General features: G+C 34.2%; 6 protein-coding genes and 2 long non-coding RNA genes across 15 annotated transcripts; 1 reads left to right on the plus strand and 7 right to left on the minus strand.

The window, feature by feature from the left end:
• Positions 1–11,973: 11,973 nt before the first annotated feature.
• On the plus strand, positions 11,974–14,922 carry LOC131653132 (oxalate--CoA ligase). Its single transcript, XM_058923202.1, has 4 exons — positions 11,974–12,309; positions 12,411–13,479; positions 13,971–14,074; positions 14,512–14,922. Exons 1-4 carry the CDS (start codon positions 12,106–12,108, stop codon positions 14,698–14,700), a joined length of 1,566 nt encoding a protein of 521 aa, XP_058779185.1. The 5' UTR covers positions 11,974–12,105; the 3' UTR covers positions 14,701–14,922.
• A 3,210-nt stretch (positions 14,923–18,132) lies between these two features.
• Positions 18,133–18,933, minus strand: LOC131650765 (uncharacterized). The gene has a single exon (XM_058920472.1). The coding sequence runs from the start codon at positions 18,931–18,933 to the stop codon at positions 18,133–18,135; it is 801 nt and encodes a 266-aa protein (XP_058776455.1).
• A 5,536-nt stretch (positions 18,934–24,469) lies between these two features.
• LOC131653133 (uncharacterized) lies at positions 24,470–69,961 on the minus strand. 7 transcript variants are annotated; one of them, XM_058923203.1, is made up of 48 exons: positions 69,674–69,961; positions 68,312–68,452; positions 67,974–68,051; positions 67,382–67,491; positions 66,986–67,079; positions 66,444–66,487; positions 65,967–66,035; positions 65,335–65,393; positions 63,520–63,730; positions 62,920–62,988; positions 62,691–62,770; positions 62,349–62,498; positions 61,501–61,564; positions 60,548–60,649; positions 60,203–60,394; positions 57,673–57,800; positions 56,162–56,312; positions 54,751–54,846; positions 54,498–54,599; positions 53,855–53,913; positions 53,649–53,751; positions 53,129–53,314; positions 52,922–53,038; positions 52,389–52,669; positions 48,059–49,611; positions 46,743–47,959; positions 43,398–43,526; positions 43,119–43,274; positions 41,080–41,646; positions 40,919–40,990; positions 40,419–40,823; positions 40,116–40,299; positions 39,272–40,037; positions 37,809–37,925; positions 37,371–37,644; positions 29,870–29,983; positions 29,716–29,799; positions 29,306–29,356; positions 29,043–29,222; positions 28,634–28,962; positions 28,188–28,544; positions 28,030–28,093; positions 26,609–26,755; positions 26,166–26,270; positions 25,971–26,081; positions 25,784–25,888; positions 25,574–25,643; positions 24,470–25,444 (listed from the first exon to the last, which is right to left on the minus strand). In XM_058923203.1, the coding sequence occupies exons 2-48, from the start codon at positions 68,400–68,402 to the stop codon at positions 24,738–24,740; spliced, it is 10,500 nt and encodes a 3,499-aa protein (XP_058779186.1). In that variant the 5' UTR covers positions 68,403–68,452; positions 69,674–69,961; the 3' UTR covers positions 24,470–24,737. The 7 variants fall into 7 exon arrangements, with proteins under 7 accessions (XP_058779186.1, XP_058779187.1, XP_058779188.1 ...); XM_058923204.1 differs by lacking the exons at positions 65,335–65,393; positions 65,967–66,035; positions 66,444–66,487; ... (3 more) ...; positions 68,312–68,452; positions 69,674–69,961 and having other exon boundaries at positions 62,916–62,988; positions 63,520–63,581; XM_058923205.1 differs by lacking the exons at positions 62,691–62,770; positions 62,920–62,988; positions 63,520–63,730; ... (6 more) ...; positions 68,312–68,452; positions 69,674–69,961 and adding an exon at positions 62,062–62,092 and having other exon boundaries at positions 62,349–62,443.
• Positions 69,962–71,279: 1,318 nt separating this feature from the next.
• LOC131647566 (uncharacterized) lies at positions 71,280–72,123 on the minus strand. The gene is made up of 2 exons (XR_009297865.1): positions 71,981–72,123; positions 71,280–71,482 (listed from the first exon to the last, which is right to left on the minus strand). It is a non-coding gene; the product is annotated as an uncharacterized LOC131647566 (long non-coding RNA).
• A 6,570-nt stretch (positions 72,124–78,693) lies between these two features.
• LOC131647567 (uncharacterized) lies at positions 78,694–79,537 on the minus strand. Its single transcript, XR_009297866.1, has 2 exons — positions 79,395–79,537; positions 78,694–78,896 (listed from the first exon to the last, which is right to left on the minus strand). It is a non-coding gene; the product is annotated as an uncharacterized LOC131647567 (long non-coding RNA).
• A 23,909-nt stretch (positions 79,538–103,446) lies between these two features.
• On the minus strand, positions 103,447–108,788 carry LOC131653136 (RNA pseudouridine synthase 3, mitochondrial). Of its 2 annotated transcripts, XM_058923211.1 has the most exons (9): positions 108,354–108,788; positions 108,250–108,276; positions 108,016–108,174; positions 107,870–107,917; positions 107,703–107,783; positions 106,911–107,027; positions 106,666–106,767; positions 106,384–106,542; positions 103,447–103,953 (listed from the first exon to the last, which is right to left on the minus strand). In XM_058923211.1, the coding sequence occupies exons 1-9, from the start codon at positions 108,633–108,635 to the stop codon at positions 103,579–103,581; spliced, it is 1,350 nt and encodes a 449-aa protein (XP_058779194.1). In that variant the 5' UTR covers positions 108,636–108,788; the 3' UTR covers positions 103,447–103,578. The 2 variants fall into 2 exon arrangements, with proteins under 2 accessions (XP_058779194.1, XP_058779195.1); XM_058923212.1 differs by lacking the exon at positions 108,016–108,174.
• Positions 108,789–108,895: 107 nt separating this feature from the next.
• On the minus strand, positions 108,896–113,933 carry LOC131653135 (uncharacterized). Its single transcript, XM_058923210.1, has 7 exons — positions 113,534–113,933; positions 113,294–113,456; positions 110,553–111,109; positions 110,235–110,427; positions 110,004–110,068; positions 109,665–109,875; positions 108,896–109,583 (listed from the first exon to the last, which is right to left on the minus strand). The coding sequence occupies exons 2-7, from the start codon at positions 113,384–113,386 to the stop codon at positions 109,221–109,223; spliced, it is 1,482 nt and encodes a 493-aa protein (XP_058779193.1). The 5' UTR covers positions 113,387–113,456; positions 113,534–113,933; the 3' UTR covers positions 108,896–109,220.
• Positions 113,934–130,631: 16,698 nt separating this feature from the next.
• LOC131653137 (large ribosomal subunit protein uL6c) lies at positions 130,632–133,688 on the minus strand. Its single transcript, XM_058923214.1, has 3 exons — positions 133,542–133,688; positions 132,601–132,909; positions 130,632–131,098 (listed from the first exon to the last, which is right to left on the minus strand). Exons 1-3 carry the CDS (start codon positions 133,574–133,576, stop codon positions 130,762–130,764), a joined length of 681 nt encoding a protein of 226 aa, XP_058779197.1. The 5' UTR covers positions 133,577–133,688; the 3' UTR covers positions 130,632–130,761.
• Between the last annotated feature and the right edge of the window lie 10,491 nt (positions 133,689–144,179).

Consider the following 144,179-nt stretch of genomic DNA (forward strand, 5'->3'; position numbering starts at 1 on the left):
AAACTCCATTTATAATAATGATTCATTCAAAATGCATAATTAATAGAAAAATACTTTGACCAGTTACTTCATGTTACCGTTAATATTCATTATTTTGATAAGTAACTTCGTATTCCCGTTAATATTTCAAATTTCTTCCCGTTAATTTTCAAAATTTTGATCAGTAACTTCATGTTCTTGTTAATATTCATTATTTTGATCAGTAACTCCTTGTTCCCGTTAATATTCATTATTTTGATCAATAAGTTCGTGTTCCCGTTAATATTCCAAATTCGTTTCCGTTAATATTCAAAAAAATTATCAGTAACTTAATGTTCCTGTTAATATTCAATATTTTGTCAATAACTCCGTGTTCCCGTCAACATTTATTATTTTGATTAGTAACTTTGTGTTCCCGTTAATATTCAAAATTTGTTCCTGTTAATTTTTAAAATTTGGATAGTAACTTAATGTTTTCGATAATATTCAAAATTTTGATCATTAACTTTGTGCTCCCATTAATATTTAATATTTTAATCAATAACTCCGTGCTCCCGTTAATATTCAATATTTTGATCAGTAACTCCGTGTTCCCACTAATATTCAATATTTTGATCAATAAACTTCATTTCTCATTAATATTCAATATTTTGACCAGTAACTTCATGTTCCCCTTAATATTTAATATTTTGATCAGTAAGTTCATGTTCTCGTTGATATTCAATATTTTGTTCAGTAACTTCATGTTCCCGTTAAAATTTAATATTTTGATCAATAACTTCAAGTTCCCATTAATATTCATTATTTTGATCACTAACTTCGTGTTTCTGTTAATGTTTCAAATTTGTTCCTGTTAATATTCAATAGTTTGATTAATAACGCCATGTTTCCGTTATTATTCAATATTTTTAGCAGTAACTCCATGTTTCCGTTAATATTATATAATTTGCTCTGTAATTTAATACTCACGTTAATATTCAATATTTTGATTACTAACTTCATGTTCTCGTTAATATTCAATATTTTGATTAATAACTTCATGTTCCCGTTAATATTCAATATAGTTTGATCAATAACTTTGTTTTCCCGTTAATATTCAATAGTTTGATCAATAACTTCGTGTTCTCGTTAATATTCAATATTTTGATCAGTAACTTTATGCTCTCGTTAACATGCCATTTTTTATCAGTAACTTCATGTTTCCGTTAATATTCAATACATTTAATATTTTGATCAGTAATTTAATATTATCTTTAATATTCAATATTTTGATTAGTAACTTCATGTACCCATTAATATTAAAAAAAATTCTATTAATATTCAATATTTTGATTAATAACTACATGTTCCCGTTAATATTCAATTTTTTTATCAGTAACTTCATGTTTCTATTAATATTCAATATTTTGATAATATTTTTGAAACAAAAATAAATTAATTTTAACATTGTTTAAAAATATTTGATGATAATTAAATTTTTTTATAATAACAAAAATCTTAAATTGACAAATTATAATGAAGAAATATTCTATCAAATTATATAATACAATTAATAATAAATATTTAATATAATTGATTAAACTCAATTTACAAATCAAATATATTATTCCATATATAAAATATTTGAATCAATAGTTAATTATTCCTATATATAAATATTTTTGTTTTGGAATTATTTATAAAACTATTTAGGCTTAATTGCAACTTTAATCCTCCTATTTTGTCTTTTTCTTGATTTTGATCCCTCTATTTTAAAAATCACTATTTTAGTCACTTTTTTAAGTTTTCTGTGCAATTTTCGTCCCTCTATTTTGTTTTTTTCTACAAAATTAGTCCCTATTCCTATCTCTTTTTCATTAGAAAACTCAAAAAGGGGACCAAAATCGTGGTTTTAAAAATGGGGGGACTAAAATCGAGAAAAAGACAAAATAGGGGACCAAAGTTGCAATTAAGCCAACTATTTAAATCAATTGTAAACTTATTCTCGTTATTACATTTAATTAAATATGTTAATATCAGTACCATATGTGCGTACCATATAATTACCCGTGTGTATCCGTAATATATTATTTTGAATTTGGATAGAATTGACCCATTAAAGTTTTAATGGTAATATTTCAATTATATTATATATATATATATATATATATATATATATATATATATATATATATATATATATATATATATATATATATATATATATATATTGATTATTGATTATTGATGAACTTGTTCAATTAAATTTTAAATTTTATAAATGACAAAAAAATTGTATGATTAATAAAAAATATCATACAATTTTGATATTATTTATTCATATATTACTTATGTTTCATTCTATTACTATTTATTCATACAATACTTAAGTTTCATTCGATTACTTATGCATATTAACACCCATAGTTATTTTTAAATATTTTTTTAAAAAAGTCAATATATCTAATATATTTATTTTATTTAATAATCTCTAAAAAATTTCATTTATATATATATATATATATATATATATATATATATATATATATATATATAACTTTTATATTTTATATTTTAAATAATTTAGTAGTATTAGTAAGAAATCTTATTAAAGTGAAAATAGAAAATAGTAGTTAGTTTTTCTATACAGAGAATGACGATGACACATGTTGTATTTTAAATATTTTGAAAATATACTTTATTTTTATAATAATATCTATGAATTTTTTATCAAAAAACTCCATACAATATATAAAAGCAATGATATGCCTAAAACATTTTATTAAAATATGTATCTAATAATATTTATCCTTTTGTTAAATGAGAGGTTAAAAATCTTCTAACCATATGAAATTTGGTTTCAAAATTATGTTGATAAATTCATTATTTTGGAAAGTTTCTATTAAATAATTTTGAAGGAAATCAAGTGAGATAAATTATATTTATTAATTTTTAATGATAATATGATTCACTCAATTTTTGGTGATACAACATCAATATAATTGGAGTACTAAATATATTTGTAACGTATTTATTTTATACCAATTAAGATATTGGTAAGTAATTGATATGATTTTAATGTATTGATTATATATCAATTAAATTATTCCCAACGTACTGATTTTAAGGTATGGGTCGTTAAAAAGGCTTTTATATCTTACAAAGTTAGATAATTTTAGGTAAATCATACAAAAGTACAATATTTACTCAAAATTATATTATTTTTAGGTAAATCATACAATATTGTAAAAACAATATAATTTTGTAAGATATAAAAGTACAATATTTTCTCAAATCTAATAATTTAAATATACATATGGTAAGTACTAAAAGAATAAGAAATCAAAAGTTGCAATCACATGCATTAAATCATAAATTAAAAGTTGCAATCAATCGATCAATGATTACTAAAGATAATTATGATATTTAACTTTTTTATAAGTAAATGATTTATGTCTTTTCATTCTAAACTCTTTATTTACCTAAAAAAATATACTATTTTTTTCTTTATTCTTTGATTCTATTTTCTTATACATTTCAAAATTATGTATATGTTTTGAATTTGTAATATTTTATTATATTCTATATTTATTTATTTTTGTTCGACCTTAGAATAAATAAATATCAATAATATTTTATAAAACTAACTTTATAAATTATATATATATATATATATATATATATATATATATATATATATATATATATATATATATATATATATATATATTGGGGACGACTCAAGTGAGAACACTTGGTTATTATGCGAAATGAGAACAATGAATCACGACCATTAAATTCTGATTTTGTTGATTTTAATGGACTGGATTGGTTTCTCTTTCTATTATCCTTAGTATTTATTTTAAATCAACATAGAAAGAGAAACCAATCCAGTCCATTAAAATCAACAAAATCAGAATTTAATGGTCGTGATTCATTGTTCTCATTTCTCATAATAACCAAGTGTTCTCACTTGAGTCGTCCCCATATATATATATATATATATATATATATATATATATATATATATATATATATATATATATATATATATATATATATATATATATATATATATATATATATTGATAAACTTAATTTTTTTAATTTGACCTAACTAAAATATTCTTTAGTTATATGAATTAATATACAATATTATGTTATTTATATATTATAATATCTATAATTTTTATAGCTACTAAGATTTAATATAAATATCACTCAAAGATAAAATCAATTAATCAATGAAATTTATTTATTAAAATTTGCAATAATATACCAATTATTTCCATATTAAGAAAATAGGTGTGCTGCTTCATTATTTCAACAAACCATTCTTTAAAATCACGTTCAATTCGACCATAATGCTTGGATTATTATGGATAAGAAGTTAAAAATTGTAATCACATTAAATCAAAAAATTAAAAATAATAAATCAAAAGTTGCAATCAGATTAAATCAAAAATTAAAGTTGCAATCAAGTAAAATGATTATGATATTTAATTTTTTTTATAGGTAAATGATTTATGTCTTTTCATTTCAAAACTCTTTATTTACCTAAACAAATATAATGTTTTTTTCTTTACTCTTTGATTCTATTTTCTTATAAATTTCAAAATTATGTATACATTTTTAATTTATAATATTTTATCTTTATTTTTTGTTTTGTTCGACCTTATAATAAATAAATATCAATAATATTTTATAAAACTAACTTTGTATATATTGCTAACCTTAATTTCTTAATTTGACCTAACTATTTAGTTCTATGAATTAATATAAAATATTATCTTATTTACATATTATAATATCTTCAATTTCTATAATTACTAAGATTTAATATAAATATCACTTAAACATAAAATCAATCAATTAAGATTTATTTATTAATATTTGCACTTAAAATATAAAAAATTAAAGTTCATTCCATGAATTAATATAAAATATCATGTTATTTACATAGTATAATATCTACATTTTTGACAAAACTTGTGCAAGCATAACCCAGTAATTTCAAGCAGATTCTCCATTGTATATTGACACCAGCCAACTTGATTTCTACTTCTACAGCTCAAACTTTCGGGACAGTCAAAGAAGAATATTTATTTCAAACGAATCGTATAGACGATGTTTTCTACTGTCTGCACCAGAAAAAAATCCAAAACACATATTAGGACAATATTTAAATTGTTACTAAAAAATAGAAAATAGGGATTGGAAACAACCCATGTAAAAAACTGAATCATATACTATGGAGTGACGCCAATTGATACTTCAGAATGATACATTACAAATTCAACCTGCAAATAACATGAAACGCCAATTAGTACTTCAGAATGGTACACTACAAATTCAACCTGCAAATAACATGAAAGATATTTTCTATCAAGAAAAGAAAGAAAAAAAATGTTAAATTTCAGTTTGTCCATGAATAGTCGTGGGAATGGCTGTAATTGCAAAAATAGTATAAACCAAAATTTTTCACATGAATAGTCGTGGGAATGGCTGTAATTGCAAAAATAGTATAAACCAAAATTTTCCACGATTAGGTTTGATGAATATGATAGATATTGTGAAAGTATGATGGTTATATATAGTAATGATAAAAGTGTTTTGGAACGTGGAAGGTGGAGGACTTGGAAGGCAGAAGGGGCTTGGAAGGCAGAAGCACTATATGAGGTCATTAGTGCTGTAAGCAGTTGTGAATGTGAATGGCCAGAGAAAGTAAATAATTTGTAACTGCGAGATCATGAGAGGTTGGAGGTTTAAAGTTCAATGGGAAAGGAATGATGTGGAATTTTGTGAGAAGAGAGGAGGTCATTAGTGCTGTAAGCAGTTGTGAATGTGAATGGCCAGAGAAAGTAAATAATTTGTAACTGCGAGATCATGAGAGGTTGGAGGTTTAAAGTTCAATGGGAAAGGAATGATGTGGAATTTTGTGAGAAGAGAGGCTGATGTGGCATAGCTAAGAGATGAGGAAATGGTAGACTTTTCTTATATGATAGATACAGTGATATAGTTGAATGAGAGTAAGTGCATCTCCAAAAACTCTTAAATTATTTTTTCCTTCATTTTACAATGAGTGTTATTTTAGAAAAAATATTTATTTCAAAATGAATTTTATTTTTATTTTAGAAAAAATATTTATTTCAAAATGAATTTTATTTTTATTTTTATTTTTTAATGCAAAAATAATAATTATTTTTATTTCAAAATGAGTCTCATTTACTAAAATAACCTTATTAATAATAAGTAATTAAGTACTTAAATGAATTAAAATACAATAAATAGAGGTAAGTTAGTGAAAAAAATAATAAATATTATATTAATATTCTAAATGAATAAATAATTTGAGACAAATAAAAATTAAAAAAATAATATTTATTATGAGATGGAGAGAGTACTACATTATACACTATTTTTTATAATATTCTTACGTTTATTAATTTGTCTAAAAAAACTTAAGGAACGCGTTTTAAAACGGAGAGACTAGTCCTATTAGAATGAGAATCTTATTTATTTATTTAAATCTCATAAAAATATCCTGATCATAAAAATAAATAAATAAATAATATAACGTGTTATAAAAAAAAGGATTTAATGAAAATACACTGACAGTGTAAAGCAGTTATTGAGAAAAGTATGTGTTTTTATGTATATCAATATAAAACACAGAATCTGTACATGAATAAATAGCAACCAGAGGAAGCTATGTAAAGAAAGCTCATAAAGGAGGTAATAAATACATATTCCTATAAATCCTCCACTATTAAGAACAAGGATGCAGATTATATAATCTTTCCTATAATAGCTCGCATGACAGTAGGCTGACAATTAATCCTCCAATACTCCCCCTCAAGTTGGAGTGTGGGGGTTATGAACACCCAACTTGACCGTAAGATCTTGAAACTGTCTGGACGCTAACGCTTTTGTGAATATGTCAGCCTGTTGTTTTGTGGTGTGAACATAGGTGGTGGAGATTATGCCTCTCTGGAAGTGAGTACGAATGAAATGACAATTTGTTTCGATGTGTTTCGTCCTTTCGTGGAAGACTGGATTTGCAGCAATGTGAATTGCAGCTTGATTGTCACAATGTAGCACTGTAGGACAATCATACTGAATTTGTAAACTTGATAATAAGCTGCGTAACCAGATGATTTCACTAACAGCTTGGTTCATGGCTCGATATTCTGCCTCACTTGATGATTTTGACACAGTAGTTTGCTTCTTTGTCTTCCATGATATTGGAGCGGGTCCTAATTTCATTAACCTATAGTGGATCTTCGAGTTAAAGGGCATGACGCCCAATCTGAATCACAGAATCCTACCAGTTGTAGATCGTTGTCTTTAGGTAGGATGATACCTTGTCCCGGAGACGATTTTAAATACCTTAGTACACGCATGGCTGCATCCCAATGAGCTTGACGAGGAGCTTGCATAAACTGGCTTAATATGTGAACTGAATAGGTAATCTCTGGTCGTGTAATGGTTAGAAAGATTAGTCGACCAACTAGCCTTCTATAACGAGGGGGATTTGTGAATATCGGCCCGGTATCCAAAGCAAGCTTTTGGTTTTGCTCCATTGGAAAGGAAGACGGTTTGCAGTCAAGCATCTTGCATTCACTTAAAATATCTAAAGTGTATTTGCGTTGGCAAATGAATAACCCAGCTGCTCCTCGTGCTAGTTCAAGGCCTAGAAAATATTTAAGAGATCCAAGGTCCTTCATGTGAAAGCAGTGCTTTAGATATTGTTTGAATTCATTGCATGTAGAACTATCATTTCCTGCAATTACCAGATCGTCTACATACACTAATACAACCATAAACTTATTTCTTTTAGTATAAGTGAATAAACTATGATCAGCATTAGATTCTTGGAAACCATAGTTTATAAGTGATTGAGAAAGCTTAAAGTACCAGTTTCGTGAGGCTTGTTTTAAGCCATATAAGGACTTTCTTAAACGGCAAACCATTCCTTCTTTAGGAACTTGGTATCCATCCGGAACATGCATGTAGACTTCCTCTTCGAGGTCCCCGTGTAGGAAAGCGTTGCTTACATCCATTTGGTGAAGCTCCCACCCTTTTGCTACAGCTACCGAAAGAAAACATCGAACCGTTGTCATTTTAGCTACAGGAGCAAAGGTCTCGTTGAAATCTTCTCCTTCTATTTGGGTGAACCCTTTTGCTACAAGCCTCGCCTTGTACTTATCAACTTCTCCGGAAGCTTTATACTTTACCTTGTAGACCCATCGACATCCCACTATCTTCTTTCCCACAGGTGGTAGCATAACATCCCAGGTTTTGTTGTCTTCCAAAGCTTTAATTTCTGCTGCCATAGCTTTTTGCCACTCAGAGTGCTTAGCAGCCTCTTGGTAACTCTTTGGTTCTTGAATGCTGCTAATTGCTGCAAGGTAGACCTGATGTCTATGGGAAAAACATTTATCATTGATAAAATTAGTGATAGCATAAGCTTTATCTGAGGAGTGTGACTGATCTGAGTGCTTGCTTATAGGGTTCTTGCTTGTTGTTGGGCGATAGTAATCTTTAAGGTATCCAAGTGGTCGTCTATCACGTGGTGGGAGATCAATCACGACATTTTGTTGTTGGGTTTCAACGCTCTCATTAACTAGGTCTTCTTGTATCATCTCCCCCTCAATTTGTGTTGTGTTTGAGTCTTCATTTTCTTGATCTTCTCGTTCCTCATCATTGGTCTCATCCTTATCTTCTTCATGGCTCTCCTCTCCGTGTGGATTAGAGATGTCATGAAAAATTCGAGCGTGTGCTTCTTTGGTTTTTTCTGTTTGAGACTCAATGTAGGGAAAAATGTTCTCATAAAATACCACATCACGCGAGGTATAGAACTCACGAGTCTTTAGATTGTAGACTCTCCAACCTTTTTGTCCTTGCGGATAACCGACGAAGACGCACCTCTCGGCTCTAGAGTCAAACTTGTCTCTTGATTTCAAACTTGTTCCGACATAACATAGGCACCCAAAGAATTTGAGATGGTCATAAGTTGGTGGTTTTCCAAACAACATCTCAAAAGGAGTGAGACCCTTGTTTTCCACAGTAGGTGTCTTGTTAATGATGTGAGTCGCTGCTAGTATGCATTCTCCCCAAAAGTGAATAGGAAGATTTGCTTGAAACCGCAAAGCTCTTGCAACATTTAAAATGTGTCTGTGCTTTCTTTCTACACGTGCATTTTGTTGTGGTGTGGCTACACATGAAGTCTCATGAAGTATCCCTTTGTCCATGAGGAAAGATTGCACCTTTGAGTTGGTGAATTCGGTTCCGTTGTCGCTCCGAATCCTCTTGATTTTTGTATTAAACTGTGTCTCTATCATTTTGAAAAAGTTCACAAGGATATTTGTAGTCTGATCTTTATGCTTCATTAGATACGCCCATGTTCCACGGGTATGATCATCAACCAATGTTAGAAAATAGTGTGATCCATTGTTCGAAGCGGTATTATACTTTCCCCATAAATCACAGTGAATCAAATCAAAAGGTCTCTCAGCTTTATTCATACTCTGTGAAAAAGAAAGTCTACACTGCTTGGATTTGTGACATATGTCACAACAATTTATTTTATCGAAATCAAAATTACATTTAATTAAACTAGACAGTTGCCGAAGAGACTGAGTTGAGGGATGCCCCATTCTGTTGTGCCAAAGGGTAGTGGCGTCATGTTGATTTGTCGCATAAGCCATTCCTTGCTCCTTCCCTTTAAACACATAAACCCCATTTTGCAAGCTACCCGAACCAATCATCCTCCTCGTGGCTAGGTCCTGAATCACACAAGAATCAGAATGATAAGTAACCACACATTTCAAATCATGTGTCAGTCTATGTATTGAAATAAGATTGCAGCTAAATTTGGGAACAATTAACACATTGACTAGCTTAATATGTTTATCGAGGCTGAGATTTCCAACTCTTTCTACAAGTATTGCTTCCCCTGTTGGGACAGTGATGTAAAAGGGTTTCTCAAGTGCTTTTACATTTTCTAGTATGAAAGAAGAGGGGGTCATGTGATGAGATGCCCCACTGTCCAAGATCCATTGGATCTGTATATTACCAGCCATGATTGATGTTTCTCTGTCCTTAAGTCGCATTCCATGTAGAGCATGCCTGTGCTTTCCACTTCTACATCTTCAAACCTTCGATTCTGATCGGTCTGAACCGTGGCAGCTTTTCCTTTAAACTTGATGTTCCCGCGTTGTGTTCTGCGAGTGTCCCAATGTGCAGGGTACCCAACTATTTCAAAACATTTAGCTTTGACGTGATCAACCTTCCCACAATGATCACAACTGGATTTTGGTCCATCTCTTCTCTGCTTATTTCCACCATTGGAATAAAATGTCGTTCCTTGCTCCACCTTTACATTTCCCTTCTCCCTTTCAGTGGTGCAACGCACCTCCTCTCTCAGGATATGATTGAGAGCACGCCTGAGTGAGGGTAGTGGATCAGAATTCAAGATTGTGGTCTTGACATGACCGTATTGTTCACTGTCTAGACCTCCTAGAAATAGATGAAGTCGTTGCTCTTCTTCTCTTTTCATCAATTATTTCGAAGCTCCACAGGTGCAAGATGGCAACGGTTGAAGCTCATTTAATTCATCAAAGATGCTTTTGAATTGAGTGTAAAATTCAGTCACACTCAAATCCTCATTCTTTTGCATCAGACACAGATTGCGCCATAGTTGGTGAATCCTAGGTGCATCTGCCTGAGCAAAACGTTCTTCGAGATCCAGCCAGATGTCCTTTGCAGTGGCTGCATGCGAGATACTTCCATGGAGTTTTGGATATGTCGCGTTTATGATCCACGCCATCACCATGGAATCTGCTCTCTCCCAGTTTTGGTAATCTGCACACTGCTTTCCTGGATTTGTGACTGTTCCGTCTACGAAACCCAGTTTCATCTTTGCACGGAGTGCCGTCTTCATCGAACGTGACCACGTTCGGTAGTTTCCGCCATTTAGGAAGGCTGCTACTAGGGGTGTTCCTGGGTTATCTGAGGAACTAAGGTAGTATGGCGAGTTTGGTGTAAGGACTGATGAGTTTTTGTCGTCATCGGAGGTATGAGATTTCTTCTCCGATTCGGTTTTTGGAGGATCATCGTGCTCTGATGCCATATTGAGAAAAATATGTGTTTTTATGTATATCAATATAAAACACAGAATCTGTACATGAATAAATAGCAACCAGAGGAAGCTATGTAAAGAAAGCTCATAAAGGAGGTAATAAATACATATTCCTATAAATCCTCCACTATTAAGAACAAGGATGCAGATTATATAATCTTTCCTATAATAGCTCGCATGACAGTAGGCTGACAATTAATCCTCCAATAGCAGTTTTACACTATCAGTGAATCGTAGCCGTTAAATATTTATTGAATTTTGACTTTTATTTTAATTATTTATAAAATAATATATGTGAATGGTTGTGATGCACTGAGTGTGTAAAGAATTTTACACTGACAGTGCATATCCATTAAACCCTAAAAAAAATTAACCATAAAGAAGATTCCAATAACAATACGTCTATTTCTTTTGTTGAAGCCTCCCCATCCACCACGACTGACGTCCCTGTCTATACATAAATAACAATTTCCCTAACCTCATCTCAACTTTGTTTTACATGTGTTCTGGGTTTTAATATCCAAGATGAGTTTATTTAGTTATCAGATTTATATCATTATTATTAATATTTTATTGGAGTTCGTGTTATTATTTATTACTAAATCTATTTTAACAAATTTTTGTATTTGTTTATTCAGACCTCATAAAAATATCATGACACGATTTTCTTGTAATATCAATAAATAATATGACGTGTCATACAACAAAATTAGGCATAAATAAACTTCTACGTGACCCCTCAAAAAAATATTCCACGTAACGTATAGTAACTTTTTCTCTATATGCCACCGCCACCACGATCCACATTGGCAGACGATATGTACCTTTGATGTATTTAAAAAAATAAAAAGAAAAAGATCAGAAGGAATGGTTAGAGAGAAAGTCAATCACTCAATCCTTGTCCATCCACGTTCCTATAAATATTACACGACTCCATACCCTCATCATCCATTCATCACAATCTCTTTTCATCACCCACCAATTTCATCCAAAAAAAATCAACAATGGAAACCGCAACCACCCTCACCGGTTTACTCCAATCCGTCGCCAAAACATTCCCCTCTCGCCGCGCCATCTCCCTCGCCGGCAAATTCGACCTCACTCATTCTCATCTCCATGAATTAGTCGAATCCGCCGCAGATCATCTCATCGCTTCCGGAATCAAACCAAACGACGTCGTTGCTCTCACTTTCGCCAACACCGTCGAGGTTCCTTTTTATTCAGATTCATTATAATTTATATTCAATTTTATTATTAATTTGTTAATATTTATTAATTTATTGCTATTTTGAAAATTTCTCTGTTTCAGTATGTTATATTGTTTTTGGCTGTTATTCGAATCCGAGCCACGGCGGCGCCGTTGAATGCAGCTTATACAGCGGAAGAATTTGAATTTTATTTATCTGACTCCGAATCGAAGCTTCTGTTAACGCCGTTAGAAGGTAACAAGCCGGCGCAAGAGGCAGCTTCGAAACTCAAAATTCCTCTCGGCTCGGCTTCTCTCACAAAAACTGAAGAAGAAACCAAGCTTACAATCTCCCTGAACCATCCCGATTCAGGTGCAAAATCTGACTCAGGAAACTCGGTCGCGAAACTCGTTAACGAACCATCCGACGTGGCACTTTTTCTTCACACATCAGGTACCACGAGTCGTCCCAAGGGAGTTCCGCTGACTCAACACAATCTCGTTTCGTCTGTGAGAAACATCCAATCGGTTTACCGACTCACTGAGTCAGATTCAACCCTGATCGTGCTTCCACTTTTCCATGTTCATGGTTTAATCGCTGGGTTACTGAGTTCACTCGGTGCTGGGGCTGCGGTGGCGTTACCGGCGGCGGGGAGATTCTCAGCCACAACGTTCTGGAAAGACATGATTCAATACAATGCGACATGGTACACAGCAGTACCTACCATACACCAGATCATACTAGATCGCCACCAAAATAACCCCGAACCTGTTTACCCGAAGCTCCGGTTTATTAGAAGCTGTAGCGCTTCATTGGCACCGGTTATTCTAAGTCGTTTAGAGGAATCTTTTGGCGCACCAGTTTTGGAGGCTTATGCTATGACAGAGGCTACTCATTTGATGAGTTCGAATCCTTTGCCAGAAGATGGGCCCCACAAAGCTGGGTCGGTTGGGAAGCCCGTGGGTCAAGAAATGGCTATACTTGATGAGTCGGGTAAGGTTCTGGAGGCTGGGGTTAATGGTGAAGTTTGTATTAGAGGAGAAAATGTTACCAAAGGTTATAAGAATAATGAGGCTGCTAATACGGCAGCGTTTTTGTATGGTTGGTTTCACACTGGGGATATTGGTTTCTTTGATTCTGATGGGTATTTGTCTCTTGTGGGTCGGATTAAAGAGCTCATTAACAGAGGAGGTAAGTTATTGTTCTTAGAACACTTATTAACATTTCGATATAACGTGCCGTAGAACAATTGGTAATTTGAAAAGGTTGCTGATGTTATTGTCTAGTGACAACGATGTTTAATAGTAGTTTTTGATTTGGCAGACACGTTAGGGAGAAAGTAGTTAGAAAAATTGCTATATTAAATTAACCATTCATAGCGTGTTTTGTTGTTGTGGTTATTATGGGTTGTTCTTTTTGTGTCGTAATTAGGAGTTGTGTAAAGAGCATGATTTCATTTAGATTCCTTCCGCAAAGTCTAAATCAGACTTTTGTCTCTCCTACTATGTCTGATTCTGAGTCTGACTGAATTTTTTTTTTTTGTTGCCATATTTCAAATTTTTACTAAGAATTAGATTGAGGTTAAAGATAGTGTACTAAAATAATTTTTTCTCAATTGAATTAGTGTCAATTAATTTATTTTATAATTTTATTCTATTTTAATTATTTTATGCATTTTTTAGGAGAGAAAATATCACCAATTGAAGTGGATGCTGTTCTTCTAACACATCCTGACGTAGCTCAAGCCGTTGCTTTTGGAGTGCCAGATCAGAAATATGGGGAAGAGGTTTGTCTTTTTTATCAATTGTTTGGAAATTTGTCTTTTTCTCGTATAATGTTTGTTCTCACATGTGTTGTACATCTTTCAATATCTAGGATGCTTACAAATAAAATATACTACGCATTACAATTTAATTATTCGATTAATCCAAAAAGCTAAAATTTAGTTATAATATTAATACAAAGTTGTTTATAATTCACAAGAATAGAGAGAAGCCAACTTGGTTGCATTGCATACATTCATTTTGCATAGGTTGATGACTGCGATGTGTGTGAATGTGATCATCTACTATTCCTAAGTGAGGCCCTACATTCAGGGTAATATTTAATGTACCTAAAAGCCAAATTGATCTGAAAACTTCCCGATGTCACACCATATACCCCACCCTGTCTTTTATGCTTACATTCAAGTTGTGTTGTTAAACTCTTGTTATCTTTGAACAGATACATTGTGCAATCATACCAAGAGAAGGGTCAACCATTGATGCTGAAGAGGTGCTAACATTTTGCAAGAAGAATCTCACAGCTTTTAAAGTCCCCAAAAAGGTTTTCATTACTGATTCTTTGCCCAAGACAGCTACTGGCAAGATTTTGCGTCGTCTTGTAGCAGAACACTTTATTTCTAAAGCTTGAACTATCAACTCCCTAGCTTTTTGTTTTTTTTAATAAGTCCCTAGCTTTTGAAGCTTAGATATTTGATCAATAAAGGGTTGGAGGATGATATTTATGCAACTATGAGTGGGCAGTAGAGTGTTCATTTTTATGATCAGCGGCATAGTTTGTTGGCCGTTTGTTTGATATGATATTTATGTATATTTTATATTATAAAATAATTAAATTTTGATTTATTCAATACTACTCTTTTTTGCTAGTATTTTAAGGAATGGGATCCTGTTACATTTTTCTAATTAGAGGGGGGAGAGCAGCTCCATTGTGACAACATCAATTATACTACCTCCGATCTCATTTATAAGAAAAAATTTCTTTTTAAATACATTAACTAAATAATGTATTTGAAATCGCTCAGATAGAGCCACAACTACAAGAGAGTTATTGGGTGACTTTTTAGCTTAACAATTTATGTCGCTTTCTCTCCGTGTTTATGGCCTCTTTTATATATTGGTTTCTCTACTAAGGGATATGAGACAAGGTCATGAATGTCATTATTCAGCATAATAATCATTCATGGCTTTGTAAATGCTCCAAAATGTTTGTTTGTAGTTTCTCGAATATTTCGACTATATCATTCGTTCAGACTTTAATTTTGTGCATTGTAATTTTTTGAGATGTACGTAGCCTCCAAGCACGAGGCTTAAAGGGACGAGATATTTAAGGGATGTCCTATCCCAGATATTTCGACTATATCATTTGACCAAATCTCAATTTCAATATATCATCTTAATTTTTCAGGAAGTACACGGACTCCCAAGCATAAGGTCCGTAGGGGGAAGATGCTACAGAAGAAACTCATTCGAAAAAATGAACCGTTATACACGATCAAATTTCAAATTGCGATTTCTCAAAATGTACATAACTCCTCAAGCATGAGATCTGTAGGGGCGAGATGCTTAAGGAGAAAGTCATCGGGGTGTGGACTATACGGCATCCCTTTCTCGTTCAAATGTGTTACGAGCTTATTGTTTGGGCGGAGGCAATTACTTAGCTTATGATTGAACTAGCTCTCTAACCGAAGTTATCCTTGTTTCAAAGTGGGATCTTTCGACTTCTTCAAAAGCCTCATATAGCTCGACTTATCTTTAGAGTTTGCTTCCGTTTTATTATAAATCTTCTTTGAAGGCACACTTCTGTTTGTTTTGGGCTTCCCCATTCATTTCGTTATTGTTGCTTCAGCTATATCGTCAAGTTTTGATGAGTCTTTTTGTAGTCATAAAGTTCGACCGGAGAGCCAAACTTGTTTATGCTTTGCGTTTTTTTAAGGGATTTGAACTTATGCACGGGGAGCTCGAAAGTCCAATTTTAGCGCTTTTCTAAGAGCCTTGTCGTTTAAGCACAAAGAGCTTGAAGGTTTCGGCCAACACTCTTTATGGAGGTCTTGGGTTAAATAACTTTGAGATCCTAATGAGTACTTGAGGTTGCCTTGTGTAGGTATCTTGGCTTAAATAATTCAGAAAGCCCAATGATTCCAATAAACCGCCTTTAGTAGAAGTCTTAGCTTAAATATACTAGAGTCCAATTGATTCCGGTGGTCGTCCCTAGTGAAGGTCTTGGGTTAAATACACGGAGAGCCAATGGGGTTCTATTGGCCTTGGGTCTAATTTCAGTTTGTTTTACTATGGATTTTTCAACTTTAGTTTGAATTCAGTTTGTTCTACTCTGATTTTGTCACATTAGTGTATGAAGAACTAGGTTGCCTTACCTTTTTATCTGGTATCTCCTCAAACAAACCTTCTTTGAAGACCATGAATAGCATCAATACAAGATTTTGGAACTTTGCTTGTCATCATAAGATACAAGGGAATTGCCTCAATAACACTTTTTGCGAGCGTAATTCTACCAGCAAGGGCCAGACTGTTCCTCTTCCAACAATTCAGCTTACTTGGTACTTGATCAACAATATACTGGAACTCTTCTTTCTTCAGCCTCTTGCCACTTAGAGGCACCCCAATATACCTACCAAAATTCATAGTATGTCTAAACTTACAAGCCTTCTACAATTTGTTTTTCAAGTTCCTACTCACATTGCTGGAAAATAATATGCTTGTTTTCTCTTGGCTAATTTCTTGCCCAGACATGCCACATAACCTATCAAGTGTCTCTAGAACATACTGCAGTTGTTTTTCAGTAGCCTCCCCAAAACTTATTAGGTCATCTACAATATCTTGCTTTCTAAGCCTAATGCCTCTCCACCTTTTGTTCTCAACTTCTTCTTCAATTAGATGAGACAATTTGTCCATACAGAGCACAAAAAGATAGGGTGACCTTGGATCACCTTGTCTAATCCCTCTTTGAGTTCTAAGAAACTCATTTCGTGTGTCGTTCCAGTTAAAATTTTTTTCGACACTTGTCACTGAATGCATTATCACCTTCATCAAACTCTCCAGAATCTGAATTTCCTGCAACGTCCGCCATATAAACTCCTAACTCAACTTGTCGTATGCTTTCGAAAAGTCTACCTTTATAGCAAAAGCTTTTGCTCTACCTTTCATTTTATCCATTGTATGCATGGCCTCCTTTGAAATGATTATATTTTCATGAATAAGTCTTTCAGGAACAAATCCAGTTTGGTATAGAGATATAAGCTTATCCATATGATCCTTGAGTCTTTCTACAACTATCTTGCTCAACGACTTATAAATAGTGTTACAAAGAGAAATTAGTCTAAATTGAGATACCATGGTGGGGTTTTCAACTTTAGGTACTAAGCATATATCAGTTTTATTTATATGCTCAATCTTCCTTGGATTATCCTATATCTTGCTCACAAACTAACAACCTGTTTCACCAACAACTCCCCACGACTTTTGGTAAAAACCCGCCGGAAAGCCATCAAGGCCAGGGGCTTTCCATGGCTTCATATCAATCATAGATTTCCTAATCTCTTCATTGCACACCTTTGCACCCATCTTTACTAATACTTCCTCTGAAAGAGGCTTAAAAAAATTGCGGTTTGTTTCCAACTATTCCACTTGCCACCAATAGAAAACAACTTTTGATACGATTCGTTTACAAGCCTTTTAATCTGATCACTATCTTCGACCCATCCTCCATTATCATCTTTTATCATAATAATTATATTCTTTTATCTTCTATTGATTGATTTTTGGTGATAATATTTGGTGTTTCGAACGCCATCCACCAGCCACTTTGCCCTTGACCTCTGGAACCACATGATTTCCTCTTGACGTAAATTATTTTTCAAATCCACCTGCAACCTTTTCTCCAGGCTGGTCAAACCTCTATTTAAGTTTCTTCTTTGAATTGAATGCTCCGCTGAATACCATCCAACCGTGCCATCAAACCTTTCTTGGCCATTTGAACATGTTGAATGCAACAATCTTTTCAATATTTGGCATCACACTGGATTCTTTTAAGATTTTGTATCAGCTATTCATTATTATTCCAAAATCCTTGAAGTCTATCCATATAATTCTCCTCTAACATCCATGCACTCTCAAAACGAAATGATTTGGCAACCCTTCCATAATTGCAAAAGCTTAGGGAAATCTTAATTGGGTGATGATGTGAGAAATCAACTCGAGTTAAAATTTTAACATGAGCCTCAGAGAAAGCTAATCTCCATTCCTCATTTCTAATGACTTCATCCAGTCTCTCATATATTCTTTGTCCACCGTGATAAATAGGTCCTCCCCAAGTATAATTAGAGCCTTTAGCTCCAAGATCCGACAGATTGCCAGCTTCCATATTTTCTCCAAAAATACTGCATTTGCGAGCTGAAACTTGCCCACCTCCTTTCTTTTCATTTGCATATGCAATGTCGTTAAAGTATCCAACTACAAGCCACGGCATATCCATTGTTGCATATGTCAATCTCATAATCTCCCACAAATGCTTTCTGTTATGCTCATCAGGACTTGCATACACCATTGTAAAAATCCATTCTTGGCCTTTATCATTCTTAACTTGCATATGAATAAACTGACCCCATTTACTTACTAACACTATCTTCAGTTTATCTTCCTTACAAGCCACTATGATTCCTCCCACATAACCTATTTTTACCACTGATATGCATTTTTGGAAACCCAATTTTTTAAATGGATTTTGAAAATTCATTGGGTCACATCTTATTACCATAAGAACATAAATTTCTGACTTGTAAATATCTATGTAGTATTTACTAAACCTAAAAAAATCTTTCCCCGCCGCTCCTCTACAGTTCCTCATAATTATATTAGGGCTTCCTATCATTTAAAATAATAAAAGAAATAGGACACATGCACCCCTACATTACTCCTTTCCTCCCTTCAAGTGTCTCTTCAACAACTTCATCATCCACCTCATTATCTGCAATACTTCCATCCTTATTTTGTAGAAGTTTCAAGCTTCTCTATATCAAGGGCCTCTTCAAATGAATCATTTTTAAGTAATATATCTGGGCATCTTGTAGTGTTATGAATAGTAATTATATTTCCATCCTTATTATGCATAACGCCTCCTCCTTCACACATCACCTTTCACTTCCTCTACAATAGCCTTCCCCGTACCATATTAAGATTCATACTCAACTCAAAGGAAAATTTTGGAACAGGAATTTCATTTTGCACATTGACGTGTCTGTTATCCAATAAATCTGTACTTTTATTTTCTCATAATTACTTTCAATTGTCCTTTTCATTGACTCAACCTTTTTTTCCATTGATCATATATTACCACGTGTTGCCAATTGATTTGCTCTCCGACTTCTTCCATTTTTTTCCAGATGTCTCCCTTTATCTTTTTTTATTACTTCTGACTTTTTTCCCTCCACCTAGCATCCTGGAATATTCTCCCTAACACTCCCATCAATGTTATTGATTTCCTCCTTATTGGTTGTCATTCCTCCATCCGACAATATCACTTCCCACTCATTTGTTTTGTCTGCCACTCCTTTATCCCCTATTAAATTCTCATCATTTCTATTGTCTCCCACTATATCTTCCACAATTATTTCTTCATTATTTTATATTTCTATCAGTTTCTCCTTATTACATTCCTTTTTTGTTCCACTAGTTTCTGCCACGTCACCTATCAGTGATGCAAATCGGGAACCCGATCTTCCTCCCCAATTATTGTTCACCGGTAGCCTCTTCTTCATCTCCAGCACCGTCATGACACGCAGGTTATTTTTCACCACTTGCCACGGCCCTTCAACTAATCTTCGCATATCCTGCTCCTTTAACATGTTATTATTTTCATCAGCCCCAACATCATCAGCTGCCCCGACTCCATTAGCAACTCTTTCCATAACCTCCTTATCTGTATTATTCTCCTTACAACCATCTTTATAATGGCCAAACTTTCCACATCTTAAACATAGCATATAAAGCCCCTCATATTCTATCTTGTAACTGCTCTCATTGGTGGAAAACATTGCAAGCACATGCTTTGATATATTCACTTCAACACAGATTTTTGCATATTTTCCTCGCTCTCTTTGTAACGTGTTTATATCCACCTTAATCATTCTTCCAGCCAAATCACCAATCACATTAAGCACTTTTGGATCATAGTATTCGATCAGAAGACCTAATATTCTAATCCAAAACATTGATAATGTTCTCATTCTCCGGATGAAAATTAGGTGTCCATTCCTTCACAGTTAGATAATGGTCATAAATAAACCATGATCCATCAAACTGTGCCGCACTCTTGTCTTCTTCATGAGTAAAGGCTACCAAATAATAGTCATGACTCAAGTTTATTATGTTGATAATCCTTTCCCTCACCCACATTTGTTTCAATCTATTTTCTAGCCAATTCTCCTACCCGATAATTTGACAATCACACCACGCCTCCATGGTCGTTGGATTCTCTTCTTCTCATGGTTTGACAATATAATTTGTGGGCAATCATATCCACCAATCTGATACTCTTTGACTTTGATCCCATTCAACACGCCCTCAATTTCATCCTCCCATGTTTCCTCATGCATATCCTCTCCCTTGTCCTGCATAGTAGTATTATCCTCTCCTGTTACAATATTCCTGTAAGAAATATTGCTGACTTTTGACAGATCAAGTGGTGGTTCAAGTGGTGGTGTCGGCGGATTCACCGGCTCAATGATAGACATCTTCCAGCTAAACCCTAGCAAAGCTCACGTGCTATTTTTTATTAAATACTTCTTTGTAAACTACATTTTATGTTGTATCTATACTTTCACATCCATTATTAGTCATCAATATTTTTAAGCCTTTCTTTGAAGTAGCCCTTGATATGAAAACATATAGTTGTTCATGAGAGAAAAATAATTGTGGTAGATATACTCTAACATATTTGAGTGATTGTCCTTGACTTTTAACGCATATATGATTTTTCTATATAAATTATAAAATTCAAAATGTTTTAATAAATGAATTTGCATTATAATAAATTATTAATTGATTTTTTTTAAAATATTTAGCGATGAAATTTTATATAATTATTTTATTTTATTTTTTAAAAAAGTGTTAGCTGAATAATATATATATATTTTTTTGGAATAAAGATACTTTATTAATCCAAAATAGGCATGAAGTACAATGATCCATAGGATCCCGAAATCAGCAAAACATGACCAAACTAAACATACAAAGAAAAATCAGAAGCAACTAGTTAGTCATCAAGGTTGCAATGTGTGGCTTGAGATCATTGCAGTACCAGCCACGACTACTAATACAAGCAATGATATTGTTGATAGTGAAGGTAGATTCCACAATCTTGCCAAAGCAGGTTTTGTTCCGGTGCTCCCAAATACCATAAACGGTTTCAGGAGCTGAATAATATATTATTATAACTATTATTTTTATTAAATTTTATTATTATTTATTATGTATGTTATTATTATTATTATTATTATTATTATTATTAATTGAGTTATTTTAAATATTTAAGATGAAATTTTATATAATAATTTTAAAAAGTGTTAGCTGGATACTATATTATTATTATTATTATTATTATTATTATTATTATTATTATTATTATTATTATTATTATTATTATTATTATTATTATTATTGATAATATTATTATTATTTTAACTATTATTATTATTATGTTTTATTATTAGTATTAACTAAATATTTTATTATTGTTTATTATGTATATTATATAATAATAATAATTAATAATGGTGAGTCAATATTATACTATTATGTTTATTAATATTTTTATTATATTTATTATTATTATTTTTATTGTAGAGATAAAATATTAAATATTAAAATTAGGGTTTTACAAAAAATTGTTATCATGATGACACGTGTCTAGAGTTGTTATTATGATAACTTTGAATTTATATATACACTAAATATACTTTAATTTATTAATTTTAATGTAATATGAAATAGACATGGTAACAAAATTCATACCCGCGGGTATCCACCCCAACGCGCCCCGAAGTTAATAGGGAAAACTTGCTTTAACTGAATTTGAGTTCGGATTTGAGTATTTCCCGATTAAAAAATATGGGAACAGATCGGGTAATGAGGACACTAATATCCACCCTGAACCCGCCCTCTTTATTTCATTATATACATTATTATTTAAAATATTTGAAATGTATCTATAGAATATTTTGAGATCATTTTATTTTATCATTTATAATGTAATTTGATTTTGGAAAAAATAAATATTTCAATTAAAAAAATTGATTTTACTAAATAGATGGTGGCGGGGCGGGGATACCCGAACCTATTTGGGACGGGTTTGGGTTTAATTCTTCATCCCGTTTAGATTTGGGGCGGGGAACGGGGATTGTTCGGAGATTTGAATTTGAGTTTGGGAAAAATAAAAACTGTCAATTTGGGTTTGGGAAAGATAAAAACTGTCTCCAACCAGCCCCGTTGTCATTGCCTAATGGGAAATAAATAAAATGTGATAATCTAGACCATTTAAAAATAAGAACATCTTTCACTCCATTCAATCACTGCTTATTTCATAAACTTAAAATTTATTATTTAACAAAATTTACCGGAATCTGACCAATTTACTTAGAATTACTTGAGATTTACCCACACCTCAGCCTTTACTACTTAGGATTATAATAAAAAAATTATGATGACAGTAATTTGTGAACTGTATAGACCAATATGATTTAAAAACGGGATAGAACCAGTCGGATCAACTAGTTGGACCGTGAATTGGAGATGAATTCGATTGAGTCAATTTTTTAAAATCGCCAGTAGATTAAAATCGAAGTAAAACCAGAAAAACCGAATTGATTCTTCCAAAATCATTCAAACCATAGAACCGGAGGTGGTTTTGTAAAACCTTCCGGTTCATAAAAAAATCGCCAAATTGACCTTTAATGTTTTAAGAAAAATTAATATCAAAATATCAAAATTTAACATACATTCTCCAATCTCAAAAAAGAATTTCATGTTTTTATTACAAACATACAAGTTTCTAAGTTTTACCACTCCGTTATAGTTTTTCTTTCGACCACACTCCATTATATGTTTGTTATTTAATTAAGTATTATGTATAGTTTATTTTAATTTAGGTATTCTTAATTATTTAAACTTTATTTTAATTACTATGTTCTATTAATTTATTTTGGTTTCAATTAGTTTAATTTATTTTATTGTAATTCTTTAATTTTTTAAACTATTTTTAAATAAAGTGTACAATCATATTGTGTTATTATATATACTATCGATATTGTTGTATTAAATTTGTAAATAATTTTTAAAATATTTATTTTATTAAATTTGTGTTATTATATATATTATCACTATTGTTGTATTAAGTTTGTAAATAATTTTTAAAACATTTATTTTATTAAGATGTGAATGTATGACTATGTGTGACATTCTATCAAAAATTAATTTTATATTATTAATCGGGTGAATAATTAAACTTTAAACCAGAAGCTTCAATGGTTCAATCTCCGGTCCGATTTTCAAAACATTTGTATAAACTATATAAAATAAAAAAGTTTCTCAACCCACCCTATGGATCTCTTATACACCACGCAAAATTTCAATTTTGCCATCTGTTCTCGTATATGCACATCCAAAAGCACCCCATATTTTAAAAAAATTTGCTTCCTTCCATAGATGCATCTACGAAAGCATATAAAACATATTGAAATTTGAGATTTTCACAATTAATTGAAAAAATCCTAAATTCCGTAGATGCATTTACTGAACACTCAATTGACAAAACTCATCAAACCTTTCCGTAGATATAACTACGAAATATTTGTCCCAATTAATTAAAAATTTAAGATTTTTCCAATTAATCAAACTCCATCAAACTTTTCCGTAGATATAACTACGGAAGATTTTTGTCAATTAATTGAGAAACAATTTCGTAGATGTAACTACAAAAAAATTTTCCTACTTAATTGAGAATTTAAAATTTTAATTTGTAATTTAATTTGAGATGTTTCCAATTAATTGGGAAAATCCCAAATTAATTAAATTTGATCGTTGAAACATAGTGAAATTTATGAAATTTTCCGTAGATGTATCTACGGAAGATTCCGTAGATACATCTACGAAAAAAACCAATTTTTTTAAAAAAGGAGTGTTTCCAGATATGCATCTACGAAAGCACGAAGACAATTTTGTCTATTCGGTGGTGCGTAAGTAGGCCATGGGGTGTGACCGTGTGTTGAAAAATTGTCTAAAATAATACATTTGGCCAATTATTAGATAATACTTATAAAATAGTTAATTTAAGAATAGGAACATTTAATTTTAAATACTAATTGTTATTATAAATTACAAAATTACTCTTGAACAAAAAAGCAATTGAATAACAATAATAATCTAGTTACAAACTGATATTTACAAAAATCAAAATGACAACAAGGAGGATATACATAAATGTACAAGGTACAAGGAAAAGAATACAGTATCCTCTTTCCTAAAAAATGTTGAATTACTAACTAAAAATTTCCCTCGTGTTCTTTCATTTTGGATCAAGAAGACCAAAGCGTGTTCCTTGATAATTCCAATTAATGGCTGTACTGTTTCAAAAGGGAGGGATAATTAAACTGTGTCCTACTTCATATTAGCTCGATGCAAGATCCGCCCACAGTCCCAAGCTCTGCCTTTCCCTTTTTCTATACCAGACAGTAAAATCTGTAATAAGTTGGATGCATCATCCTCACATGCTAGTTCTAAGTCTGTTTGTGGAAGGGGGAGATGAGTTGGATATTGGTTCCAACGCACAGGTCTTGTTCTGCTGCTACCGCCCCTTTTCAAAGAATGCTGATTATTATGCATAAATGACGAGTCTGGTCTACTACCAACAATGTGAATAACCCCTTGAGCACAATCAGCATGTATTATACTCTCCAATCCAATCTCCCATTCAATCATCCACTCCAAATTTGCGGGAATGCCGGAGAAGTCAGGCTTGCCCAAGTTTATCAAACTTGGACTGAAAACAGTCATTATACATCTCTCTGTTAAGACAACAAACTTACCTGCTTCTTTAAGGGCTTTGCAAGCCACTAACTTCTCGTCTTTGAACTTCAAGCCATCATCAGCCTCCATAAGGACTGATGCCCCAACTGCTTCATCCCATGAATAAGGTCTCAAAGGAAGCTCATGGTAAAGTGGCCGTGGAAGCCGAACCCTAAAGCAGTGTGATCTTAATTGATTGGGTTTGCTACGGTTTCTAATACTTTGAGCAGTTTTGCCAGTAACCTCTAGTATACTAGCTGCAGGTTTTGCCACAAGTCCTGTGATCCCTAATGCAACTCCTACATTAAAGAAACATGAAAAAGAAAGCACAATCAGTAAACAAGCAAAAACTAAGATCATCTCTGACAATAATTACCACCTCAAAATTATAAGGAAGAGACCAAAACAATTCATTCACATTGATTCACCTGACAGAACACCTGGAAGACCATGCTTCTCAGCTCCTCTTATAGGAGACTGAAGAAGACCAGTGAGTCCCTGTAAATAACATAAGTGAGCAAAACAGCTTAATATACATAGAAACAATTTGCATCATGCTGAAAAAAAATGCAGGCAGTGAGGTGCACCGTGGGCGGTTACGTGAATCAATAAAAACACATCTTGTGACAATTACATACCTCCAAGACTTCATTAATTACGCCTTTACTATCAGAAGCTACAGATGCCTGTTGTTTTTCCATCCTTGAAGCTATTTGGTCATCATATGTAAATGCAACAATACCCTGGAAATAGAAAAGGCTAGCAAAGATTAAAAACAAAGTAAACTTATAGATCAAACTACAATTACATAGAAGCAAGAAACACCTTGCGTGCAACTTTACTGAATTGAGAAGCTGCATCACTTATAGCATAGAGAGTGTTACTGAAAAGACTAGTGGTGCCTTCAGCCATGCCCATAATAAGTCCAGTAGGGCTCTGCAAATTAAATGAATAAGGCTTAACAAAATTGTTCCATCAGTAGAGTAAATATATTTGAAGGGCCACCCTAAAGCTTTTTACCTGCATAATGTTATTGGTAGGCACAGACAAGAAATCTCTAATACCGTGCCCCATGCTCCTTGCAAAACCCAAGGGATTACCAATGACACCGGCCGAACCAAACAACTACAGATTTAGATTAAAAAAAGATACATTGTGGTTATACAGATGTTACATTGGGTTGTTTAAGGGCAATGCACTATGTACAAAAGTAATTAAAAAAGTAATGAAGATCCGTTCATTATGTCTGGTGCTATCCTGTTATACAATATGAAATAAGATTAATGGACATTGATCATTTAAAAGACATGTTTAACACCTTAGAAATGATGAAGAACGAAAATTACTAAGAATCGAGATAGACAATTGAAATAAGATAACTTCGGGTATTGATACCTACTTAACATTTCTAGCATGTCAAATGAGGAAACAGAAAAAGTTTGTGATCCAAATTAACCCGTTACCTTGTAAGTCTCATGAAGTAGTTGACGGTTGTAATGCCTAATTAGAATCTCTAGAATGGATTCCCAACTAGCCATGTGATGCGCAATAGTTAAATCCTTCAGATAAATATTTGCTCCCTCAACATCAGCAAGCGCCATGAGACCTCTCTGTAAATATATATAATCATATGTTAAAAAACAAACCACTTTTTTAGGGATTTGGCTGTCCAATTATATCTTAGCAACTTTTAAAGCATTAAAAAATGACAATTAAATGGGTGTATAGAATTGAACCCTTCCACTGCACTGACTGAATTGGATAGAAATTGAACTCAGACTGATAAGCCCACTCCAATAGAGGGTGACACTTTAGTGGGCTTTAAGCATGATAAGCCCAAGCTTTGGAGAGTTTATGAAAGAAAGAAAAAGAGATTTGTGGAAGTGTCACGTAGACAGTTGGTTAGAAATTTCTCCTTAGTACACAGAGGCGAGCACTCGTGATGGCTCCAGGCGGCCGCTTTGTGATTACACTCATGGTAGTAGGTCCCACAATATTGCAATTGTGCTTACCCTCAGCGATTAACAGTATGCACAGAATCTTATTTTGGTAAAATTGGGATGAATCACTCATCATATAACTTCTCTTGTTTTAGAGTTGAGTTATGAGTTTGTATGACTTTACTTATTTACTTATGCTATTGTGAAGTTATACTTAAGAATGAATTTAAATTTATCTAAGTATTTGAAATGTGATTTAAAATTTTAATTATCGTACTTGCTAGCTATGCTTATGAATTGAAATTTACACAAGTATTTAAAGGGAATTAAGCTTTATTTCAGAATTTGGAGGGGAGGAGAACATAAGACTTTGAGAAAGGGAATTTAAAGAAAAAATAGAGAAATCTTTAACAATTTTTGAGATTGTATTTTTGTATAAAATAATAAATGAATGTTTATAATTAATATATTTTTAATTTTTAGAATATTATAACAACATAAATTATATAAATTATTGTTGAATGAGTTGTCAAAACCCTCCAAACCTCTCTTCCACACTGAAGCCATATTATATGCCAGGCGCATAAAAGGTTCTAGTTTGTAACCAACAAATTACAGTTCAACTTCAACTCTCTGTAAAAAAAATTTGTTTAATTTAAAAAAAATGATTTTTTATGAAATTAAAAAATTGGTTTTAAAAGAGTTCAAAATATAAAATTGGTTTATAATGCAAACCGATTATAAACTAGTTTATAAATACAAACGGATTTTAAACTAATTTAAAATTGAATTGAAACCATTTCAGTAATTAAGTGCATTTTTATTGAAGTGGTTATTGTAAACTAAACCGAACCATAAATGTGGTTTGATTCAGTGCATTTCATGAACCATGAACACCCCTAAACTAGAATCAACAATTTTAAGAAAAAGGAAATATTGCTTACATGGATAAGAAATTCCTTTGATGTGAGTATTCTATTGCGAAGCATCCAAGGTGCACTGGAAAAACTGGAATTGTATAAATTATGTTAGTAAGTCTTTAAATACAATACATTATCAACCAAAACTGTAGTTAGAGTAAATATAAGAATGAGCAGGTGACCTTAAAGTCAATTTGATTGGTGCCAATTCAAACATTTCAATATAAATTTTCTTCTGGGTTCTGGCTAACAGATAAATTTCCTGCCATGGGGCTCCAATTGGAATGATAGAAGGCAATGGTGCACTTTTCTTAGATTTTGCATCAACTACAGGAGCAAATCCTAGTGGACTTTGGTCAGCATTCAATCTTAAATTTTCACTAGTTTGAACAACTGACGATGAATCCTTTAGCAATGCCCCATAATATTGATTTGAAGATGGTCTGATTCCATACTGCACCTCCGAAGAGATATTTGTAAAGAACTCAAATAAGCTTAATATGACTTCTTGTTCAATCTCAAGATGGAAATCTGCCATCCTGCAAGCACAAGTACATAAACACCAAAAAGTATTAGTAAACTATAAACACCAGTAAACTATAAAGATGTGGACAACTTAGATAAAAACCTCAATTTTATGTACTCAAACGAAAGAAAGATTATGTCTTTCTTCTTCCACTTAGATATTTCTAGGGAGAAAACAGGAATAGAGGAGGTGCTGCAGAAATTCATTTGATTTGATTTTTCGATTCTTGATCTTGTGACATCATCCCTAGATTTCATATAGTCAACTTGGCAGGACCTATATCCACCATCGAAAGACAACATAACTGGATATGGAGTAGAGCGCAACTGGTTATCAATCTGTATGAATGATATCCGCATGGAAAGCCTTTGGCGATCCAAATTTTGCATTAGGCTGATTTGTATATCTTGAATACAGGCAAAGAGCAACTCCTACAGAAATGAAAGTATATTATTAATAAACATTAAGGAGATAGAAGAGTATCAAATCTGAAAGTTCATTGTTCAATTACTTGTGGGTATGAATTAATCAAGGAAATCCCAATATATGGAATAGAAATTGATATCTTCTCTCTATATTCTGCAGGTCTAACTTGACTATGATCATATAACCTTCTCTTTGTAGCATTTGGAGCATTTGATTTCTTCAGTTCATTAAAACTATGATAATTTGAATCAAGAATACTAAGGACCTGATAGAAAGAAAAAATTAACCACGAAGGTGAGAGTTGTGACTTTTCAAGTCAGATATATGAACTAAAATTACTAGAGTCACCTTCGTTGCTCCCTCTGCATGAACTGATACAAAGAAAGTCCTCTCTGGCTTCTGGAATCATCGTTTACATAAGCAACATTAGATTACCATGGAATCCAGATTTGTACTCTAAATATAAACTCCTATTAATGTTGTAACTTGTAAATAATAGATCGTAAATAGTAACATTTATAATTATTTTCATTTTGTAGTATGTGGCCCATTAAGCAAAACTCGTTAGGTTTAGAATTTTCTATTCAAACAAATTAGTTATTGTTGTTGAGATGTTGTTTTATTATTATTATTTAATATCTATTGTTTTTATTAGTAGTATCAATTAGGATATTATTGTATCAAATCTTTCCTCCCTAAGTATATCTGCAACACGTGTAAACAGTTTTTCTTATCTTGGAAAATGTAAAATGTTGTACCTCAGAGGTTGATGGCAAGTAGACTGGCATATATTCTTTAGCATCGTCAAGAGTATACCACCCCAAAACTCGTTCTCCAGGTACCTTCCATGTTGTTAACAAACAGTGTTAACTCAAGTCATATGCGGGTTTTCATTGTACTAAATTTTTTTACCTCCACAACAAGACGATGAGGATGGCAGGGCTCGTCCCAGGTGTAAGGGATAGAACCATAGGAGTGAATGACCGAGTCAAAAATTTCACACCTCTGCTGATATATTCGCAATATCTAGAAAGTAGCAAGAAAATCAAAAAAATTCAGTTACAAATTGATTAAGAATAGAAAGTGATGTCAGTGCTCTATTATTATACGACTTTTGGAACAGTATAAGGTAAGCAATGCAAGCACACTCATAATTCATCACTATAGCAAAATAAAGTGACATTTGTCAAACAACAATAAATGTTCAGTCAAGGAAATAGATGGAGAGATATTTCGATTAATGTTATAAACTACAAAAAATATTTTATAAAAAATGTTTATTAACAGTTCAACTTTTACTAGGGTATTAATTGTCCATGTGGACTTCTGTATTCAGCAGTGCATCAATTTTATAACGGTTTGGCCATTGGTTCTCTTTGGTCTCCATCTATCGATAAGTATTGGACTATTCACCATCCAGTTTACTCTTGTTCGTTACTATGCTTCTTCAAGTCTTCTCTGTACAGCCTAAATCACTCTAGTCAATATTCTACCAGCATCTCTAATCTCTACTGTTGGAATTCTGCGTCAACTAGAAAATGGTCCAAGATATGTTTTTAAGTAAAACTATTTGTTATTCAACCCGTATTTATCCACGCTCCATATGAACAATATACGGCCTGAGAAGGGTGTTGAGATCTCACAACCACTTGAAATATGTTCAAAGTAGTCCTTATAAGACTTGAGTGGTCCTCATCTCTAGAGTTAGTTTTTAGGATTAAGAGGTGTAAAGCCCAAATCACAAGATCTACAATGAGGGATAGCCCAGTTTTTTCGCTAGTGGTTTATTTCTAACTTGCCTGATCTAATTATGGTCATGTGGGTGGGTGATGTTGAGATTCCATAACCAATAGCCAAAATAAAACTCATAAGACTGGAGAGCAATTGTCACCTTGTGAGCTTGCTTTTGAAATTGAGTTAGGCCTACTATGAGCGCTGTATTACTAATTCAATCTCAGCTTGTCTAGTCTCTCATTTATTGAAAATTTCCCATTTCCATACAATAAGTTTACTCTCTTGTTGAATTTTTACCACTAAATAATTTTATTTTTTAAACAAAAAAGGGTATCGAGGGCATTACTAGAGCAAGTTATCTCAACTAGGTTGGTACCACTAATTAATTTGTGTAATAATATTTTGTGCACATCGCCCCTGAAGAAAATCTTCCATTTAATTCCCTCCACTTCAATCTTCTGGTTGACATCTCACTCTTTCCCCCCTCAATCATACTGCATAATAGACCCAGGTTTGTTAAAATGTGTTGGAATTAGTGGAATTATTCCAATTATTGGAATTATTGGAAATATAATTTAAGTGCCTATTCATGTATCTAGGGGTCTAGGAATCTATGCCTTGTAAATTACATACGTGTACCTAGGAAATAGCTTCAATCTTAATCATGTAATTACTCTCTTGATTGTATATAATGAGATCACTTGAGTGCTTTGTAACTCAAGCATTTCCCTAATATTCATTTCTTTCCACATGGTATCAAGAGCAGGTTAACTGCTGCCTTCATTGCAGCCCTAATTTTTTTTTTCTCTTTTTTTTTTCCCTGTTGCCTTCATTGCAACGTTTTTTGTCTTCTCTTTCCCCTTTCTAGAAATTATCTTATCCACCTCTCTACGTTGCTCCACCCACCTCACCACCCACACCATCAAACTCACCACAACATTCCGACCCACCCTTTAAAATCTCACCACCATCCGCTGCCCCACTCGCCGCCACTCGCCGCCACCCTTTTCTTTCCGTCCCAGCGCTTGTGGTTTACACGCCTCCCTACGACCTTTTTTTTCGCCACCCTCCTTTGTTACAAATTGTTGATTGACCTTCTCTCGATCTGTTTTAGAGTTCTATTCTCTGATTTCCGAATCTTTATTTTTTGAGTTCTCTTTGGCTTGTTTGTGCGATACTGTTGCTGTCTTTCTTTTTCCAACTTACAGCAATCTGACTTATTGAGATGGAGGTAGAGAATGATAATGGTGGTGTCCAAAATCCTCCACCACCCCCACCACCTCTTGTTGAATCATCAAACCTCATGACGGCTAACTCGCTACCAACTCTGCATCAAAGTCATCGACTCAATGGGAAGAATTATTTCAGTTGGGCCCAGTTCATGCGTGCAAATTTGAAAGGTCGGGGAAAATTGAACCACATTGAAGGTGACCCACTCCCTGCCACCGATCCCGGCTTCACTCTTTGGGACAATGAAGACTCACTCATCATGTCATGGATGTGGAATAGTATGATTCCAGAAATTAGTAGTCAGTATATGTTTCTTCCTACTGCACGAGATATTTGGGAGAATCTGATGCAAACATACTCTAAGAAACAGGACCTCTCTGCCCGCTTTGATCTAAAGAACAAGATCTTCAATACTAAACAAGGAACCATGACTGTCTCTGAGTATTTTGCCACTATGAAAGGTTATTGGATTGAGTTGGATCAATACCAAACTCTCAAGATGGAAACCGCCAATGACACGATTGCTTTGAATACTTGTATTGAAACCGATCGAATCTTTGAGTTCTTGGCTGGATTGAATTCTGATTATGACCCCATTAGAGTGCAAATTTTAGGCAAGGATCGTCTTCCTCCACTTGCTGAGGTTTTCTCCATTGTGCGGGGAGAAGAAAGTCGTCGTGACGTCATGCTTGGTAACAAACCTTCTGAAGGTACTGCCCTTGTTGCCAACATAGCAGGAAAGCAACCCGCCAGTAAGACCGGTAGAGATGATCGTTATTACGACCACTGCAAAAGGACAGGTCATACAAAGGACCGGTGCTTCAAGTTACATGGGAAAAATCATGTTCTCAACCGCTCTGGAGGCTTCAAAGGTATACATCAAAGCCAAGCCCATGCTGCCACAATGTCTCCCGACACAGGAAACTCCAAAACAGTGGAAAATGACTCTCTTATCAGTACGGATGATTTGAATCGGTTGAAGTCCCTACTCGAATCTCTCAGTAAGCCCTCTGGATCTTGTTCTCTAGTAATGACTGGTAAGGGTTTATGCTCTCGTTCTTTTAGCATCTATGGTACTATTCCCAAAGATGCTTGGCTTCTTGATTCTGGTGCCACTGACCATATGACACCTGACTCCACACTATTCTCTTCTTATACTCCCTCTACAAGCAATAGATGTATTACAGTTGCTAATGGTTCATTTGCTCGCATTGAGGGTTCTGGCAATGTTCAATTGCAGCCATTTCTTGAATTGAAAAATGTGCTGCATGTTCCAAAACTCTCTCACAATCTTATATCTGCTCATAAACTTGCCCGTGATCATAACTGTAAAGTAACTCTTTTTTCCTCTTATGGTGTCTTTCAGGATCTTCCAACGGATCGGGTGATTGGGGCATGTGAGGAAAAGGAAGGGTTGTACTACATCTCTGGAAAAACTGATGGTCCGAAGGTGTTGTCCTCTTGCTTAAAGTCTGAGTCTTCCCCATCTGCCGCACAAATTTGGCTTCTCCATAAACGTCTTGGACAGCCCCCATTTTCGTTAATTAAGTCTATGTTTCCAACTTTATTTTTATATCATGCAGTCGAATCATTTAACTGTGATATATGTCAGTTTGCTAAACATCATCGGGTTTCTTTTCTTCCTAGTTGCAATAAAAGTACTGAACCTTTTAATCTTATTCACTCTGATGTTTGGGGACCCGCACCCAATTCTAATGTTACTGGTGCAAAATGGTTTATTACGTTTATTGATGATTGTACTAGAGTCACTTGGATTTTTTTGATGAAGGACAAATCTGAAGTCCCACAACTGTTTATTAAATTTTATCATATGGTGCACACCCAGTTTGGACAAAGCATTAAGAGACTTCGCTCTGATAATGGCACAGAATATACAAATCATGTCTTGTCAAAATTTTCGAGTGAACATGGAATACTCCAAGAATTTACATGTGTTGACACACCTCAACAAAATGGTGTCGCAGAAAGAAAAAATCGTCACTTACTTGAAGTTACTCGAGCTCTTCTCTTTCAAATGTCTGTTCCCAAATCCTATTGGGGGGAAGCAGTATTGACTGCTGCCTACTTGATTAATCGAGTCCCATCTCGTCTGTTAGGTAATATCAGTCCTGTTCAGTTTCTGTCTGATCAGTTTCCCTCGGTTCATGTTTCAAAACTTGAGCCACGAGGGTTTGGTTGTATAACATTTGTCCATATTCACAAACAAAATCGAAGTAAGTTGGACCCTCGTGCAGTCAGATGTGTCTTTGTTGGTTACGCTCCCAATAAACAAGGATACAAATGCTACCATCCTCCTAGTCGTAGGCACTTTGTCTCCAAAGATGTCACGTTTCATGAAAATGTGTCTTACTTCACTCACCCTCAGCTTCAGGGGGAGAATTCTAGTGATTTGGAATCTGAGTCCGAGTCTGTGTTTCTAGATCTACAAGAGTCTCCCACTTCGAGTCCTAATTCTATACCCTCACCAGAGTCCGAGCCCTTAGTTCCTACCTTAGAGTCATCCACTTCTGGTTCGGATCCTCCTTCGTTGGAAGAATCATCATCACCTTCAACCCTTCCCAGAAAAACTAAGGTTGGCGAACCAACCTTGGTGTACCAGAGAAGAAGTAAACTCGACCTACTCCAGAAACAGCCTCAATCACTTGAACCAGAGGTAAGTACTGAAATTAACCCACCTATTACTGAGTTTAAAAGTTCTGAAAATTGTAACACTGATAAAGATGATTTGCCTATTGCTTTAAGAAAAGAGAAAAGATCTTGTGCTAAGTATCCTATTTCCCAGTTTGTCTCCACAAAAAATCTTTCTTTGCAGCATCAGAATTTTATTTCTGCAGTTGACTCTGTGATTATTCCATCATCTGTTCAAGAGGCATTGAAAGATCAAAATTGGGTCCAAGCTATGAATGAGGAGATGAAGGCCCTTGAAAGAAATGGAACTTGGGAGATTGTTGAGAGACACAAAGACAAGAAACCAGTTGGCTGCAAGTGGATCTATACAGTAAAACACAAGTCAGATGGATCACTTGATCGATACAAAGCTAGACTAGTGGCCAAAGGATACACACAGACTTATGGCATAGATTATGAAGAAACCTTCGCTCCAGTTGCAAAAATGAACACTGTTATGATATTATTATCTCTTGCTGCTCACTCCGGATGGGAATTGCATCAATTTGATGTCAAAAATGCATTCTTGCATGGAGACTTAGAAGAAGAAGTATACATGGAGATCCCACCTGGGTTTGGCCCTACATGTGGATCCAATAAGGTGTGTCGATTAAGGAAAGCCTTATATGGACTAAAACAATCTCCTAGGGCATGGTTTGGACGATTCACAAAAGCAATGGTATACTTAGGTTACAAGCAGAGCCAAGGAGATCACACTCTTTTTTTCAAGCACTCACAAAAAGGAAAATTAACTATCCTCCTTGTCTATGTTGATGATATTATTACAGGAGATGACTTGATAGAGAGACAATTGCTACAGGAAAAACTATCGGTAGAATTTGAAATGAAGGACCTTGGACAACTCAAATACTTCTTGGGAATTGAGGTTGCCTACTCGAATCAAGGCATTTTCATTTCTCAGAGGAAGTATGTACTCGATCTCTTGCAGGAAACAGGGAAATTAGGATGCAAACCTTCAAGTGTTCCTATAGAGCAAAACCACAAGTTGAGCCTTGAAGAAGAGAGTGCCAAAGTTGACAAAATCCAATATCAAAGATTGGTTGGGAAGTTGATTTACCTGGCACACACTAGACCTGACTTGGCGTATGCAGTCAGTGTGGTGAGCCAATTTATGCATGACCCAAGGATGCGACACTTACAAGCGGTTGATCGCATTTTACAATACCTCAAAACTACTCCGGGAAGAGGACTATTGTTCAAAAGAGGCGGAAACTTAACTATAGAAGCCTACATCGATGCTGATTATGCAGGATCGATAAGTGATAGAAGATCCACTTCGGGATTTTGCACCCTCTTGTGTGGAAATCTTGTCACATGGAGAAGTAAGAAACAAAATGTAGTGGCTCGATCAAGTGCTGAAGCAGAATTTCAGGCTTTGGCGCAAGGAATCTGTGAATTACTCTGGATAAAGATCATTCTAAATGATCTGAAAATACAATGTGAAGGGCCTATGAAGTTGTTATGTGATAACAAGTCAGCAATAAGTATTGCTCATAATCCTGTTCAGCATGACAGGACAAAACATATAGAAATTGACCGCCATTTCATTAAGGAAAAACTAGATAGTGGTTTAATAGCTACATCCTATATTCCTTCTGGACATCAACTAGCAGATATGTTGACAAAGGGTTTGCCACCTGATCGTTTCAATCAATTGACTTGCAAGTTGGGAATGATTGATATCCATTAACCAACTTGAGGGGGAGTGTTGGAATTAGTGGAATTATTCCAATTATTGGAATTATTGGAAATATAATTTAAGTGCCTATTCATGTATCTAGGGGTCTAGGAATCTATGCCTTGTAAATTACATACGTGTACCTAGGAAATAGCTTCAATCTTAATCATGTAATTACCCTCTTGATTGTATATAATGAGATCACTTGAGTGCTTTGTAACTCAAGCATTTCCCTAATATTCATTTCTTTCCACAAAATACGAGACTTGTTGAAGTCTTTGGACTAGATAAAAGGGGCATAGAAAATAATAAGGACGTTGAATATTATTGATAAATTAATACTTTATAAAAAATATAAATAAAAAGACTAAATATTAATCCCTATTTATGTGTCAAGAGTCCCACATCGGACAATATATAGCCTCAATGAGTTCGAAGCGTGGACGATGCGAGAAGCCCAACAATAGATCTAAAATAGGCTTTGATACCATCTCAGAATTTGGGTTGATCCTAACTAAACCCTACAAAGCCTGCTTGTAGGGTGAGGATTGTCCCCACTTATAAACACATGTTCATATCATATATTGTCTGATGTAGGACTCTTAACAATAGGATACATTGACTCAATCCTAAATAGATAGGAAAATCAAGAATCAAATTTTAAAACTAAAGCGATCCCACTATATCTTGTTTGATGCTCAAATATAGTATAAAAGATTTTATAAGATATTTTAACAGTTGCACACAATGTTTTCAATTTTTAACTTAACATTATTTATACTGAGTTTATTTCTACTCGGGAAGAAACTATAAGTTCTTAGGGTATGTTGCCAAATAAAATAAAAAGCTAAAACTGTAAACTTAAAAATTCAGTTTTGAATTTTTATATTCTAATGTAAAATGCATTTTGGTGAAAATATAGAGAAAGTTGAAAAACAAGATGCTTAAGATTAACACATAAATAAATGAAACCATCCAAATAAAATCAGCAACCCTTCAAGGAGCAGAAGCCTTTAGAATAAAAATTAATACAGTAATGCAAGTGAGAAACTACAGACAGACCTCTTTTGAGAAATTGTCAATTCTGTATGGCATATATCCTGTATCATCATCAGACAAGAGAAGCAAGTTGGTCCCTGAGTTTCCCTTGATGTTTCCAACTATCTTTTCATCTCCCATTGATATGTCAGCATTTTGAACTTCAACTCGTATCATGCTTGAAGTGCCAAAAACAAAATTTCTCATTTTCAGTTGTGTATCACCCAGATGATCTGGTAAAAAGCTGCCAGACCACTGCCATCCTGTTTCATTATAACAAACTGAAACAAGCAGCTCCCTGCATCACATATTTTAAAATAATTTAGTTTTAATTAAGGGGGGAACAAGACAGAGAAAAGAAAAAACAGGTGGAAAAAATATGAAAAACAATGCCAGAATGCAATCTTGTTTATTAGTGGTGGCAACAGCAACTGTATTTGTCCGAGATAATGAAATACATACCTGCTCGTATCAGTCCAGTGAAGATGAGCATGTTCTCCTATTCCTAGATAAAATGTTACATCAGTGCCCTTCTGTTTATAAATTATTTCCTTGCTGCAGGCATTACTGATCACATATCTGCAACATATTTACCCATCATTCAGGAACTAGAAGAAATGACAAAAGTACAAACACCTGTGTGTTTCTCTCGACAAACCCGTCATCCCAAAAGAAACTAGGACGAGGAAAAATAATAGTTTTTAATTAGAGCCAATACCCTTATCCTTATATTAACTCATTTTGGTAAAGTGGGCTCATACTATTTACAAAGGTTGACTTAAATATTAAATAGAGAATAGGGAGCATTCACATACTATTTACATCTCCATAGACAGATGTATAAACCAAAAAACCTCCCTCCATGTGACATCAAGATCTTATTTGCAAGTTGGGAATATTGTATATCCACTTACCATCTTAAGGGGGAGTATTGTGAAATTAACAGGTTTGTTGTTTCCTTTGAAGTTGGTTTGTCAAAGTAATCAGATTATTAAGAGTCATACATTGGATGAAATAAAAGTCTCAACAACAAAATAAGATAGAAAAACATGAAGTCGGGGGGAAAGAATGGAGAACCTAGTGAACTAAGCTTTTCCCAAAATCGGGCGAGCTATGGGTCCAAAGGAAACCGGGGACGAGTCAAAAAGAAAATTGTTCCGTTTTCCTTTCCCTTCCGGTTTCCCCGGGTCGGAAGGTGATGGGGAAAGGAGGACAATGGCCCGAAAAGCACAGAAAAAAGGAAGTGTGTTAGAGAAGGGAAGAAACTTGACAAAAAGAAGAAAGAATAAAGATCTAGACAAGAATCTTTATAAGTGGGGACAATCTTAACCATACTAGTCGGTTTTGCGAGGGTTGAGTTAGGCCCACCCAAATTATAAGATGGTACAGAGTCTATCGATTTGGGCCAGCCATTATTTATGATCCACACCCAATAAGACCAATAGTTTTGGATGTGAGAGGGTGTACTAAAAAAACTCAAGACCCGAAGAATAAAGATAAAGGCTGAGTAAAATTTATAAAAAATGGCACTCCTGACCACAAGCCAGTTTTGTAACTATGAGATAGGCCCAATATGAAAACCTAATATGATATCAGAGCTTATCCAAGATTCATTTGACTCTCTACTAAGAGGTCATTGCTATCGGGTCGCGCTACAAATGTCTAATCCTAGGCGTCGGGATGTGTATTAAAAGTCCCACATTGGATGACGGGCTTCAACATAAATTTATAAGTGAAGGCAGTCTTTACTTTACAAGCCGGTTTAGTAAAATTCGAATTAGGTCCAACCCAAAATCTAAGAACTATAATTAGATAGGTGTAGCAAAAGCCTATATATCTGTATCATTCCCCAAAATGTTAACCTTTTAAAGAGAGGCACATAAACATACATCAATAATAGCATAATCCATGAACGCTGATATTACCTAGGCTGGAAAGAGATTGCATTTGTCCTCCCAACAAATGGTTCGGCAACTGAGATAGAAGTCACGGCCAGAATAAATGCAGAATTTGAAGCCAGTTGAGGGACACATATAGTACTTGAGCCACTTGGCTGTAGCAGAGAAAATGAGTTTGACCATAAAGAATATGGCATCTTCTCCCACACGTCTTTTGGAAAACACCCACTTACTTTAACAGAAACATCATTTACCGGGGAGCTAGGGCTTGGAGAATACATGCATGGCACAACCTTTTCGTGCACATTATTACAAGAACCTGAATGCTTCCAAGTTGACTGGACCCTTGAGTTCAGTGTTCGCTTCAATATTCCAAAAGAACTACTTCGAACTGGGGAATTACTTTTTCTTTGTTGCCTTCCCAAATTGCCATGGTAATTCCCAAATAATGCAGACTTACTTAAAAAACCAATAGAATCTGGAATACCATCCTTTCTACATGAAATGGTATGATTATTCAAGTGGCTTCTTGGCTCACAAGAAACATCAGCATGTAAGTCATGGCAGGAGGAAAGTACAGCAAGTCCATCCTTTTTAGAAGAATTTGTTTCATTTACACCAACATCGTAATATGAAGGTATGACAAATCCCCTTTCATCGATTTCACTAGAGGCCTCCTTCACACACAACGGAAAACCCATGCAGTTATACAAGATAAGGGGAACAAAAATAATAAGTTCTCTGCTACCTGAATATGCATCCATCACCTTCTCCACCGTAACAGAAATATGTCCTACAAATGAGAGCAAGAAAATACTTATAAAGAATGCACTCATAAGAAGACAAACAACCTAAAAATGAAATCACTTGCCATTTGAATTATTTGGTTCGAATATCAGCGTTTCAGATATTGAAAACTTAGTTGCACTGAGCTTGGCCATTGTGCAGAAAGTTTCTAAACGAGGAAACTTAAAATCACAACATTTAAATCCATCAATGCAGATCTCTAGTCCTAGGTCATGAGAAGGATCAATATGATAAATAGAAGTTTCCACCTGCAAAAGAAAACATGTAGCCTTTAGACCGTTACACTGCCAGGGAGAATAGGAACATAAACTACCTAATCTGAAGTATATAATCATCCATATGGAATTTGGAAACAACCATCACAAACCTCTGAAACTCTCACAGTATGATTTAGCCCACCACTCTCGCTAATCAATAAAATTTCCTTAGGAAGAAAGTTGTTAATTACTAATGGAGCACTAAGGATCAAGTGATGGATATAGTGCTTCTTTGCGTCATTAACAGAGAGATTATTTTTCAGCCAGCCAGATGAAGTCAAGCTGATACTCTTAACTGATAAACAGCATCGAAATGGATGACTACTTGGATGAGATGGATAGCAGATGAAAGATTTAAAATTTCCTACTTTGCTATTTACTGAGAGAAGATTTGAGAGTTTATGAGCTTCACTCCACAGATAAGAGTTCCCCATTGGCCGCCATCTTACACAACCAGCTTCAGCCAAATGTAGTGGAAGTGGAAACTGTTGCCCAGGGTGTATAGGATCAAATATCTGAAGTAATAAAAGTATATGTCATACAAGTATTATTACAAAAATAACAATGCTACATAGACTCGAACTGTGAAGTATTAGAAGGAACCAAGTACCGTTGGTGACACACCAAATGGAATATCAAACCGCAGCTCAAGCGGTGCAGAAGTTGCATTCATAAGAACAACCTATATGTCAAAGAGTTGGTTTATATGAAAATAATGCATGGGGTAAATGGAAACATCATCATAAAGGATAAAAGTCATTTTATACTTACAGTTGAGTATATTCGAATCAACTTGCTATAGCGTAACGCAGAAACATCTAAAACAACAGGAACAACAAAAGTCGGGGCAGTATTCATTCTACCATCATCATCATTTTCATTATATGACTTGGAGAAATTAGCATTAAAGCATGTTAATCCAACTAAATCCATTGAAATTGGATCAGACAGCATAGATGTTCCTTCAAGCTGTACCATAATATAACGATGAGCTAAGCCACTTGACCTTTGCTCATTTAGACTATCAGAAGAATGATAAGGTCTGTAATGCTGTTGTTCAGCATTTTCATCCATGTATATTGTACTTGCAGAACCTGGTTGCACATATTTTGCATGATTCAAATCTGGGTCATAGATATCATTAGGATTGCTAAGCCCATTATATACATGATATAGAAGTGGTACAGAGGTTAAGTTTTGTATAACATAAGGAGCAGCACATTTTCTTGCACAAATGTATTCAGCACATGGTGGATGTAAGAATTTGTTTCCTTCATGATCTTTCAATTGCATCAGACCCAAGGCATCATCCAACATCTCTGCAGTGCGTGAAACACACTGAAAGAAACAAGGCAAATAAGTACAGTATAAATAGTGGGTAACTTTTCATAAGGAGAGGCTCAATATGTATACAAAAGAAACCAAGGTTAAGGCTGAAAAATACTGGTATATAAAAAAACAAAGAGATATCTGTTTTAGAGCACAAGATCGAGAGAAAATCTTCAAATCTATGAATGGGAAAGATGATACTTAGTGTTAAGAGTCCCACATCGGACAATATATGGCCTGAACATGTCCTTATAAGTGGGGGCAATCCTCACCCTACAAGCCGATTTTGTAGGGTTGAGTTAGGCCTAACCATACTTCTTAACATGGTATCAAGAGCCTCGTTTAAGATCCGATGGGCCACCTTCTATGATTTCTGCTATCGGGTCACCCACCATTTATTTCCACGCTCCAGTTGTCTAGCCCTGGGCGTGAGGGGGTGTGTTAAGAGTCCCACGTCGGACAATATATGGCCTGAACATGTCCTTATAAGTGGGGGCAATCCTCACCCTACAAGCCGGTTTTGTAGGGTTGAATTAGGCCTAACCACACTTCTTAACACTTAGAATGTGTCAACTAGATAGAAGGTACGATAGGTGGTTTGGGTGTGTTGTATAAGGGGTTGGGAATATGAATGGGAGTTTGAACCCACCCCACTCCAACATAGTAACATAACTAACAATAAGAAATTAGGTTTTTATATTGAAACTAACCCATTCTTACAAAAACCAGATTTTAAGGTGAGCGTGTGAGACTCTTGCTAAAGTCGTTTCAGATTGATCTCTTTTCAATATGGGAGAGCTGGATTTTTTTCCAATATACATCCTCACACACAATACTATTGAGCTTGGTGTGTAAATAATATGGTGGATGATTCGAATTATAGCTTCATATACCACCTTAAAATTTATGTTGGATCTAACTCATCTCAACAAAACCGGCTTTTTGAGGTATGCTACTCTTTATAAACTCTTTTCAAACCTTCTTTCTTTTCAATGTGGACTTAGGTTTTTCTTAGTATACAATTATTGTTAAGATTAGTATTTAGATATTTATTTAAATAAAATTAGGTATTGCAGAATATTAGTATGTGTCAGCTTATTGTTAGCTATTTTATTGCTTCAGTCAAAATCAGTTCCTAGATTTTAGGAAGGAATAAACTGCTCTACGTGTAATGGGCAGTTAGGGAAATCGTGTGATATTGAATAAGCCTATTTATTGGCCTTTTCTTATTCAATCAAGTAAGTTTTCCAGCATTTGATTCTAACAATTATAAGTGTTAAGTTATAATGGAAAAAAGTTATCCATTAATCCGTAAGGCAAATCAAAATGATAGACCACAATAGAACAACCAGACCGAGTCACTTCCATAGCTATCCATATACTGGTAACAGATTATTTAGAAGTGTCATCTCAAGAAACATGTTTCAATAAACAAGACAAAATGAAAAAGAAATTCTGATCTGAAACAAAAAATTACATACCTCTACCAATGACTCTGTAATATTAATGTTCAGCTGAGTTGTTGATTCGAGAATGATATCAGTTGAAAGGGACCTGTTTGGAAGAACACTGATTTCTTGATCCCTGGTCAAAGTGAAAAGAAACTGCCAAGGCTCAACAAATGGCTCCCATGACACCTTCAATTTATCACCATACAAACACATAAGCAACAGTTAACTGTTAATGCAAAATGAATAAAACAACAATAATGGTTTGTATCAGTGAAAAACAAAAACAAAAGTAACGTAATCTCAATATACCTTTTCAATGTTTTTATAGTTCACTTGAAGATCGCCTGTGAAAGAACATTCCAGGTGCTTTCCACTTGCAGATGCATGGAAGAGGATGCTTCTCACAACAACTTCCAGCTGAGGCCCATTATAGCTCCACTACAAGACATGAAACAAGGCTTACAGTGTGAGACAAGAAAAAACAAAATGTGAGGAATCAAAAACCTTACACTCTTTATCAACATTCCGTCAACGGCTAAACTAGTTTCCTATATTCTTTGATAAATTTCATTCAGACAACAGCCCATGAACCCATTCATACCTATGGCATTGCAATCTATTGGCCATTACATAATCCTCCAATGAACTCATTCTAAGACTAGTTTCCATATTAATTAGTTATTATTATGATCTCTTTACTATTTTCCCTACTTGTTTAGGATTGGAAGTTTTGTATCCCAATAAATAAAGGTTAGTGCTTAGTCTTTTATATCATGTTAATAATCATATCATTCTTATTTTATTTTAAGTCCATTACTTCAAAATGGTACCACCAGAGCGGTACCATCGTTTCGTCTCAACGACTCTACTGCTGAGTTTCTGAAAGTTTTGCTAAAAGTTGTGTACTTGTGTTTAGAATCCTTTTGTTGGACCCTCTTTCTTTTTCTTTGTTTCAAAGTTTTTCCTTATTTTAGGGATTCGAGTGCAATCACATGTTGACCCAATTCTTTAGCAGTGCTATATCTCATCTACCGCTGCTTGAAAAATTGTCCAGCAAGTTCATTGCCAATTCCTCAGACGTTCTCCACTGTTTAGCGTAATTGACCTGCGCGTTTTAGACCGCAACCTCTGTCGAAGGTGGCTCCAAAAGGACGAGCAAACCATTGAACATCAAAGTCTTCCAGCTTGCCACCAACAAAAAGCAATTTTAGCATGTTCAGTGCTAGCGATAACATCATCTGAAGCTCTAATTGTGGAGCAGCTGTGCTTCAACTCTTTGATGCTTCCTCAGTACACTATAGGGATCATTTGTATGATCCGGTCATTCAATCAGTACTACTATTTGAGTTACAGTTTATGAGTTCTCTGTTTATAGTGCTTCAACTTTAGCTTGGCTTTTGACACCTCGGTTTGCTCCCTTCCATGATCCTTTTGGGGCTAATATTGTTTTGGCCAAGGTTGTCAAAATCGGCATCTTGCATAAGAAAGGGAGGGGATGCTAAGATCGTAACTAAAATCGGAAGATCCTACTCAATTATTTTTGTAAGATCGAGAGGAGGTAGCAAGATCGCAAAACATCAGGTCGTAACAAAAATCGTAAGATACTACTTAAACAGAAAATAATACATATTTGAAGTATTTCTACATGATATTTTCATAGACAAGTGTATTCGTGGGAAAAAGGACGCCACCGAACCGAAATTATTGTGCCTTTGTATCTTGTCATCCTTCTATGCTTGTAAAGGTGGTGGCTGGAAAATGGCCAATTGTGGCCAGAATTGGCCAATCACACATAATCATTGATTTTACCTTTTTTTTCTTCACAATTTGACTACCACACACGATTCTACTTAAGATCTAGATCGTTAGGGGTGAGTGAGATCATAAAGTCGTAATATATTAAGATTTAGATCGTGATTTTGATAATCATGGTTTTGACTACATACAATTATTTCAAGAACTCAATCTATCGTATCGATTTGGTTCACCATTGTGAGGCCATTGACACCATCATTTCAGTCTAACACTTGTTTAGGCTTCCGCTAGTGTTAGAATGCAAGCCTATTTGGCTTAGCTAACCGTTGTTCATGAGAATCAACTGTAATTTCTCTAATGGTTGGTCGGAGGAGAGTTCTGGGGCACAAACTTAATTGGTTGTTTTTGGTTTTCCCGTTGGTTAATCCCAAAAATATCTTCTTTAGGTCTGATAATGTCGTGTTATATTTTCTCTTTCTAATGGTATATCTGTAACAATTGTAAAGCATGGTAAGCTTTAGCTTTAGGAGGAGTGTAATACGGATATAAAAAAATAAGTTTTCTAATATCTTTAGATTATGTTAGAGTATACATTTATCTTCTATGATCAGTTTCTAATCTTACTGGGGCTAAGATTATCTCCTAAGATTAGCTTACCTATTACTTAATCTTAGAAATTGAGGCGGACCTAACTCAAATTACAAAACCAACTTGTAAGATGAGGGTTGCCCAAGCTTAAGATACATTACACAAGCCATATCTCTCGGCAATGCGGGACAAAATACATCTTTTTACACCCAACGCAATAAAGAAGTTGGAGGCTGCAATAAAGACAACCCAAATGCCGCACTTATGTAACTAGGAGTGAACTGCAAATATAGATAGAATTTCCAACACTAGGTTATTATTATGATTTGTTTCCTAATTTAGTTAGGATTTGGGATCTTGTATCCCTATAAAGAGGGGTTACAGCTTAACATTTTGCATTGAATATTCTCTATTTGGTAGCATTGATATAGTTTCCTATAACGACAAAGAAATCTCCAAAACACATGTCAAACATGGGACCCATATACAGAAAGTTGTCCCAATCCCAACAGAATCATCAGAAAGGAAAACCGAGTCAGATGAAACAAATCGCAGTAAAACCGGCAACCATAGGGTGGCCTGTGGGCCCCGCATGCCGGATCAATTTTTAATGACGGTTTGTGGCAGCGTGTGACCGTTATTTTGGTGGCATAGTTTTTAGCGATAGATCGGCGGCCTCTGGCTTTTATAGTAGGGCACACGTTAGTATTGATGGCAGTAAATAATTCTCCGACAGCAGCAGCAGCAGAAATCCGGTGACTGTTTTAGGCCTGACAATAGTGTTTCTTAGACACCTAATAACCAAACTGAAAAGTAAATTAGGGTTATCCTTGACGGCAGCAAAACCCATAGATAAAATTAGGATTTCTAACCTGCTTGGTATACCAAGTTAAATAACATAGAATAGTTACTTGTATATCACAATGAGATGAGAGGTTGTGCCAATTTATATACAAGAGAGAATCTCTCATGAAAGTATCAAATTTATTACGTCATATAACACTATAATCATATTTCTTCCTATTTTATCTAAAACCCATAACTTCAATACTAACCAACTGTTCTAACTTAATACAAACTTAACTTGTCTTAAACCAGTGATATTAAACATCTTAGGATTCCTTGGGCCCAATTGGAACTGTGTCAGGACCCACTGTTCTAAAGGTATACTTATTATGTATAAGAAAAATATATTTGAAAATAATGAACCAGAAGAAAGAAAAATAGAAGCAAACTCTAATGAATGAGAAAATGAGACAGATCAAGAAAGATAAAGTCATATAAGTTGAACATTAAATATTACCAACGTACCTTTCCATCTGTTAGTAGAACAGAAACCTTCCTCATTTGGAATTTGAAAGAAATGCTTCCGGTTGAATATTGAGAAGATTCCGATTTAGGAACATCAAATTTTAAAGCACCCCATAAATAAAATGCAGGATGCGAAAGCCATATATCTGATTGGTCGCATATAAGCTCTACTGTGACTGTTGTGTTACCTGTATGACTTTTACATAGGACAGCATCCACATGAACCTGGATTATATCAAGAAGTGGTAAAGATGTGTGACTTCCATTCACAACAAATATTATTGCACTGCTCATTCTTTCCATATTAGACTTGAGTTGGATATCCCTGCTTCTTATAACTAATTCAAAACCATTCACGCTGACAGAAACGGTAAGAAACTCTGCATCCTTTTCTTCAACGAAATCAGAGGACACATTTAGAGTTGTCAGATTTCGACTTTCAGCACGATGAAGTTCCACATTTGGTTCTTCACTAGTCCAGATGGGAATGTGAAATGTGATACAAACGTTTTCCGACCTAATAATCAATAAGACAGCATTCTCAGTCTCCTGACTAGTAAAAGGTATTGAGGTACTTCCTGAACCAAGGAAACTAGATTCATCTTTTAATTCTGCTTCTTTTATAGAAGTACCAGTATCTACAGACAAATGCTCGGATGCTGGATCCATAGAAGTTTTCTCCAGAGGTAAATAGAGATGGTTGAGAAAATTAACAATCTCAGTCCACTCAGACAAATGAAGCCATATATCAAGAGAGGAAAGACAAAGATTGAGCTCATTCCTATTGTCAATAGACATAGAAAAACAGATGCAAAGTACAAACATGGAAGAGGAAGTTGACGCACATTTTGCCAAGACAGAATCGTGTGAAGAGTAAATCACCAATCTAGAGAACCTCAAATCCAATGATACCAAAGAATCATCAACTAAGGACGCAGAACAAGTAAACTTAAAATCACCCTTGCTTATAGATTCCACGACACCATCGTGTCTGTGACAGAAACTTATCATCAATGATTGAGTGCAACATTTCACTTCGGTCAGTGTAATGGTTGATGGTGTCAGAGTTGACAAAGCTGTTCCAGTTTCCTTTAAGCTTCTCTTGGAATGGAGAAATTGCAGAACATCAGTTTTGAAACATTTGGATTGATCGCCAACCGAAGAGAATCCCTCAATAACATCCAATATAGCCATGCATCCATAAAAAAAGTAGCTATCTGTTTATGAACGGAAGTTTCATGAGTACAATTACAAAATCCAACAATATAAAAGCAAATGAGCAAGAAAAACATTATCAAAATATGTAGAAGTCAAACCTTCAGCAATGATATGACAACTGCTGATGCATGTCATTAAACATATGGATGAAGAGCTTTTGTTATTAGATTCACTTTCACAGGGAATTCTGACCCAAACATCAGCATTTATGGGCACAATTAAAGAAATTGTTACAAATTCTGTATTCCACTCATTTGTTGCTAAACCAAGCATATTATTTGTGCAGAAAAGGAAAGACACATTCAAATCTCGACCAAATATATTTAGACAATTATTTCTTTGGGAGAGCTTATGAATAGGAACCAAACATTCCTTTGGGATGTCCTTCAATACATCATCAAAACAAGAATTCTCAATGAAACAACAATAAAGCTGCGGCAATTCAACCTTCAGAAATTGATGTTCATTACTTTCCACTGGTAAAACAAGATTGCAATCCAAGATTTCAAACTTGTATGTAATGTTTATTTCATTGTTTAGAGCTATATCACCTTGCTCATCAAAGGAAAACTGATCACCAGAATAACCATTCCAATCAGAGAGTGAAAAGTAACCAATGATGATGGAGAGATATTCAGAGGGCAGCATGCAGTACACATGTTGAATGCCGATGCATACTTCTAAATTAACAGTTGAAGATAAGTTATAGGCTTTCCTGACCCTTACGTTTAAAATAGGGGATAAATTATCAGTGGAAGGACCCCATAGATAATCCTGAAAAGTGTGAGGCCCCCAAGATGACGTAAGTACCAATCCCTCAGAAGAAGACAATATGTCCATACTGTCTTCACAAAATAATAGGGAAGATTTGCATGTAGGCACTATGATTGATCCAATAATGCATGATGAGTCATGAAAATGGGCTCTTATTCCATACAGCTGCAACTCAATCGAAAAATTATCGGAGATTCTTGCAATCCCAGATTCAAGAAATTTTCTGAAATTTGACTTGCATTTTGAGGAAGAGATGTGGAAACATGTAGGACTAATTATTTTTCTATCCCTCAGAGCGAAATGGTTTCTCCACTCGGGAATGGGATACATGAGGGAGCTCTCTAGATTATGAAGAGGACCAGAATTGTAAAGTGTAACAAACGGAAAGCAATCAAATGGAATGCATTCAGAATCAGCAGAACCAACTTCAAAATAATTTGAGAATCCAAACTTTTGCAACCCAAAGCTTGAGAAAGTTTTTGTGATATCCACAGTATTACTCGTGGAGGATTTCTCAGAACCAGTGGTATATGCAGACAATCTACGAAAGAACCCAACAAGCAGTCCAACAATATGCGGGTAGCAGTGGATATCAGCATTACTTAGATAAATAAAACACTTGTGGCATGCTAAATCAGTTCTGGGGGATTCATAATGCATTGAAAAACATGCATCGGCCAACATAGCTTCATCAGAATATTGATCAAGTTCAATACTTGGTAGAGGAACAGAATATACTGGGACGGCAGTATTAGGAGATGATGAATTCCCTGTTAAAAGCACAAAACAGACGTCTTTTTCTTCTTCAACTTCATTAGTACGGATCCCCACAGACTTCATACTGATAAATAACTCCTGAAATTCAGCAGAAGCAAACCTGCAAAAAGTAAACCAAAATGCAAATATTTTATTCAGTAGACATTGTAAGAATATAAAATAATATATAATGATATCTTGAATTCGGCCTTGTTCAACCCTACAAAACTAAGGTGAGGGTGAGGGATGCCTCCCTCCCACATATGATTACATTTTCAGGTCTTTTCATCCAAAGTGGGACTCTCAATACACTTCATTACGCCCAAAATTGGACATCAAGAGTGGACTGAATGGGCCAATAGCTGGTGCTCCTTTGGAACTTGGACAGGCTCCAACACCATCTTAAGTTATTTTTTATATTGGGATTAACTCATACTTATAAAATTGGTTCGCCACGTGAGAGTTGTCAATCTTTATAAGCTTTTTTTATGCCTTGTCTTTTTCAATGTTTTGGTTAGCAGACCCCTAACAGCCAGCGCTGTTGAGTTTGGGGCATAAAAAAACTGGTGGGTGGCACAAATGAATAACTTTTTCATGTCTTATCTCTTTTCAATGTGGGATTTAAATTTACCAAATAGACATCCTATCCCAGGAGAAATCATAATTTATTTTTTTGAGGGGAGCGACTAAGGGGCAAAACAATATTTATATGCATCCAAATTAGATAGTCACACTTAAACCAGTCCAAAGTCACACTATTGTTGATTATGTTGTCAATATAGGCATGTTGTGCAACAAAAGCAATGTGGCACTAGCTGTGCCCCAAAAGCAGCGATGAAGCGTAGAATAGAGTTTTGGCAGCTCTTTTACTGCTTGCGTTGAAGATTTTTTTTAATGCATTTCCACTAAAGAATTGTGGTTGGGCCTAACTCATCCCTGCAAAACCGGCTTGTAGGGTGAGGATTGCCCTCACTTATAGGCACAACACATGCCATATCTCTAAGCAAAATGGGACTAAATCCACCCCCTTCAAAACCAACACAATAAAGGAGTTAGGGGCTGCAATGAAGGCAAGGCAAAGTGTCGCAATTAAGGCCATTAGTACCATGGTTTTAGGATTGGCAACAATTTCACTAAAACATGGTTCAGGACAAATGCTGAGCAAGATGTCATAACATCTTGATCATATACTGATATAGCAGAGTTTGAGCTTACATTGAAGACAGATGTTGTAACATATTGAACCAGAACATCAGTACAGACTGTTTTAAATCTTGACAGATTTGATTTGATTTTGTGATATTTCTTTCAGATATATCTCAATAATATTCGCAGGTCAAGAAGATTTAATCTGAAACTATAGAATCAAATCTTCAACAAAATTAAAGTTTCTAAAATTGGATGATTGGACAATTTAGGAAAATTGAAGATTTATTCCAACATTCAAGAGATTTCTCTACAGATTTGTTGCATCTCTCAGCTTGTGGATCAAGTAATACCTGGGTAAAGATTTCAAAGCCCATGGACAGCTGAGTAGTATTTAAAGAGAAGAACTAGACCTAATGAAATCAACTCTCACACAATTGTAAAATTAGGGAAAGGTTAGAAGTCTTAAGTTTTAGTTGCAGCTTTGAACCAAAACTAGGGATTTTGTTCTAGAAGTGTAATCTTCTGTTATCACTAGTTTGTGATTAGTTTTGTCACTAGGATTGTGACTTGTTTTGAAACAATAACTGGGATCGGGACTGTTTGTTTATCACTGCGGTGATTGAGAGTGAGATATCGATTTCTCATATCTAGATGTCGATTTCTAGGTAGAAGTTGCATTGGGTAGTGATTAAGTGAGAAGTTGTAAATTGGGATTGTTTAGCTTTGAATTGATACTACTGATAGTGGATTTCCTTCTTGACTCGGTAGCCACCAGATTAGGTGTTGTTGCACTGAACTGGGTTAACAACTGATTATGTTATTTATCATTCTACAATTGAATTCTGTATACTTTTCTGTTTGGTAAAAATGTGTTCTGTCAGCAGATGATGTCAAGACATTTGTCCTGACATTGTGGTTTGTGTTGAGACACTGGTCTTAACTTGTGATTTGTGCTGGTTGGCATCCTGTGATTTATCTTTCTGCATAAGTTATAGATTCAAGCTATTATTCTGTATCAGGAGCAGATGTCACAACATCTGTCTTGATATCATGTTCTGATGTTGGAACATCAGTATTAACATGTTTTGCCTATACCAGAAATTTCAAAGGCGACTAGGGACGGACCGCAATTAAGGCGGAAAGTCCAACACACCCCTCACGCTTGGGCCTCAATGAGTCTGTCTAAAGCTTGGACGATGCAGGAAGCCCAACAATGGATCTAGGATAGGCTCTGATACCATTTCAAAAATTGTGGTTGGGTCTAACTCATCTCTACAAAACAAACTTGTAGGGTGAGGATTGCTCCCACTTATAGACACAACACAGGCCATATCTCAAAACAATGTGAGACTAAATCCACCCCTTCAAAGCCAACACAATGAAGGTGTTAGGGGTTGCAATGAAGATAAGCTAAAATGCCGCAATTAAGGGGACTAGGGGCGGACCGCAATTAAGGCGGAAAGTCCAACACTACTATACCAGGCTGCATAGTTAAGTTAAGACTTGAAAAGACCAAAGGAAAAGCCTGGAACTTAATATAGCTTTCAGCAATCATGTATTTCTTAGCAAAAAACAACACCTCAACGGCATCTACTAGAACAGTTTAACAAAACATAATATACACAGCAAACCAACTGCAAGTTTTTATAATTATTACCATAAAATGTAAGGAGGATATGAAGGGTGATTGTTCAAAATGCATATTTTCCATCATTAAGAGAGGCAGAAAAGGGGAAATTTTGAACATACCGTACATATATTTCTTGCAAAGAAACTGTGAGCAATGAGCTGTTGTCTCCTCCATTTTCAAGGTCAACTTCTAGATCTATTGAACCCAGTCTTGAAATAATGGATAGACCAAAAGTAGAATATGTTGGGACATCTGAAACAATATTCGAAGGATAAACACTGTTCAAGATTTCAGACTCGTCCTTTACAAGCAGTGAGTCCAGATGAGTGATAAAGTCAATGAACGCGCCATATATTGAAGGAGAGAAGTATACTTTCATTGATTCTATGAGCACATAAACCTGGAATCAGGAAGTATTGGGATTCAAAAGAGAGAAGATGGAAAAAGAAAATACCATGTGAAAGAAAATACCATGTGTAGGAGATGTGGGAGAGTGGCGGAATTTAAATCCAACCTCAATATGACAAATGAAAATTTACAAAAATTTAGGGATTAAAGATCACAACTATGGATCTACTAGTAAGAAACAAAATCATATCAAGGCAATAAAGAAAGAATAAATACAATCAACAAAATCTAACTTGCCAATCACCTCTAACTGCTTCAAAATGGACTCATCAGGGATAACACATAAAGCCATGAAAAATGAAGCACTAAATTTCTCGAGAATAGAATGCTTTTGCGACTGGTCATAATTAAGAATGGCGATCTGTAATAACAAACAACCCCGAGGTTACAAATATCAGGAAAAATTACAAACATATAAACCAGACAATGTTATATGGATTAAAAATCAGACCTCAAAATCATTGAGTTTAACATCTAAGTAATTATATAGATCTTGAAGCCGGATGCCTAAACAATCCTTAGATGTGGATATTGTATTTGAAAAGTTTTTTAGGAAGTAAGGCTGATCTCCAACTTCTAAAAGGAAAGACTCAGGACCAATTTTAGATTTGAAGCACAAAGAACTTGAATTAATTACCTGCGAGGAAAAATACATTGATTAGAAGAATTAAAAACAAAAAAAAAAAACAAAAAAACAGAATTGAGGTTTAAGAAAAGGATAGATAGGCTAACCATCTAACCACCTAAAACAAGCACAAGGGCAGACAAAAAAATGCACTAAATTACTTCATGAACAGTTAAACTCTGTTTTAGCAAAAAATTACACCGCACAAATTAAAGTGCCTCTAAGCTAAATAAAACACCCAATACGCCCAAAGGTGGCAGGTAACTGTTCAAAATGTCAGGGAAAGGCATAACATTTTATTTCACAAAAATTAATATAAACGGGGTTGAATATATGGGGGAACTACCATATTGCCACATTCTGATGCTGTATTTTTCCAAGGAAAAATAACAGAAATGTCAAAAACAGAAACATCCCACATTACTCTTTCATGGTTCACACCAACATATCTGCAAAACAGATGAAATCCATTAATTATCAGTTACCACTACGATTCAAGAAATGCTACGACATAATATTGATGCTTGTAGCTAATCTAAAAGAATAGCTTACTCTGCTTTGGATAAGAGTCGAGTGGTGTCATTTTCAATTCCATTCAATGACAACAGCACCTGCATTTCGACAGATATAACAGCTTGACACAATTAGATAGTATTTAAAATATCTCTATTCATCTCTTTGAATTAGATCCTACATATTTTTGTTGTTATCATGATTTGTTTCCCTCTTTGATTCAAATTAGAACTCTATTTCTTGTATAAAGATGTGAGTTTGTGCCCTGTTCTATAATCTGCCTCCGTGTTGAAGTTTTCTGTTAATCTAGCTTAATAGTCTATATTATCTATTGATTGTGATTGCATCGGGTCTTTGTTAACCAAACCCAAAAATTAGTTAGTTCAGTTTCAGAGAATACAAAAAACAGTTTCAAAAAATCAATTTCCACTTTTTTTCTTCCATTTCTCACTTCATAGAATGTAACACTTCTGCACTACATTGTTCAACGTTATATTGGTTTACAAATTTAATAAATAAAAATAAAGAGAATATTAGCCACATTGGCTACAGCTTTCCCAGATATTTCTGTGTTACACTGTTACCAAGGTAAATTATACACAACAATCACATATTAAAATATTTTACATCCTCACATAAAAATTCTAAAAGCTAGGAGCCGGGGAAAAACAATGGTGCATACCCTCTCGTTATAAAATTTGACGGATGTAACAAAATCATAAAACTCCAACAGATTCAATAAAGTGTTTGCATCAAATGTCACTTGAAGTTGTTGAAGCATTCCCTGTAGCAAAAGATTGGGAGAGAAAAATGTAACATACCACAAAGGCCAACAAAATATTTCAGCTTTAAGCTTGCATACCTACACAAGCATATCAATGCTAGCCACTCACAAAGCACATCAACTTGGTATCACATTGAAACAGTGACGATACCTTAACAGACATGCCCATATCTTGGTTAGATGAAAAATTTACTTGAAGGTCGCATGAATGATCCACAAAATCCAGTACATTATTTTCAACATTGGGCTGCAGAGACCAAGTAATATCACCATTAATATCAATAGCCATTAAAAATTATAATGAAAAAACTTCTGGTCATAAATTACCATGAAACTTGCATCTATCGAAGCACATATTTCACAATTTCAGTACCATCACGGTGATGGGAGGAGTTAAGACAATAATAATGTAGCTTTTTCAATTTAAAGGACTAAAAGAATTAGAACAGAGCACAAAAATAGATTGATTCGCACTACTTCAAAAGAAGAAAGAAACAATCAAAAAAGAGAAGAGGATAGAATCAATCATTTCACATCAAAACCCCCCCTTTAACCACATAAGCAATTGATATTAAAGCTTCACTGTATAACAAGTGCCCCATACAGTTAGTCATTAGAGCTGCCACTTGCAACTAACCCAACTGTCTCTGGGTTTCAGGTAACCAATTGCAGCGATATGTAGAAAAACAACTATTCAAACAGACTCAGCAGAACAGAATAGAAATCTAACATGAGATCCAGATTATCCTCGACTTTGTCAATCCTACTTCCCAGCCACTAGGCTGTTCACAGTGGTTTTCTGCAAAAAACTGAATCGAAGTGAACTTAAAATTCAGTACACTCGAGCTGAACTGCTTCCAACTGTGCGCTAAACTGCTTATTAATGCAAAACAAAACCATAATGTTGGACATTGTATACAAAACTGAGCTGCCCAATCTCCGCAATATCTTATTTTAATTGTTATGCTTGTTCAATCCTTTTTCAGGAATACACTTTTGGTCTTTTACCCACTCTACTACAATGTGTCACCCTGCTCTTCATCCCTATTTGAAATCAGTTTTAGTTTAGACCTCAATCTTCTCTTTTTCTGTAGGTCACAGTACAGTATCCACATTTTATTTCATTCATTGAATTTGAATTGATACAATATTTAATACTTTAATGCATTTTCTTATTCACGCAGAAAAATACCGTCCGAGTTTTTTCAATAAGAGAATGGAATTTAAATTTCTGAGGATAAAAGCTACATTAAATCACCTACTAACAAACAAAATATTTAAAAGTATATTAAAAAATTTCAAATTCGACATTTTGGCTATTTGTGAAGGAAAACAAAAAAAATATTTAAGACTAACACACTATGGAAGTAAGTGTTGTGCAGCATAATTATAACAAAAGCAAATAGTAAGTGGACAAAAGGTGAGAAAGTTACAGTGGATAAAAAAACATCAAGAAAAACACTCACCAGGAAGTTGGACAAGACTATTATGAAAAAGATGACAAAAATTGCAAGTTGATTTGTCTAATTAATTCAATGCTACAGAAAATACAAGATACGAACCCGACTAATTTGTAAAAAGATCTCCCTGCTGTTGGGCTCAACCATTTTCCCAGACTTGAATTTGGAGATAATAATTCCATGTTCTTCGTAGAACTTAGACTCAATAACTCCGCCTTCAAAAATTATTTCTGCAATTCCTTTACAGTGCTTCCTAGAAGACGAAGAATAAAAATAGTTATATCTATTTGACTAGTAGAGGGTACTAGTCATAACAATCAATTTAACTTATTTTACACATGCAATCATTACGATGAGCAGGGGTTAATGAATGCAAGACTTACTGATATCTTAAGTAATAAGAATACAAACTTCGCTTCTTTAAAAAATCTAATTACTACCTCGGTCCCACAATATGTCATTTTAGCCAAAAAAAATCTGTCCCAATTTATATATTGATTTATAACACCGATGGAAAATGTTAATTACTACCAGCCAAACTAATTAAAGAACTAACTAAGATCCCAAACTAAATTCTAACAAGTCTTATTACCCGCCAGCTAGGTAGTAATGATGCATTTAGTTAGGAATGTTAATCAGATTCCCACCAATATGTGTGACAGAACCTGTTAGGCTGGTAACTAAAAGATACTACACTACACGCAAAACAGTATATTCGAACAACTATTATCAAAGTGTTACACGTATCTGAGTTGGTTCTTTTATTGAATCTAGACCTGTCTGCAGCATTAGTGTGTGTACTTTTTTTGATAAATTGGCACTTGTAATACAGCTGATATTCAGTAAGACACGCTAAGAGTTAGTTGTTCACAGCTGTGCTAAAGCAACTGCAATTAATTATGGTTGAGTCGATAAATAAATCAAACCTATGCTGTATCAATCACATCATTGATTGATAAAGAATCTCATGTTTTAGTTCTCTCCAACTAAAATTTTTTCTCAAATTAAGTAGCACGCTCCTGATATTCTGTTGCCAATCTCTCTCTACTTTAGTTACTAATGTTAATGAGACCCCAACAATATGTGTAACAGAATCTGTCAGGCTGGCAGCTGAATTACACTATATTACACACAAAACAGTATATTAGAGCAACTATAAGTATTGCTCGTATCTGAGTTAGTTCTTTTATTGCATCTAGACTATCAGTGTAGTGCATAACAGTATGCAGCATTAATATGTGCACTTTTTTGATGAATCGCACTTGTAAGACATGGCAAGAGTTAGTTGTTCACAGCTGTTAGCAACTGCAATTAGCTAGGGTTTTGAGTCAACAAAATAGATCAAACCTATGTTGTATTGTATCATTCATATCATTGATTAATAACGAATCTTTCATGTTTTAGTTATCTCCAACTATATTTCTTTTGAACTAAGCCTCAAACTCCTTATATTCTGTACCCAATCTCTCTCCAATTGTCTACTCGAGAGAACCTAATAGTGTATAACAGCTACCACCTACTTAAATGAGAATACTTTAGAATATAAACTATACACTAATTATCATCAACAAAAAGATACTATAAAATGCCAGTAAACAGAGAGCAAAGCATACTTGCTAAATAAAGTTGCGGAAATCTGAAGAATTTCAATTTTAGATGCAAATATGCACAACTCATGCTTTGTAACAACATCAACACTCGATGAAACCGGAGGATGAAATTCAGTTGCGTCAGAAATATCCTGTAAAAAAATGTCAATCACTAATTGAAAAGTGTCATTTAATATCAAGCATAATATGGCTTTCAATGTGTCAAACAGAAGTTTGAAGAATGCAATTTATTTTTTTTCGTACTTTTTTCATCTTTGGTTATCTCCTGGGCTAACAAAACAGCATAGAAAATCAATGATCATACAAATAAACATTAGGGCTTCTATTTTCTTTTAAATGCATACAATATTTGAACTATTCATTTTACACTGATTGATAGTGTCCTTAACCAATTTTCCCTTAAAACATGATGCAGCCCTCAACCTATGTCATCCATTATCTTCATGAGTGATACACTTTGCAAGTAAACAAAAATGGAAAGGAAAAGAAAATATATAAATTTATGGAGAGATAAACATATTTCCGGTTTGTATACAGTCAGTGAAAAATAGAAATGCTAGTATAATTGTGTGATTTTGCAATTTTATGGTAGGAGTACTTCAATAAAACTCAGTGTCTGTTGGGCTTGAGAAAACACTTTCTGTTTCATTTCCTGTTTTTCACTTTTAATTACAAAATTGCTGCATTGGTTTCATCTGGTCATCTGTTTTCAAACATCATAACAGGAAATAGTGAAAACTTTGAAAATAAGAAACCAAGTGGGAAAAAAATCACAATTTTTTAATTAAAGTCGAAATGAAGAGAATACGTTATTTCAAACCAATCAAAATTGTTTTCTTTTATTTTTAAAAGACTAAAGTATAAAAAAATAATATGATAAACTAAACAATCATTATGACAAGTGCACAAAATGATAAAAAGAAAATGTAACATGCAACAAAAATTTCAAGTTGTTTTTCCTTTCTACGTTATTTTTATGCATATGCATAGAAATACAAATATGTTTATACATTAGATAGGATACTACAACCCGTGTTGCGATCCTCAAGTTACAATCACTCATCCCTATCTTAATCTTGGATAGAACCACAAATCTGAACCCAAGTCTTCCTATTACTATTGAAAGCAGTTATGAAAACTACCTAACAGAGCAAACTGTACCGCAGTTACTAACACTAATGAAGGCCGGCCGCTATTTGGCCATTCGAAGGTTGCGGGAGCGGAACGGCTTCCTGGCATGGAGCAGGTTAAAACCCGCTATCTGATTTAACCCTAAAAACCCCAATCTACCATGAAAAAAACCTTTTATGTAGGTATTTTTGGCATTTTGCCCTTTTTAGCCCTAAACTTCGAAAATCTCTCTCGTGTTCGCCCGCTGTTCTCACTCTCTCGTTCGCTTCATCTCTCTCGTGCTCCCCAGCGCCACCGTCTCTTTCTCCCAACACTGCCGCCTACAGTGGTCTCGTGTTCTCAGGTTGCTTGTACCCTATTGAAGCATGGGTACTTCTAAAATGGTGAAGTACCGGTACCGGGTACACGTACCGTACTCGTGGTGCTTCATTTTTTCTTATTATTCGATTTGGAGTAATATTTATGACTTTCACAAATATCAATATAGTATACTTATGTATTTTACTTTCTTTGTTATTATATCTTAACATTATTTTTTATCTTTTAAAACTTTTATATGATATTTTGTTATGAACTTAACAATTTAGTTCTTTCTCATACATTTTATAGAAAACTCTTACTTTTTATTAACGTACCCATACCTTAATTTTTTCAAAAATGACGTATCCCATACCGGTACCAGTACCCGCACCGGGTAACGTACCCGTATCAATGCATCATAGCCTATATTCCTCTGTTTCTCTTCCAGTTTTCTTTGTTTTTTTTTTGTTCAGTTATACTCTATTATTTTCCTTTTTTTCTGGTTCAGTTACACCCTTTTCTTCTTTTTAACAACGGCACAAAAAGTGGTAAGAATTGGAAGAATATAATGGGTTGGAGAATGAAGAGGAATATGAAGAAGACTATGATGATGATCTATGATTTCTATGCTTGCTTGAATTTTAATATAATAGTACTCTAAATTTGAATTTTAAGATATGATGTTTTGAATTTGACAAGATTTGTAGAATTTGATTTGATTACGAATTTTTTAATTTTTATTATGCCTTGTGCATTGATATTTGATTTTATCATTTCATGAATCTTTTATGGGTATTGTGTTATTTGTTTAGTTTTACATAAATATATGTTTTAGTTATTATTCATATAAATAGTTCAAAAAATATTTCAAACAGCGGTTATCCTGCTATCCCATTTTGGGGGTCAGCCGCTCTGCTTTCTGGGTTTGATAACTCGGAATCTAATACTGTTTCACTCACCACTGAATAGAGCCAAACATCATTTTTACTGACGAAGGAAGGCAACTGCAGAGAAGAAAACAACACAAAGCAAGCACAGAAAATAGGCCAACCCTTGGCCTTGAGATGATGAAGTAGCTCAATAAATAATTGAAAACATGTACCTTAACATCAAATGACACAACCCCAGAAAATTGACTAGAATCATCGGTACCACCAGCACCGAGCATGCCCCGAGATAGCCAATTTAACCATCCCCGTGATTTAACATTGTGCTCATCATTTCCCGGCTTTTCTGCAGTGATATCAGGGAGAATCTTTCCATTGTTATGAGTAGAATACCTAGAGAGATACTCCTGTATGAACATAAAAGCAAGAGCTTTACAAACCAAACAACTAAATTATACACCTCAAAATGCATTGATTCGACATTAAGCTACCCAACTACATGATATAGCGTCAAATATTCAAAAATTGAGGTATTCATCCAGGACCTGTAACAATCTTACCTGCATCTCAAATTCTGCAGAGGATCGATAATTCAAAATATCATCTAGATCTGATTCTTTCTCCATTTGCTCCAAATCTCGAAGAACTTCATCATCGACTGGCTAGAAAACATAAATGTAAACATTAACAGGACAGTATGAAATCAACACCATTATAAAATATGATAGAGAATAAAGAAAGTAAATATAAATTACGATTATTGATTGATTAAACGTATAGTATAAATCATTGTATATAACCAGATATGCAACCTTATACCAGAGCTTACAAATCTGTCAAAGTAGAATCTAATACTAGAAACTAACACAAGCTATTATTATCATGGTAGAAAATAGAAACTAAGAAAACTGAATCTGCAGTTATTGTTGAATTTTCTGAAATCTAATAGTGTTTGCCTGGGAGGTATGGAAGGAAGGGGTCAAAATCATTTGTTTATTCACTGTTGGCTCCCCCTCCAATATTAGAAGGATTTATAAGAGAGAGAAGATGAGTTTGTAATATTTTAAATCCATGGCTAAGATATTCTTATATGAAAAGCAACATAAAAAAATTATAACGGTATAAAATGTGATATTGCATGCAATGCACACATGTATGTATGGGAGTGAGTGCATTATATAAATACAATACACGGTTGCCGCTTGTCAGACAATAATATAATACTAAGGGAAGAAAAAATGAGACATAAGTTCAAATCCAAGTATCCATACTACAGTGACACTAAATTATATACACGAATAAATAAATTTTTTTCATATTTCAGTTATCCTAATTGCCATAATTACAAGATTTGATTAAACTAAACATAGAATCAAACATTATTTTCATACTTTTCAATACAGTATAATCACTAAATACTTTTTTTGCAAACATAAATGCGAAAATATGAAAATACTATAAAATATAGATCCAAACATATCAAGCTTCAAGGAACAACAAAAAGATAAACCACCTGCTCTTGTTGAAGAAAATCCAATTTAATCTTGTACAAGTTCATATATTTCCGACGGTAACTCCTACAACCAGGAACCATAAATAATTACCGACAAGGTAGATGAATGTCAACAAAAGACTGCACAAGGACACAACTAAAAACATAATGAGATGCGATCTAAAATAAATTTTCAAACAAAATGTAGCATATAACACACATAAGTTTTAGTCTGCTGTCATCTTCAGCTATAGACTTTGTTTGACCATAGGCCTTACACTTTGTTCTGCATAACTAATTCAAAATTCAATTTGCATGACGAAATATTTAATTTGGATATTATAAGCACGTATTCCAATTTCCGGTTCCTATAAGTTTAAAGATTAATTTAGTTATAAGATTAATTGACCATGTTACTGCCCCTCTCTCAATTGTTTAGTTGGGTGAAAACAATTGTGACACCTGGTGACCTGGGCCTCTAACATCAAACTGACTTATTGGACAAAAATATGCAAACTGCCACACCATCAAAGATAATTTGGCAATTGGCAGCAGCCCAATATAAAGAGTGGCAACTCTCACCATAAAAGTTGGGTGAAAACAATTGTGACACCTGGCAAATAAGAGTTTGTGTTTAGTATTTTGTATCAAGTCGGTATAAAATTAATTAGCAGGTTGCAATCAATAATATTGCACCATTATCATATTCAATGTATTTATTATTTCTCTAATCCTGTTTTTATCTAAAACCTGTTACTTCAACAACCCCCTCAAACAAAATCAAGAATGCAATGAATGCTACATAGAGAACAAAATCACCCACATCATAAACTACTTTAATAAGTAAAATCATCTTTACATCAACTTACAATCGATCTCCGAAATATTTCCATGAAGTTTTCTTTAGTTTCTTACGAACATCTGAAAGGACTGCTTCTTGTGCATAGTGCCACCACGTTATTTGCCAACCTTTGTTTTTTGTTGGTAAAGGACAATGCCAGGGGCGAAAACGTCCATACCTATATAAAAGAATTTAAAAAATTGAAGTTCACTCTCAATATCAATGAACTTTCAACATCAATGCAACAATTTCACTTAATTATACAATGCCAGGGACAAAAGCAACCATACCTACATGATATAACGATAAAAATATCTCAAAATACTAGTATAATATTATAGTACTAACAAGCGTCTAGAAATAAACTTACTTTTCTCTTAATCTGCAAGTGCAAACATAATCCCACACAATAAACATTTGTTGTAACTGAACCTCGTCTATGGATATAACCTAATAAGCAGAGACAGTATCAGAATGAAACATAAGCAATGTAGGTAGGACATCAGAAGAAAAAAGGGAAGCTATACACTGCTTAAACTAGCAAATTCTATAAATAAATTAAATTAAATTAAAGCAAAAAAAAAAAAAAAAGTACCAACCAAACCACTCAGCTCAGCAGTAACAGAATATTGTGCAGCAATTTCATCAAGTTTTTGCGATCTGTTGGCCTACAAGTGAAATTAAAGACAAAGCTTAAGTACAAAGAAAAGCTTTTTGCAGATTTTAATAGGGGCTGAAGAATACACAAGGTTATGCATAAAATCAATAGTTCAACCTAAAATATTTCAAAAGCACGAAAGAAATAAAGGGAATACAATAAACACAAAAACGCAGTTCGGTATCTGGTATTTGCATATTATTACAATAAAAGAAAAACTCCAATAGAAAAATCACAGCTATCTTCTTTTATAGAGAAAAAAAATTATTAAAATTAAAAAAGAAAGAGGATATGGCATCCTCCCAAGGAGATACTTAAAAGAAAACACCTAGAACCTATAAAATTATGTCATGTAACAGGACATGCCGATCTCTTTCCACATCTGACAACAAAAACACCTTTAAAGAGACCATGATTAGAGCATTGCAAACAAGATATCAAAAAAATCACTTACTTCGGAAAATGGAGTAATTTTGCGATTGTAACTAAAAAGATGAAATATTCATACAGAAAACAAGGAACCTAATAAAAATATTTTTACCGAAAGTATTAAGGTTAGATCGAATGGTGCCAATATGGAATTGTATTCTTTTCCTTCAGAGCCTAGGGTACTTGCTGAGTAGGAGTCACGCATAGTGTTCATAATCATTGAGTCCATTGCTGAACTATGAGACATGCTTGAATAAATTTCCAGTCCTTTCACCTCCACAATTTTATTTACTTGGGCCACACTTGCCCTTCCATTTGAAGTACTGAAATTTAAGGAAAATAAAATAGTCAAATATCAGTTGACATGTAAACTAACATCTCAAAAGTCAACATATTATCCACCCCCTTGAAGAAAATTCCAATCAATCACCTACACTAACATTAATTTTTTGTTTACAATTACCTTCAGAATAGAGAAAACAATTGAAGCAGAATAAGGACATTATAACACAACGCCGTTAAACCTTAAATTATTATAACACAATGCCATTCAATTATATAATAAAAATTACAAATGGAACTTGAAAGTTTGGTGAAGGAGAAATGGTAAACAACAATTCATTAGCAAAACACAATTATAAATATTACAAGTGGTGCGGGTAAAAATGTAATATAAAGGCTTAATTATGCAAAAGGCCCCACAAATAAGAGCCATTTTGATTTTAGCCACTGAAAAAAATTCTTTCAAATGTCCCTTGCAATTCAAAGCACTTTTAATATGGTCCCTCGTTTAAATTTTTTTTCTAGACAAATTTTCATGGCATGGCATCATGACTAGGCTAAAATAATATACTCACCATTTCTCAATATTAAGTACAAATTAAACATTTTTAATCAATTTAATTTATTTTTTAAAATTAAAATATTTCAGTAGAATAGAAGAAACAAAAACAAAAATAGGGGATTTAGGTCGAGGCTATCACCAACTTGGTTGAGAGCTTGAAGACAGGAGGCAGAGCTTGAGGTAGCGAGCTAGTTGAATGTGGCAGAGTTTTAGGGCACTTGAATTAACCTCATGTACATCAGTTTCGTCCTCAAGATCACATTGGTTTTGGAAGAAGTTTCACTTTATTTGATTGGCATCTCAACAACATTGGTTTGTGTTTCATGTGTAGTAGGGATATTGATTGGAGTTTTAAGAAGAAAGCTTGACAAATTCCTTGGGATGAAGTGTTACAAGTTCCTGGAGAGAAACTTGACTATACTTTCCGTGAAAATCACTTGGTGTAAAATCTAGATTAATCCTCTTCTTACTAAGCTTGCCCTGATTGGGGGGGAGTATTTCTATAGCTAACCTCCAATGGAAGCTATGCCTTCTCTTACCTCAGCCTTTGCCTTTTGTCTTCAAGCTCTCGGTAGTTGGTGGTAATAGACTGGACTTAAATTCTCAATTTTTGTTTTTTATTTCTCCTATCTTATTAAAACTTTTTATTTTTCTTTTTATTAAATGACTAAATTGATTTTAAAAACTGTAATTTGTAATTAGTACTGAAAATGGTTAGATAGCATAAAGTTAGCCTATGCGTGTATATACCATGTAATCAAAATTTGTCCTTCAGCAAAAAGTTTAAATGAGGAGCCAAATTAGAAGTGTTCTAAAACTGTAAGGGTTATTTGATAGAAATTTTTAACCGAAACTAAAATCAAATTGACCCTTATTTGCGGAGACATTTTGTATAATTAAGATTATAAAGAACACTAGCTCGGTAAACAAAGAGAGAGTGAATATGAACCATAAAAACCTTTGTTTACCTGTAGCTTAGCACTATAAATGAGTCAAAAAAATTGGAAGATAATGATGCAAACTTTGAGAGGAAATGTTCCAGACAGTATTACTACTAGTGAGATGAAAGTAAGAGAGTATTACCCAACAAAATTTTGCTTCATGGTCAAGTTAGAAAACTTCAAACCAAATGAAATATGCCCCTAGAAAAATTGAAATAGAAATAAATGAATGTCGAACAAAGTTAGTCCTTACTAGAAAATCTTAAAGACCTCTATATTTAATTGCAAGAAACATAACCATGTCTAGTATGAATAAAAAAATGGATAAAACTAAGACAAAATTGTACATAAGATCGAGAAGTGGAGTCAAGATTGTAAGTCATGGAATTGTAACAAGGCATTGTGAGATCATACAAATTCAAAAAAATCGATACACACAAAATAGAGTTATATGCATATTCAAAAAGGGGAAATAAAATTGTAAAACGTGAAATCATAACATGAATCATGAGATTCTACAAAATTCATAAAACTAATGTCTGTGCGTACAAATTCATATCAAAGCATACAAAAACTCTTCAAAATAAAATTGAGTTATATGAATTTTGATTTTTTTATAGCTATGTTGTATTGATATTATTTCCATATTTTAAGTTGTTATTATATATTTTATTATAGCAAGTAGTAGTACTTTTATTTGGGTAGTATTTCCATTAATATTATTTGGGTAATAGTATAACCGTATTTATGACTGACTGCCCTAGATAAACTTACCAGGTCATTTTGCACATCGCTGTACAAAACATGAAAATTCCGTATGTCTACTTGAATGCTGTCAAGAATCTGAAAGTAAATGGATAAGTATTAGTAGTTGTTGGTATTCTAAATCCTGATGAAGCATCAAGAATGCCAATAACAAGTTTTTATAGAAAAATAAATTCAGTAAGGAACAAGAAACATATAATGAAAGGAGGGTAGAATATCCCATACTCCACAAGAAGACAACTAAAAGAGAAAACAATAAAGAACCACGAGAAAAAAAAAAGTTTCTTATCTAATCACCATTATCCAATCATAAAAAGTTTAAACTTATGCTATTTATAGGCCAGCTTCTGCCAATCAACTTGCTTGTAGTTGTAGGAGTTAATCATTGACACTAATGAAGAACTACATTAGACTGAAATGAAGAAACTGGCATCCACAGAAACGACAGTAACATCAGTCTAAATTAACCATGGCATGGCATATTACCTTTGCAGTGACATGAGAAATAAAAGATTGCCCAGCAAGACCACCTGCAGAAAGTAAAGCAATTAATAAAACCAAATGTAAACAAATATTTTAATGAAACAGAACCTCAGTGAAATCTTAATAATAGGTTGACCCAGTATTAGTCCATAACAGCAGGTTGAAATCTGAAATTTAATATTTCCAAAGGTTCTGTTATTTTCATAAATTTATTAGAAAGCAGAGATAAAAGAGATTTTTAAAAAGTAAGAAATCATTGAGGTATATATCCTCTAGTATACATAGAAAGTACAGTTAAGGGAAATAGAAATTAAAGTGTGTGTGTGTGTATTTCCTAATAACCGTTCGTATAAGGAGCGAAAACAAAAGAAACACATTAAAAAATAAGTTACAAAGCTTTCCAGTCCCCATAAGCATAACCCTAATTTGGAGTTAGATAAAGAAAATGTCAAGGACCCAATGTTTCAAGGCACTTGTCTTCAAAGGAATGACCAAAAGTATGTGAACAAAAAGTTCAATGATGGCATTGAAGTTAACGGGCTTACCACTCACACGTCTGGATAATTTCCCCAACTCTGCTGCTGCTAGCTTGGCCTTTTTCCCAGCAAATTCTCTTTTTTCAACAACATCAGCACTCCACTATCACAACAACAAAGAACGGCTAATAATCTGAATAATATGTGTAGATAACAATGAATTTCTCTGATATTTTCACTAATTCTTCGCCTAACACATAAATACTGGTTACAAGGTATCTTTTGAAACGTGAGCGTGTGCGCATTGTGTTTGTGTGTGTGTGTGTGTGTGTGTGTGTGTGTGTGTGTGTGTGTGTGTGAGAGAGAGAGAGAGAGAGAGAGAGAGAGAGAGAGAGAGAGAGAGAGAGAGAGAGAGAGAGAGAGAGAGAGAGAGAGAGAGAGAGAGAGGGGTTGAATTAAAAGTACCTCTTGATCATCTCGCTTTGATGCAGAAATAAATACATCTTCTAAAATAATTATAATGGGGTCCCAAGGCTTTTTCCATGGAATTTTGATGCTTAACCTCCCAACTCGACCTAACAAAGAATTTCAAGTTTTGTTAGGAGAGAGAAAATAGGAGCTCCCCTGCACAAACCCCCTTCCATCCATGCTCTAGAAAGCAATCACTTCATCAGAAAAAACAAGTACAAACAGTAAAAAAAATTGGTTCGAAGAACTAAAATTTGGAATAAAATATAAGTAGCCGAGATTTCAATTCTGTAGTATATCTAGCCGGAGACTACTGCTAGTCTTTTCAAAGTCTTTCCATATCTGCATAAATGTTGTGAAAAAGTATTCATCTTTGGCCTCTATGTAATGCTCATATCATATTTCCAAGGGGTTGCGCTCTCAGATATGCAAGCATTATCCTCCTTTCTTTGAAAATCTCAATTCGCCTAATAAATTTATTTTTTATAAACGACCAAGGTCTAATGACTCCCATTAAATAGAGTAGGTACATTGATCAAATGATGCCATTATTATGTCAGCAGTCAGTAGGAGAATGAGATAGGTATACCTTGCTTAAGTGCGAAAGGAAGCTGGAGATAATCAAATGCTTCGAGTATCAGCTCCACATTCTCCAATAGTACTTCCTCTAAAAATACATTACATATTCAATTCTCAAGTCAGTTCGCAAACAACCTTCATATAAAGTATAAATTTACATTTTTTAATATTTCATTTTCTTCTCCTCCTCCTTATGATTATCAAGATTAGTAATAGCACAATAACATAGCAAAGGGGAGAACAGCTGAGATATACATCAATAACCTTCTACGTGTTTTCAGAACAATTTTATAAATTGCAACACTTTGCAAGATAACTACTAAGTAACAGTACTTGCATGTCACATACCAAGTCTAATCTTCAGCTGTCGTTTCTGGATGTCCTTAAAATATCGACCCAGGTAACCCAGAAGCAACTGATGAACCAGACCTTCAAACATTGTTGGAGAATTTTCTTCACCGTCACAACACCAATAGTTTCATAGTTGCACTAAAATCAATTACAAGCATATTAGTGAAAATAAATGAGAATTGAGAAAACACATAGACTCCATATATATGCACCAAACTTTCTTCCCACATAAAAAACCCAAAAGAGGGGAAATTTACAAAAAGTGGAAAATTTAAAGGTAAAAATATATAACGCTTTTTAAATAATTAAATCCTTAATCAGTTTTACATATTACTAGATTTGTTATGTTCATGACGGTCTCTCATTCTTCGACTAAGTAAACCACTTCATAAGTTAATTTTCCTAAAGAAGTGTGTTGAGATTGAGAACACTCGCTCTCTTATCGAGTAAAATATATGAGGGTCCCACACTCTTGGATCTTTAGAGTAGTGGGGGTCATATAGATTTCATTCACTAATAGAGTGAAAATTGAAAAAAGAGTGTTCCAAGCACTCCTCTTCTCCTCAATAAAAAAAGTCTTATCATGGATTAACTTCTCTTTTTCTCATAGTTTTCCTTAAAATTTCCATGCCTCGAATAAAAAGCAAGTTAAACATCTTCCAATCACCTCTTAATCCAATCATAAACATTCCGATACTCATCTCAAGTAACCAATAATGCCATCATAAAACCCCACTTATCGCTGTCAAGTCAGCAATTTTGTCATTCTAATAAAAAAAACTCACTATATATTCAGTTACACAGCGTCAATCCAAAAATTAGATTCCCTCCGTTTCAAAATAATTGTCGCTTTAGCAAATAAAATCCGTTTCAAACTGATTGTCATTCTTACTTTTCAATGTAGAAATGATTGTTATTTTTCCAATTGTGTCATGCGTAGACTTCTTCCAACACATTAATAAGTTTAATGTAGTAAAACTGTAATGTCTTATGACAATATTATTGCATTCACTAATGTGTGTGTAAAATCCTTCAACGACGGTCATTATTTTGAGACGAGGAGTAAACTGAAAAAGAGCAGCACAATTTCACACACAAAGACAAACTCAATAATCAAGGCATTTTACAATCAGAATCAATTATCACGACAATACAGCACAATCAGCAGTCCACTACCACATCAGTAAGACACCAGTTCAAATGAAGTAAAAAGCAACAAAATCAGCTTAATTCTAACCTCAAACTCTATTCAGATTCTAACGTAACGAGAATGGAAAAAACGAAGAACTACATAAATCATAATAGTTCGTGCAACGGTAATCAGACGAAACAGTAACAGAACTTCTTCAGAAATATTACCTGAAGAAGTTGGGAATGATAAAGGAGCCAGTCGGAGGAAGGTGAATCCTCCGGCACGGTAGCGTGGAATAGACGGTGACGGTTGTAGATGACGCAGGTGTCGTCAATTGGTGGTGAGTGACGAGTTTTAGGGTTTCGAATTGAATAAGAACTTGTGTGTCTTGGGTGAGGATCGTGGTTGATGGTGAGCAGAGAGCGAATAGAGGGGAGCGTTGTAGAAAAGAATAGAATACAAGGCAAACTATTTTTCTTTTTCTTGATTAATTAAAGATTCTTGCGCTTTTTTTATGAAATAAATTAAGATTCTTTTGGAAGAAAAAAACTAAGATTCCTAGCCTTTGATTGGTATGAGAGAAATAACTGAGAGAGTTAAAGAAGATAGAAAAGAAAGAGAATTTCTTCTATATGGTTACTAGAGAAATAGAGATGTTAGATATAAAATTAGTGAACACTACATTATTTTATTTCTTCTCACTTTAACGAAATAATTTATTTGAAGGGTTAAATATGTTTGTAATTGTTTAAATATTTTTAATTTCTTAAAATATTTTGAAATGGTTCTCTTGAAATTTATCATTTATATTTTTGGTCTCTTCTGCAACTTATGGCGGTTTTTACAACTTAGTGACACAATTAGAGACGGTTTAAACGATGGTTTATTATTTAGCGATTGAATTAAAGATAATTTTAGTGATGGTTTCAGTATTAGGGACTAAAGATGGAAAATTTTAAAAGGATCATTCTTTGAAGAAAATATTTTGAGAGACTAAAAATAAAATTTAAGATATTTAGAAGAACCACAAACATATTTAACTCTTGTTTGCATTTGAAAACTAACACATGAGTAGGAATAGAAATATGTCAGATCGGCCTACAGGGGTCTATAGCCTAGCCTATTTAATAAAAATGTCAGGCTTTTTTAAAAGCTATTAAATTAAATAGGCCAAACTTGGGCTATTAAAAATCCTATGAAACCTTATAGGTCGGCCTATATTGCTCAAAGTCAAGCACGCCTAATTGTGGAGTTCTTATGGAACGGACTACCGAAAAGAATATGCATCTTGTTGATATAGGTAGTGTTGCACCCCAAAATTTGCCCATCTAATTATTCTTAATCGGCTTACATATCTCATTCATTTACATCCTAGGCCACCTAACTCCTCATGCATTCATTAATCAATAAATCGGGCATGGGATCAGGGATCTTGAAAGTTAGGGTTTCTCCATCAATTTGGGGCTCTAATCTTAAGCTTGATTCATCTTAGCTATTCTTTGAGTATTAGGCTATGAAGGTTGTGTTTGGATTTAGGGTTATTGTTATGGCTAGGCCTCCCTCTATGCTTCAAATCTCATCTTCAGGGAGAAATTTTGTCAAGACAAAAGGGATCTATGGATTGATTTGTAAAGAGTAATTTAGAGCGCCAGGATGAGATTACTGATTCATTTTTGTGATCAAGGTATTATTATTACTTGCCACTTGCTATGTGGGTGTGGCTTGAAAAAATTGGAATTAAAGTCAAGATTTCGTTAATGTAATACTTTCCCTAATATTCGAGATTTGGATCAAAGGTCATATTGGAAAATTCAAAGAAGCAAGCTACAAGTATAAAAATTCAGAAATTTAAATTTTATTACAATGTTGAGAGGTATTCATTACAAAGTTACAGAGTTGCAGTACAAAAAATTACAAAAGGAAAAAGAGATCATAAGTCTATTCCTAATGTTCTTATACATGCTTCCTCCTTCAAATTTTGCCAAGTGCATAGTAAAGCTGAGCCAAGTCCAATCACCATAAGATTCAAGTGCTCCCTGTAACACACAAAAATTCCATATCAGTTCTAAGCATCACCAGTTTCGCAACGATTACGAATGCTAATAATCATTGAAGCTCACTTTCCAATTGGCGTAATTTGACAATGGATGCTAACAGAGATTCAGTTTATCATGGATGGTTAGCACATTCAAAAAGAAGAACAGCAACAATTTCATCAACTAGAAGCAAAGCAATATAATCCTTTGACCCTAACCCAGTCTATTTCAAGACTAACAGTTACAACATAACCGCAACCGGTTTCAAACCTAGTACAAAGCAAGTTTAACTAACTCCCTCTAACCATCTGTAACCAATCTTTTCCTTCTAACTATCAAACATAACTCTAACAGAATCGTAACTACCTATAACAGATTTCTAACCATCTCTAAACAACTTTTAACAGCAGAAAAATCAGTTACACAGAGTTGCAACAAAATCAGTTAACTAACAGAGCAACAGCAATAACAGAAAATTCAGAATAACAGAAAACCAACCTTTAACTACATTGAATCTGGACCTTCAATCTTCAACCAACTTTTTGATCCATTGGCTCAAGCTTCTCCCTTTTGTAACTAACTTCAAGCTCTAACTGAATTCAAACTCTCACCTATATATCTCAGCTTCCCTCCATAATCCATAGCTCTCAACCATTTTCACCATAGCTCTCCACCATAATCTCTCCTCCATCTTCTCTCTGCTTGATACTCAGCACCTCACTTTCTTCACCATCTTCAATCTCTCTCCACCACAATTCATCATCACCCTCTTCAATCTTCACCATAATCATCCACACTCATCCATCTTCAGCCACCTTCAAACTTCAATTATCTTCAGATCTTCTCTGCAACAACACTTTACTGCTTCATCATCACTACCGAATCACCAGTTCTGGGAATTCTTCACGATTCAACTCTGAACATTACACAATCTTCATCAGATTATTCATCATCAACTGCAGAAAATCGCAAACAACGATAACAACAACAAAACGCGCAAAAAAATAGAAACAGAAGAGGAATAAAGCTCGAATCAGAGTAAACGGAAGGTGGGAGAACGAAGACGTATACCTCTGGTTTCCTCTTCGGTTTTCTTGAAATTGAAGGAAGACCGGCTGTTCTCCGGTTGAGAGACCGATCGGAGAGATGAGAGAGATGAGCGGAGGTTTGATAAAGAGTCAAGGCGGAGGAGGAAGCCGTGTACGGCGGTGTCAATTGGTTGATCGAAGGAAAGCTGCGCCGATTCCATCGCGAAGAAGAAGAATTCTGAAGGTCACAATGCGCAACCCTAATACCTCTTTTCATTCTTGTTTTCTTTTTTTATTTTAATTTAATTAATTTCTTTTTATTTTATTTCACTGAAGTTAAAATCTGCAATAAACCATCTTGGGCCATGTTTGCTTGGCACCCCCTCTGAGCTCATATCACGTTTTTTGGCCATAAGAAAATGCTGAACCAAAAATAACTCCTTGAGTCAGACTCAATGGGCCCAGCGCCCTGCTAGTTACACCCTGCAATTCAGGATTGCACCCCCTGTTTCCTTGTTTTCTAACTTTAATTTAATTGATTCTTTTATGCTTTTAATTAGACTTTGTCATTTCTTCTAGACATTTAAAATGCTGATTTTTCTTATTCTTTTAGACTTCAATACAAACTTTTGACATATAAAAATAATCACTAAAAAAATAGTAGTTTTAGGCTATTTTGTTTTAGTCTTTTACTTGACTTGCAATCTGATTTCTCTCATAAAAATCAATATAAAAAATAGTAGTATTTTTAATTCATTTTTGTACTATGTTTTTGACTTGCTACTTCATGCTTGTGTATAATTTTGTACCATTGTATCCTTACTCAATTTTGTTCATGTATCTTACTTATGACTTCTAATTGTGACTTTAATTTTCATGTTTCTTTTATTCCTAACCTTTAGGTAGAAACCATGATAACATTAGGTAGAAATCCCATTTCATATTAGGCCAGTTTTCACTTAGGCTAGTTTCTTTTCCTTTTCAACTTTAAAACATCTAACAAATACTTGAATAAAATCCCCTTTAAAAAATACAAAGAAAACACTTAATAAAACACTAATAATCAAAATGAAAATTCTTAAAAAGGGAATGGAAGCTTGAACGTCCCTTGCTTTAGGGAACGTTCGAGTGCTTGGATCTCCCTTGCTTTAGGGTTCCATTCAGGCGTAAGTTCCCAACTTCTAAAAAACACAAACTAAAGAGCAACTCGAGTCTCCCTTGCTTTAGGGTGCCGCTCGAACGCTCAAACTCTTTTCTCTATCTCGCCTCAGAGGCATTCTTTAATCGGACACGTTATTTCCGCTCCATTCCCAGCTTAAGACTCCAGAGGTCGAGCAGCGGAGTGCGAATGTAACTGTTCAACTAAAAAACACAAAAACAAACAAAAATATAGAGCCGAACTACGGCGCTCTGATTCCTGAAAAGGATACGTAGGCATTGGGTCGCGGGGCCTAAGCGAGCACAATTATTTATAAACCTTTTTTTCCCCGTGTTTCTTTTTCATTCATTTGCATGCATTCCCTTAGTAATTAAGCTTTAGATTTATACACCCTTTAGATAGCAACAAACATAGGTGGATACCATCGAGTACGATGGGCGTGAGGGGTGCTAGTACCTTCCCCTCGCGTAACCGACTCCCGTACCCTATCTCTGGCCGAAAGACCTCGTTCTTATTCTTTTTTAGGTTTTCTGATATTCCTTTCCCTCCTTGGGATAAATATATTGGTGGCGACTCTGTTCATCATTTCGCGAGCGTGCGACAGCTGGCGACTCTGCTGGGGAGGACCTAAGCAAGTCGATCCTAGCCTTTGTTTGTTTATTTACTGGGTGTTTACTTGTTTTATGTATATATGTTTGCATGCTTATTCTTTGCCTGCATATCATGTTTATTTCTGTTTGCACATCATGCATATGGATTATATTTTGTGTTCCTTGGGGTCTTCTGTTCTGTTTTGCAGGTGGGGGGTTTTTGTGAGGTAAAAGGCCCACTACCCAGGCCAGTGACACATAGGATTAGCGTGGATGCTCATGTTGACTCCCGTGGCCCTTGCTACGATCGAGTTCAACATGGGGTACCACAACTGGGCGAGGTTCTTTCATGGAACACTGTGTCTGGCACCCTTGCTGCCTCAAACACTTTGTACCCCATGGGAACTGTAGACCCTAGTGACCATTAGGGACCACTTGTCCGTGTCTAGACTACATACCCGTGAGATTGGGGTGGGACAGGAAACTTGACCTCCATCATACCCGGATTTCTGCTATTCAATAAAAGACGTCGAACCTTTGATCCTGGTACATTTGACTTATATAGAAGTTCTACATCAATTATCTATCAGAATCAACGTCGAACCTCTGAATCTGGAGGGTTCGACCATCTTTGACTTATGCACAAGCTATTTATCTAGAGAGCAACGTCGAACCTCTGAATCTGGAGGGTTCGACCATGTTTGACTTATGCACAAGCTATTTATCCAGAAAGCAACGTCGAACCTCTGAATCTGGAGGATTCGACCATATCTTATTGACCATGAGAAGCTATTATCCAAGAGGCATTGATCCTTGATCCTGATTTATGATACATTTGCATCATCATTAACATTTTGCATCCATGCATATGCATCCATGGTTACCAAGACTCTTACCATCTTCCTCTCCATCAGATCAGACAAGACGATTCCTCAACGCCAATATCTGACAAGAGCTCACCAACAAAGAATCATGGGGAATTACAAATAAGATCAAGCTACCATCAGAAAACTCCATGCCCCCTAAAGGGGGCACCTTCCACCAAAGGAGCCTGGAGACTTTGTGTTTGTCAGAGAACATTTCATTTGCATAAGGCCAAGCTTGCCATTGTCTAGATTACTTCAAAGTATTTTCAACTGTATTACTTTTGTTGTTATCAAGTACTTCTCATTGTAAGAAACTCACTCTGTTTGAATAAATAAAAATAATGTAATATACATGTTTTTCTCAAATCATTTCATCTTTGTCATTATGTTCATTGATATTCAACTCATTTGTCTTAAGCAACTAAAAAAGAGAATGATGAAAATCAAAAACACATGAACTACTAACTGTATGCTTTTGGAACAAAGATCCTGCTGACGATGTACAGGCATTGTTTCAATTCCCAAACACTGGAGTTATAAGGGAGTGAAACCCTCGTCAACCCCTTTGAGCCTAAGGAGTAGTAGTTTCTTTTCAAAAATACAAAACCCTCAATATTAACCAGGGGCAGGGTAGTCTTCAGTTAGTGCGATCGAGCGCTCAACTTTCAGGTATTCCATCAGAGGATCAATCATATTCCGTCTCTCACAACAAAAGAAGAAGAGCACAATCCACAATGGATGTCTCCCATTCACTAAGAAGAAGGCAGTCACAACCTTTTCATCAAGTCAATCACCAAAGTCATACAACTTGTTCCCGAACGAGACAAAAAAAGAGAATGAAAAGAAAGTTATGAATCATGATAAAAAAAAGAAAGAAAGAAACAATAGCCCGCTAAGTCAAAAAAAAAGAAAAGAAAAGCTTTGAAGCAAACGACTTAGGCAAAAATTAGGGCATATCCCGCTGGACAACGAAAACCGCAATCAAAAGAAACTTTCTGTCCAAGCAAAAGTTAGGGAAAGCAAAAGAAAAAAAGCAAGAGAAAAATCCTCCTAGGGACAAGCTGTTATAATCATCAACAAAAGCACCGAAGGGTGACTGCCACCTCCATCAAAGCCATAAAGGATCCTCATCCATCACAATCCTTCCTGAAAGGCGAATACTCGTGTTGAACTAGCTGAACGTAGGACTGGAGAACATCACGAAGAAGGGGTGGGTTAAGTAGAACTTGAGCCTTTATCCTTTGTTTCTCAAACCGTGAACCCGGCCACGTTACAACCCTCAAAAGTCCTAATTGAAGTAGGGTTCGTTCCGAGAGCATACAAACTATAAATCATGTCAAAACTGACTCCTTATGTTGTTGTGTCATTTGTGTTAGTATCAATACAACATTTTGACAAATAAAACTTTTTCTTTGAGATTAACATGTGCATTGCATTCTCATTATCTTTTTCAAAACAGAATTGTCTCTAATCTAGAAGTAAGTACTTGATACCAAGGAAAGTTCAACATTGAAATTCCATTGAATAATCTTACAAAGGCAAAGGTTGGTCATCCACAAAGCAAATCTCTGAAGCACCCGTCTGGTGGAAAAGTTCATTTCAATATGGGGCATTCATCCTTTCATCTACACTGGGGCAGGCCATTGCACATCTCCATGATTCAAGCATATCAAAGTTTTATCTCAAGAGATCCTACAAGCTGGGGCAAGCTAGTGACAATTCATTTTTTCATCCCCAAGCAAGCGTCAGATATCGAGACAAGTGTCGAGGAGTCAAGCCAAACACCTCACCTTCACAAGTTCTATCCTTCAAGCAATGACCTTTCCACAAAGGCATTCTCCATCCACTCCTTGTATCTTGGAAACAAATCGTTCCATTCATAATCATGCATGCATCATACATATCATTGCATTCTCATCCGATCATCAATAAAGCAGGGGCATCCACCCTATCTTGAATCAAGCAGAGTTCAGAATTCTACCTAATCTATTTCACATCAAAGCAGAAACCCTGAACAATTCATCAGTACACTGCATATAGAATTCATAGCATTGCATCTCCAGAAATGCACAAATAAATCAAACATTTGCATGTGAAGCATAAGCCAAGTTACTCATCAGATGGGTTCTCTACAAGCAATCAATTGATATTCCACTGGGGCACTCAGAGTTACCATTGTGGTGTCATCTCCTCAAGCCAATCATGTTCATCTTGCTTCAACCCAGAGTTGGTGTCTTTGTGTTCAACCTAGAGTTGACTTTCCTTTCATCTTTTGACCCCGAGTTAATTATATTTTTCCCACTCAACCCAGAGTTGATGGTTATCTTGTCTCTTTTCCCTCTCACCCAGAGTTGACGGTCATCTTGTATTCAACCCAGAGTTGATTCTTACCTTTTTTCCCCACTCACCCAGAGTTGACGGTCATCTTCTATTCAACCCAGAGTTGACCCTTATCCTTTTTCCACTCAACCCAGAGTTGATGTTGATTTTTATCTTCCCCACTCACCCAGAGTTGACGGTCACCTTTTATTCAACCCAGAGTTGATTCTTGTCTTTTTCCCAGAGTTGATGGCTATTCCCAATTGTTCACCTCATCACTTTCAACCTAGAGTTGAATTACCTTCTCTCAACCCAGAGTTGATGTCTATCTCTTGTTTCCAACCCAGAGTTGAGGTTCTTTCTTTCTTTCTCAATCCAGAGTCGACATTCACCTCTTATTTGACCCAGAGTCGACTTTTTCCATTCTTCAACCCAGAGTTGACTTCCCTTTATTCCTCGACCCAGAGTTGACCCACTTTCTTTTTTTTAACCCAAAGTTGAGTTCTATTTCATTTCTAACCCATAGTTAATTTGTTCAATCCAGAATTGATACACTTTTCCTCAGAGGAGTTGACACCATTTCTTCCTTCTCCAGTGGATCTTACCTTTCTTCAGGCAAATTTTCAGGTTCACTTGATATTTAATCATCTTTTACCTTGAATGCTCGAAAGGCTAGCGCCGATCTCACTTTCAGGTTTAAGACGATTAAATAGGGGCAGCTGTTGCACCCCAAAATTTGCCCATCTAATTATTCTTAATCGGCTTACATATCTCATTCATTTACATCCTAGGCCACCTAACTCCTCATGCATTCATTAATCAATAAATCGGGCATGGGATCAGGGATCTTGAAAGTTAGGGTTTCTCCATCAATTTGAGGCTCTAATCTTAAGCTTGATTCATCTTAGCTATTCTTTGAGTATTAGGCTATGAAGGTTGTGTTTGGATTTAGGGTTATTGTTATGGCTAGGCCTCCCTCTATGCTTCAAATCTCATCTTCAGGGAGAAATTTTGTCAAGACAAAAGGGATCTATGGATTGATTTGTAAAGAGTAATTTAGAGCGCCAGGATGAGATTACTGATTCATTTTTGTGATCAAGGTATTATTATTACTTGCCACTTGCTATGTGGGTGTGGCTTGAAAAAATTGGAATTAAAGTCAAGATTTCGTTAATGTAATATTTTCCCTAATATTCGAGATTTGGATCAAAGGTCATATTGGAAAATTCAAAGAAGCAAGCTACAAGTATAAAAATTCAGAAATTTAAATTTTATTACAATGTTGAGAGGTATTCATTACAAAGTTACAGAGTTGCAGTACAAAAAATTACAAAAGGAAAAAGAGATCATAAGTCTATTCCTAATGTTCTTATACATGCTTCCTCCTTCAAATTTTGCCAAGTGCATAGTAAAGCTGAGCCAAGTCCAATCACCATAAGATTCAAGTGCTCCCTGTAACACACAAAAATTCCATATCAGTTCTAAGCATCACCAGTTTCGCAACGATTACGAATGCTAATAATCATTGAAGCTCACTTTCCAATTGGCGTAATTTGACAATGGATGCTAACAGAGATTCAGTTTATCATGGATGGTTAGCACATTCAAAAAGAAGAACAGCAACAATTTCATCAACTAGAAGCAAAGCAATATAATCCTTTGACCCTAACCCAGTCTATTTCAAGACTAACAGTTACAACATAACCGCAACCGGTTTCAAACCTAGTACAAAGCAAGTTTAACTAACTCCCTCTAACCATCTGTAACCAATCTTTTCCTTCTAACTATCAAACATAACTCTAACAGAATCGTAACTACCTATAACAGATTTCTAACCATCTCTAAACAACTTTTAACAGCAGAAAAATCAGTTACACAGAGTTGCAACAAAATCAGTTAACTAACAGAGCAACAGCAATAACAGAAAATTCAGAATAACAGAAAACCAACCTTTAACTACATTGAATCTGGACCTTCAATCTTCAACCAACTTTTTGATCCATTGGCTCAAGCTTCTCCCTTTTGTAACTAACTTCAAGCTCTAACTGAATTCAAACTCTCACCTATATATCTCAGCTTCCCTCCATAATCCATAGCTCTCAACCATTTTCACCATAGCTCTCCACCATAATCTCTCCTCCATCTTCTCTCTGCTTGATACTCAGCACCTCACTTTCTTCACCATCTTCAATCTCTCTCCACCACAATTCATCATCACCCTCTTCAATCTTCACCATAATCATCCACACTCATCCATCTTCAGCCACCTTCAAACTTCAATTATCTTCAGATCTTCTCTGCAACAACACTTTACTGCTTCATCATCACTACCGAATCACCAGTTCTGGGAATTCTTCACGATTCAACTCTGAACATTACACAATCTTCATCAGATTATTCATCATCAACTGCAGAAAATCGCAAACAACGATAACAACAACAAAACGCGCAAAAAAATAGAAACAGAAGAGGAATAAAGCTCGAATCAGAGTAAACGGAAGGTGGGAGAACGAAGACGTATACCTCTGGTTTCCTCTTCGGTTTTCTTGAAATTGAAGGAAGACCGGCTGTTCTCCGGTTGAGAGACCGATCAGAGAGATGAGAGAGATGAGCGGAGGTTTGATAAAGAGTCAAGGCGGAGGAGGAAGCCGTGTACGGCGGTGTCAATTGGTTGATCGAAGGAAAGCTGCGCCGATTCCATCGCGAAGAAGAAGAATTCTGAAGGTCACAATGCGCAACCCTAATACCTCTTTTCATTCTTGTTTTCTTTTTTTATTTTAATTTAATTAATTTCTTTTTATTTTATTTCACTGAAGTTAAAATCTGCAATAAACCATCTTGGGCCATGTTTGCTTGGCACCCCCTCTGAGCTCATATCACGTTTTTTGGCCATAAGAAAATGCTGAACCAAAAATAACTCCTTGAGTCAGACTCAATGGGCCCAGCGCCCTGCTAGTTACACCCTGCAATTCAGGATTGCACCCCCTGTTTCCTTGTTTTCTAACTTTAATTTAATTGATTCTTTTATGCTTTTAATTAGACTTTGTCATTTCTTCTAGACATTTAAAATGCTGATTTTTCTTATTCTTTTAGACTTCAATACAAACTTTTGACATATAAAAATAATCACTAAAAAAATAGTAGTTTTAGGCTATTTTGTTTTAGTCTTTTACTTGACTTGCAATCTGATTTCTCTCATAAAAATCAATATAAAAAATAGTAGTATTTTTAATTCATTTTTGTACTATGTTTTTGACTTGCTACTTCATGCTTGTGTATAATTTTGTACCATTGTATCCTTACTCAATTTTGTTCATGTATCTTACTTATGACTTCTAATTGTGACTTTAATTTTCATGTTTCTTTTATTCCTAACCTTTAGGTAGAAACCATGATAACATTAGGTAGAAATCCCATTTCATATTAGGCCAGTTTTCACTTAGGCTAGTTTCTTTTCCTTTTCAACTTTAAAACATCTAACAAATACTTGAATAAAATCCCCTTTAAAAAATACAAAGAAAACACTTAATAAAACACTAATAATCAAAATGAAAATTCTTAAAAAGGGAATGGAAGCTTGAACGTCCCTTGCTTTAGGGAACGTTCGAGTGCTTGGATCTCCCTTGCTTTAGGGTTCCATTCAGGCGTAAGTTCCCAACTTCTAAAAAACACAAACCAAAGAGCAACTCGAGTCTCCCTTGCTTTAGGGTGCCGCTCGAACGCTCAAACTCTTTTCTCTATCTCGCCTCAGAGGCATTCTTTAATCGGACACGTTATTTCCGCTCCATTCCCAGCTTAAGACTCCAGAGGTCGAGCAGCGGAGTGCGAATGTAACTGTTCAACTAAAAAACACAAAAACAAACAAAAATATAGAGCCGAACTACGGCGCTCTGATTCCTGAAAAGGATACGTAGGCATTGGGTCGCGGGGCCTAAGCGAGCACAATTATTTATAAACCTTTTTTTCCCCGTGTTTCTTTTTCATTCATTTGCATGCATTCCCTTAGTAATTAAGCTTTAGATTTATACACCCTTTAGATAGCAACAAACATAGGTGGATACCATCGAGTACGATGGGCGTGAGGGGTGCTAGTACCTTCCCCTCGCGTAACCGACTCCCGTACCCTATCTCTGGCCGAAAGACCTCGTTCTTATTCTTTTTTAGGTTTTCTGATATTCCTTTCCCTCCTTGGGATAAATATATTGGTGGCGACTCTGTTCATCATTTCGCGAGCGTGCGACAGGTAGTACCGGTAGCAACCTGCCTAAAAAATTAATGTTTAGAGTCGCCACCTATTCTACCAAGGCGAATAGGAAACCTCACGCAGTTTAGAGATCAGGGTAAGATACTATATTCAGGTCGAGGGAAGGTGTTAGGCACCCTCAACCCTTTCCTATGGCTTTGCATTTTAAGGTAAAGGTTTGTGGCTGGAATTATTAAGGTTTATAGCTAAGGAAGTGAATAGGGGAAAAATTGAGATTTTAGGGAAGGGGACTCGCCTTGTTGCCAAGTGCCTACGTATCTCCTTAGGGAGAATCAGAGTCAACGTAGTTCGGGGCACAGGATTGTACGCCTTAGAATTGAATTGAATGTGGTTTGAAGTTGTTTTGAAATTGTTTTGAAATGCGAATGTTCGAAGGTATTTTGAATTACCTTATCGTAGTTGTGAACATTGCAATGTTTGAAGGGATGAAAATCCGTAGTAATGTGGTTTAGTGTGTTTTAAAAGTTTTGGGCGTACAACCCTGATTTGATTTAGCACTATTAACCGCAACGATCAATAGATTCAATCGCCATAGTTAACAGATTAGTAGTTGTATCGTTACCAATTTTAATTGATGGATTCAATTATCACTAATAACGAATAAAAGTATTTTTTAGAAGTTTTAATGATTTAATTTGTATCATTACCCTTCGTAATCGATTGATTCGATTAAAAATGATAATGAATTAGAATAAAGGAAATAGGCTAATCATCGCAACCAATAAGATGGTTGAAACCCTTTAGCCAAATATTATGTATTTGAATTATATTAATAAAATGACCGATTATTATCCATCGCGACCGATTAATACAGTCGAAACGAATAATAAATTAAATCCTAAGATTCCGGCTAAAAACTCATGGGATCGGGCAAACCCTGATATCTTATATCACCGCTCTAGGGTTTTTGTGATTTATAATTAAAATTAAATTAATTAATCAGGATTGTCGGATAATCGGGAAATACTATAATCCTACCCTAATCATTAGCCTACTACTAATTTTATACCTTAATCCTAATTAAAATTAATTAACTAAACCCAATTACCTTAATCTAAATAATTAAAATAAAATAAAATAAAAAATCTATAAAGAAACCTGGCAGTGATCCTGTAAGGTGAAGCCTTGTGTGTCCATGATAGACTGGCGCATCTGGTGTGTTAGATCAAGCAACGTTAAGATCCAGGGGCTTCCGGTTGAGGGTGTATGGTGGCCATACATGGAGAGCAGTGCACTGAATGATGAAACTTGTTATTTTACAAAAATTATTGTGGAGCGTGTGGATCGAACCCACGCCACTTTATAAAACAAAAACGCCTTTACCATTCCAACTACGCTTCTCCTTTGTTTATCATGTGCGCGTGATGATTCATATGCAAATCCTGGGCCATTAGTGAGATCCGAGCGCCAGAATTTGAATGAGCGAATGGTTGGACGACACATCATCATCTTCTTCATTTTTTCTGGAAAAACGCAGGGACCTATACCCACAGTTCCCAGGCGTCGCTAAAAAACGAACACGCATAAAATCTTACACACACAACGAAAATCAATTTCTCGGCCATGGACGAACTCCCCTCTTCGCGCTGAGTCCACCGGTAACATTCTTGTGGGCCAATTTCTCCTGCAAAACAAACCCCTAATATGGAGGCCGAAAACCCTAGACATGGCATCTCTCCATAACAGCGATAAAACAACAATTAAAGGGCCCAGAAACGTTCATGGCATGGTGATAAACATAAATATGCCAACAAATTGTGTATGTGATGCTTAAAACACTGAATTCAAATTCAGTTTTAGAGGGTGAAAACAGTGAGCCACAGAGAGCAATTTCGGACGTCTTAATTGATGATGGTGATTGCAATAGCTCTACAAATGATCCAGGGAGGTGTTTGAATCGTCAACACGCTTTGAATTGCTCTGCCGCTTGGAAATCGATTTGAGTTTTTCTCTTGGATTCTTCAAGTTCTCCACGAGTTCTTTAGGGCTGCAAAACCTTGTCCCCTAAAAAATCCCCCTCTGCACTGACCCGAATTGTTTATATATATTATAGGGAATTAGGTTAACAATCTTGGTCCAAATCTCCTTGAATCCATGGTTTCCTTTTTGAAGAAGTTTGATTTGTTGCACTTTGTAAGTTTTATAAAAGAAATCCTTGTTGTCTATATCTAACCTTTTTTATTCTTCTTAAAAAAAACATAAAATAGTAATATAATGAAATAATAAAAATAAAAAAGAGATCAAATGTTTTTTTTAAAAAATAAAAATAAAATAAAATAATAAGAGTTAGAATTATAATATATATTTAGAAAGTAAATAATAATTAGTTGATTTCTTTTTCTTATCAACTAATGATAGTAAAATAATTAATCTAAAATAATAAAAAATGATCAAACCAAATGTTAAAATTAATAATCAAACGAAAAAAAATCATAAGGCATATAATCAATTGTGAAACAGACTAAAAACCTCAAAAACGGGATAGATGGCTGGGCTCAAGCACCTTCTAACTTTAACCCCCATTTTAACTCAGGATATTCTATAAGAACGCAGGTTTGACAAAAGGAATGTTAAACCTCATGATTCTTAATTTTGACCCTTGATGAATCAAAAACATGAATTGATCGGGCAAATTTTGGGGTATGACAGCTGCCCCTGTTCAATCTTCTTGAACCTGAAGAGGTAGAAGATGATTGGACACTGAAATGCCCTGAAATTTGCTCGCGCAGGGAAAGAGTTCTGTGGGAGATGGGCTTATAGATGCCATCTATTTGCCTGGAAGGGTACTTGTCTAAAGCATATGCTTTTCAGACCTGGATCATTTGATTGTATCTGAGGAGAGAGGGAGTAATGTCTTACATAAGACTACCTGAAGAGGTTCCTGAATAGGGTATATCGAAAGTTGATGCGAAGAAGCTTAGGCTTTGAACAATGTTTAGGAAGAATGTCTTAGAGAAGACTAACTGAGGAGTTCTTTAAAAGAACTAAGTGTGTCTTAGAAAAGAATGGATAAACATTTTAAGAAGGCTACCTAGAAAGGCATGATATGTCTTAAATAAGACTCACCTAGAAAGGCTCCTAAAAAGATATGAAACGACTTGAACAGGACTACCTAGACAGGTTATGGTACGTCTTAAAAAAGACTAACCTAGAAAGGTTCTCGGGAATGACACGACACGCCTTAAATAAGACTATAAGGTTAACTTGGATATGTCTCAAACAAGACTGACCTATAGAGGCTCCTGAAGAGGATAAGGAGGAATTGGATACATGTCTTTAAGAAGATTACCTAGAAAGGAATGATATGTCCTAAACAAGACTAACCTAGAACAGTTTTTTTTGGAAATGGTGTGATACGTCTTACACAAGATTCACCTGGAAAGGCTCTTAGATAGGATACGGGATATCTTAAACAAGACTTACCTAGAGAGGTTCCTATAAAGGGAACGATATGTTTTAAACAAAACTATCTAGAAAGATTCCTATAAAGGGAACGATATGTTTTAAACAAAACTACCTATAAAGGTTCCTATAAAGGGCATGATACGTTTTAAACAAAACTACCTAAAAAGGTTCCTATAAAGGACATAAAATATTTTAAACAAAACTACCTGGAAAGGTTCCTATAAAGGACATAAGACGTTTTAAACAAAACTACCTAGAAAGGTTCCTATAAAGGACATGAAATGTTATAGACAAAACGACCTAGAAAGGTTCCTATAAAGGACACGAAATGTTTTAAACAAAACTACCTAGAAAGGTTCCTATAAAGGACATAAGACGTTTTAAACAAAACTACCTAGAAAGGTTCCTATAAAGGACATAAAACGTTTTAAACAAAACTACCTAGAAAGGTTCCTATAAAGGACATAGAACGTTTTAAACAAAACTACCTAGAACGGTTCCTATGACGGACATAAGGCGTTTTAAACAAAACTACCTAGAAAGGTTCCTACAAAGGACATAAGACGTTTTAAACAAAACTACCTAGAAAGGTTCCTATAAAGGACACGAAATGTTTTAAACAAAACTACCTAGAAAGGTACCTATAAAGGACATAAGACGTTTTAAATAAAACTACCTAGAAAGGTTCCTATAAAGGACATAAGACGTTTTAAACAAAACTACCTAGAAAGGTTCCTATAAAGGACATAAAACGTTTTAAACAAAACTACCTAGAAAGGTTCCTATAAAGGACGTGGAGCGTCTTAGACAAGACTACCTAGAAAGGATAGGATACATCTTAAACAAGATTGCCTAGAAAGGTTAGGATACGTCTTAAACAAGACTGCTTGGGAAGGTTAGGATAATTGTCTTGGACAAAACTACCTGGAGAGGTGAGAAATTCTTTGATTGCTTCTGGATTGCCTTTGAAGAAAGACTTGGAATGAGGTATTAGAATTGTATTTGTTAAGATTTAATCGTTGACACGATCGTATTTGCACTGTCATTGGATGATAGCATCCTTTTGATTATGAAGTGACCTGAAAAGGCAGCATTAGTTTTATGCAATGTCATGATGCATGTGTCATGTAATGAGATTCTTAAAATAAATGAGAATTATGCATGTATGCCGATCCCACATTGTAGGTCATAGATAATATAGGCGTGGGAAGACCAATTATGCAACAATGCTTCTAGTGTGATTTCCCCAATATCAGAAATTTTGAGAGACGTGCCCCTTAATCTGAAGGGGGGGACCTTTAGAGGGAACTCGGATTTCACCATGTCTTTCCTGATATGCATTGCCCCAGTGTTTGAATTCTTGAAAGATATGCCCCTGGTCAATAGGATCCTTGATTGTATGCATTGATTTGAATGTGAAGCGGATGCTTTTCAGAGTGAGTCATGTGTTTCGGTCACGCCCGACGGACAGTGATTTTGCTGAGTACTCAGAATGAGATGATGTCTTCTATAAGATTACCTGAAGAGGTCCTTGGAAAGAATGGGAAATTGTCTTAAACAAGACTGTGTTTTAAACAAAGCTCGAAAGGATATGCTTGTGCAGAGGGCAAAAAATATTCCTATAGAGGATAAAGACTGTTTTAAGGAATGCGGGGTTTTAAACAAAACTTAGGAAAAGACATCTTGAAGAAGATCACCCTTAGAAAGGATGGTGAACTGTCTTAGAGAAGACTCGGTACTTTAAACAAAGTTTGATAAGGTTCTTGGAAGCATAAGAGAAGTTTTGAACTAACTGAAAAAGTTAAGAGATGTCTTACAGAAGACTACCTAGAAAAAGTTCGTAGAAAGGAATATGTCTTAGAGAAGACTATCTGAAAGGGTTTGAAAATAGAAAAGATAAGAAGATGGGTCTTAAAAAGACTATCTGAAAAAGGCTCCTAGAAAGGGTAAGAAGTATTTGAACATGTCTTAAAGAAGACTATATGGACAGATTGAGAGGTATCCTAAAAAGGTTCCTGGAAAGGATGTGAGAGTGGCATTAACATCATCTGATACTGAGCGACCTTTGCAACGTGCCCCCAGGTGATGGGCTTGCCCCATGGGCTATTCAGTTAGATTGCCCCCATGTAAATGGGATGATGACGGGCTATCCCTTGTGTACACCATAGCTATCTCAGTCATGCGTAAGGGATGTTTCTTTTTCTTTTTTTTTAACGAGTTTTTACAGCTACTTCGTCAGTCAGTAGGATTTTTAGCCATTAGTCATGCCCCATGCAACTTCTCCCTGATGTTAACATTTAAATCTATATAGACAAGTGTACTTTGTAATGAAATTCATAAGATGCGAATGCATATGTCTGTCTTGAAAGTTTAAAAGCATTTTTTGAGTAAAACGAAGTTTTTTTTGTAAGAAAGTGATATCAACTCAAGAGTTATAGTAGACCTTAAGGAGTCGGGATACCTTTGGTAACGGTATGCTTTCGAACTAACCATGCTTCAGTTAGGACTTTTAAGGGTTGTAACGTGGCCTGGTTCACGGTTTAAAGAAACAAAAGATAGAGGCTCAAAGTTTATTTGTACCCATCCCCATCTTCGTGATGTTCTCCGGTCCTATGCTCAGTTGACTATGCATTTAGGCTCCAAAAGACTTTGGGAATTATAACATTGACATTTATGATGGTTCAAAAACCAAAGGTTTATCTGCAAAGACAGTCATCCTCTTTTTATAATATTTTTCTTTTGTCATGGGTATATAGTGACCCCCTTTTTCTTATTTTATTATCCCTACTTTTGCCTGAACTGTTTGTTTTAAAACTGCAGTCAGCGGGATGCCCCAATGTTGCCTAAGTCTCCTTAATAGGTTTTGACTCAGCAGGCTTTTGCATTGCTTTCTCTTTTTTCTTTGCGGATATTGACTGCCAGGCTTAATCATGACGGAGAACCATCGGTGGTTATGTTCAAAGGAACAGTTTGGAATAATTAAGTTAACTGAGCAGCTACCCTACCCCATGTTATATATTAAGGGTTTTATTTTGTATGAAGGAAAACTTCTACTTCTTTGGGCTCAAAGGGGTTGACGAGGGATTAACATCCTTATATCTCCATTATTTTAGGGATCGAACAAATGCCTGTACATCGTCAACACGGTCTGTTCGAAAGCATAGTGTATGAAATTATGGTATCGTTTTCGTCATTCTCCCTCAAAAGGTGTACGACTTTGATCGAGAGTTGAATATCACAAAGAAAAAAACCGAGTAAAAACACAGTTTTAAATATAGTGAGAACACTAGGAATGAATCAAGACAAACGTAAGCAATGCATTAATGATTGTTGTAAAGTACATAGCATATGTCATAAGACTAATGTTTAAACAAACGGAAAGAAATTGCGAATGAAAACAAAACTAATGATCTAAGAAATCCTTCTTCTAGCCACCTTGATTTGTTCACTGCCCTTGGAGTCTTCCCCAAAGTTAGGAATTAGACTGTTGCGTCTGAGGTGCTTGGTTTGTATCGTCCACCTCTTGTACTCCGTATTGTAGGTCCAGGTAATCTTCGTCCTTAGGGACATTGTCAGCATGAATGCGAACTGTGCGGGTTGTCCCTTTCGTTTGTAGAGTGGGGACAAATCCTTCTTGGGAGGACTCTCCTTTCTCTTGGAACTGGATAGCTCTCCTGACAGATCGGGCCTAAGGTTTGCCCTTAGCTGGGCCAAAGCCTGAAACAAATCCTAGCAGCGGGTTTTCGTCATTAGGGATCTCATCCTGAACCAGGGTATCCCCAAACTGAACCTCTTTTGCTTTTTCTTGTTTATCCAGGAGGGCCTTCATGAATCATAGCATCTGAGTCATACCTCCTTTAACTTCTTCCATACTAACCTTTAGTTGATCCACCTCCTCACGAAGAGCGGCTTGATTCTGTTCCAGCTGATCCATTGATCTCTTTTGCTGAAACCTTATTTGATAAGACGGTCGGGATGTTAGGTTATTCCTCCCAATGGTCCCTTGTTCGTGAGATAGAAGAGAAATCTTCTCTTAATGCCATGAAAATGATGTGTATGCCATGCATGATATCCTTTTTTCTTTCTTTTTGAATAAAATATGATGCAAGAATGCCCATGATGTATGATGAATGGAAAAAGGAATAATAAAAAAAAAAATAATGATCAACACATATATATACATATTGCACATAATCACATAAGTTCATAGGTTCGACGTAGCGGCTCTTGGGAGCCAACCTTTTTATAGGGGGGTTCTAGAAGGTCTCATGGGGTCGTTCGTAACCTCCGAGACTTTTTGTCTCTTCAGATTTTAGAACAACTCATTTTATCCATGAGGTTCGAATTTTTGGGGTAGGTTCTCGGAGAGATCAGCCAAGTATCAAGTCCTGCCCTCAACAAAGTCAAGCCTCGTTTTGGACATTTCCGAATACTCAACCCACTCCGAGTGGAGTTATCAATGAGACTCGTAGGCGATTCATACTCCCCTATTGATCTCAAAGTTAACTCCCACACTTAGGGTTTAACACAACATAGAAAATACCAGCAATGCATATAATATATAATCAAACATTTTAAGGCAGGCAAATGAACATTCCAGGAAAACAAAAACAAATAAAATAAACAAATAATTTAAAATTTATTAAAAAGATGAACCTCCCCAAACCCTAAAAATGGCTAGTTTGCCAAACCCTAAAAAACGGCAAGTTTGCCAAACCCTAAAAACTTGCCAAAACTAAACCCTGCCAAAACCTATAGGAGCATAGTATTCACTATTAAGTGTTTCCCCAGCAGAGTCGCCAGCTGTAACAACCTGCCTAAAAAATTAATGTTTAGAGTCGCCACCTATTCTACCAAGGCGAATAGGAAACCTCACGCAGTTTAGAGATCAGGGTAAGATACTATATTCAGGTCGAGGGAAGGTGTTAGGCACCCTCAACCCTTTCCTATGGCTTTGCATTTTAAGGTAAAGGTTTGTGGCTAGAATTATTAAGGTTTATAGCTAAGGAAGTGAATAGGGGAAAATTGAGATTTTAGGGAAGGGGACTCGCCTTGTTGCCAAGTGCCTACGTATCTCCTTAGGGAGAATCAGAGTCAACGTAGTTCGGGGCACAGGATTGTACGCCTTAGAATTGAATTGAATGTGGTTTGAAGTTGTTTTGAAATTGTTTTGAAATGCGAATGTTCGAAGGTATTTTGAATTACCTTATCGTAGTTGTGAACATTGCAATGTTTGAAGGGACGAAAATCCGTAGTAATGTGGTTTAGTGTGTTTTAAAAGTTTTGGGCGTACAACCCTGATTTGATTTAGCACTATTAACCGCAACGATCAATAGATTCAATCGCCATAGTTAACAGATTAGTAGTTGTATCGTTACCAATTTTAATTGATGGATTCAATTATCACTAATAACGAATAAAAGTATTTTTTAGAAGTTTTAATGATTTAATTTGTATCATTACCCTTCGTAATCGATTGATTCGATTAAAAATGATAATGAATTAGAATAAAGGAAATAGGCTAATCATCGCAACCAATAAGATGGTTGAAACCCTTTAGCCAAATATTATGTATTTGAGTTATATTAATAAAATGACCGATTATTATCCATCGCGACCGATTAATACGGTCGAAATGAATAATAAATTAAATCCTAAGATTCCGGCTAAAAACTCATGGGATCGGGCAAACCCTGATATCTTATATCACCGCTCTAGGGTTTTTGTGATTTATAATTAAAATTAAATTAATTAATCAGGATTGTCGGATAATCGGGAAATACTATAATCCTACCCTAATCATTAGCCTACTACTAATTTTATACCTTAATCCTAATTAAAATTAATTAACTAAACCTAATTACCTTAATCTAAATAATTAAAATAAAATAAAATAAAAAATCTATAAAGAAACCTGGCAGTGATCCTGTAAGGTGAAGCCTTGTGTGTCCATGATAGACTGGCGCATCTGGTGTGTTAGATCAAGCAACGTTAAAATCCAGGGGCTTCCGGTTGAGGGTGTATGGTGGCCATACATGGAGAGCAGTGCACTGAATGATGAAACTTGTTATTTCACAAAAATTATTGTGGAGCGTGTGGATCGAACCCACGCCACTTTACAAAACAAAAACGCCTTTACCATTCCAGCTACGCTTCTCCTTTGTTTATCATATGCGCTTGATGATTCATATGCAAATCCTGGGCCATTAGTGAGATCAGAGCGCCAGAATTTGAATGAGCGAATGGTTGGACGACACATCATCATCTTCTTCATTTTTTCTGGAAAAACGCAGGGACCTATACCCACAGTTCCCAGGCGTCGCTAAAAAAAGAACACGCATAAAATCTTACACACACAACGAAAATCAATTTCTCGGCCATGGACGAACTCCCCTCTTCGCGCTGAGTCCACCGGTAACATTCTTGTGGGCCAATTTCTCCTGCAAAACAAACCCCTAATATGGAGGCCGAAAACCCTAGACATGGCATCTCTCCATAACAGCGATAAAACAACAATTAAAGGGCCCAGAAACATTCATGGCATGGTGATAAACATAAATATGCCAACAAATTGTGTATGTGATGCTTAAAACACTGAATTCGAATTCAGTTTTAGAGGGTGAAAACAGTGAGCCACAGAGAGCAATTCCGGACGTCTTAATTGATGATGGTGATTGCAATAGCTCTACAAATGATCCAGGGAGGTGTTTGAATCGTCAACACGCTTTGAATTGCTCTGCCGCTTGGAAATCGATTTGAGTTTTTCTCTTGGATTCTTCAAGTTCTCCACGAGTTCTTCAGGGCTGCAAAACCTTGTCCCCTAAAAAACCCCCCTCTGCACTGACCCGAATTGTTTATATATATTATAGGGAATTAGGTTAACAATCTTGGTCCAAATCTCCTTGAATCCATGGTTTCCTTTTTGAAGAAGTTTGATTTGTTGCACTTTGTAAGTTTTATAAAAGAAATCCTTATTGTCTATATCTAACCTTTTTTATTCTTCTTAAAAAAAAACATAAAATAGTAATATAATGAAATAATAAAAATAAAAAAGAGATCAAATGTTTTTTTTTTTTTAAATAAAATAAAATAATAAGAGTTAGAATTATAATATATATTTAGAAAGTAAATAATAATTAGTTGATTTCTTTTTCTTATCAACTAATGATAGTAAAATAATTAATCTAAAATAATAAAAAATGATCAAACCAAATGTTAAAATTAATAATCAAACGAAAAAAAATCGTAAGGCATATAATCAATTGTGAAACAGACTAAAAACCTCAAAAACGGGATAGATGGCTGGGCTCAAGCACCTTCTAACTTTAACCCCCATTTTAACTCAGGATATTCTATAAGAACGCAGGTTTGACAAAAGGAATGTTAAACCTCATGATTCTTAATTTTGACCCTTGATGAATCAAAAACATGAATTGATCGGGCAAATTTTGGGGTATGACAGTACCCATCAATCATTTTAAGCTTTCCTTCAACCATGCAGTCTCATACCTGCATGGCCTCAAGATCTCTCTCATTCCAAGTGGCGACCACCCTTGCTCTCTTTGTCCTCAGGTGTTACATGTGGTGCAACCACCCCTCGGCTTCTTCGGCCTCGGGTGTTACATGCCTACCAGCTTCCGTATGGTTTGTCCTCGAACCACGTCGTACTATGAAAGGTGTGGCTCTGATACTATTTATAATGCCCATACTGCTTTCAGGATTACCGACTGCCCCCACAAACCAACACGGGTCTTTTCAGCATATGCTTTGACCTCACTCACATGCTTTTCAGAAAACTTCCCAGAAGGTTACCCATCCCAATATTGCTCCAAGTCAAGCACAATTAACTGTGGATAAATATTATAAATAGTTTAAATATGATGAAAAAAGTACTAAATATGTAGCCTTATGTATGCATATATATCAGGAAAAATGATAAATAGGTCTGCATGTATAAGCATGTATAGGCCGACCTATAAGGTTTCTTAAGTAATATGGATTAATTGAAAACTTTAATGAGAAACAGATTTTAAAATAGGCTTTCAGGTCAGGCCATGCTTTCAAAAAGGTCATGTCAGGCCGGAAAAAAGAGCCTATAGTAGGCCATAGGCCATGCTCAAGCCTTGTAAGTTTATCGTAGACCAGGCACATGCCTTTTAAAGTCTAGCCTAGCTTATTTATATCCCTACACATGAGTTTTAATTTTGTCACTCTTTTAATTTTTCTAAAGTTCTTATAAAACCCTAAAATAAAATATTCTTCGAATTTTAGAATATGTGTTATGTTATTTAAACGTTCAAATTATAGAATTCAAAAATATTTAATATGTATTAATTTAAAATTAGAAATTCATACTCGTCACATTTTTCTCTTCATTTCAAATCTATCAAAAACACCTTATATACGCAGAATTTTGTTTTTAAATGGAAATATAATCATCAATTGGTATCTATTCGATTAAGTTAAATCCATCAATTGGTATCAGAGCCTGATTAGATATATTTTGTGGCTATCCTCGTATCATATCAATCTGTCATTGATTTTATTTGAGATTATATATCACCGATATTGAAATATGTCTATGCATTATGAATAATTGAAAAGGTGAAATTAAATTTGTTTTGCATCATGTCTTTTGTTTTACTATGATATAGTACACAATAGTTTTTCGAAATCACTTTATGATTTGGGAAGATCGAAAATTTCATCTTATATTTTTCTGTCAATTATTTGTACATTTATTTTATTAAAAATAATAATAATAATAAAATAAATTAAAATGAAGAAACTGCATTTTATGTAAAAGATTTGCAAAACATCAGTTTTCTTTTCGATTTGAATTTTCTTAGTTGGATTGACAATGGTTTATGTTTGATAGAATATAAATTGAACGGGTCAAAAAGATTGCGTTCAAGAGCATGTCGGTTATGTGCAAATTTTATTTATTTCGTCAAAAAAAATTATTTCAGAGATATTATTATTATTTTGAATTTTGGTGACATATATAAATATTTAATAATACTTTATTTGAGAATATAAATTTTTTTGGGTCATATTCTCAAAATTTCAGCCCGAAATTTATTGTATTATTTTTTCCAATTCTAAGAGAACATGAATGTTTGGCTATGAATCGGTGTTTACTTAGATTTGATTAATATTGGTAGCGTTGAAAATCATTTGGGAGAAAATTCGCTTGCTAGTTATTAAAGAAATCATTGTATTTCTTGATTTTTACTTTTATTCCAGATTCTCTTGTCAAATATAGTATATGATAAATAGTGTGATTAATTATAAATTATATTTATTGACTTATTGGTATTTATATTATTGATTATTAAAACCATCATCCTTTAATATTCTAGCCTTTTAAAAATGTTTGTTTTTTATTATTATAATCAATAATTCTACCATGAAATCTATTTGGATACATACACATATTTTATTGACGGTAAGTCTATGCTAATTTATAGCATAATTTTAGGAAATTTTAAAGTTTTTCCAAATCCACCGTATTTGTGATGAAAGAAAGTGGTAACATTCTTGAATTAATCTTTATTGGCATTAATATTGCAATAATATTATATTAATTTTGTTAATTAAATATAATGTTAATAATGTTTAGTGTGTATTCTTTGTTTATTGGATACATATTTTTTCTTCTATTATGTGTCAATAAATTGATTTTAATCATATTCTAGTAAATAAAATTTCTAAGAATTTTATTTATAAAGTTAAATTATGATTTGTTATTAATTTATGAATTATTTAAGATGACACTTTGATATCTTATAAGTCATTAAAATTTATTGGTTGCTCGGACAAAGATGAATGTCACATTCTCTTTAAAGGGGTTAGTTATAATTTAATTATTATTTTTAAATATTTTGTGACATATTATATAATGCATATAAGGAGAAAATTGTTACTAATATTTTGTACTCCTTTTAAAAAATATAAAATATGCATTTATATAAAATTGTTATTTTTCTAGAATATTGTGAAAATTAAAACTCTATTCATTATCATAAATTGATTTTTTGTTATATACTCAAATAAATAAAATTTAATCTTATGAGTATATTTGAAATCTTATTAATTTGAGAGTTTTATTCTAGATAATACCACTTAATTTGTATAATTGTAATCTCACCTATCGGGGATACAATTATACAAATTTTTCTATTTTGAATAAAATATAATCAATCTTAATTTGTATGATTATAACTCACCTATCGTGGGTATAATTGTATAAATTTTGTTTACTAAAATAATGAAAATTATTTTAATTAAAATTATAATAAATATTATATTTATACCCTATCGGGTTCGTTATTACTAATGTAATTTTAATTCAATGTACTTCTAATGTATGATTATGTAAATTATGGTTCGAGTACCCTATCGGTATTAGAATTTTTGGTGATATACTATTTGTACATTGTTATATTTCTTATTTAATATTGTTGAAAGTATTATTTGAAAATAAGAAATTCTTTTAAAGACATGTATTGTTTTTAGTATTTTTTAAATGGATTTCAATTCTCTTTATATTATGTAAGTGATGGACATACCCTATCGGTGTGATAGTACTTGACATGATTAGTGTGTGGTAAAGAAAATAGTTGAGTATTTGTATACATATTTTAAAATCTTAGATTAATAATTCAACTATTTTTCTCTATCAAGTGGGAGAATTTAACATGTCAGTTGTATAGAAATGAGAAATAAATATTATTTTTATAATATAATATTATTTTATGGAGACTTATATTGAGGATAATGTAGTCATATGTTATTCATGGAAATTCATGACTATTTGTGTTATATCCTCAATATTAATTGAATTAAAGTCTCATATCCTTTCCGCTGCGTATAACATAATATGTTTCTCAAATGTGTGTAGTTATATTTGTAGCATTTGAGTTTTGAGTGAATTATTAAGATGTTGTATATAATCCTATATTTAAAATTATATGGATTTGATGTCACTCAAATGATGGAAAACCTTTTATATGACCATCATATTGTTTCATGTGAAATTATATCTATAATGATATATTCTGTTTATGTGCAAAATATGTGGTTGAGTTTGTAAAACTCTAGTGATGATATATTATACAACCACTTCTCTGTATAGTTTTGCACTAAAAATAAAATTAGTATCTCATTGAATAATCAGAGTATTTAATATTAGTGGGCTCTGATAAATGTATATCCATTGTTTTATTTTGGATAAGTGGGAGTGCATGTGTACACAAAATAATATAATCCAAAAGAAAAAGAAATAGATTATTATTATTCTCATATTGTCATATATTCTTTTATGCAATATAAAATATGACATATTCTAAAAAGACTTCAAAATGTACAATAACTCTAAGAAGTCTTATTCTAATATACTGAGATATATATTATTCTCTTAATCTCAGGAAACATCATAATTGGATGTTTGGGTCAATATTGAAACGACACAATAATTCTTTAGCATGCAATAATATTGCGTTATTCTATCTTCAATAGTCCACTCTTGTCAGGTCATAATATGAAAGTACAAGTAAATATTCATACTCCTATCGAGTATGATATTGTATTATGAAGGTACTTATGGTTAAATGTAATTACTCTTGTAATAGGATATTCCTATATGTAATTACTATTCGTAGACCTATGTGGATATTCTATGACCTATAATTTAAAACTCATTAGTATAATCACTTCCCAAGACTTATACACATGAGTAAGTCTTATGATATTTTGGGTTAGTGGGAGTTTATTAATAGCATTTTCATATGCTTGGGCCATTGTTTATAACATATTACTTTTAACTTAAATATGTTACTCTAAATTCATCGTTGTTGATTTAAGTTGTGAGTTTAAACTTGTATGATTTGTCTTCCCTATCGGATACAATTTCTGCAGCGTTGAAATTTACTCCTCTTTGGATTGATTAGTGTTTTGACCATTATTGGTATTCTAATATTAGAATCAATATTTTTAATAATTAATTATTGTCATCCAAGTGGGAGATTGTTAGATTAATTATTTAATTAATCAAATATGGATTGAAATAATTAATTATTAATTAAATATATTATGGTCAAATGTTATTAAATACTAATTCTTGATGGATTGTTTGATTGGGCTTTGTGCCTGAATGGACCGTGATGGGTTGGACCATTCAGTTAAGCCCAATGAGAGGTCTCTGCACTCAACCGTTTAGTTATTTAAGCGTTGCCCCATTAGACGATTAACACACTGTGAAAACCCTAGACGGCAATGAGGGTAGTAATCCTCTCATACTCATTCTCTCTAATGGTGTCTCAATTCAAAAGGTCTCTCATAATCTCTAGCCTGAACCGATATTATCTCCAATACATACAAGGTACACGGTTATTATTATATTGATTATTCTTTGATATATGATATGCTATAATTTGTATCTATTCGATTAAGTTAAATCCATCACATGAAAGTTAAAATACCTGTTGATGACAAGTTATTATATTTTGAAGAACATGAAAGTTGTTGACAAATTACTGCATAACTCAATTATAAATTGACACAAGTCATTACAAAATAGCACTAGTCAGTATCATAGTTGTGCCAAAGGCATTACAAAAAGACATACTGAAAGGACATAAGTCATTACATAATGACATACAAAAGTAAATCAAAATACTTCTTTGCTTTCTTCTTTAGAGATCTCTTTGTTATCTTCTTTACTTTTTTGAGAGTCATCGTCTTCCTCTATTAAAATACCTCTCTCATCTTCTTCAAATATATAGATTGGTCAATGTTTGAAGCAGCATGCATGCCTACAAGCAATGTCCACCAACTCCCAAAAATTACATGAGCAAGACCTTTTAGTAATGTCAACTATTAATTCATGTGTTATAGGAATGAGTAACTTGAAATTTTTCATCCATTGCCCAAGTTGACATCCAATGACCACACATAACAACATCGTTATCTAGTCTCTACCTAGTAATGGACATAATCTTGTGTGGCCACTTATCAAGTTTGATGGTAGATGTAGAGCACATATTCTTTAAGTACTTTCTAATTCACTCAGACATGGTAAGTATAGGTTTATCCCTAGTAACTAAACTTGTGGCATTAAAAAAACTCAGCAATATTGTTCATCAGTACATCACATTTAGGGTAAAGACATAAAGAATGCTTACACCAACTTTTTGGAGGTACTCCTATTAGCCATATCCATTCCTTGGTGTCTACCTAATTCAGCTCATGCATTTTTTGCAACCATCCTTGATAGTAGGTTGACTTGGCAGCTCCCATCATCAGATCTCGTATTAATGATCCACCTCCAAACTTTTTTCTAAAATTTGCATACAAGTGTCTTAGACACAACCTATGCTCTGTCCTTTCAAACATTTCTTCAAATACAGCTACCAAATCCTGAAACAATATTAAAATCAGTAAATAATTAACAGTTGGTAATTATCAACAAAATGATAATACCACACACATTTTTCTGATCAGAAATAAAGATATATGTCTTGTCTTGTTCAACATCGTCCATTATCAATGTGTTGCCCAAAAACTACACTTGAAACACCACACCTGTATATGACAACCCCATCAATCAACATTACAAATTTTCCTCCATGGTAAAATACAACATTGAAAACTTGCATGTTCAGAAATTACATATAACACAAAATTTAATCTAATAATCTTAGAGAAAACAACAAAGACACTTGGAAAACGAACCATTGGCATTTGCGAAGCCTGCGTGTATTCTTTGTCATGGTCCTTCGCTTGATTGCTTTGTGACTTCTCTAATTGTTTCCCTGCCTTTGTATTCGTCTTCTCTGATTTCTTCTTCATCTCTAATTGCTATTTTGGGTGAAATGGACAATTGTGAACCCTAGGTTTTCAAGGAGGGAAATACAAAAATGTTAATTTTCCAAATGCCCAGTCAACAACATTCCAAATTCCACGTAGGATCTATTTGTGGAATTTTCACAAAAATGTAGCATCAGGGTGTTATTGGAGGGAATATGGATAAATTATGGGTGGGATCCCCAAAAAAAATCTTATAGGGGAAATCAAAATTCACTACAATGTCAAGGGTAATGTATATTTAACCCTATATAATAATATAAGAAGATCAATTGGTCTGGAAAATACCAGCTAGCCCATTATTCTACCCTTACCATCTTTCCATTTAATGGGCTTTTCTGGTCCAATTTTTACATCCTTAACCGAGTTTATGCTTTGGTTCTATTCTAACCAAAAAAAATCCCTTCCATTGCACCCTAATAAACTCTTTCCTCAATATTTCTCAATTGAACAATATATTTCTAATTGTAAACAAAATACATATCAAATCAGTCTTCCAACTTGCCCATCACAATTTCCTTTCAATCATCTTATGTTTTTCAAATTTGTGAAATGGATATACCATCACGTATATCTCTTTCTCTTCCCAATTCCAATCTTTTTGAAAACCTTATATTTCTGGACACCTTCATCTCTTTTTTATCCCCAAGCTACTTCAAACACACTCTCCAAACCTTCTCTACCAACTTCATATTCTTCATCTCTCTAACTTATTTCTAAATTTCTCAATAAACTTTATTTCCTTCGTATATCTAACCTATTTGAAACTTATCTGCAAATTTTCTCTCATTCTTCTCTCCAGCCGATTAAACTGGTAAAATTTCTTTAAATCTCAGTTTATTTTTTACATTGCAAGCATTAATATTGTCCGCCCCTTATTCTTTTTTCTTTTCAAACCCTAATGTTTTTCGCCCCATTATTCTTTTTCATTTTGACTGTCAAGTTAGTTCGTTAACATGGCAAGACCTTTTGAGAATATTAAACACATAAACGATTGTAAAAAGTTATGGAATTTTATGGTCAAAGTACACCACAAGTGAACGGTGGTATCTAACATGAATGAGCACTTTGAGGTGATTTTGGTTGATAATGAGATAACACAGTGACTTTGTACCTATATTTATTGTGGCGCGTCTGTTTATGATGAAATCATTTTTGTTTTACTTTCAAACCATTTTATCCATACTAACTCTGATACGTATGCTTAGAAACTTAATAAATCTACTAACCCTACCTCTATTTATATTACCAAAAAAAGAATTACAACTAGGCCGAATTTGACAAGATATTGTCCATTATTTATTTCAAAACACATTACACAATGAGTATAAAGTAATAACATGTGATACGATTAGGATGAAACTCTATCTTTTTAACATTGTTACAGTTTTGCCCTCCTAGCCGTTACAGTCTTTTGAAGTTTTCTAATTGGCCAAATTATCGGTGAGCAAGCATTATGGTGATTAGGAAAATTTGCGATTGCTTTAAATAATTATGGATCAAGATGTACAATGTCGTTACTTCTTAAATACATTGCATTGTCCTGCTTCTTGTCTACATAGAGACTTGAAAATTTCATCGTGTTATACTAAAAAAACAACTCTTAAAAATACAAAAATACAACTCTCATCCTACATGTGGCCACACAAAAATACATATCTCATCCTTAAAAAAACACAACAATCAAATTGGTTCTTTTATTTATTTATTTAATTTGTAATTATTTTAAATTTAATACATCAATTCTACAAAACTATATGAGAGTTTTCACTCTGATTTCTTCAATAATTGGGATAATATCATTATAATACCTTTATCAAGTATGAAAAACATAATTGTTAATCAATTCCATCAGGAAAGCTCTTCTACATATATTTCTTATTCATTGTTTTTCTCTATGGAACTAGAATAATTTTCAGGTTCAGTGACGGAGCTACGTATAAGTGAGGGGATGAAACTGCAGCCCCTGAACTTTTGAATGCACCCTCTAAACTTTTGAATATCACCCTAAATATCCTAGCAAATATAGACCTTGCACCCCTCGAATATTTTAATTTTGCACTAGAAAGACATACCTGCACCTGGTTTCTTTCTTTTTAACATTATTATATTTATTAATTACAAGTTACTACTACTAGTTAGGCAAGAAAAACATGTGTATTTCCCCATACTACTGTTTTTATTATTATGTAATATTTGACTTATTCTATAAATACAGTGTACTTGATCTGCTCCACGGTCCTTGATCTGCCACTATTCATATTAGTTATGAAAAATCTTAAGGTTAGTATGAAGATATACAATTCTTTTTCATATTGTTGTTGTTGCCCACTATAGTTACATATTACTAAATGCATTTACCGAACTTTCAATTCTAGTAATTGATGCCAACATCAACATCAATATATGATCTTACCGGAGATCAAGAAGGTGAATGGCCGGTGAATGTCCGTAGGCTGGATGAAATCAACGGAGGAGGGGGTGTACCTGCAGACACTTCGATGCTCAAGTAAGTACGGGTGAAGAGGTAGTGAGTAAAGGATTAGAATAGAATACATGTTCCTCCTGTACAAGAGGGTATTTATAGTGATCCCTTAGCGTTGGCCCAATGGTTTTCATTATAGGCTGAATGTCCAAGCCCATAATGGATAACTGTCAGGATTCCCACGTAAAATTTGGGATGAGTAGCACTTGCTCATCATCTTGGATCAACTGCTTTGTGATTCCTGGATCATGGGGAAACTTTTCCATTACGAAGGACAAGACAGGTTCGCTAGCTGCACGAAACATGGGGATGCAGTTAGTGACGTGTCCTCGAGTGAGAAGCACGTGGGGGACGTTTTCTCTAGTAGCCCTAGCGGATTAGGCCAGTATTTTGGGTCTTCCTCGACGTGGACCTGGATTGGACTGTGCTCGACGGTGGGTCAGCCACAGGCCCAGTCCAAAACATATATATATATATATATATATATATATATATATATATATATATATATATATATATATATATATATATATATATATATATATATATATTATTTGTTAAATTTATCTTCTATATATTTCAACTTTATATTAGAAGTTATTTAATTTCAAATGTTAATGGTCTATCTTTTTTTTGTTCATATTTCCTAAATTTAATTTACAATCTTAATTGTTCTGCATATTTCCAATTAACTATATCATATAAACTTTTCTATGATGCACATCATCACAGTTGATTCTATATCACTTTTTTGTAGTCACTTCTTTAATTTGTGTTCTTTAAATTGCTAAAATACTTTCTATTATTTTATTTAGTACAAATCTTTAAAGGATATTGTTGTCAATTACGATTATGCCCTTGCTTCAATTGCTAGAAAAAAGAAGGATATTAAAATTGATGAGCAAAAATAAATAATCTGTTTGCTGCAATAAGGAAAATTTTCACACTCCAGAACAACCTTTAATCCCACTTCCAAACTTCTCTTCATCATCACGTACACCACATTCAACTACATCAAATATATCTCACACTTCTTCATATCAGCGTCATCACTATGACAGTAACAATTCTAAAAGATGTTTGTATCTTATTCAACCTGATATGAATCTGATAAATAGATTCAATGATACCACAACTTCTAAGACCAACAATTTCTTTGTCTCTCATTTAATTTTACTAGTAGTCAGTCTCGTTATTCTGATTCTAGTAACTTTGAAGATTTCAATGTGATTTTTGATTTCCACTTACAAGTTGCATTATACATCTCTAACTATCAGTTTTAAATTCATTACAATTACCACAATATGGGGTTTTAATGTTAACTTCATACGAATGTTTATTGCATAATTTTTTTATATAGGAGTTCCTATATCCAAAATTTTCAAGCATGAATGTGTTATCAAAAGTGTTATGGTAAATTAGGGCATTTTATTCTTCCAAATTTTCTATTATGTTGTATACTGTTATATTGAAAATCCACCATATCTTCTATAAACACTTATGTTTGATAATACACTTTCTTGGCAATCTTTTTCCAGGTCTGTATTTGCGTGCTCATCAATGTAAGTCCAAGATGTAAATATGAGATGATAGGTTGATAATGTTTGGATATGAGATTTGGGTATTGATGTTACACTGCTAACATGAGTATAAGGAAAGGAATTGGAGGAGCTATTGAACATTTTGTGTATGGTCCATCAAAACCACGAAGCACGTGATTGTTTTTTATGGTGGAATAACAATTATGGCTTTTTGGTATGTGAGATTGAATGTATGCAGATACACAGTTAATGCTTTTTTTTTTAAATGATTTTATTTTAACATAAATTAGTAGTTAGAGTAGTGGATTGTGTTTAATAAAATTAAGAATTACTAAATTTTACTTTGTAATTTCACATGTCTATATTTTACCGTGTTTCAACTTAACAAAACAAATTAAGAAAGACTAAAGTTCTAAATAAAAATAAGTATTATTGCACAGATTTAGTATAATTTGAAATAAACATTATCGCATAGAACTAATATATTTCTTGAGAGACAAAAGATTTATCCTTTACTCTAAAGTATTAGTTGACATCTATTTCTTTCTCCACAAGTTAATAATAGTTTCTTTCTCAAACTAAATATGATGACATAAGATTCCAACTGATTCTCATATGATTAGGCATTGCTGCCACAAAGCGAAGAACATCATGCTGCAGGGATAGTGAAGGGTGAGGTTCTTCTGAACTCTTTTCTAAAACATGAAGAAACTTAGCAATATTGGGGAGTGCAAGTTCTCTGCAGTGGAGATGCAATAGAGGAACCTTGGATAAAACGCTTCCCTTCTGAACATCTAAACCTTCTGGTCTCCGCAACTTGTATGGTTTTCCCGTTGTTGGCTCGATATCGACTCGCGCCATTTGTTTCCATCGGCTGTGCACAAACCACCCGTACTTGTAGTCACCTACTATCGGTGTTCCAAGTGCTTCGGCGCAATGCACACGCAACTGGTCAAAAGGGAGCAGAAATCACATTAAAGAACAAGTAACTTTGACTTATACAAAATCACTAATTGATTGAAATTTAAATGGTTCCACTAAATATCATGTAGGATCCTTATAAATTTAGTGAAACCCATTTGAATTTCAACTCGTTAGAGAATGTGTGTTGCTAGCATAATTCTTGAAATAGGGAATAATAATGAATAAAAACACATTCTAAAGTCTATTTAAATTAGTGCATGTTTGAAATTGCGGTGAGTTTGACGAAACTACGTTGAATAGCTTTTGTCAACATTGCAGTTGCACGCCACTTTTTTTGTTAAACTCACCGCCATCCCAATTGTCACTTGAGTGGCAAATTTATTTTTGACAAGGACAAGACATGCAGTAAACAGATAGCTGAGAACAAAATTGGTAAAACATAAAGCCTGAATCATGCCAATACTTTAATTCCAATTATAAAACACCTTTGGAGTTTATGATAAATTAATAAGGGGCATGCAAATTTCAATTAACTGAGGCATCTTAATAATAACACAAGATATATGGTACAAGTAAATGTGAAAAAGTTTCATAAAATTTAAAATCAATGACCCAAGAGTCATTGCCCGACTTGGATTAACTGAAGGCTTGTGAAAGCTTCACAACTGAAATAAGTATTTGATTTTAACTTCCATAAAAATGCTCTTATAAGTTTATAGATGGCTATGGAGAAGTAAATCAGGAGAATTTCTAAAAATGTTGAGATGCAGAAGCTTATTTTTGAACTTTGCAAGAAGCTATGAATTAGAAGAGACTGTTATTGTTTGGCCAATTATTTTTTGGTCTTCTCTTTTCCTTTCGAGGAGAAGTTGGACCAAATATTCCTTAAAGGCTCTAAAAAAATAGCATACTTTTAGAGAAGAAAAACTAAAAAAAGTAGCCAGTTTCCTAAGAAGTCACTTGGTTGTAGGCATATCCTTCAACCTAGAGGTACTCAGTTTGAAACTTGGGGCACCAAAAAAAAAAAAAAAACTAAAGAAAAGTAGTTGTAGCTGTGGTGGCCCGGCGTGTAGGATTATTGTTTTCCATATCACCGTAGCTCAAAATCAATATGTAACAGTTATTCTAGTCATTGAGCAACGACCCTGTGGCAAGTGAAACGCTGTCTGGCAAGGATGAAGAAGCAGACATATGCCGTTGATTTAAACTCACTACTAGTCCTTCTGGATCTGGGCCACATGGCCCTCATAGGATTCAATGTTGGTGAAATGTTACATCCCACATGGGGGAACCAAATTGATATGGGCCTCATAAAATTTCAAATCAATGAACCAACAGTCATGGCCTCGAGAACCAAATTCATAAAGGCCCAATTTGGATTAATGGAAAAGGCTTGCGAAAGCTTCTCAATTGAGATAAGTATTTGATTTTTAAAAAAGTAGCATACTTTTAGGGAAGAAAAACTATGAAAAGTAGTTTGAGCTGTCGTGGCCGGCGTGTGGGGTTATTGTTACCCATATAACTGTAGCTCAAAACCAACATGTAACAGTTATTCCAGTCAACGAGCAACAACCCTGTGGCAAGTGAATGTGAAATGCTGTCTGGCGAGGATGAAGCAGCAGATACATGGCATTGATTAAATGTTGGTGAAATGTTACTACACCCAACGCGCGCAATAGAGCACAAACACACTCCATCCCAGGTGAGAGAACATGTTCTTTTGGGGATTTTGGGATAATTGGTGTCTTGACATTGTTTTAAGTTCGAGGAGTCGAATAAAAGCAAGAAAAAGATAAGGAAACATCTTATAGATATCGTTAAAAATAATAAGTTTAGGAAGCATTTGGAAGAGCTTATATAGGTTTATCTTATACTCAATATTTTTTTTAAAATAATAGCTTATGATATGTCATAGAATGTTTTCAATTTATTTCAATAACCTCCCCAAAACAGCTTATATAAATGACCTATACGGAACTTATGCAGAGCTTACCCCATCCCTTGATCAGCTATATAATCCATATACAAATAAGTTTTTGTATTGTAAGCACTTAATTAAGTTGTTTACATAAGTCCCCTATTAAAGTGAGGAAGAAAAATATGGATAAAGGTAAAACTAAAGGCATAATTGATAGGATTCTATAAGTTACAATGCCAGAATTTTATGGTGTATTGAAGTTTAAATTAGGCTAGGAACGACATCAACCTCAAGAGAATTTATAATGGGATGGGGATTACATAACAATATGCTGCCTAAGGTAGAACACAAGCCAGGGCTTTATCGATACAAAAGGTTGACTCGGTGAGCCACCTGTTTTAGGGATTTCAAAACTAAAGATATTCTAAGATAAATTAAAGTCCTAACTATATTCGAACAGATATGAAAATCATGTCTAATTCCTTTCTTTACAAGCACAGTTTAGTTGAATAAATTTAAATCATCATTGAAGATACCTGATGCTTGCGATAAGTAAGTGGACGCAGTTCCACCCATGAGCACCCATTTATCTTTGGACCAAGCACCCGATACTCAGTGACAGCCTCTTGGTGAGGTTCTATACTCGAATTATGAGCTAGCATTACCCTCTCAGTCTTCCCATCATTCATAAGCACCTGACATAACATCGCATATATAAACACAATCAATAACACATTAAAAGATAGCAATAATATTAAGCATATTACAAATTATCACTTGACCTAAACACACAAAGGAAAAAGAGAAAGAGTGGAAACCTTAGAAAGAGGAGCGTGAATTATGCCTTCTTTCTCCTTCGGAGTTCCTATGACCAATGCCCAATATCTTTGATATGTAGCTTCACATGCATCATTCCAAGCCTTAAGTAGACGAGGGAGACATAAAGTTCAAGTGTAAATGTAAAATTATTGTTGACAGTATTGTGAAAGACTGGATAATGCATTCACAGGCTAAATGATTTGTACGAAAACAGCAGTTAAATACTTTCGTGAAGAAAAGGCACCTTACAAGAAGATTTTGCATTATTTATGTTACTGAATAACCATTGAAGGTGAGATACACTATTTTTTGTTCTCCCCAGTAAAAGGATGCCACTGCTCTCTCTGTCAAGACGGTGCACCTGGAGAAAAAAACATAAGAATTGATTTGATAGGACCCAAACCGATGTTAAATGATTAAGAGGTTTTGTATCTGATATTAAAGGACTAAGATGGCAAAGGTTGGCGCTAAGCTTCTTACAAAATGAAGGAAAAGTAAATACGGAAGCAGAATTTTCCTTGACTGAGAGAGAGCCAGACTCATTCTTAGCTGAACCTCGAATACCCAATTGTAAATGTCCTGAATGCCTTTCCAAGTCTGTCATACCCTCTAATTCCCTAATCAATTCCCCCGTCCCCATTATGCCACATGTCCATTCTGTTATTCGCTCTCTTTTCCCCGACTCCAAATCCTATTGTGCCCCCCTTCCTCAATCAATTCATCTCCTACTACAGACCCGTTTAAGCAGTAAGCACCAACCATTTCTATAGCAGTTTCAACCTTTGCCTCATCTAGCATTTCTTAGACTTCATCTTATCAAACGAATTTAGGAGCCAAGTTATATCATTCTCTCCTAGACATTCCCAAAATTCCCCACAGATTTTATTTATTCACCATTTAGTTAAAATGAAAGCGTCAGTAATAGCTATATGAACATATATTCATTTGTTGAAGGATAATTCGTTTACCAGCAAATGCAAACCAAATTGATCAGCATATCATAGCAAAGTCAATGATGTGTAAACAAGCAGCTTACCAGTTTAGGACCCTCGTCATAATCATAAGACAGTGCAGCAGCGGCCAATCCATCCATACTATTATGAATCGGAAGATTCCCCTATCAACATCATTAGCATAAAATCAAAACCCCATAACAAGCTCCAACTCGTTGAATTTCCATAAACATAAACAAGACATTCAAACCTTAACCGGCAGCTTCGGAGGTTTATTCAGCAAAATAATCGCAGAGTCCTAAATAATCAACAAACACACAATATTCAAACACAATTGAACATTAAAAAAAAAACACCGACAAAAATAAAAGCGGCACTAGATGAAAAACATAATACTTTATACATGACAAGCCTCTGTAGATACTTAATTTCATCAGCATTTGGGTAAAGTGTTCCGCTAGGTATAGCATCATATCTTTTAGAAATCCTAGTTTCAGCAATTGACACGGGGACAAAAACCCTATCACCGGGTTTCATCACATCGTTAGGTCTAATCTGTAATTAAACTATAGCTGTAGTATTATTAAACCTAAAACAAAATCATAAGCAAACGTGAATTAAAATAAATACCTTTCGCATTTGATCACCCATTTGCACCTAGATAAGAAAACCATGAACAAATTCAGTGCAAGGTTAAAACATGATATGATTAAAAAATAGTGATGGATACTTACGAGGCCTTCTCTGAAGTGAGACTCGATGATGGAACCTGAAGTGCCCTTGAAGTAGTGCTTCATCCAGTTGACGGCGGTGAAACGAGGGGTGTGTTGAGGGAAAGGAGGGAGGGATAGTAACTGTCTGGGTTTGAGAGGTTGTCGTTTGGGTTGATCTAAGCGGGCGATGTTGTTTGAAACTCGGATTACTTTGTCGGCGGAAACGGGTTTTGGGGGACGGATTCTGGAGTAGTGTCGGAATGGCCATGAGAAGCTATTGTAGAGACGAGTTCGTTTCAACATTTGTGGCCAAGGATGAATGATTGAATTACGGAGGCATATTTTGCTAGGTTAAACTAATTTGAATAACAATGTTAGTTTTTATACTTTGATTGTGATGATAAGACATATTTTTATTGTGTAATCTTGTTTATTAATGGACATTGTGTTTTCAGGTTTCCCTTCAATGTCACCAAGCATAGTGTGGTTAGTCATTACCTAATGATTCATCAAAGAACTTGTTTAGAATTAAGAAGAGCCAATTTTTGGAGCAAGTTGATCAATTCATAAGAAGAACTTGTTTAGAATTATTAAGAGCCAATTTTTGAAGCAAGTTGATCAATTCAGAAGAATGATGAAGCATAGTACTATTTCTTGTAGATACATTTTATTTAGCCAACTATATATATGAGACAATGTATACTAAATTTTTATCAACCCAAAAAACTCTATCTATGTGGGAAGAGAAAAACATTAATCTCTAACAATGATGACATTCATTTTTTTTCCGATGATTAAAAACCAAACTCGTAATGCTAGGGTTTACAACATATTCATACGTTCTGCGCATCAACCACTTGCACTAGAATTCCGTGGTAATTTTATGCATTACGATTTCACATTTTGTATCCTCCAATAACTCTTCTCCGTGGATTCAATTCGTTGAATTACCCTTTGTCTTCTTCTGATTTCGGCTTGCAAAGATGGAGGAGCATACGGGGGAGGCATAGTGCATGGGTCGGTGTTTGAAGGGCCCTTGACCAATGAATCCATCATAAATTTCTTCTCTAATCCTTGTGCGTTACACACCATTGATTCCACACATAGTTCAACAGCTTTATCACTTATGGAGGGTTGGTATTTAAAGAGCTTAGCATAGGAATTTAAGAGATGAAACATATAGTCATATACATAATCCATCTTTAACTCTTGTTGAATGAAATCACTTGCTGCTTTTCCAATACTTTGTGCCTGATCAAGAACAAAAACATGTAACATTGAAACATTGATTGGCATATAGTATAAGTAAATAAAGAAAAGTGGATTTGTTACCTTTTCAGTGTGACCATTGCCCCAATCCACGGCAAATTTAATGGATTTGCATTTATTATCTTCCTTAATGGGCCAATAGTGATGCATTGGAATTAACCCTCTTGTGAAGAAATCATAATAATGAGGATTCACAAGTAAAGTGGGAGAATCACATGCTAGAATGTATTTTTCACTCACTGACCAAGCTGAGCCTTCAATGTACACCTTATATCTTCACACAATAATCATGAATATATTAATATAAAAAAAGTTATGACAACATTTCAAAACACATATAGAAGGGAAGTTCATGTTACATAGGAAAGACGCATTCAATATCTATTAAAATTAATGTTATACCTATGAGTGCATTGACTAGCCAAGTCTGATTTCTTGTACCCTTCTTGCGACTCTCGTCCCCAGTCCTAATAAAACAAGTTTCATTGTTAGTTTCGACAATGTCATATTACTAGACACACTTCATATTAAATTATAAGTTAAGCAAGTACGATGAACATTTGTTTGTCCAATAATTATATTTGAGATCGTTTCGTTACATATATGTTAATAGGGCTTAATGAAGATGAATACCTGAGTATATAAACGAGCACCCCAATCTTTTTTGTCAGAAACATTACATTTCATGAGATCTTGTCTTGTTTCCGCAACAGTTGGATTACCTTTCCAATAAGCATAAGGTTCTCTCTCATTCCATGAAATCCTCTTGTTACCCTCTTTCAACTCTTCCAATAAAATCTCCCATGGCTTTACATTAACCTCAGCCCTATATAATCACTTAAAGCGTCATCAAACTTTAACACTTATTCTCTCTAATCTATTGTAAAAAAAATAAATCACATTTTATAAAATAACCGAATAACTGAGGTATCTTGATTTATATATACTTACCATCCCCAAAAGGACCAATCAGGAAAGACGATATCCATCGTTGCATCGTTACCGCAATATCGAAAGAGTGGAGGTGGTGCAACAACATTTTTTTGATCAATTAAAACAACTGGCCAATCAACACAATCAAACATAAGCTCCAAATCAGGTAACATTCCAGGGTACCTCCTTAACAACTGTAGGATACCCCATATAGTAAAAATATCTCTTGTTTGAAAAGCTTTCTCATATATTTCTAAGTACACTTTTCCTTTCAATATCACTAATTTGAAATTTGCTGTTGCTTTTGCTTTCTCTACCATTTCCTTTGTTATTCCTGTGTGGGCCCATGGCCTTAAATCTTCGTGGATCCAACGGAAGTAATCGGGACACGTGGAGTGAGATAAACGGTCTTGATTGGTGAATGAGATTTCGGGATTGTTAGTGGGACATTTTTTGGTGAGGTTGTATCCATTGCAATCTAGTGGGATCTCTGTTGGATTGAGGGGCTTTGTTGGTATTTCGTATGCTTTGCTGATTAGAACTGGTTCGGTTGATGAAACAGTGGAGAAAATGTCCTACATATACAAACATTACATTATGGTTATTAAAGAAAAATAGTATAGTTTTGTATAGTTTGTAAGTTTAATTTGACCTATGTTAGGGTTAGTCTTTAGAATTCAAATCCTTTGATAACTAAATGTGGACAATTTAATTAAAGTGGCGTTGCGTTGCCGTTACTCTACATTAATATTTTGGTAACTCTATAAAATATTTAAATAATAATTTTTTTTTAAATTTTGACTTTTTTATTTTTAAAATAACAAATCTTTAAAGAAACACAAAATATAAGATGAAAGATCGTACTCTTCCCATACAAAAAAGTCACATTTGTGTTTACTAGCTTTTAAAAAATATTCATATTAAAAAATTTATTTATTCAAAATCATTTATTAATTATAATTAATAAAATACTTAAATAAATAAAGAAAAAATATACACAATCAATATAAAATAATTTTACCATTATATCAAATTATATTGATGGTTTTAAATTAATTATGAAAATTATTTAAGGATAAACTCTTATTGAATGTCAATGCATTATTGCCTTTAATCTCATAATAAATCCAAATCCAATAATGTAAATGTAGTTGTACAAAAGTAGCAATTATGTATAAATCCAAGTTTAATTTACATATGCATGAACCAAGTGGCGCAAAATTGCAATGTGATGTGAGTTGTAAAAGTAACGTGTGGGACCTAAAGGACACGTGGCATTTTAACACTCTTCTCATTACAACTATAGAACTTAGGATTTTTAATTTTTCATGTTTTGCTGGCCGACACTAGCGGCGCTCACTTCAGCCTCACAAATTTCTATATCGTCCTAAATTATTCAAAAATATTTCAGATTAAAGGTAATTTTTTTAATGAAGAAAGTCGTTAGTTTGAAAAAGTAATGAAACGTTATCGTTATTGGAAAGTTGAAGTACGTTGTTGACAATTCAACCATGTCACATCTTTTCTATTGTGGAAAAAAGGTGTCAAAAGGATAGTTTGGTTGGCAATAATTAACCTAACAATACCAAAGTCATTGGACTTGTAGTACACTCTTTTTCATCTTTTAAAATTCCATGTCCTCTTACTTTGTAACTACTATTTACACTCTTCAATTCAACAAAATATGTTTTCATATTTAATGTTTGGGAAGTCTGGAAGAGTCGAGAGTACTAACGAGACCAATGCTCCAGAAACATAAGAGATATCACATCTCAGTCCAAAACTTTAAGGTATTAGATAAATGAATCATCTATGTTATAAATTCAACATTCTACTCGTTTATAGGTAATGTGAGACTTTAACTACTCACACTTACACCTAACATTCTCCTCATAAGTGCGAGTGTCTCACACCCTAAGTAGAATTCTACACCGGATTCAGCACCCGTTCCCCCAATTTTCTACCTCTCTTGTGATCCTGAAGCATTGTCTCGTTGGTGCTCTTGACTCTCCCGAACTTTCCAAACAGTGGTATCAGAGTCGTGGTTCGGCTTGATGGAAGAATATGAGCTGGATCCGGTGTAGGAGCCTGTTATAGGATGTGTGATACTCACTTGTGGGGGGAGAATGTTGAGTGCAAGTGTGAGTGATTAGAGTTCTACATTGCGTATGAATGTGTAAAATGTTTGATTTATAAGAGAGATGATTCATTTACCTAACACCTTAAGATTTTGGGTTAAAATGTAACATCTCTCTTATGATCCTAGAACATTGAACTTGCTCTCGACTCTCCCAAATTCCCAATCATTTAAAACGGATAATATATATCACAAAAACACTTGCATCATGTATGTTTTCACTATATCATTTACACATCGCTATTTTTAATATAAAAAATTAGAACACATATCAAAATTTTAGTGTAGAATCATTGATACTTTTAATTTAGAGTAAAATAACTATATTTAGAGAAACTTTATTTTTTTTAAAAAATAAATAATGATTTTTTTCAATATACAAATTGTTGTATTTAGTGTTAAAGTGTTTTTAAACTATATTTTCCCTATTTATTTTTAAACTATTCATAGGTTTAATAGTTTTAGTGTCGAGATTGACGAATATGCCTAGGTGGAAAAGAATTTCAGACACCGAGTTATTCTCATGTCTGTTTTCAGTTTGAGACAACCGTAGCTTACAAAACAAATAACTAACGTTAAAAATAGCAAACTCCACGAACCAATCAAGCAAAACAATACTTACAGGTGTTTCGATGAACCGCGTGAACACCAACGCGCCGACGATTAACACCACCGGCAAAATCAATATCACGGCGGATCTCAACAACGATTTCATTAACGCACACCCAATTATCTCTTCTGAATCACCAATTTGCCCCGATCCCAACTTTTCTTTCCCCTGCACACTGTAAAACAAGAAGAAACATTGTTATATAAAAAATACTCTGTTTTTTCTGTGATGTTAATGTTATTACTAACATACCCTTTTGATGTTTCGAGCTTGTTGTTACTCAGAATATACCAAAAGATGAAAACTTTGAAATTTTTCTTCAATTGGGTCGCTGGGTTTTCAACAATTGGATTTGTCTCTCTGCTTGAAAATTGGAAGCATTCAACCCAACCAGCCCTTTTTCTGTTTTTGTTTTGATATTGAGGTTATTGTTTTGTGGAATGATGGCTGAAGAACCAGAGAGAGAAAGAAATTTGGGTGAGAAAGAGATCACAGCTAAGAAAAAGTTGCAGAATTTGTTTAGAAAATATATCAATAAAAGAAACAATGACAGAAAATGAAATGAATCTGTGAATTTTCTATAGTGGGTTAATTTGAGTTGACAAGGATGGGAATGGGAATTCTTTCTATGAGTAAGACTAAAAAAGAAATCTAACTTTTTTACGTGTCAAAGGGACTCTTTTGATCATATATATAAGGAATTCTTTTCTATAATAATTTACAAAAATATATCTTTTTTATACTATCTGCCTGCTGTGCAAACATGAAAATATATTAACATATTTTTGTATGTTTAATTTTAATTTTAATTTAAGTTATTATAAAATTAAAAACTAATGAAATAAATTTTTTTATAAGCAATTGTATAACAATTAATAAGAAAGAAGTTGAAGTTTAAAACAAAATCTAGGAAGAATATAACTGAAATTAGGTTACACCAAAATAATGTGTAGATATATGGATATAATAAAAAAGAAACTCTTTTTTATAATAATAAAAAACTCTTTTCCATTCATTTCATATATAAGTAAGTATTTTATTTTTAAATAAATTGAATGATTATATAATTATAGATAAATAAATCAAAAAAAGAAAGAAAAAAAATGAGAAAAACTTTTTTGAAGTTGAATCTCGTGAGTGCATATACAGCTAGCTGTGAGACTGTCTCACTTGAATGGTCATTGCTTTTATTTATTGAGAATGCAATAAAATCAAACGAAAGGGTTCTTTCTAGTTTCTAAAGGCTACAATTTTGAGAAATTTCAAGAATTTCCTTTGCAATCAACTATCAACTCATCAAAAAAAAAAAAAAAAAACTATCAACTCATCAAAATTGGATTGATTGATAATTGCTCCTTTAATATTAACATACAAAAGGGTACATAAGTAATTTACTAATATTCTAATTTAATTATTTAGTATTCCTATTACAATATGTCAAGTGTCAATTTTAAATTATATGACTGCTATGTTTATATTTTTATATACCAAAATATATATATCGTATTTATACGGTAAACAGTATTTTTTTTATTAAAATAATATTATATTTTAAAAAATTATTTGTAAAATTTATTTTACAACACAAATATAAGGTTGTATCATTAACTAACTTCACAATTATATTAACCACAAAAATTTATGTTATTAACCAATTATTTTACTTATAATTGATTAATCACTTTTACTATTTTATTAATCAATAAAATACATACTATTAACCGTATTCTGACATTAAATTATAAATGTATTAATTAATTTTATATATCATTAATCAACTTTATTTTACTATTTAATTTTTTTATGTTTGAGAACTTATTAACCAAGTTATGAACAATATTAATCAATTGTATACATAATATTAATCAAAGTCTGAACTATATATGTATTAACTTTTTATGTTAAAATATATATTAACCAAACTTTAAATTGTATTAACCAAATTTTAATATTTCATTAACCAAAGTAATTTTAGAAAAAAATACATTAAAAAGTCAAAATAATATGAAAACATTGTCCATGTATTTGTGAACAGTGTATACCGTGTAGTGTATGAATAGCATTTTTCTAAATTATTCAATTTTTTCTTGTAAAAACTCAAGTTTATTTTTAGTGGAACTCTTGAGAGAAAACTTTTGAAGACAGGAGTATACCAATTAGTTAGGTCGAACCTGTATAAACCTCTGATACAATCTCTTTATTCTTTCTCTCTTTATCTTTCGTTGTTTATTTTCTTTCTGCTACATATCTCTATTCTTCTTCATCTTCTTTCTACCGTTCTGCTGATATCTCTCTATTTATTTATATCTTCTAATACAAACGTTTTTAAAATTAAAGTTTTTATAAATTAATCTCGAATTTCAAATATCACAATTCTCCCCTCCCTCTTGTGTTTGGAGTCACTTGGTCAACAAACTCAATGTTATAAGTCAACCGTTTGATCTTATATTAAAAGATCAAGTTGACATCATCTACAAATTTTCGTCATTTGGTGATCACAAGTGAACATTCTATATGTTTATTCTTTGGAAAATGAATTAGATAATTTTTGTCTTAATGTAAAAAGTTCAAATTTGAGGGGCGACTAAGTAATAATGCACAAGGTACAATAGTACAAACTCTGCGCGACAATATGTTACAAAGTAGTGTAAAAAAATCTTGATATGGCACAAGGTTGTGGAATTAGTATGATGTAATATTTAAATACTACAACATATCATTTACCGTAGTTCATCTCAAGCAACAATCAACTAAAAGGGAGCTATATATATTCTCAACTTCTCACTATCTATTAATTTCTTTTAACAACATTTTTAATGCCTAAATAAACATTTGAGAAACAACAATAGAAAAGAAAAGTACTTCTCAAAAAAGAACATCTAGAGAAGAAGTTTTACTCAAAGAAATAAAAGAAAAAAACATCAAGTGATTTTGTTATTGGATTAGGAAAATCCCAATTGGGACTTAAAAGAGAGTGATGCATAACTCAATAAGTCCAAAGGTGTATGTAAAAATTTCCACAAGAAGGAATGAACGGACATGAGAAGGCGGGCCACGAGTCGCCCAAGTGGAACTTGGGTCACCCAACCCAAGCTCATGTCAATCACAAGCCAACTACCTCATTACATGGCAGGTGATGTGTCCTTGAAAGGGTTAGTTTTGATCAATGATATTGAGGAAACCACACCTCACATTTAGGAGGGACAACGTATCTTCTTATTTTCACGATTGACTAAGAAGTGAAAGGAATATTGCTTTTCTTACCCACGACCCAACCCAAAGATCATGGCTTTAAATATCCCAACCCCTGGAATTGGGGGTTGGGGAGGAGAAGTTTTTAAACAGTTTAAATTATTCTCAAAGCCCTCTTGCGTGTCTTACAATAATCAAGGGTATCCACTACTATGTTATACTTTTTGCAATTACAATTATATACATACTTTTTTATTGAAAGATTTAACATATGTATTTATGATTAACGTTGTTAATATCCTCTGTTTAGTAAAAGATGTTTAAGAGTTAAATATGTTTAAGAAAAATATGATTAAACACTCAAATGCTAATGTTAAAAAGACTAGTAGTTCTTCCTTAATCAAACTTCTTAAGTTTGATGGATAATAATTAAGTTGAAATCGAAACGAGACTAGAGATAAGTTAGTCACGACCCCTAGTTTAAACTCGTTGAAGTAGAGATTTAATCTTATATTCATGAACTCCATTTCTTATATCAGGAATGCACCACCACCATATTTACTACATATGTTATTTTCAACCCATGGAAGCTCTGCAACCCAGTTTACATCAGTGCATATGTTCTGGTATACTTCATAAAACTCAATTTGGTTAGGAAATTATGAGAACATGGAATGCATCTCCATAAAATCTTTTGAATAAAATGGCTATTAAGTTGATTTTTCAGTGAATTTTATCCCCTCTAGGGGATATTGAAATTTTCATACCAATTTAGTTATATTAACATAGATGAAAAAGTGAACACGGGGATGAACTTTAGCTAACCAACCTTTCACCCCTATGTGAATGGATGAATAAGTTTCCTTCCATAATCGAGAAAATTATTAAAAAACACAATGACGACAACCACAATTCCCTTGAGGAAAATACTCCAAAGGTAGTGGTGCTTAGGTCCAGGAGGATGTATATCTACCAACACCACAACCATAAGCGCGGCAAATTTGGGCAGTAATCAGAGGATAGGAAAAGTCATTAGAAGAACAATAAAAAATGTAGCAATAATACAAAAAACTTGGGGGATGAACGAGAAACAACATAGATGAACAACTAAATAATAAACACACATCATATGAGTAAGAAATCATGCAAAGCAGAGCAAAAAAAAAGAATAATAAGGAAGAAATTCAATATAAGATTTTTCTCAAAAATAAGAAGACAAAGGCGTTGACACCTGTTAGAAGAAGCATCATAATAAGAAATGTTCCTTCAAAGGAAGAATGGGTGTGGTGTTTTTCCTTATGTAATTGTTAGCCTGGGAATTTTGGTTTGTATTTTGATATGAAGGGGGTGATATGAAGGTATGAGATTTGCTAAATATAAGATAACCTATCTATAGTCTTGACATGTTGATAACTTTGGTTGAAGACGTGAATTTGACTTGCCAATTAGATGTAAGCATGGTTTTGAGGAATATCAGGAACAAATCCACATGATTAGGATCACTATCTCTCTTCAAAACACGTCTAGAATTTTAAAAAGGTTTGCGCGAATCAGAGCTTTGACGTAGAAATATAGTGTAAAAGTGTTAAGTTTAACGCACCCATCAGATGATGGGGACTTAGTGTATTTTTTAATCCAAAAGTCAGGTGAACTAGGTATGTTTCGACAACACTATAGGATTCAACTAGAGATTCTCAACAGAGGTAGGAGATTCGAAGGCAGTTATTAGCGTGAGTAGTGGTTTGCACCAGTTCAAACGTTGAAGACACATTGAAGCAACTAGAAGAATAGAGCCCTCGTTAGGGGATACATGTTGATTCTTGCAGAGGTAACCATCATCAACGGTTAACACTGTGATAGTATATAAGTCGAGTTTAATTTATGTAAAAAAGGTCGCAATTTTATTTATTCTCTATAGAAATAAAGTATTCAAGTCACATAGAGAAACAGTTTGTGAGAAGATGTATGAATCTGCATCCTTTCTTTAAGTATTTTAGATATTCTTTTTCGTCCCTTAACTTTACGTCGGGGTCCATTTTAGTCCCTTAATTTTTAAAACGTTCAAATAGATCCCTTATGTTTAAAAACAACTTCATTTAGATCCTTTCCGCCTAAATCTCACAAACGACGTTTATTTATGCATGCCTGACATATGACGTGGCATCACATCATCACCAAGGTCACCTAAATTTCGAAATAAAAAATAAAAAATTTGCCTTCAGCCAAACTCGAACTAATGTCATTTTGGCTGTTGAACATACTAATGTGCCACTAGACCACTTCCAATTTTTATTATTTCACCTACAAATTAAATATAGATTACCATATTATTCCTTCACATCATCTTCTCCATTATCATCATCATCATAGCCAAACCATGAAAACACATACAAATTTTCGATTTCACGATTTAAGAAAATCAAAATCTGAAATATGAAAATCAATCTAAAAATCTGAAATCTGAAATCTAAAAATCAAATAGAAAATAAATTTCACAATTTCTTTCACCTACAGTTTCCTCACGCCATTGTCGCCGTTATTTTCTCACGCTGTCGCCACTGCTGTTTACTTTCGTCGCCACAGTTGTTGCACCTACAAGTCCTCATAGACACTCTGTAACAACCGAGGCTGAAGGAAGTGAGGGGTGGTTACACCGCATGTAACACTCGAGGCCGAATATGGCAAGGAGTGGTCGCCACATCAGAATGAAAGAAATCCTGAGGCTGTGCAGGTATGGGACTGCATGGTTGAAAGGAAGCTTATAAGGATTGATGGGTACTACCTATACCAATAAGATGCATCTTTTTTTCGGTAGCCCGTTCCATAAGAACTCCATAGTTAAGCTTGCTTGACTTGGAGCAATTATGGGATGGGTGACCTTCTGGGAAGTTTCCCAGAAAGCATGTGAGTGAGGTCAAAGCATGGTGAAAAGACACATGTTGGTTTGTCGGGTCAGTCGATCATCCCGAAAGCAACTTGGGGCGTTACAAATGGTATCAGAGTCAGACCTCTCCCAGTACGATGTGGTTCGAGGATGAACCATGCGGAAGTTGGTGGGCATGTAACACCCGAGGCTGAAGGTAGCGAGGGGTGGTTACACCGCATGTAACACTCTAGGCCGAATATGGCAAGGACTGTTCGCCACATCGGAATGAAAGGAAACCTGAGGCTGTGCATGTATGGGACTGCATGGTTGAAAGGAAGCTTATAATGATTGATGGGTACTACCTATACCAACAAGATGCATCTTCTTTTTGGTAGCCCGTTCCATAAGAACTCCATAGTTAAGCGTGCTTGACTTGGAGCAATTTTGGGATGGGTGACCTTCTGGAAAGTTTCCCATAAAGCGTGTGAGTGAGGTCAAAGCATGGTGAAAAGACACGTGCTGGTTTTTCGGGTCAGTCGATCATATCGAAAGCAACCTGGGGCGTTACACACTCTCCCCAAATACCACCTCTAACATAACATACCAACAACAACATCAAAACAGGAACTTAAAGAAAACAAAACAATTCCAACAACAATTTATTCTGGTTTTGTAAGACAATTCGCTACTGTTATTTACAACCAGTAACTTCAAATTCATTAGAGTAACCAATTTTGTAGATACGAATTAGGGTATTTAAATGTCTTTAAACTCATGGAAATGAGAATCCTAGCCTACCAAACAAAGACTAAACGTCTAGGTTAGACATCCTTTAGGTTCTTTGCGGCGAAATTGTGATCTTCTTCTCCATCAGAATAGCGTCAAAATCGCAATCTTTAATTTGATTTGATTTCTGTTGTTCAATTCTTGATTTTATTATTACTGTTCAATTCGATTATTTCTCATGCGTTTCTGGGAATGGAATTTGCTTTTGATTTGATTTTATTATTGTTAAATTGGATTTCTTTCTCATGCGTTTCTTTCTCAAATTTGATTTGGAATGTCCTTTTGATTTGATTTGGTTTCTCATGCGTTTCTGGGTTTTTGGATTTATGGGAAGATGATGAAGAACAATCTAGATAACAAAAGGTTTTCTGGGTTTGATATTAGTTAGGTTAAATTAGGATTACAATAATTATATTTAATGTGTAAGTTATATTAGAACGCGAAGTGGATAAATGGTAAGTAATGTGCTTTGAAACCCTTGTGACCAAGGTTCAAACCTTGCTGAAAACAATATTTTTGAATTTTTCCTGAAATTTTGGTGAACTTGATGAATATCGTATGCCACGTCAATGCCAGGTGTATGCCAAGTTGTGTTGTATTTTGACTTTGACTAACGGAGCAAACGGAAAGGACTAACTTGACACTGTTTGAATACATAAAGGATTATATTGGTCTTTTTAAAAATTAAGGGACCAAATTGGACTCCGAGGTTAAGTTAAAGAACGAAAAAAAGGTATTTTTCATTTATTTAATGTTATTTCTTAACCTTTTCATTTATTTTCTTCTTCGAAAATAATTATGCATTGTTTCAATCACAGTTTCTATCCAAACTTTTAATACTCAAACATCAAAGTTTCAAGCACACACACTTTTGGTTATCCAATTTTGCACAAATTGTCCTTAGGATTTTTTCGAGTTTAATCTATTAAGTGAAATAAAACTTGTGATTTAAATTACTAAAAATACGAGTAAAAAAATTGGGATGCCCAGTGAGACCCTATTGTACAAGAAATTACAACTTATGTAGAAAAGTGTTGTGTCTTTTATTGTTTGTTTTTGTTCTTCATACATGAAACGTATCCAATCGTTGAGTGTTTATGCGTATGAGAAATGGTAAAAAACTCTCGCTGAGATGACTCATCCAAAATTAAAAAATTCCCCCTCCCAAAAAAATGCTCCAAACGTAGAAAAAGAACTAACCAATTCGACAATTGGGAGTACAAGAACTTAAACAACTACTGGAGTAACCCCTCCGGTCATAAGCCAGATGGCAGTGTGGACGATATCACCAGAAGTGGCGGTTTCCCCACCATATTCAGCAAGTATTCCAACTATTCTCAGGGTCACATAAAAATTAATAGGAGACACTAGGCCTTCTTTTCTCCCAAGCTATATGCTACCCCTTGGTAGTGGGGAATATCCTTATGACATGCCAACTACAATGATGGCATGCATACTGTAACTCGGTGAACTGACTTTTACTTTTTATAAGCAACAATGTTGCGGTGAGCAAGAGTCGCCACCGACTTTTATTTTATCCAATTAGGAAAGGTATAAAAGAACAGGAAAGACCTTCTTTGAAAAGAGATTGAGTTCGGGGGGTAGGTTATGAAAAGGGAAGGTGTAAGCACCCTTTTCATCCGTAGTTATCTACGGGCTCTTAACTGCTTGGCTCACTTTGTTTGTTTGAAACGTTTGAAAATGTGTCGTGTGTGTTTAGAAAAATAGTTTGATTTTGAGAATGTCTAAAAAGACAACGTTAGAAAACGAGGTGTGAAAAGTATTTGACTTGAATTGATCGTGAGCAAGCACTTAAGAGTTCCTACCCTAAATTTGTAAGGTCTTTCCTATTCATTAAAGTTTTCCTTGGGAGATAGTACTATCCCTACCATTTGAGGGTAGGTAGTCCTATACATTGGATGTGCGGGTCATCGAAGGGTCATCGAATCGTCATAGGGACTATCCATACCATAAAGAGGGTAGGAAGTCCTATGCGTTTGTGAATAGTCATTAAGGCAACATGTAGGGATACCTTAGCCATCGAAGGGACTATCACCATTTAATCGAGGGACAAGATCATTTATACCGAAAGGCGACATCGAAAGGACTATGATCTTCAAATCGGAGGGACATGGTGATTTTGAATCGAAGGCATCATGGGCTAAGGCATCCCTACGCTCGAAGGGACTTGACTATTATTCGAAAGGCAGCGTAAGAGGGGCGTACCTTAGAGGTGGGTGTGTGCACAGGAGTGTGTTAATTACAGTTATGTTAATCTTGTAGTTAGTTATCTAACGTTGCTTTTAAATCTTGACATACAATCCTAAGCATACATCTAAACAGATATAGTTTTGCAGAAATATAAAGTGCGGAAACGTAAACCTAAGCTATTACAAGGCTTCGGGGAGGGGATTACATAATAAGGAGTGCGGGAATTAAAATCCTAGTTAACTATTACAATCCCAAAATGAAACTTAAAGCAAAAATGATATACAAAATTTAAAGAAAAAGGCTCGTAAACATCCATGCAATAGCTTAATGCCTCAGAGTGTAGTACCTCACAAACATAAGAAAATGTTAGTCACGGATATAAATATAATGATGCGTGAGAGATGATAAAGAAAAATTACTAACAAAAACAAAAAGAATAGTCAAGATTAATTAAAAAAAGTTAGGAATAAGCATATTGAATTATAAAAGAAAATTAAAATACTAACATATATTTATTTTGTATTTTACGAAAATATAACTTAATTCTAAAAAACACTCTAACTAAAACAACCTATGTATTTTTATTTTTGAGGAGAAATCATGATATAAAAACAATAATTAAAATGACTAAAGAGATAGGGGTGTGCAGTTATTCTTAAACAATAAATCAGGGGTGTAAAAAAAAAGAACTGGATCCAGAATGAGGCCCAATTACTCACCAATCCAGTAACACAACAAAAAATTAAAAGAAACCTAATTGGAGAGGAAGGATGCCGCCCCTCCCTCATTTGTCTTCATCAATTCGGTCCTATAGACACTTGACACGTGTCATTTTTAAGAAAAGAAAGAAAAGAAAAAAAATGATTGGCCTTGGTATCGTAAAACACAAAAGAGAATTCACAAATTGTTTTCATCGTTTACCACTCTTTCTCTGCCCCAATCCATCTCATCAACACATCTCCCATATTCATGTCTCAAACAAAACAATTTCTCCCTTGATTAAATTCCAGATGATTGCAACAACAATAAATCCCTCTCTCAATTCAATCTCTCACTCAATCAATAAACAGAACAAACCCAATCGAAACATGAAAGTGCTCACAAAATTATAGAAATATCAAGCAACAGTGCATCAATTAAAGGATAAAAGATTACCGAACAGTGTTGCTTAATCTGGTGCGTTGATGATGGAATATCCGGCGCGGCTGCGTGATGGTGTAGATGGAAGGCATGGCTCGGATCCGGTGGTAGCTCTTGGTCGGCTTGATCTGAAGCAGTCGTCGGAGGGTGAAACGCAGAAGGCCGCGGTTGTGCTCGCGACGGTGGTGGCGTGGACGGGAGTGGATCGGAGAATGTGTCGCCGTTGCTTCGTCCTTTTTTCGATTGAACTCCCCCCTCTTCTGTTTATTGTTTATTCCTGCAAAAGAAAACTTAAATCTCATAGTGGTGTTAGAATTTGTTCTGAATTTATGTTGTTGCGATGAACCATAAAATACAAAACTGAAATTAGCAATTGGAAAAGGATCTGAAACTAGATAATTTAGTTTTATGTCCTAAGGTGTTGGGAGTTAAAATTAAGATGGAAATTATTGTGGAATGAACAAAGATCGAGGTTATTGTCGTATGATTTTCGTTTGATGGAGGTTAGTGATATTCATGAAGGATGGTGATGTATCTGAAGTTTTTCCCTCTTTCAGCTAACAGTCTAAATATTTTTCAATTCAAAGCAATCAATAGTGTCCTTTCCAAGAGGTAGCCATTAGAACGAAAAGTGAGTATTGTTTCTACAAGAAGGGATCTTTTATGCATGAGTGTATAAAAAAAACAATGGTTATTTTATGTGCAACGTTGACTAAAACTAGTTTATGCTAATAAGACTAAAAATAGTGTGAAAGCAAAAGTTAGAAAAAAGGGAAAATTATGCGTGAATCCTAATGTAAAAATAATTTTGAAAGCAAATGCCATCAGACAATAATCGGCCAAAAACATTAAGGTAAGCCTCAGATATCATCATTGGCCAAAGAAAAATAAAGATTTTGAAAAGTTTATAAAAAACGAAAAAATGTGAAAATTGTGTTAGTGATTGTGTGAATAAAAAAAAGTAGGAGAATTGTTAGAAAGTTGTTGATGAAAATGAGAGAGTGGAGAGCCACTATTTATAGACTGAGAATTAGGTCAAAATAATCCTAAAAAGGAAAAGATCCAACCCAAAGGCCCATGGACCTTTCTTGATGACCAAGATTAAGAACCTGGACGTGCTTGTGTCCAGGTGCGTCTTAGTGCAAAAAAAGATAAAAAAATAGTTTTAAAAACCATGGAAATGCACCAAGCGGGAATTGAACTCGTGACCTTCTGCTTGTAAGCCTTACTTCCTTACCAATTGTACTATGTTATTTGTTTGAAATAAAAAGCCAATTGAAAGTGTATGAAGCATCGACTATCATTTTCTATTTATTAAAATATAAGCAATTTAAGAGTAAACTACTATATTTTAAAATAGACTTTAAATCGAATATTTATAAAATTCAGGATGTCAATGTAAATGAACCCGAGATTTTATGAAATCCAATTTTTGAAATAGTTTTGAATTTTTTAAAAGTGTGGGCAAATTTTGGGGTATGACACATACAAACCAGTGCATCTACATAAGCAGATAATGCAATATCTATTTCATCACCTCATAATCCATACTTAGCGCCAAGACCTGCTATAAGCAATCCTAGTCAAATGGCATAATCACAAGGATGGTTATGATATATCCCTCAAGTTATGCCACCACTAGATACTAGTTCCCTTTTATATGTGAGGCAACAAAAAGATGAAAGTAACCAAGATACGGTGAATATGCTTATGCAGCAAATTGATATTGTCTTTAATTCTTTGATTCAAAACACAAACCATAGTTATCAACAGTTGGTTCACCAAATGGGTCGGATTGATGATTTATTTGGTGCTCCTCAAGTGTCTATTCTACCAATCCCTCAAATCCAAAATGTTAGGCCTGTTCAAAATATAGAAGTGCTAGACAATAAAAAGATTCCTAATAACCAAGGTCAAATCCAAGTTGTGCCTCAACAGGTCAAATAACCCATACCTAGGGCTTTTGAAGATGACTTAGATCGAAATGGCCCATATGTGGTATTAGTTAACGCAAATCGGGATGCATACCAAGTGGTTAGAAATGTCCGAGAAAATAATTTAGGGGGCAAAATTATATAACCAATATGGTCAAACAAATTATATCCCAATCTGGCTTTAGTGTTGGCTTTCATAGGCCTAATTTTGTTTCTGTCTTGTTTGAGTATGTTATGCAAACCGAACTTCCAAGAGGTTGGAAGATCCATAAGTTTACAAAGTTTGCAAGGGAATGGACACTAATGAGTCCATTGTCAATCATGTTTCTCGATATCAATCAGAGACATGAGACCTAGTGTTAGCTTGGTAATTCGAGCTAAATAGAAACTAATGAAGGACGACTCACTGTGAAATGCTGATTGTTGGAAGCATTGATTAACAAGCTTCGAAAGAAACAATCCAGTCGACTGGAAAGTCTCGACTAACATGATAGGTGTGGTTTGGAAGAATCACAATAACAAATCCACAAGATTAGGATCAGTTTTCCCTCTAAACATGTCCAAAACCTCGAAAAGGACATTTGACAAATTTATCTCGACAAGAGGTTTCCGTCGACGAGGTCACCAGTTATCAAAAGGAACTTAATATTTTCTAAGTCAAGGAGTCAGTTTTGAGAAAAAAAGTGCATCTACAAGTATTGGATCAGATGGTCTGGAGAAGCAATTAATGGTTCTGATCAATTATAAACATGTGATAATGGAGATTTATGCAGTTTTGAAGTCTGACGACATGAAAGCATTTCAGAAGGTTAAACTGCATGTTGATACATGTCATTCATTTGGAGGTATAATTGTCGTCGACGATTATTTTTAGACTAGTATAAGTAGCAGAATCGCACATTCTAAACATGATCACAAAGGTTCATACATTCTCTCCATAGATTGTTTGACTAAGCTAACATGGGTTATACACAGTTTCAAAATAATTTTGGAAAGTTTGAATTTCCATGATGTGCGTATCTCGACTTTTCTTGAATTTAGTCTGCAGAGGTGAAAAAACATATGTTAGATGTTGCAGAATAATTGAATGGTTCATAAAAATGTCGTGATGGTAGGATGTCCACCACTCTTCAAATTGTCGAGTGCAAGTATAAGAAGCTTCAAATTTAGAAGGAGTTAAATTAAAGACCTCTTTGTCATGAAAGTCTAAACATGGTTGATATTCTTCATCAATTAGTTGCCAAAAAAAATTTTGTCATTAGTCTGGAAAAAGGACTTTGCTAAAAATTGGCCACCAAATCCAAATTGTCTAGCCACCAAGTTGGGTTGGTTGCTAACAAGTCCCAGTCTACCTCTTCCAACGTAATCCTGGTTGACTAAATGGTAGGCTTGAGAAAATCACTCCAAATATCGAGAGACTTAGGTTGATGTTCAGGAGAAAAAGGTGGAAATTCTCTTTTAAACGAGTCTGGTCCATGACTTCGGTTGAGGAATGGAGCCATGGAAGAGGAAAAGGTAACACAATTAGAATACATAAATAACTGTTTCTAGAAGGCTTCTTTGTTTGTATGACCAACATCTTTTGGGGTAAGCATAGCGAGCCTAGTCCCCTCTACCTATCTGCCTTCGACCTATTTAGTTAAGTCAGAAGGGATGGTAGCCTTTAGCTAAGGTTAAAGGGTGGACTTAAGCCACGGTTGCTGAAGCCATATAGGGCCAAATATCATAAAATTATAATGTAGGTCGATAATGGATTTTAGGTTAGAAGCTGAAAGCCCTAAAGACTCATAGAGGAAGCCTATAGTCAACTTACTAAGACAAATGTTACGCCCTGATGGATTTGGGCTGCCAAGGCTATGAACTTCTTGGCTACCTGCAGAGAGATTGAATAGAAGACATAACGATATAACCAGAGAGTTAGGAAAGCAATATGCTCATGATCAGAAACTTCCGTTGTATTCTCTCTCTCTCTCTCTCTCTCTCTCTCAAAGCCTTCATTAGTAGCAGCTAGCATTGAGACTGAAGGAACTATACTCATGTGGACTGAGTACAGGCGTTGTTCTTCATTCAACGCTCGTGATCACTCCATCAATTTTGCGTCAAAGGTTTTAATCGCCACAAGAGGTATCTATTTCTATCACTGATCATGCTCATTCTTAAGGATCACTAAAGGGAAAATTTTGTTTTCTGCCACGCCTGGTATCGCAATTTCCCTTCAGACCGTTGATAGTAAGCGACTTCGTCAAAAAGAGTTGGATTTATCATCCCACAATGGATTTGAAAAGTGTAAGTTGAACCTTCCCAAAAGTAAAGGAGTCGAAATAAGCATGTTGGCATTATATTTAGGACCGATTCTAGACAATTGAATTTGGTCATATATATCCTAGGTTTTCTAAACTAGCTATTTCTTTTTCTCTACTTTATCAAACCATTTAATAAAATGCGTTAGGGGTAAACTCATAAGCTTTGTCTATGAATGCATGAGGCTCGTAACGACGATAACAGGGGACAATTTTCTTTAGTTTAGCAGATATTTCAAATGATATAGGAAATGGACCCAAGAACATATGAGTTCTACTTAGAATTGAGAAGGGGATCGATACCTGGGAAACCTTGATGAGGGCTTTTTACTTCTCCAAAGGTGGTTCAGGTACGTAGGTGCGATCATCCGGCGTTGTAAGTGCGATGACATTAGCAGCAAATGGGATGGAAAATGGAAGTAGAAGTCATTGTTTTGAAATTTGGAAAAGGTTGAAATTTGAAGATGAAGATTAAGAAGAAGTGGATTTCTAGGGTTCTGAAGAAGAGAAGTTGCAAAGAAGAAAAAGGAAGTGAGGAAGGTGCATATATATAGCTTCGGGGAGAAATCTTTTTAATTTCCCTCTAAAATTTGGACAAGTGGTATTCAATGTTGACAATTGGCATTTAATTTTTTGGAAAAAAATTAAGTTAAATGATTTCTTTTAATCAAAGTTAATCTGGTGACCCACAATGTCCTAGGAAATTGGAATCATGATGGTTAAGTACACGTACGTTCACTGACGTGACGATTTGGTAAAAAGGTTCTTGATGATGAAGAGGTACGCAGACCATCTTAAACAGTATCGAGCAATTACTAAAAAATGCCACCTTTCTTCCCTCTAATGTATATGATCAAAAGTGACATTTTTTTGGGGGGGGTGTTTGTTAGCCTGTAAATTTTAATTTGTATTTCGACATGAAAGAGTGATATGAAGGTATGCGATTTGCTAAGTATAAGATAACGTAGTTATAGTCTCGACATGTTGATTACTTTAACTGAAGAGGTGAATTCGACTTCCCTATCAGATGTAAGTCTGGTTTTGAGGAATCTCAGGAACAAATCCACAAGAATAGGATCACTCTCTCTAGAAAACATGTCTGAATCTTGACGTGGAGATGTAGTGTAAAATGTCAAATTTGAAGCATCCATCATATTTTGGGGACTTAGTGTATTTTTGAATCTAGTGGTCATATCAACTAGGGACATTTCGAAAACACTATGGGGTTCGACTGGTGATTCTTGACAGAGGTAGTTAGGAGATTCGAAGGCTGTTATCAACGTGAGTAGTGGTTTGCAGTAGTTAAAACATTGAAAACACATGGAAGCCACTAAAAGACTAGAGCCCGTGTAAGGGGATACGTGTTGATTCCTACAAAGGTAACAATCATCGACACCTAACGTTGTGATAGTATATAAGTTTAGTTTGGTTTATGTAAAAAAAAGTTTGCAATTTTCATTTAATGTTATTTATTATGCTTTTCATTTGCTTTTTTTCTTCCAAAATAATTCTGCATTGTTTCAATCACAATTTCTATCTAAACTTTTAATATTCAAACATCAAAGTTTCAAGTACACACAGTTTTGGTTATCCTATTTTGACCAAACCGTTTTTAGGATTTTTTTCGAGTTTAATCCATTAAATAAAATAAAATTTGTGATTTAATTTACTAAAAATATTAGTAAACAAATAGCAATGGAGGATATAGGAGAGCAAGAGACAATAAGAGAGATCGAAGAAATTTAAGTTGCACATCTCTATATTCCCCTTAAAGTGTATATATATATAGAGAGAGGGGGAGAGAGAGAATCAATATGTCAAGGATGTTTTTATCAAAGATGTTCAATCTATTGTGCTGAACTCTCTAAGCCATCACAAATTGATCTTACCGAGATCAGAGTGATCGTCAGTGGCTTGCAACACTTGGACTTCCGTGGTGGATGCGAAAAATGCGAGGGGGTGTGCCTATAAGACACTCTAATGTCAAAGTGAGGTTCAGAGTGAAGAGAGCAAGTACTAAGTAGAGAATGATAATTGAATAGAATACCCGACCCTTTTATGAAAGAGAGTATTTATAGTTTTCCCAACGCTGAGCCAAAATATTTTGTTTTGGGCTGGATTCTCAGGCCCAAAACACAAGACTGCGAGGATCCTACGTGAGTAGGGCAAGATCAGCGCGTGATCTTCGTCCTGTGTTAACTGCCCCGAGATCTTCGAAGGTTGAGGAGCGGTTCTTACAAAAGACAGTTGGCCACGTGCTTTAGGAGGGCACGTGGGGGAGAAGGCCCCTAACGGCTATGTCAAATTTAGGCCACCATGTTGGATCTTATGACATTGGATTGGATCTTGACCAACGATGGGCCAGCCAAGGGCCCAATCCAAAACACAAATGAAAAAAAAATCTCAGTCAAACAGTTGTGATTGAGTTAGGTAATGCCTCATTTAAAGCTTGCGGGGCAACCTAGATTATGACAAACAATCGATTCTTATGTAATCCTAGGCCACTAAATTATAATATAGGTGTAGGAAAGTCACATGTAAGACAAAGAAACTCTAAAGTTCACTTCAAAGAAGAATCATCATCATTTCCTTTGCAAATTTTGAGTGATCTAAGATAGTTATAACCTCAAATTGTTTTTTAGTCACCATATTTGATACTCCCGCAATTTTTGCTTCAATAGTGGTTTTCATTTACAAGGTTGCAAATTATGCACCATTTAGATCTGAGACATTATGTTTACACTAAAATGATAAATTTTGTTCATAGACGAAATGGTAACAATTATTAAAAACTCATAAACAAGCATGCGTATCATAGTTCGAAGTCTAGTGATGTTGTCTAGCCTATAAATATCGACTTAAATCTGTTGAGCTAAGATTTGCATACTATACTGGTAGCTTTTAACATGCTTTGAACATCATAAACACAAATTATGCTAGCATATAGAATAAATAAAAATTTCTTTTGCTCAGTACATGTAATATTCCATTACTAACAAACAATGAAAAACAACAAGAGATAAATTTAAAAGGGAAAATTAAGACCCTACATCACTTCTTCTTCCCTGCCTTTCCTTCCTTTCTCCTTACAACTTCATCTTCATATTTGATACCCTTACCTTTGTACGGTTCCGGGGGTCTCCATTTTCTAATCGAAGCCGCAAACTGACCAATATCAGACTTGTTATATCCACTAACTGTGATTCTGGTGTTTTCGTCCACCTTCACTTTTAGACCATCAGGGATTGGCATCCTTACAGGATGAGAAAATCCAAGATTCAACACTACTTCATTTCCTTCTACCATAGCACGATAACCGACACCGATAAGTTGAAGTTTTTTTTCGAAACCTTTAGATACTCCAACCACCAGGTTGTCTGTAAGTGTCCTAATAACATTTATTTGCATAACAGGTAAAAGTCAGATATGAAAAACATAGACAAATACAAGACATAAACTAGAATTGATATTTGCATTAAGTAATATTATTTTAGAAACATCTATACGCAATGCACTCATTAAATAAATTACTATTTTCTTAATCTGAATCAAAATGTAAAACGAGATTAAAAAAGTAAATGAAAAGCATCATCAAAATGGACTGCATGTATTTGAATGGTTTAGAGACTAATGCAGGCACAAGTCTAGAGTTCTTCAGGATAAGGATGCTACCTCAATAATAAAAAAAACAAACAACCTCTGAAACTAACATGATTGTAAACGGTAAGTGCATTGGGAGTGAGATCAATGTCGATCAATCCACCTTAAAAGCTGCAAAGAACAAGAATTTTATTCTTCACATTAAACACGCGAAGAAAAGGGGGCAAAACACTTGGGGGACCATCACAATGGAACCTCAACAAAATTTCTGTACAGAGACTGGGTTGGTTCTAAGCCCAACAATGAACTAAACAGAGAATTAGTTACAATTGCTGATGTGGCCAATTTATTTCGGCGAGAATGTAGCTATACAGGGAAAGGGATAGCAAAGGGAAAATTATTAGGTAGGTTTAGAAAAGAGAGAGAGCTATCGATCATCTTCTGTAATAGTTCATGTTTTCCTAATCTTTAATACTGTTTTCTCTTTCTATTGAATCTGGTTCCTATCAAATTGAGTGGAGTCTACCAGTATGATTAGTTACTTCTTATGATGCACTAATACAAAAAAAAAAAAAACGTACACCAAACAGTTCACTGAAAATGACTCGTAGACTCTGATAATAATTGAAGAAAATTGAAGTAGTTGAATTCAAATACATGTGTTCAGTGTTGTGCCGGTATCTGGTCCTAACTCCTATAGAAGGCACCAGCCTCGCCTTCAATTTTGAAGAGTGGGTGCGGGAAAACATCCAAATAACTAGAGGTTGTTTGTAGCAAATAGAAAAATAACATGTACCACAAGGAACCGATTAACCAAGAATTCTCTGCAATCACAAATGCCAATTACTGGGCATTCCAAACACATCATTTTGTTTCAGACAGTATCACATCTGAAAAACTTAGGTACCTAATATGGTATTTATAATCCTTATCAAATACAAAATTCTAATGATAAAGTTTCACAAAAACAAATAACTTTCAAGGGAAAGAATCAACAATTCAACTTCCTTTAATAACAATTATCATAAAAGTTAAAATTAAAACCATGAATTATCATGATTAAAAACAACTTAACAAGCTCATACATTCTTCATCTCTTAAGTATAACTGTTGTTCAAACAACAACCACAACATATATTTTGAATAATTTAGATTCGTGACTCGAGAAAGTAATGCCAACAAAAAATCAGGGTTATAAATTTACAATTACCACTATGCCAAACAAAATATTGAGACAAAAAATACTTTTTAAATCCCAATTTTAAAAAAAAAGTCAGTAAAATTAAGTACCTGAAAAGCCCATGCATTTGGTTCGCCCTTCTGGTTTCGAAGGCTTTACTGACCTTTAAAATCCCTTCCTCTTGCCTCTCAACCTTGACTTCTCGAGGATAAGTTAACGAAAGCTCTCCTAAAGGACCTTTCACTTGTATATCCTGCCCTTCCAATTTGATAGTAACATTGGATGGAACAGGAATGGGTTGTTTCCCAATTCTTGATTCCTTACATTCTATGATCTTTCTAGAGAGACCAACATGAGTAGCAGGAGCACTTGAAACTCTTAGCCTACTTCTATCGCCAACAAAAGCAGACTTAAAATTGCTGAAATAGGAAAGCAAATGACTAGTGAGTGATTCCTCGAATTTATAAATAGTACTTTAAAACTAACGAGTTTTTAATCAACTAAGGAACTATATCAGCCATATGCACACACCTAACTAGCAATGTGGAAAACAAAAGTTAGAGTCATTATTCCTGAAATTCAGAAACTATGGCTCTAACAAGCATTTCATCAAACATGAAGAGTGCAACATCCGTTTCATTAAATTTCAATCAAACATTTGTAAGACTCTCATCCACGGCCACAACCACAAGCATGTTATCATAATTCATGACAAGCAAATTCAAAAAAGACCCCCAAATTGCTTCAGCCAGCATATTATAGTTATAACATTTCGACCCAATTGAGGTTAGAAATTGATAAATTGGGGAGTTCAAACTGGTGGGGTTTCTCAAAGTTTGAGACTTGAAGTGTTGTAAATAAAAGGAGAACAAAACCCCATAATGGGCAATCTTATAAAGTCACATAACCATTATTGAACAAACAAGAGAAAAAAAACTGAAATGAAAGTGGTTTGCAAGATTAGCATGGTTGAAAATAAAGAGAATGGAGAATGAGAATTTACACAGGTGAAAGAAAGAAGAGAAGTAGGGAAAAGTTAGGGTGTTAAAACCTGATATGAAAAGAAGAGGTAATGGAAGAAGCCATTGTTACAAAGCACAAAGGCTTTTGAGAGTGTTTGAAAAATCCTTATCCAATGAAGAAGATAGATTGATGTATAGAGCACATGTTATCTATATCATTGGTAAACGGTAGTAATCACTTTGGTTCCATTTTTACTTTTTATTTTTAGAAAAAAAATCACTTTCAATTTTATTTAATTTTACTAGATCTGTGGAATTAACTTGCCACCTCTTTTTTTAATTCAATTTTACTCCTGTTGAAAAATGTTGAGATACAAAGAATTTTGAATATACCGGAAATTTGAAATTGCCGGTATACCAGAAATCTCAAATTTCCGGTACATATCAGAAATTTCAAATTTATGATATCACAGTTTATTTTTTTTGCAAAAAATATCAGAAATTTTAGTTATAAGGAAATTTCCGATACATCATACCGAAAATTTTAGTTAATTTGAAATTTCCAGTACATACCGGAAATTTCAATTTTATGGTATCACTTTTTTTTTTTGCAAAAAAATACCGGTAATTTTTTTAAAATTTCCGGTAAAAACTCACGGAAATTTTTTTCGAAATTTCTGGTAAAAACGTATAATTTTTGAAAACTAGTGATTTAAGTAAGGGTATAATGGTAAGAGCATAACTTTTGAGGGGGGGGTGCCAAGTATAATTTTGGGGGCGACAAGTTAAATTCTCGTCAATTCGCAAAGTCCGAAAAATCATAGGGTATAACCTTTAAAAGTTAGAGTCTATATTTTTTAAAGAATTAACTTGTCACTCCCTAACTTATACATGACACCCCCCCATTTTACATACTCTTACCATTATAATCTTGCATAAAGTTATTAAATTTCAAAAACTATGAGTTTTTATCAGAAATTTCAAAACTATACCAAAATACTTGAAAAAAACTCGGAATTTTGAAATTTTCATGAGTTTTTACCGAAAACTTCAAAACTATAGAGAAAATTTCAAAATTTCCATAAGTTTTATTGGAAATTTCAAAACTATACTTGAAATTTTCAATAAAAACTCATAAAAATTTTACCAGCAATTTTGAAATGTGTGCGTTTTTATCGGAGATTTCAAAATTTCTGGTAAAATTTTGAATGAACTACCATAAATTCCGTTCGCCATTTTGTTCTTTTTTTTATCAGGGGCATTTTTGACATTATGAAAATATTAGGGGTGTCAGGTTTAAAATTTGGGGTGGCTGGTTAAATCCTCATATTTTCAGGGCTATTTTAGTCCAGCTTTAAAAAACCTATTATTCATTAGGACTAATTCGTATGAGAGCATTTATCTTGCCGCCCCTTGAGTTGTACTTGGCACCCCTCCCATTTATGGTGTTTTGACGTTAATACCGTTACTAAAATACCAAAAAAAAAAAATTGAAAATCACATACGCTTACCAGAGATTTTAAAAAATTACCAGAAATTTTTAAAAAAATACTCTGTTTTACATAACAGGTTGTTTGCTACCGAAATTTTCAATCTTCCGTGCTAATATACTGGAAATTTTGAAATTTTTAGTATTTACCAAAAATTACAGTTATAGTATCAGTAAATTTCCCCCAACTTTTCCTTGATTTTTCTCGAATAACTGAATCGATAAAAATGCTACTCAATTTAATATTTACATATAATAACTGTCATACATACAATAATATAAAACAAACTAGGATGACTTCCTAACTTTGTCTTCCCAGTGACTAAATCGACCCGCATATGCTGATTCTTATGCTTTTGCATCATTAGTACAATTTTGTCTCCAACGGTCAGTGGCGGAAGACAATGGGCAATCAGGTTTCAACTTTACCTAAACCAAGTGATTGTTGTTGACAAAACCAACATCAATGATTTTAAGTGTGCTCATATACATAGATAAAGTTAAGGGAAGAGGGAAAATGCGATGTTAAGTCTCATGGAAAGCAAGACAAATATGAAATTGTATCTAGAAGCAATAAGCTAACTCATATCAGGAACCATTATCCATTTATCCATACCCTGCATACCTAAGTGGTATACTCATAACACAGTTCTAACTGTAGAGACTGTGTCATATAACAACTTGGAAAAAAATTGGGTGTGTTGATGAACTTGAGCATCTAACTGCATTCGTATCAAAGGCCATGACTTTTCTCCCCATCCAAGTAAAGCTGCAATAGCACAAAAACCACAATTTTCATCGTCACCAACATCAATAATGTCACTAATGTATGGATGTAAGAAAACAAAAACTGTGACAAGTAAAGATGTCTTGAAGATTTTGTGGACGGTTGGCTACCAATCAGCATACTTGATGGTTCACTTGTTGTTGGTTTTATGTATGATCTTTTTGTAGTCTGACTCCCTTGCGAGCCCTAGGCATACTCCCACTGGCTAGGATCACGATGCACGCCAATCTCTTGACTCTTTCTATTCTTCTGAACACTCCTCTCTGGCTTGTACTTCACCTACAGTGGACACATAGAAGTTGTGAATTGATGTATTAGTTCCCACACATTTTTTTCAACATCCTCTGGCCGACAATATCCAATGAAATGAAATATGTCTTCAACTCTTCACACTCTTCTTCTAAATCCCACTTTGCACCACTCTTATCATGACTGACCCCATGCTCTACAATGTGCAATTTCATCCAAAATTTATGTATCGAGTCTAAAGGAACATGATTGCCTACTATTTGGAAATTGGCAAGCTGACACGCACACGGTAACCCATGTGTTGTTCTAATGAAGTAACCACATCTTTCTTGGCTAAAACCAACAAATTTCACCCTTTCTTGTTCCTTTCCAATGAACTGTTTACATTGTCTTGAGATAAAACCATGCAACATGGAATAGAGAGGAGTATTACCGATGCTCAATGTTGACAATACTTTTTTGAAATGGTATTTTGATTGAACCAAATTGCAACTTCAACATGGTGTTCACAACATCCTAACTTCGGCATAAATCTCTTCGACTTGTAGTCAACATGTTTTTTAGTCTCCAATGAGCAGACTCCACCCTAAAAACCATAAATAGAAAAAAATGTTAACTTATGATTAGTTATGTAATAACATCAAACAATCATGTTTTGTGTACCTGTTAGATGTCGTGTTCCCTAAATGAGTGGATATGTTAGTCCAAGCAGCAACAAACCTTTCTTTATAAGGTGCCAACCATGTTTCGTTCACATATTTAACAACAAAAGGAATGCCAACACAAACAATCTCAAAGTGCTTGACGTGTTCGACAAACTCAGCTTCTGTATTTGAATACATGATGTTGTTTCATAAATCTATGACATGTTTTTGTCTTTCTGATTTGACATACTCTTTACATTTCTTGCTCACGTTTTTTGAAATATGGAACGGACACAACATATGTGTTGAATTTGGGAACACAAGTTCCATGACATTCATCAATGCAAGTTCTCGGTCCGCCACCACAACCTTCAGTAGCAATTTCTCTGAAAAAAATAACTTTTTGAGCTTCTCTAGTGCCCATGAGAAATTCTCCTCCCTTTCATGTTCCAAATAGGAAAAGACAACTGAAAAACATAAACTTTGTTGACATAACACTAACAATCTCAAGTAGTGGTATCCGGTACCTGCATGATAAAAATGCACATAATCAAACTCAACTCAACATCTACAACATATATCAGTATGCGCAGTAAAAAATTCTTACCTATTTGTCTTGTATGTGGAATCAAAAATCAATGCTAAATGAAACATATTCAACAACTTCATAGAATCAGGATGTGTTCAAAAGATATCAGTTATAACATCTAACTTGTCCTTATTTCTAGTCCAACACATGTATTTCTCTTTATGAATAATGTTCAACAACATCTACGTTTTTTTCAATGGACCTCTCTTGCATGTTTTGTATGTAGTTATAGCTTTATACACCTAAGTAACACTCGTGAGGTTTTCTGGATCTTTGTCTTTCAAAGCAGCAACTATGTACCTTGGAGCCATATTGTACTTCATCATGTCATTCTCAAATTTTCTTTTATGATATTTTAGACGGCCCAATATTTCATGGCCTTCCAAATCCTCAAATAGTTTATGATTGTTCATTTCGTACCTAACCATCAGCTTCCAATCGATACCACTTGGAACACATCTCAGCCTAATTAGATATTTAACTTTCATACTATAAATGCCTTATGAGGAAATAGTGCTTTCAGATGCATTCCTTCTTTTGTAATTTTATCCTCTCTCACAACCCATAATCAATTTATCCTTCCTCCCTGACATACCATTAGTAGAATCAGAGCGAATTGTAGCAACCTGCCCTAAAAATAAAGACTTTTAGAGTTGCCACCTATTCTACCAGGGCGAATAGGAAACCCTACGCAGTTAAGAGATCGGGGTAAGATTATTATAATCAGGTCGAGGGAAGGTGTTAGGCACCCTTAACCCTTTCCTAAGGTTTGTATCTTAAAGTAAAGGTTTGTGGCTAAAATATTCAGGTTAATAGCTAAAGAAGTAAAAAGGGTGAACGACAAGATTCGAAACTAATGAGAATTTTAGGGAAGGGGGACTCGCCTTGTTGTCAAGTGCCTACGTATCTCCTTAGGGAGAATCAGAGTCAACGTAGTTCGGGGCACAGGGTTGTACGCCTTAGAATTTGATATGAAGGTGTTTGAAGGTATTTTGAGTTACCTATTGTGGTTTTTGAAATGCGAAGTTCGCAAGGTATTTTGAATTACCTTATCGTAGTTGTTTTGAAAATCGCAGTATTGAAGAGATGAAAATCCGTAGTTTGAAGGAGTGTTTTAAGATTTGGGCGTACAACCCTGATTTGATATGTTACCGTTGTTGCGATGATCAATAGGTTTGATCACCATAGTTAACGGATTGAAGAAAGGATTGCTAACCATTCTAATCGATAGATTCAATTATCACGAATAGCAAATAAGATGTGTTTTAATTATTGATGATTCATCGTTATCCCTCATAATCAATAGGTTTGATTATTACATGATAATGAATTGAGTATGCTAATCATCGCAACCAATAGATTTGGCTGAAACCATTTAGCAAAATAATTGTATTTTGAATTTAATTAATGGATTAATTGATTATTAACCATTGCGACCAATAGATTTAGCCGGAACGAATAATAAATAAAAATCCTAACACTTTGGCCAAATGGCCAATGGGATTGGGCAAACCCTAATGCATTGATAATTTTTCTAGGGCTTTTTTGTGATTTTTAATAATTAAAACTAATTAAATAAATTACTCGAAATAATCGAATAATCGGGAAAAATCTTAGCCCTAATCATTAGCCTAATCCTGATTTTTTATCTTAACCCTAATTAAAATAAATTAATTAAATTAAACCTAATTGACTAATATTTAATCTAAATATTCAAATAATAAAGTAAATAAAAAATTATATACAAAAACCTGGATAGTAATCCTGTGTGGCAAGGATAAAGGTCCATGGCATGCGTCTTCAGCTCTGGTGCGTTGGATTAGCTCTTGATGTGATCCAAGGGTTTTGATACGAAGGCCTATGGTAGATCCCTCTGCAGGAACACACACGAAATCTGGAAACAAATTAATCCAAAAAATATAGGTGGGAGCGAGGATCGAACCTGCACCCCCTAACTCACCTAGTGCGTTTTTGCCAACCCATCTAGCTAATTGCTTCGTTTAAAATACGCCCTGAGATAAAAATATATAAAAATCAATTGAACAAAAATTTAAAAGACAATTTTCCCCGCCCATCTTTGTCTTCTTTGTGGGTTCTTTTTCCAGAAATTCAGACCCTTTTGGCCACGCTTTTCAAACGTTTAACATCATACGCCATTTAAATCAATTCCGAAGCTATGGAACGACTCCTTTGGATCCCCTGAACACTGCGGTGGCTTCGATTTCCTCCAATTTTGGTTAAATCTCAAAGCCCTAAATTTGAGCTTTGAAACCTAACAATGGTAACTTTGTGTCCCTGCGCTTAAACTTCAATTCAATCACCCAGAATGCATCGAAACAATGATACAAACTCAAATATACAATCGATTTTACTGAGAAACGTCCGTATGTATATAAACGAAACTTATCAAAACTTGGCCAAATCGTGAGTTATTGTTGATGGTTCCAGGTGTGTTGTTTGAGAGTAACGATCTGAATAGCTTTAGGAATCCTGTGGGAAGGCGAAGAGATCCTCAAAACTCTTTGAAATTGCTCCAATATTCCAAACCGAACCCACCCTGTTCTTGAGTTTTTTTCGTTCTTGAATGTCATTCTCCAACGGCCAATCCTCCTTTCCTGCGTCTAGGTTAATTGTCCATATATAGGGTACTGATTTTTGGTTTAAGAATTGAATCAAATCCTTGCATTTTGAAAGATTGAGATTTGATTCTAACTTCATATGAAATTTTTCCAATTTGGTACCCACTCTATTTTGATGCATACACCTTCACGTTTTCCAGCCTTTTCTGATTGATCGGAGTGAATTAACATTTTTGGGAACTTTGACCATGTAATTCTTTTTTTCATTAGATCATGATTTTCCTTTTTTAATTTGAATTTACATAAATCAATATAAAAATAAGTAGGAATTAGCTTATGGGCCTCTTGTCCAACTAATTAATCAACTTATTATATTACTAATAATAATAATTGAAAATAATACTAATGATAATCCTAATAATAATAATATCTTAATAATACTAGAATTAACATTAATAATAATTAAACAAATATTAATTAATAAAATACTAGTTAATGAACTTATAATAATGACTATATCTAATAATGGTTAGTAGATTATTGTAGAAAAAAATCCAAACCTTATAGTGGGATAGATTGGGCCAAATGATTGGGCTCATAATCTATACATCTAAATGAAATTAAAAGGTTTTATAAGAGGGTGGATTTAACAATAGATATGTTAAACCCATAACTCTTAATTCTAATACCTTTAATAAATTAACAGATGTAGACTGGATCGGACAAATTTTGGGGTATGACACGAATAATGACAACAATAATACCATGCTGTTTACCAGTAGCTTGTACCCATGCTCAGACAGGGACTTAAATATTTGTCAATTACAATGCATAAATATTAAACTATCACTTTCGTAAATATGGAAGAAAAATACAAAACAACATTAGTTGAATAGGAAACATATGGTACCTGTGATGAAGAACTCCGTAAATTCTGTACAGGAATGCGTTGAAGAAGCTGTCGGCTATGGACCACACAAGTAAAGAAATTTATCTGCTGACATACCGGTAATTTCAAGCAATTTCAAATTTTTTCAGTATTAGAAATTTTGAAATTTCCAATAGATTTTGTTGCTAACCGGAAATTTCAAAAATTCTGGTAACTTTATTTGGTTTTTTATATCAGTACCAGAAATTTCAAAAAATTTAGTAAATCGCCTCTGAAAATCTTGAAAATAACTAATGATTTCTGGTAAATATGCGATTTTATATACCAAAAATTTCAACGAGGGTATCGGAAATTTCAAATTTATTGCGTGTCCAAAGATTTTTTTTAAAGAAATGTAAATATTGTACATGTAAATAGTAACAACGACATTTTTGTCAAAACAAAAATTTTAGGGGTGGTAGGTTAAATTGCCCCTGCATGAGTTGCGAGTAGTTGTTAGACCCGCTTAAATATAAATTAAAAAAACTATATTAATACTTATTTTGTCTCACAACAAAACAACACAATGATTTTTCTCACCTTACTAAATTTCATCTCTATTCTATTCAATTTTTCTCTTTTAAATATTATTCATTAATGTAATCAAATTAATATTCAATTATTTTGTGTCTAATTCACAATTTTTCATATTTTATTAGTTTCTCTTATTTTAAACTTTTGATTATTATTATATACAATCTAGATATGTATTGTATTTAAAAACATCTTATAGTATTTATAGAAAATAATATAATACTTATAAAATATATTATGCTTACAATAATATTAATTTTATTGTATTTATAATAAATATTATGGAATTTTTATTTAATTTTTGTATAAAAAATCATGTAAAAAAACTCGTTTAGGGTTGGGTAGCGCAAAACCGGTACAGGTTTGTGCTCAGATATTAATTTTTCAGCCCATATTACAACATGGCTTTTTTGGTCTGACCCTAAAAAGTCTGAGGCCCTTCATGACTGGTCTGTTTAGGGTCGGGTAGCTCGTTTTGACAGCTCTACTAATGACAATTAATTTAATAACGAAATTTGATATTGCAATTTTTGTAAACGCGCCTGACGATGGAGATATACCTGCAAATACTTTGACAATCAAGTCAATGACTATTGTAAGTGCGAGTTTTAGAGTTTAGAGTAATGTTTACTTAAGGTTGAATTACTTTTTAGCCTTTACACTAGGGTCTGATATTAGTATGTTGCAGGGACCTTTGTATCTAATAATCCATAATGATTGGACAACCCTGGTCCACTGTGCATCTAGAGCAAATGTATCTTCTAATCTTCTCTCTATTCTATGACTTCAGGTGATCAGATTTTGCGTAGGTCGAGACTCGGCCTAGGCCATAATTGTAGCCTCTCAAGTAAGTTTGTTAAAATTATGATTTAAAACCTAAACTCTATAGATTTCATATTTCTAGGTCAGTATTTTGTGCTAAATCGCGGGTACAAATGTTTTTACGTAAAATCTTATTCATGGAAAATTTTAAGTAATTTAAATCACTCTGAATTGGTAAAATCGTGTGGAATCGTTGGATTTTATTCTGACCCAATTTTAACTATTTTTGTAAAATTTTAAAATGCTCATTTTATATTTTGTCCCATGGAAACTTCTCCCACACTTTTTTATTTATTCACATTAAATTACTTCTCTCATACATATTTAAGAGAAAATGAACATACCAGAGCAATGAAAGATAAAAGGTTTGAACTCGATTGTTGTGTGTACGAAAAACATCCGACGCTAGAACTTCATCATCTCCATAAGCATCATAAATTCATAATATACTTCAACGACAACATTATGTGAGCCTCTTATTTGATTGGTAAGTATCTAAGTGAGCTTTCTTCTCAAATAAAAATAGAAAAATGTTTTGTGGCTTTGTGATGCTTTTGCTTTGTGATTGTTATTTTCTTGTTACAATGTTAATATGGTTTGTTATTATGTGATTGTATGTAATGATGGTTTGTGTCTTTGTGATTGTTAAAATGTTGCTAATTTTGTTATTATGTGTGTTTGAATGCTACTCGAGTGCTTGAAAGTGGCATATAATCATATATCTTGCTAGATTGTTAATATTTGACAAACTTGCTCTAGTGTTGTTATTATTTTAATATACTGACTTCAAGAAGGTTGCTTTGATTTTCCGTGTTTGTTTTATAATTTAATGGTGATTTGGTAGTCTTTTTAAAACATTATGCCCTGTTAGTTGCAATTTATTATTTAAATTTGATTAGTTTTTATTTGAGATTCACATATATGGCTAAGAATGAGACTAATGTTGGAGGGCCTGACTTTTGTTCACTCAAAGGCAGAGGGAGGAAAAATATTAATAGTAATAGGAATGATATTGGGTGGAATTTGTGGCATGTGTTTTCGGTGATGCTAAAAAAGTAAAATAATGTTATTGCTAAAAAATCATTAACGTGGGAATTTTTTAGATTCAAACATCATCTTGTAGGGACTTAGAGAAAAGCTTATCCAAATCTACTCCATTGTCCAATAGTTTCCCATTGAAGTTGTTGTGTTCCAATATAGTTTGTAACAAATTACAAGATGTTTAGTACAATCATTATCTAATTTATGGTGAAGTTATAAAATATCCTATCAGAATCCCTATTGTTGATTTGTACATAATACCCAAAATTGAATCCCCGCGAAATCTTAATTCATATTTTTCTTGAATCTTCCACCACCAAGAATGCCGCTCTAGAGTCTCTGTTCCAGAACAAATCTTCACTCGATCCTATCGGTATCTTGAGCCTTGGCCTGATTGATAGTTGAGAAGAAATCTTTCTTTGCATATGGGCTTATAAACAACACTACCATAGTAATTATGGATAGAAGAATCTCCTTCTTTTCCACTGGACTTGTCAAAACCAACCACAACTATACACACAATTTGCAAACCTATGAAATCACAAAAAATATTCAATGAAATGGAAATCACAACAACAACCTCCTCACATATCTTACACCTCAAAGATGATATTTATATCCAATAGAAAATTGATAAAGAAAGAGGTAAAAGATGAAAGATTTCGTTTGCAAATATTCAAAACAAATTCAAAACTCTTTTGAGAAAGAGAGAACAAGTGTGTCATGATATTACAAATCAATAGTGGATGTGTATCTTTTCCAATATTGGGAAAGGTTTTGAGAGAAAATGGTTTTATAGATGTTTGATATCTAGCTGAAAAATGAATGAAAATAATGTTTGATTCAAGTCATGAGTGAGGAGTACGATTCAAGTCACAGGATGGAACAATTTGAATCAAGAGCCAAAAACATATGAAAAAATAATTATGTGATTTGAGACACAACTTTTGTGATTAGATCACAAGAATCGAGTCATGAAAACAAGTTATTCAAATCAAAGTTACTTAACTAAAACTCATGGTAATGCACTCTTTTCTGATTCAAATCAGGCAGTCTATCATTCGA

The sequence above is a fragment of the Vicia villosa genome, linkage group LG2, assembly GCF_029867415.1.
Source record: "Vicia villosa cultivar HV-30 ecotype Madison, WI linkage group LG2, Vvil1.0, whole genome shotgun sequence".
In the NCBI taxonomy this organism is placed as follows: Eukaryota; Viridiplantae; Streptophyta; class Magnoliopsida; order Fabales; family Fabaceae; genus Vicia; species Vicia villosa.

What these genes read in the sequence shown, in the direction of transcription:
- LOC131653132 (XM_058923202.1), top strand. Translation starts at nt 12,106, where the DNA reads ATGGAAACCGCAACCACCCTCACCGGTTTACTCCAATCCGTCGCCAAA. An exon ending in AGAGCTCATTAACAGAGGAG is followed by an intron (nt 13,480 to 13,970) that starts GTAAGTTATTGT and finishes TGCATTTTTTAG; the next exon opens with GAGAGAAAATATCACCAATT. An exon ending in ATCAGAAATATGGGGAAGAG is followed by an intron (nt 14,075 to 14,511) that starts GTTTGTCTTTTT and finishes ATCTTTGAACAG; the next exon opens with ATACATTGTGCAATCATACC.
- LOC131650765 (XM_058920472.1), bottom strand. Translation starts at nt 18,933, where the DNA reads ATGAGGAACTGTAGAGGAGCGGCGGGGAAAGATTTTTTTAGGTTTAGT.
- LOC131653133 (XM_058923203.1), bottom strand. Translation starts at nt 68,402, where the DNA reads ATGTTTGAAGGTCTGGTTCATCAGTTGCTTCTGGGTTACCTGGGTCGA. An exon ending in ACAGCTGAAGATTAGACTTG is followed by an intron (nt 68,052 to 68,311) that starts GTATGTGACATG and finishes ATGTATTTTTAG; the next exon opens with AGGAAGTACTATTGGAGAAT. An exon ending in ATTTTCTTCAACAAGAGCAG is followed by an intron (nt 60,650 to 61,500) that starts GTGGTTTATCTT and finishes TATGTTTTCTAG; the next exon opens with CCAGTCGATGATGAAGTTCT.
- LOC131653136 (XM_058923211.1), bottom strand. Translation starts at nt 108,635, where the DNA reads ATGTTGAAACGAACTCGTCTCTACAATAGCTTCTCATGGCCATTCCGA. An exon ending in ATGACGAGGGTCCTAAACTG is followed by an intron (nt 107,028 to 107,702) that starts GTAAGCTGCTTG and finishes TTTTTTCTCCAG; the next exon opens with GTGCACCGTCTTGACAGAGA. An exon ending in ATGCAAAATCTTCTTGTAAG is followed by an intron (nt 106,768 to 106,910) that starts GTGCCTTTTCTT and finishes CGTCTACTTAAG; the next exon opens with GCTTGGAATGATGCATGTGA.
- LOC131653135 (XM_058923210.1), bottom strand. Translation starts at nt 113,386, where the DNA reads ATGAAATCGTTGTTGAGATCCGCCGTGATATTGATTTTGCCGGTGGTG. An exon ending in GTGCTCGTTTATATACTCAG is followed by an intron (nt 110,069 to 110,234) that starts GTATTCATCTTC and finishes TTGTTTTATTAG; the next exon opens with GACTGGGGACGAGAGTCGCA. An exon ending in GCAATGGTCACACTGAAAAG is followed by an intron (nt 109,584 to 109,664) that starts GTAACAAATCCA and finishes GTTCTTGATCAG; the next exon opens with GCACAAAGTATTGGAAAAGC.
- LOC131653137 (XM_058923214.1), bottom strand. Translation starts at nt 133,576, where the DNA reads ATGGCTTCTTCCATTACCTCTTCTTTTCATATCAG. An exon ending in ACCTCTTCTTTTCATATCAG is followed by an intron (nt 132,910 to 133,541) that starts GTTTTAACACCC and finishes TTCCTATTTCAG; the next exon opens with CAATTTTAAGTCTGCTTTTG. An exon ending in CAAATGCATGGGCTTTTCAG is followed by an intron (nt 131,099 to 132,600) that starts GTACTTAATTTT and finishes AAATGTTATTAG; the next exon opens with GACACTTACAGACAACCTGG.